The 144,179-nt window shown below is 39.4% G+C and overlaps 3 long non-coding RNA genes across 3 annotated transcripts; 2 read left to right on the forward strand and 1 right to left on the reverse strand.

Annotated features, from left to right (window-relative positions):
* Positions 1-578: 578 nt before the first annotated feature.
* On the reverse strand, positions 579-11,733 carry LOC117816287. The gene is made up of 3 exons (XR_004631919.1): positions 11,679-11,733; positions 3,373-3,476; positions 579-785 (listed from the first exon to the last, which is right to left on the reverse strand). It is a non-coding gene; the product is annotated as an uncharacterized LOC117816287 (long non-coding RNA).
* Positions 11,734-11,738: 5 nt separating this feature from the next.
* On the forward strand, positions 11,739-56,507 carry LOC117816288. The gene is made up of 2 exons (XR_004631920.1): positions 11,739-11,803; positions 56,127-56,507. It is a non-coding gene; the product is annotated as an uncharacterized LOC117816288 (long non-coding RNA).
* A 62,291-nt stretch (positions 56,508-118,798) lies between these two features.
* On the forward strand, positions 118,799-119,489 carry LOC117816549. Its single transcript, XR_004631976.1, has 2 exons — positions 118,799-119,278; positions 119,384-119,489. It is a non-coding gene; the product is annotated as an uncharacterized LOC117816549 (long non-coding RNA).
* The last annotated feature ends 24,690 nt before the right edge of the window (positions 119,490-144,179 follow it).

The following is a 144,179-nucleotide window of genomic DNA, read 5'->3' on the forward strand; positions in this document are numbered from 1 at the left end:
AAAGCTGCTGTTGGTAGGAATGGTGTCAAAAACTGTACTTTTTTTCTGCTGTGTTTGAAAAAAAGGTCATAATACCCATCAGTACTCATCAGTAAGTGAAGCAATTTGAGACTGTCGTGAATTCTCGTTTTCCAATGCCTTTGTATCATTAATGTTATTATACCCCTTGCTCCTGTTATGACGGACCAATCATAGCTAATCTCCAATCCTCCATCCTGATTGTTTGAGTGGCGGCCCAACTATTTCGCCCTGATTAGCTGGGAAGCCACTATTTCCTCATAGAACCACACAACGATCTTTTGTGGACGGGATTACGGGAGCAGAGAGGGGAGGGGTAGTGTTGACATTCGAAATCCCTCTCCGAACTGATGTTTATATCACGACTACCAACAGCAGCTTTAAGTTATGCAATCTAAAATGTTACAATCTATTACTCTTTAATTATTCCTCAGGGATGGTATAAGGAATATTAGATAAAGCCAGAGTGACCTAAAAATAGATCCAAACAGATAGCTGTAGTGGGTTTTATCAGCATGAAAAAAAAGAAGAAGTGACAATTTTTTAATTAGTGAGGTATTACACATCAGGAAAGGTGTTTGAGGATTATTTGTTTTAATTTAATTACTTGCTGACACTGTGTGGGAAGATGTATAACAGCTTGTGCTTGCCATGTTGGACTGCTGAGTTTGGCACCAAGTGGGGAACAGTGGGAGCATCACAAGCATCTGAGGAGAGCACGGAAATCATGCTGGGGGGAATTAGCAGAAGGGTTTTCATCACGGTGACTGAAAGACATAATAAGTTAGAGTCTGTTGGGTTAAAAAAGAAAAGATTGTGAGTGGTTTTGGCAGACACAAGACGGATACAGCAGCCTGGACAAGTCATTCTTGAAGTAGGTCACAAAAGCCTCCGGAGATAGAGGAACAAGTAAAGTGTGACGAGGGGGACATATTGCAACATAAATGTTTTCTTATGTTTCAAAGCACAGGGCTGGATTTGAGGAATTTTGATTTGACCAAAGAGGTCAAAAGATGAGTTTAAATTGATATTTTCTCTCTGCTTCCTGGAACTTTATGTACCTCGATTGAAAGCTTTCAGGAGAACTCCCAACAGTTTGGGAAAATACTTTTCTTTTTTGCTGACAAATCCTCACTCTCTTGAAAAGATCAATATCAGTTTCTTCTCTGAGAACCCATTCAGCGCTGAGATGGAACCAGGATGTGCTTTTCCTCGCTAGCTGTTCTATTTGAGCAACATGTCACAGAGGAAGGATAGTATTGTTCATCACAGAGTAAGCAAACTTGGCAACCTGCTGTGAAAACAAGAGCTGAGTATCTCTGCACATTGGATATTTTTCTGAGGAGTTTTGAAGTGAAAGTTCCACAAACTGTGAGAGCGTAAAGTTTGTTTTAATGTGAAATTGTAAAAACATGGCCAACCCATATTTTAATTGTAAATGTAGGCTCTCATAATAAAAGCATATCACTGAAAGTGTTGTTGGTGCTTTCTAACCAATCAATCAATCAATCAATCAATCAATCAATCAATCAATCAATCAATCAATCAATCAATCAATCAGTAAGTTGTGACTGGACTTGTACCTATATACTGCTTTTAGTCTCTTTAACATCTCAAGGCACTTTTACACTACTTTCACCTTCACACCACAATCACTGTGGTGTGAAGGTGAAAGATACTAAACTAGGACACCATCAGTAATTACTAGAGACACTAGTCAGAGAAATAGACTGGCTGTGACCTGCATCCACGAGGCTGATTGAATAAAATGAACAAATATTCTCTGCAGACGGCCTCGTCAGTGTGGCTGCTGTCTAGCATTGTCAGGACAGTTCTGCATTTTGCTATACATTTTATTTATTGTCTTTTCTAAATTGTAATGTTTTTTCCCTTAATCAGAGCATATGTAAAATATTTACTGGCTATAATTATGTTATGATGTATACTGTAAATATCAGTCATGCTCTTAAATCCCAATACTTAGTTTCTATTTCATGTATAAATCCATCAAAAACATGTTGCTGGCTAAGACAAACATGTATATTAGATTGTAAAGTACATGGAATCATTTATGTCATCATCAAAAAGTTTTGTTTTTTTTAACAAATGAAAAAAAAACAACAACATGATATCAGCATTATTTATCGGCCATCTGCTGACCTGCTCTGTAATTATCGTCCTTGGCTGTTGAAAAACTGATATCGATATTTATGTATTTATTTTAATTTTCTTTCATATGTGTGCATATGCATATGCCTATGTGCATAATTATGAATTCGTATATATCGGTATGTGTATGGTATGATATGTTTTTCTCCTTAGACAAGTTGCTATGTTCACTGTTTTTTACTGTAAATAATCTGTCAAATTTAGTTTTTTTGTCTGAATTTGTTTGTCTGGTTTTTTGTTGTTGGTTTTTTTTGTTGTTTGTTTGTTCTGCTCTGTCTTTTGTTTTATTTTATTTTACTTTTTATTTCTATTTTATTGTATTGTCATTATTTGTGTGTCTTTATTTGAATGTTTGTAAAAACAAATAAATTACAAATCATAAAAAAAGAAAAGAAAAACTGATATTGGTTAACCAGCAGTATTGACTCATCCCATTCATGTGCATTCTGGCTGGGCCAACGAGACCAATTTGAGTTTCAACATCTTTTTCAACCATTTTATTTTGTTGATGCTTTCCTCATCAAAAGAGAGTCTTCCTTGATTTGATTATGTGTTTTCTTTAAGTGGGCGGTTGGACTTAATTTTGGTGCATCAGGAGGTACAACCCAGAAAAAAGATTTAACCTATGAGATCAATATGTAACTAATATGAACTTGCTTCAACTTGTAAGTCAGATCCAACAAAACTTTGTTGTTGACTAGAGGGACATGCACACACAGCCACTTGAAACTTTTTAGGTCATCTTGCTGCACTCATGAGTGCAGACCAGGGTACCTCCACCCTGTGTTAGCTCAGGGAACGACCTGGAGCAGATCCCTGAGCTGCACCTCCATTGTTTAAAAACCGATCATTCTTTGAACTGCACTGATGTCATTTCCCTCAGGAGAGACGATTTCAGCGTGAAAACACTGAGAGGAGAAGTGGTTCCCACGCCTCGGCCTTTCAATCACTAATCCTTGTCAGACAGTTCAGGGTAGTGGGGGTGTGTGGTCTATCATACGAGAGAGAGTGTGTGTGTGTGTGTGTGTGTTTGTGTGTGCGTGTGTGTGTGCGTGTGCGTGTGTGTGTGTGTGTGTGTGTGTGTGCGTGTGTGCGCGCGCGTGTGTGTGTGTGTGTAGGAGGAGGATGGCCCATGGAATGCTAACCTAGATTATGTTTACTCAATCATTAGATGAGGGGGCTTACCCATTGATGGCTCTTCATCTAATTTAGCTGTACTTCATTTCAGGCTTCCACTGAGCTCTTTAGGGTATAGATTGATGGAAGTGAGCGCTTCCTGTAACGATTTCCTGGAGAAGCAAATGTCACAATGCTTTAAGAAAACATTTCAAGAAAGTTCAACTACAGCCTTTTGCAAAATTTGAAAGAGAGCCCTTTAAAAAAAAGGAAAGTCAGTATAATCACAGACAATGACGCAGATAGTTTAAACTAGAAACTTAGAATCAAGACATTTGCCGTTATCATTACTGATAAGTTGCTGTGGAAATTTTGTTGAATAAGAATATTTCTACACCATAAATTTTGGAATAACTTATAAAACATAAAAACTAAATATTTTGTATATCAACGTGCATCACAAGGTGTCATCATCAGCATGAAGAGAGACGAGTAACATGCAACAAGAGCCCTCATCTGAACTTGACCCTCTGACTTTGTGGTTATGTACACCCTTGTGACAGTTGTTCATCTTTTTTCGCTCAGAGGAAGGAAACAATTTTAAAAAGCTCTATCTTCATCCCTCTTTTCATCTTTTTTCTGATCTTTTCTGCCAGCTCCTCAAATTTTCCAACCCCAGTTGAAACCTTTATTGTAAACTATATCTTACATTTTTTTGAACAACAGGATTTCCAAAAAGGTTGGCATGCTAAGTAAAATTCCAGTAGAAACGGAACATATTCGTTTTTCTTGCTGGCTTTTCTAAAGTCTGTACTAGTTACCAACTGAAAACAATTACCACTGCCCAAAGGAAAATTTTACTGCCCAAGGCTTTCTCTTCTAAGTCTCTGGAGACAAAATTGAGATTCTCACTTGAAACTCATTCAAGTTTCAAATTGTTCTCTCTCGTTTCTCATTAGTTTCTCCTAAAATTCACTGGGAGAAATAGTTGAGACCATGACATGGGTCTTATTTGAGACTTAAGTGCTTTGACTGCTAGGCCACCAGCGCCCAAAAGAATCCACCCCTTTAATTGTAATAATCTGGCTAAATCTGGTCAGCTCTTTTGCAGCCCATATATTAAATAAAATGTCTGTCATACCTGGTATGAAATCTCAATATTTTGCAATTTCTCTCAAATACACTAAATCTTTGTAAAGTTGTTTTGTTCCAAACAGACTTGTAAAGGAATGACCATATTGTGAGGTCAAAGAAGAAATCATTTGACATCTAAATAGCTGATCTTGCAAGTGGTTCAAATGTTTTAATGAGAATTTTAGGTTTGTGGACAATTACATTGAAATCTTAATTTTGCAGGGCACCAATAAATGTTCATGAAAAGATGAGCTCAGGCTCTTTCTTTGCTCCATCTGAGCTCAACTTGAGACACAAAAACTGAGTCTGACAAAAACAAATGGATGAGATTAGATTGAGACAGTTGAGAGAGTCTTGTCCTACTTGAGGTTTCTGCCTGTTAAAGGAAGTTTGTCCTTGCAGCTGTAACTTGCTAAATGCTGCAAAGTGCTCTGCTCATGGTGGATTAAGATGAGAACAGACTGAGTCCTGTCTGTAAGAGGGGACTGGATCTCATCCTGTCTTGATGTTGGGTCTTTGTTAATGATATAATGTAGAGTACGGTCTAGACCTCCTCTGTTTGTTAAGCATCTCTAAATAACGTTTGTTGTAATTTGGCACTATGTAAATAAAGATGAATTGATTAATTAATATGTTGTCTGTTCTGTTTTCTTCGAGCATGTTGTATATTGAACAGGAAGGGTAAGACATACAGCGTTTTGATGCTTACACTACTTGAACGCAAAATGCAATGGAGGTTCTGTTGCAGTCATTGACACCCCGACACAAAAAGTGTTGTTGTTTTCCAAGTGTTCACAAAAACAGAACACTTGGAAAACAGCCACAGTGAACACACAGACAGCTGATACAGACCACACAGCAACAATGACAACGATGGTAGACTTCTTTTCTGAATGGTTTGATTTAAAACAAAAAACTTTCACCGCAACACTGAAATCTCCTTAGATCTGCAGAGGATTTTGGAAGTGTTTTTCTCTGTGTTTTTCCCCCTTCAATCTGCTGTGTGTGTTCCTTACAGTATGCTGGTTCTCATATTTTTTACAGGAAACAATATCCTGTTGTGATGAGCAGAGTTCAGGAAATGCTCCTGGATATGATATCCAAAAGGGAAATTAAATAAATAGAGAAAGGAAATGCAAATGACATGCTGATTAACCCGGGAGTAAGAGTAAAAATGTGACTTTAAAATGTCATTAAGACAAAAAATCTTTATGAAAAACTGCATGCATAAGCAAGAAGTGAACTGTGTCTCAATCAAAGACTCATTCCTGCCTTTCAAAATATACTGCAGACTGACCTTCATACTGTGTTTAAATATATAACATGTTTGAACAAACACACTAACACAATCAGGAAATGTTTTCTAAAGCTGACCAATGTCTCATTCCAGATTATAACAACTAAAAAAAGGAGTCATTCATTTTAAAAGCACGGCATCACTCATTCAATTTGTCCAGATACACTTACACAATTTTCACTATATTTTCAATGAGAGACTTTATTGTATGAATAAGGCTGATGACGCATCGGATCACTGATCAGTCAGGAAACTGCTTTAAAGTTCTGCACGCTATACATCCTTAAAGAATACAGGAAGAGAGAGAGAGAAGGAGGGAATAGAGGAATATGTTTAGATATTTTTAATGTTGTTGCTCTGAGTCAGTCTTAAATGCATGTATGCTCTGTGATCTATGGCCTAAACTTTCTATTGTCTATCTTATTAAGCTAGACCCACACTAAAAGATTTTATAAATCTTAACAGATCTTAGAAATGTGTAGTGCGTGGATTTTTATGATGTGGCATAACAATTACAAACACAGCACACCACACACTAACAGATTTCTATTCACCAACATCAAGAGTCCGGACACTAAAAACACTGTAGCTGTTGGATAGGAGGCTCAAAGACCGCCTCTTTACCTCACACTCGCTCAACAGCAGCAATATGGCTGCCGCCGCCGATTGGCCTCAAAACAGCTCTTCAGAACCAGATGGGTGATGTCACAGATACTACATCTATATTTTACACAGTTTATGAGTCAAACATGACTTTAGAACTAACTAACATGATGGACTACGAGAAGGCAGTTATGATGGTTGGCAAGCTAAACGTTTCTGTATGATTAGCTACCTTTTTTTTTTTTTTTTTAAGTTATAGTTTTTGGGCTTTTACACCATTATTCATAGAGGAGAGGACAGTTGATAGTGCAGGAAACCAGGAGAGAGTGGGGGGAGTGACATGCAGGAAAGGGACCACCAGCATAGAAATCTCACAAAATCTCCCGCAGTCAAACCAAGCGGCAACCTCCAGTCTAAAAATATAAGACCAATATGGAAGTGCTAAAAACTGCAGTTCATCGAGGATCCGCTTGAGGCTGGCTCCGGAAGTCCCGGAAACCATATAGGGGAGAACGAGGTTGGTTGTCACACTTTTTACTGTTCTGATGATTGCTCATCATCAAAACGTCTTTCAATAGTCATTCCGACATTAAATTGAAGCTAAAGGTGTTGGCTTAAAATGTGTATCCCTCTCATTTTCCAACTCATTGTAACAAAGAGGCAATTAATTATCAAAGACACTCTGACACATTGTGACAACCAACCCCATCACAGGGTTGGTTGTTACACACTATGGGGTTGGTTGTCACAATGGTATTTCAATGGGAAAAATCATTTAAAAAAGGCAAGAAGGCAGAACTAAATTAGAAAGTTTAATTGCACTGACAAGTGATAGGCCTACATAACTTAATGCAATTTAACATAAAATGAGAACTCAACTAGGCTACATGCAGTCACTGTCTGAGTTACGGTGATGGCAAATGTAGGGTCTGCGCACTCCAACTAATATCACCATGCATGATTTTGCCAACATAGGGGTTGGTTGTTACATATGACAGCCAACCCCAAAGAGAATGTGACGACCAACCCCAAATGGAATTTTTTGCTAGCATCAAGGCTAACAACCATCTAACAACTACTTAGCTAGCTAATAAAAACATAAACTATAGCTTTCCCCTCACACTTTGTAAGGGTAACACTTGTTTTGTTATAAACCCATCGTTTAAAAGCTTAGAAGAAAAATACTGAGGAGCTGAATATTTACAATTTGGCATGAAAAACACAAAAAGTCCTCTCACCTCAAGTTCAGCTGTCTTACTCCAGAGAAGACTATGTAGGTGAGCTCTGATCCTAATTCTGGAAATGTCCATACCCCAATTTGAGAGACAGTGCCCCCTGGTGGTGAGATATAACGAGTGTGCCAACCAACCCGTTTGACAACCAACCCCGTTCTCCCCTACGTGCCAATTCAAAAAAGCCGATCTTTACAGCAGAAATAAACATGTTTACAGCCTGGTACAAAAGACGAGTGTAGTCTGGCTCATTGAATTTTTTTCTAACACGACAATTTCGAAGATATTGAGATTACGAGTCTTCCAATGAGAGACAGAGCTGACTTGATTGACAGGCGGGAACACTGTAGCTGTTGGGTAGGAGGCTCAAAGACCGCCTCTTTACCTCACACTCGCTCAACAGCAGCAATATGGCTGCCGCCGCCGATTGGCCTCAAAACAGCTCTTCAGAAACAGATGGGTGATGTCACAGATACTACGTCTATATTTTACACAGTCTATGAGTCAAACATGACTTTACTAACATGATGGACTACGAGAAGGCAGTTATGATGGTTGGCAAGCTAAACGTTTCTGTATGATTAGCTACCTTTTTTTTTTTTTTTTTTAAGTTATAGTTTTTGGGCTTTTACACCATTATTCATAGAGGAGAGGACAGTTGATAGTGCAGGAAACCAGGAGAGAGTGGGGGGAGTGACATGCAGGAAAGGGACCACCTGCTACATGGGCACACATTTGAACCACCAGGCTAAATCTGCACCCTGCTTAGCTACCTTGTATGCATTTTGGTAGCTTTGACTGTCCAGGTACACTCCTTGTCTGTTCCATATTGGTATGTTCCATAGGTCATGGTTGTATAAACACTCACAATGCTGCCACAAATTAACACGTTGGTTCTCAATTTCTGACATTCAACTGACTTTATTCTTCACGTTAATTACAGTCATCATGGCTGCGTTTATTGTGCTTCCTTCTTTGGTCAGCTTGCTATAGTTTTGTTTCACATGTCAAGCCACAGAGTGTGTGTTATGCTTTCCTCTGGGTTCACCCCTCGCAACAAGATAAGATGTTTAAAATCTACAATTTCAACCCTGATGTTCTTCACAGCAGATCAGGGGACGTAAAATCACTCTTAACAAACCTCCTGCCACGAGAATATCTGTCGAGATAAACTTTAGAACCATTTAAAACTCTGGGCTTTGCTGACTTTTGTCAGAAGGGAGGAATCAGGCCCAAAATCTGCCCACTTTATTTGGCCCAAGTACGAATAAAGAAATTAATAAAATGCTATAAAATCAGCATTTCCTGGACTCTAAGAAGTTTTGGTTTGAGGTACTTTTGGATTGGGATTAAATAAATTCTGCTTCTTTTACTCAGTACTGGAAAAAAAAACTTCAACAAGATCAACAGTAAGAATATATTATGATTTAACATTACTTGATTGATGAGAGACAAGAATAAACAACCATAAAAGGACATTGGATGCCGACTTTAAAAAATAAAGAAAAAGAGGAAATCAAAGTACTTTTAGCCATCTGAGCTGGCTCTAAGAGTAGCTTGACACCCTCAAGAATTGAGTGATGTTAAATCACCACAGCTTCAAGTCTACTGTCCCGTATTAGTAAATGTACCAGGAATCACTTTAGCTGAGACAAGCTGGAAGCAAAGAACTGGAAACGTTATAATGAGTGCTCACAGGCCTGAAGATTTTTCTTTGAGTCATCTATTGATCCAGAGGTTCAGGAGCAACCGTAGTTGTAAGCAGTTTCAAGGGAAAGAGTGTATTTGTGTTTGTAAAGGCTTTTCAGAAAAACTGCATGGCTAACTGATTGAAAGAGAGGAGAAGAGAAGCTGAGGAGTGCAGAAAAAAAGATTTATTTAAAAAATACTGAGAAGACCAACCAATGGCAGAGTTACCAAGTAAATATTCCTGACCCCAGAGCGCGGCATATTTACACTTGATGGATGTTTTAAGAAAAATGAGTGAGAGTTTCTCTCAGCCCTGTGCTTAAAAGGCCACTGGAGGCTAATGAGGGTCAGTGATAAAACAAATGACAGGGGTCAGGAGGCAGTGTGCACACTGACACAGCTCGGGCAAGTTTCTGGGTCAGACAGCTGAGGAGGATTAATTCATAATGCGGTGTAACTGGATAACAGCACAGGCTTCTGGGTAAAGACGGAAAGCAGAGGAAAGGAGGCAGCGTGCTGAAAAGCTGCTGGCTTATGTGTCCTTGACCAAGAGTTAAAAATATGGTGTGTATGACTGAGATGACAGCTTGCTGATGCAGAAACAGGCAGGTAACCTCCAGGTAAACCTCATCTAGTGACTGTAAGCAAATCCTTCCATTGTCATTGTAAAGCGCACTAGACTTCCGCACATGCATTGTGTCCTTTTAATATTCTGCTTATGCCAAGGTTGAGCAGCTGAGGTCTCATTTTCATACAGTCACACCCCCGGCAATGTCAATCAAGCCCGTGTGAACAGGAGCAGTAGGGTGGAGAGTGGAAAGGGGGCACGGGACAAGACTGAGCCTTCCCATGCTTAATGGCCAGATTAATAATAAATCCCCTGTCTAATTATGAAATGGTCAAAACTAATGAGATTTCTGCCACCCGTTTTCTAATGAGCGTATTACCGATTCCACTCACTCTGTGTCTCTGCCACGTAAATGATAACATCTGCATATGTCACGCTCCTTCAAGCTTGCACAACACATGAATATGAAACTTTTTGTTTGGCACACTCTGTTCCTGCAGCTAACAGGTGTTCAGGGAGCAAACATAATGACTGTTCCTGTATTTGAGTGACTGCCCGTGTCTATTGTATTGTATTTGACTATCTGCAGCTCTGTCCCAATCCCAGGCCACTTATAAGTTCATGTTTGTCATAGATGAAGGTGTACAAAACTAGCTAGGAGTGAGACATAAATTACCTTACATTGTGAGTTTGCAACAAGAGGCTAAGAACGGAGCTCACCTGTGAGGTGAGATTGGTGTAGTGGCCACATAAGGTATTGCAACTTCCTTGTGTATCACTTGCTTAGTAAACATATCCACCCACAAATTATAACTGGAAAATTAGCAAATAATTTTACATCACAACAAACATGCCAAAATAATATGATCTAATTTATGATCTGAATAACAATCCAGTCACTCAAAAACATTTCTTTGTCTATAACCTTGCCTTACCCTGGCGCTGTCGTGTGGACGCCAAAAAACAAAAGATTTGTGAAATGCTGACTTACCTTCAACTGTCAATTCTTGTTTGTATGTATTGAACATGCACCAAGATGGCAGGCTTGTCTGGTTTTATCATTATACAGCAAGGTGAGGGCGCTGTTTACAATCAATGCTCTATCATATGGCTGAATGAGATTATTTCTTTAAACATAGTATCAACTTTTCTTTAATCAATCCTCTGCACAGGTACTCCTGGTGTCAGTGCATCCAAGCAAAGACTGACCAGAAAGCCCAAAGTGGCCCTATTTTAACCCCTGTAGCCCCTCTCACTGGGCGTCAATAAGTACAAAACTTTTAGAAAAAAACATTTTCTTAGTATTTAACTCAACTCAACTGTATTTACAAAGCACCTTTCATACATAGAAACATTTAGACCAAAGTGCTTCACAGAGTAACAGACAGTCACAAAATATCAATGGTAAAATTATAAAAGGCATGATTAAAAAAATAAATACTTAAAAAATAAAAGAAAACACAGTAAAATTAATAAAATAAGTAAGAGTGGAAAGAAAAGTTAAAAATAAGGTAGCGTTAACAAGAGCAGATGAACACAAGAAATAAATAAGATAAATAAATACATGTTAAAACAATGGTTTAGATAATAATGATTATATAATAATAATAATAATAATAATAATAATAATAATAATAATAATAATAATAATAGTGCAGTCCAGTGCTAAAATAAACTACTCCAAATTAAAAGCTAGATTAAAAAGGTTAGTCTTAAGTTTTAAAGCATTTTGAAATTCTATACCTTAATACCTTTTACAATGATATTTCAAAAAGGCTAGCTTGCATTTCATTACCACCCAAAACACACATCTGGAAGGAGATAAATGAAAAAAAAAAAAGATTTAATTTACCTAACCATGTGACCACCTTTGCCCACCGTACCAGCCAATTTACTAAGAGGAAAAGATGCGCTCCGTTTCCTCGTTTGGAAACAGGTGGAGCATGGCGGAGCGCGTATGCAACGCACCTACAGCAGGTAAGTTCACCTGGGGCTGTGTTAATGTTTCAGTTTAAATCAAAGCTCCAAAGTGGGCTCCCTTGATGGCGCTTTGAAACAGAGAGGGACAGAGGAATGCTGGCTGTGTTTGATGAGTGACTCGAGACTCTGATAGAGAGGGAAAAGTTTGGTGTGCGTGTGCGTGTGTGTGCGCGCGCGCGTGTGTGTGTGCGCGTGCAGTCAGTGACGGTGCCGCTCTGTCACAGTGCACAAACACTCAACCACATGTTTACATATATAATAGCATTAAAGACAGTTGTTAAAAAGAAGGGGATTTATGTGGATGCTATGAAATAAGTGCTGGGTGACCCTTTTAGGTCTGACTGCCTGTTTTGTTGTACTCTAAATATTGCCCTTTTTGGAATGTTTGTATGATTTAGTGAGTGAGCCGTTAGTCCTGCATGTGTTCAGTGTTTTGATAATGTGGGGGTTGGTGGTTTGAGGGTGGTTAGGGAGTTCTTGCCGAGTTCAGTTCAGCAATGGCTCTGGGGTTGGAGCTGTTTTCCAGCCTGGCTGCTCGGGTCTTTGCGGCCCTGTAGCACACTGGTGACTCATTTTGAGGACTTACATCTTCAAAGGGAACGAATGGGCTTAGAACTGCCTGACAGAGAGGATTAAGACGCCAGCAAGCATTGAGATGGACTACCGCATTGTCTGTATTGGGATTTGTCAAAAAATAAAAGAAATCAATAAAGAACTCACACTAGCTGTATCCCTTAAGTCAACAGTCCTGTGACCTATAGGTGGCAGCTTGACCCCCCTGAAACCAAAACAGGCAATATTTCTGAAGAGGGCTACCCGGTGGTTAAAAAAATCAAGCATGATGAAACTATAAAGGAAAAATGCCTGAAAGTCTGACCCTTTACAGGGAAGCAATTTTAACAGTGCTCCATCAAGCCGGATTTACTGAAAACTGGATCATTTTGAAAAATTTTGTTAGTGTTAATGAGTGTTCTTCCATCATTGTGGCTTGTAGGATCCCTGCTGCACTTACAATGGTGACTTATGACGCAGAACTATAACCTCCTCCTGTCCAAGCCATCTATCTATCTATGTAGCTCAATTTAATGTGTTGCTAAACCTCTGAAATGGGGAGACAGACCACCTAAAGAAAGTTCTGATGGGGGCTTTATTTGCTCACATCATTAATGTCACATTTTCTCACAGTATCATTCAGCGTACACGTTCAGAATTTCTTTACCTTAGTTCAAAAGATCCTATTATTGAAATTTGTCATAACAAAAGATGTCTCATCCCTTTTACTTTTCCCAACATCAATCAATCCATTAAAACGTTTTCATGTCACTCGTGTGGTAGAGAAGAGGTTAATTTGGAAAGCCCCCTCATTTCAATCCAGACACGCACTTTCCCTTTGATCAGCTGGTACTTATTGCCTTCCTTTATCAGATCCTTTATATAGATCTGGTAGGCCACGGTGTCTCTTGGTAGACTGCCAACCCATGAGGCTGAGTCTGTAGCAGCAGCAGCTGGAGTTCAGTTCTAACCTGAGTCCTGCATGTCTAACAACATAAGAAAACCTTTCTAAAACAATGCCAGGGTCATTGACAAGCCATCTCTGTCACTCTGTTCTGCAGTGTGGGTTTCATGTTGATGCCCCCTTAAAAGCCCAAAGAGGGTTTGTTTCACTCATGTCAAAAGGAAGGGGAGGACTTGAACATGTTTATTGATAGATACTCTTGTACAGTTTTGTTTTGAATAAGATTCTGATATTTTTTTCAGTTTTAAACAAAGGCTGGCATGTGTCTGCCTGTTCATGGACTGTCGAGTTCACGTCCTGGCAGGATGCCTTAAGAGGCCCCATGAATTGTATTTTGCTTTTAAAGATTTTGCAACAAATGCAAGCAAGAGCAAAGCAACATGTTTGATATGTAAAAAACATTGAGGGCAACTTCAAACTTTAACTGACATCTGTCCATGATGCACTCAGACAAGTATGTGTGATAGTGAAGTTACCTGCACTGTTGTGCTAGCTAGCAGTAATGTTAGCCACGGAAATGACTCAACCACCGGGTCCAAGCTGTTTGGCTAGTGGATGGTGGGTGATTGGGAGACATTAATTAATCAATCAATCTTTATTTGTATTGTGCCAAATCACAACAAACATTTTCTCAAGATGCTTTTACAAACATAGCAGGTCTAGACCCTACTCTACGTTATATTATTAACAAAGACCCAACATCAAGACAGGATAAGATCCAGTCCCCTCTTACAGACAGGACTCAGTCTTACCTCATCTTATTCCACCATGAGCATTGCACCTGGCAGTATTTAACAAGTAACAGTGGCAAGGAAAAACTTCCTTTTAACGGGCAGAAACCTCAAACAGAACCAGACTCATGTTAGACAGCCATCTGCTTTGACCGGCTCAGGGTTGGAAAGAGGAATAGAGGGGAATAAGTGAGAGCACACAATGAAGCACACAATGAACACAGGAAACATCACTGCTGATGTGTCCAATCATTTGCAGGGTGGATCTTTTTCATATGACAGGTGTGTGGGAAAAGAATCAGTCCATCGAAAATTGCATGAGAAGTTAGAGCCGCCCCAGTTGGACCACTCTGATCAATAAAGCAGGACAGGCCCCTTAGTGAGGCAGCAAAATCCCTGAATGACCCAAACTATGCAAGACTGTGTTTTATTGCTCATAAACCAGCCCTTCTTTGGTGAAAGTCTTCAATTCTTGTTGTGGATGTTTCATAGGTTCTTTTCAAGGAAGAGCCTTTAAACTATCAATCCTTCAATCAAAAGCCAGTTTATTGCACTTTCCAACAGTTTTTGTAATGATTCACTTGCATTTTGATAAATGTGGATTTAAACATTAGAATATAAATGGCAACATAACAATCTGACAAACGTCTCATCTGTTTGTTGCAAGTTGTCCATCTGTATCACTGATGATTGATGTCTCCTGTCTCCTGCACACAGAGTTTCCTCCACAGCCTCAACCTGGGCTTCACACTGAGAAATACCACTTGTAGTGATGAAGTGCCTGAGTGGTAACAGCAGAGCAGACGTGTGGGTGACATCATGTTTAGACAGCTGGAATTCAACCGGCGGCATTAGTGTGTAGACCCTAAAGCTCATATGTGGTAGATGAGAGGATGACTTCATATGTCATGGTATTCACATGGACAAAAGATACGAGTGATATAACCGCCACGTGTCACCACAGTATGACCCTTCACATGGGAGTGTGAGCAAGGTATTTGACTTACTGATTCTTGACAGCCATTCAGTATGTGTCCTTTACTAACCCCATTACGTAAACTATATGATCAATCTAGTCAGTCCAAAAGAATGTCCAGCTTGCTTCCAAATACCTTTTGCTGGAATTATGTCTTTGCTGATATTCTGCATTTTTGTGACATCTGGAAGACTTAGTACTTTCAAAACTATACAGCATCATATCTTGTGGAGGAGCAACAAGAAGAGTCGCAGACTTTAATACTCTCTTCCCCTGCAACTGATCCTGATGAAATCTGACACCATTTTCATGCTCCTGTGTGTAAAACAGCAAACTCTGTGTTGCATTAAACACCACAGGGGGCATCAGGGACACATTTTCACACCTGTCATTTGCATTTTACACCTAGGGGATGCTCTAATGTGCTTACCTGTTGGTAATTAAATCAAGCTGTGAGGAGCATTACATCTTTTGGCTGCTTTCATGATGAGATTTGATCTGCTGCGGAAAGTTATGAACCCCAGTGTTTACCTACTTATATATGTCTGCTGTAGATCTAACATCATTGTAAGAGTCAAATAGTTATTAAACAGAATTATCTTCAAGTTATTACATTTACTCAAATGCAAACAATGTAAAAATAAAAAATCAAAGCACAGATGATTTCTGATAAAATTGAATTAACTGACACAGGAGATGCAGCTCTAAAACATCAAGTAAAGCCACATCTGTCCATGAAATCTTATCATGCAGCAATAATGTCATTGTCTTTCTTTTCCCTTTTGTTTCCTATGTTCATGACACGTTCCAACACAACTACAAACTTTGAAACAGAATATAATCATTTATATCTCAGAGGTGTAGAAATCTGTTTAAAAAACTCATTAAAAATCACCATTACTGGGCATATCAGGTCGCTTTCTTCTGCATGGCAACACTTAATAGATGTACAACCAATGTTCTTTGGCAAAGGATTCAAATACATGTCATATCTCAGGTGTAATTGGCAACCATACCACAATTTTCCCAGGGGTCACAGTTTATTGAATTAAACTTTTCCTCCTGTCCCACCAATTTATACAACTGAAAATCCCATTATGCTCTGCCTGAATGATTTCCTGCTTCTCATAGAAAATGAATGTTGGGCAGCGTCTCCGCTTCGCTTGCTGCATCTGGCACGGCCTCACAGTGAGACAGTTGCAGATTAGTTCAAGCTGTGAAATTTGTAAGAAGTGAAAGTCGGGATAGTTTCTGGATAGTGAGATGTGGGAGGGAAAAAAGGAGGCACTGGTTTAAATAATTCAAATTTAGATGACTTGGCAAAACTTGTAAACACCTGTAATGAAAGAAAAAAGGCTGGCAGTGTTTATTACCTAACATATTATGTAACAGTAGGTGATAGGTGTGTGAGTATTTGTCTGTGACATTGACTGTATGTTATCATGGATGACACACCTCCACCTCCTCCCATCGTGAAACAAAAAAACTGATATAAATCAAGATACAACCGCACAATAGCACTGGTATTTTGCATTAGTGATGTTGAAGCCATGACATGCAGAAGCAACCTGGCTGGTGGAGCAGTGGTATTGACATCACGCCACCTCAGCTAACAAAACACACATTTAACTTCCTCCAAAATCTAACTACGCGTAGAATCGACGCAGACTTTAAGCCCTGTGATTGGTCCACTCGGCGGCATTGTGTTTCCCGTATTTACAGCACTTCCAGGATCCCTGCATTTATTTATAAAGCACCATTCATACACAGAGTTAAAAACTAAAACTAAAACAGTAGCAATCAACAAAAACATACAGCAAACACTTCAAACATTAAAATTGTATAAGCGGCCAGTTATGTTTGATCTGCCCTCTCTCTTTCTGTACTTTCTGACCTCAAGTATTTCGGTGAAGAATTGCTGCGCGACACGGACACATCGACGCACAAGTATGTGGGGCTCATATCGGCGTCAGCCCCTGCTGCTTAGGGGAGATGCAGAAGTATAAATCAGCCTTTATACTGCAGCCAGTCACCATGGAGAGTTCCACATGTTTTGACTTCACTTTTTATTAGCTGTCATGTCATCCATCATTTGTATACTGTCTTTGGTGTGTCACCAGAAACAGATTTCCACACTTGGATTGTGCAGCCATATAGGAAGTCCCCAGTCAGTGTACCATCATGGTCCTCTGTTGGTAAGATGGACAGCAGACGACAGCAGCCAGGTCAAGCAGTAGACATGTAGCAGATGTTTGTTCTAATGCTGCTGATGCTTTATGTCCGTTAATGCATAACATTGCAATTTATACATCAGTGCAATTTATACCAAACTGTAACTACATATATCTTCATACAGATCGATGATGTTTAATGCAGGTAAAGGTGAGTGCTGTAGTTATATGTGGGCAAGGACAGTATGCCAACATTGTGATTTAAGCAGATTATATGGAATAAGATGCCATGGCAGTGTAACTTATTTCAAGCCCATAATGGAATGCTTTACCTTTTATATACAGAGGCACATGAGGATGTGAATTATATACCGCAGCGGCACTAAAAAGAAGACCAACTGAGCAGGTCACGTTTGAGGTGTTGGCACTGCTGAACAGAACAGAACTCTCCTATCATGCAGCCACACAGAAGCAGATTTCCGAACAGCTGACAGTGTGGACCAAAGCTGTAAAATAATCCACCCTGTCTATGTATTGCAAGCGTGTGCGTGATTGGAAGAATATTGTGAAGTATGTTCATAAGCAGAGCAGTCAGCTGCAATCAGCTGTGTTATTATGTTATCATTCAATTTCTGAAATTACATTGTAGAGCTTATAATCAGAGTTCATATTCACAGCCTCATAATCTGTAATTGCAGTTTTCTACTTATCAAGAGACGATGGAGTTTGTTGAAACAGGGAAACATAATTATCCACACAGTAACCTCAACTATTATCAGAACAGGAGAAATCAAATGATAAAATATAGTGGTTATTAATGTCCCCATGTTTAGACACACAGATAATTACCTTGCTGTTAAATTGTCAGTGAAGTAAAAGTCTGCCTTTAACACAGGTGCACATCTTAAAAAAAATCACCTAATTGTCTTCAGATATGAAGACATGAGTCATGACTATTTATAAGACATCTACATTAACCTCTTTTCTACTTTGGTGCACAACATGAGAAAAAGATGAAAGCAAGAGTATACTCACAATCTCTACTGATGGAAAGCTACAGAGAGTTTTGAATCATGAGTCTGTAAAATTGAAATCAAACCAGTTACAAAGAGTGACCATGTGGATTAGTGCTGCCCACCAGTGTCTGACCAGCACTGATAAAAAAAACGTGTCGTGTTCTGAACTTACCAGCCCACTCACCAGACAGGGGGTTGCTCAGACTGGATTCTGTTCAATGACAACATGTTTGAATGTTTTTAGCCAGTGTTAATTTGTTACATTTCACAATATTAATAAATCAACCCCTTCCAACTATTATGTAATATGAGAATGGTTCAATTTTCAACTGAGCAGGTGCTTTCTTACCAAGAGTAAGACGAGACGCCTGATGCTATGTGTCAGGGATGGTGTATATTAATCAAGACCTCTCTGCTTTGCGTCAGGTCTGGTCTCACCCTGAAGGGATTCAGTTTGGTATCACCACTAGCTTACTATACATGACCCCACTTTATACTCAGCCACCAACCAATATACAAAAATGTGTCACTTAGAGGCGCTGGTGGCCTTGCGGTCTAAGCACCCACATACAGAGGCTACAGAGAGAGATACGAATTCCTGTAAATTCCACAGGGGGCGCCAAAATCAATCGTTCCTCACAGGAGCTTTAACACAGACTGTGTAACCAAAAAAAAAAACAATGGCAGTATGGTGCCAAAAAAACGTATTTATAAGGACAGAAAACATACGTGCAAAAGTATATCACACAAAGTCAGCAAGGCTTAACTGTCGGTATGATGCGACACAAACCCCATCCTCCGGCGTGGCAGCTGGACGTCCTGCTCATCCTTCCCCCACCTGGACCTCCATGCCCTCACTTTCCACCCCACTGCATAAAGACACTTCCTGCTCTGGCAGTGAATTTTTGGCACCGGACATAAATTTTGTGCTGCTGAATCATCCAACCCAAATATGTTTCCGACAGCACACTGTGGGCGAGATAACACAGAGCATATGGTCAGAATGGTTCAGGTCAAAATGGTCTCTGTGGTGTGTTGTAATCAATGGGAGTCATCAAAATGATAGTCATGTATTTGAGGATGTCATTGGGCAGAATCGTCGTAGTGATGAATGGTACAGTTCTGTTTCCATCAGACAAAAAGAAAGGAATGTTTGCCTTTCATAAAAAAGCTGAAGTAGCTTATAGTTACTGAACACATTTTGCAGATCTGATGTTATCTTTATTTATATATTCAAGAATTTAATGTACAGGGATAACCTGTCCTTGAAAGGAATTGCCCTGTCCTTTAAAAAAAAACAAATACATGCAATATGCAGAACATAAAATAGCACCAAAAATAGAAAATTAAAGGGACCCCATCATTCTAATGTAAGTATAAACACCCCAATCACATTTTTCATGAATAGATTAGTCACAATAATTACACTGTTGAATGCACACAACAGTTTGCAATAAACAAGACGGTATGCATGTATGCAGTGTTCCTGTATGTCCTTTACCTTGACACATGCCTTATTCCATTCTGCAGCTATAAGCTCTAATTTTTAAAATGTAAATGTGTGTATGTACACCTGTTCAGTTGAAAACCACCCCCTGATACTGCCAGTCACCTCCTCGATCTCCTTTAATTCAGTGCTCGTCAAGCTGCACTTGCTATGACATCTGTTCCCTGCCTCATTATTAGGAGTTAGGGGGATGTCAACTTATTACTCCTCAGCTTTTAGTGTTACATACATCAAAGATGGAATGAGGTGCCAGGGTTTTAATGTCCATGTGATCGATGAGTGTGACAAGTATGAAAAACGACACAGTTTTAACACCACAGTCGTCGATCGATAGCATGACTTGAAAGCATGGTATTAGGCATGAGCAGGGCCTGTGTGAATGCTTAATCCTAAAAAAAAGTGTTAGGTCATTTTGTTCCATAATGCCTGAATGATATGCTCCCAGGTTGTTTTTTAGAGGACTTGGCTCATGCCACATAACTTTTGCTGCTTCACAGAAACCACTACATGGTTGACATCTAGCCATGCACCTGCAAGACCTGTGCTGTTAAATCTTCCTCTCCGATTAAAATTGCTCCAAACCTCTGGGCAAAAGTCTGCAAAACATCTATCATATTAAAGGTGATGCCAGAGCTTCGAGAAAATATGGTGGCTGTTTATGATTTTAGCTGACTACTCTTGCTTGCACTCAAATTCCAGGATGTTTATAGCCTTTTTTTTTGCATCAGGTCAACTGTGTAATGTAAAAAGATATCTCCCAGTCCTTTCTTCAGGTAACCCTCCTTCTTGAACACCACAGTGAGGTTTCACATAGACACATTGGCACTTAAAAATGTCTGACAGGAAGGAAATATCAATAAAACAACTCTCAAGTAGAGCATATAGACACATCATGAGCCTTAGTTTACAAGCAGATTTGTAAGGCAATAGTTGCTGACTTGCTCTTCCACGAGAAAGCACATGAAAGAAACAATGAGCTTTTGCTTTAAGAACCCAGATGTTTTATATGCAGCCATATGAATGCATGAGAGTGCATTTTTGGCCCAAACTGAGTGTATACATGTGCAGCAAAGAGGCGGATTATGTTGCAGGAATGGTCTGCAAAGTTCCTTTGACCATTTTGATCCCCTTTTTTTTTTCCACTGTGAAAACTTGTTAGCTTTGGAACCGTTATAAATTCTGGCTGACCGCAGCCGCTGCTCTCTGTGAAGAAAGAAACATTCAACTTTTAAACCCTCAACCGTTTGAGCCTACGGGGCTAAAAGGATACATTTTAGGTAAAGTACTCCTTTATGCAACTGAATTTGGAGTCACTTGCAGAGATCTTCTGTATTTTCATACATCCTTTCAAAAGTGTCTCAACCTTGTCCGTGTATGTTATATGGGCCACATACAAAATGGAGAACTTCATTCCAGAGTCTGACTGGACTGCTTCAAAGAATCATGGCCCTATTTTTATCTCTAAGATGAAATATTGCACTGTGCACAACATAGCGCATGAATACAGTGAATTATTGAGCCACCTCAAAAGACCAGGATTATATCTATGATATGTGAAATTACAGTAACATGATTGCATGTGTAGCATATTTTTGGTGTCACAACTGATTACTTCAATATTCTATAATGAATTAATAAAACTGCAGTGCTCAGTATAGTCCTTAATTTTACTGGAATACCACCTTTGTTTTGTTCATTTATCCTCTCATAATTTCTCTGTGATTGTCACATATAAATTCGGTTGTTACCAGTGGTGGACAAAGTACACAGCTTCATTACTTAAGTCAAAGGTCAAATATTACTCAAATACAAGTGGGAGTTGCTCTGTCAGATTATTACTTGAGTTAAAGTACTGAAGTACTTGCTTTTAAAATTACTTAAGTATTCAAAGTACTTTTTACAAAATCTAAAAACTTTGTATTTTCACAAAGCACGAGTGCAATCAAGACTACGTAGGAGTACATTCTGTTACATTCTGTTTATTTAGAAACCATTAATTGAAATCTCTAAAACCTATACCATGTAATAAAACAGCAATAAGTTACTCCAAGCACAGACAACTTAGTTTGAAATGTTCATGTGGAATGAAACAAATGTTACATAGCTCGACACGCTTTGCTCCACATTCATGTCCATGGAGACACACTACGCAGGTATGGGTAAACCACTGAGACAAACAGAACAACACATACACATTTTACTGTCTTAAGGATCAGATTTCAGAAAAGAGAAGGAAATTCATGAGCTGACTTCAAAGCAAAAGTAGTGAGTAACTAGAGCATTGATAGAAATGTAGTGGAATAAAAAGTACAATAATTGTCTTCTGAATGTAGTGGAGTAAAAGTAATAAGTATCCCCATAAAAATAATACTCAAGTAAAGTACAGATACTCAAAAAATGTACCTAAGCACAGTACTCATGTAAATTTACTCTGTTACTGTCCACCACTGGTTGTTACAGCCCTTTGCTCTTCATTTGAAAGTTCTTGTTTAACTTTGTTATTGATTTAATAAACTTTTTCTAACACACACTGACTGTGTGACAAATACTGTCGGACTTCTGACTTGTTTCAAATGTATTCCATGCTATGAAAGTCATCAATCCCAACTACACTGCAAGACTGTAAACCTGAGAAATAATAAGCTAATGATGTTGTCATAGATGAACTGGCTTTGCCAAAATATGGCTGGAAAAAGTGTCTTGGTATATTCGTGCTGCTAGTTGCTAATGCTAGCTTCATAGCTCAGGTTTTGTCAAAGGGGCCTTTTCAGGTGAAATTGGTCTTGCAGCTGATGTAAATAATCACTTTTCTACAAAGCATACCAATGGGCAGACATAGGGAAAGTTTTCCTTTCTTTACATTTAGTCCGTTCGACCTGATTTCTGAGGTGGGGATTATAAATCAATTTGCATACCTTGTAGGTTGCTGTCTGCTCCCCGAGAGCTAAGTAATGCTAACGTAAGCCCCCTGCATTAACGGCACACTTGTGAAGGTGAAAGGTCAAGCTCCGAGTCTCCTGACATTGAAGACGCTGATGCTTCATGCTTTATGGGCAAGAATTTGAAGAAAAAGGTGCTACATGTAGCCAGAACCACACATATTAACAGCCACCTTGGCCTGTTTCTTGGAGAGCTTCTCCAATGTGGCACATTTAGTAAAAATGCACATCTTCTTTTCAGTTGTTGGTGTCAGTAATTAGCGGTAAAGCGGTCTCCAACACTGCAAAACAGAGATTGTGAGCATGTGTACATCCTTTCCGATGATAACTGGGAGAGTGGAAATGAAGCTTGAGCTTTATGTGCCTAGTTTGACAATGATTGATATTTATAAAACACAACAGCTTGGGCACACACGCCCTGATAATTTGGAAGAAAAGAGAGACTTTGCACAAGTCGTTGTCTGCACAGTCTGCAGAGTTTTGGAAGTGAATTCAACTTTTTTACATCAGGTGCCAGCTGTTTTTGGTAGTCAGTGCCGAGGTTCACAGATTGTAATGCTTTAAATTAGTTCTGCAAATTAATGTTGGAAAATGAAATGTTTTTATATTATCTCGACATTTTATCTTGTTAATAACACAATTAATTTTGTTTTTGATACCTCCCCCCACCCCGGATATTTAACTGCAGTTGAGGTCTTCATTTCTGACTGCGCTAATTACATGTAATGAAATTAAGACTGATAATGCTTCTCTTACATGGAAATCAATGCTAGCTCAGAAATTATACTTATGTAAGTACTCTGTTTTTGACTTTTTTATAATGTTTATGTATTTTTTACTTTAAATCAGCTTTAAGTCATTCAGGCAGAAATTAGTCAGCTGTTAGCTTGCAGAGCTGTATTCTAGTGGCTAGCAGTGTGACTAAGCATTTTCTGTTTTGTTATTGTCATCTATATTTTTTGCCTTATTGTCTGTTAATTTTGATGTCATTATGCAAATTGTGCTTTTATTTGCAGTGTTACATTTATTTGTACATGAAAAAAAGTTACACAATACGTTTCCTGGAGAAGTTACAACTTGAATATACCTTAACCTTAAATATATACAGTGTACACCATGTCAATGAGTTTAAATTGTACAACTTTTTTTAAATATTGCATATTAGCTCTTTACATCAGCTTTCTTTGTAGTTTATTTCGGGAACCTAGCATTTCCTATACCATGTTCTACATATGGTAACCCTCATACTCCACACATCATGTACATCAGTTTCCTCCATACATGGTCCAAAACATGGATGCAGTCTTTGACACTGGTTTCTGGAGAGGGGTTTTAAAGCCCATGGATGGCGGTCGCCATATTGAAAGTGCTGACCCAATCTAACTTTGGCAAAGAGGGGGAACTGAGGCCTTCTGGTAAACCACTAAGATAAGATAAGATAAGATAAGATAAGATACTCCTTTAATCGTCCCACAATGGGGAAATTCATGGAGTTACAGCAGCAAACAAGAAGGTGTACAGTACAAAAATGTATATATATTAAAAAAATGTCCATCAAAGACGACAGCTTGGCCATAATTCTCCTGTCAGCCACCACCTCCACAGGGTCCAGGACTCCAGGACTGAGCTGGCCTTCTTCACCAGTTAATTCAGTCTTGCTCTCCTGTATCCTGTCTGCCCACAGCAGGTGAAATCCTTCCAATGTGGTGTTCGTGTCCGGTGTTAGCTCTGTTAGCATGATGCTACTCTGCCAGTATTCCCTCTGGAGCTGGGTTAGCTCGTCCACCTTATCGTAGATGGATCTTACAGTCCCCATAACGATGGGTGGAAGGACAGGTCAATGTCGTCTTTTTTAGCTTGCACCTCAATACCAGCACGCCATCCTTGCCTCCTTCTCCTCAGCTCGCAGGGAACATCGGGCCTAGCATCGTTTAGCATCGACATGATATGGGCTGCTAACAGCTGATCTCGTATGTAAACAATGCATCCATGGTTACACAGGATCTCCGGACACACACATGAACAAAAATAGTAAAAACACCACTGCAAACGTAGCCAGTTTGGTGTCTATGGCCAACAAATGAGTCATTAAAAGTCATGACAGGTGCTTCCACCTGTCAACCACCTCAGCTGTATTCTAAATCTGTGTCATTTTAATCTTTTAAAATGTATCACTCATCTGAAATCAGTGCCATGGAAAATGGAAAAATAGGCTGTTTCAGTAGAATGCTTAACTTGCACCCACAGCATTTAGACATTGCAAATACCATTTCATAATATTTAATCTCTGCTGGTACCTTAAAAAGGATCTCTATTTTTTTTTACTCTGCTTGGTAACCAGAAAAAAACATCTTCAGGGGGCCTTTAACAAATATGTTATAAAATAATTCACCACTATACAGTGTGTATAGATGAAGAAATAAGCTACATAAATCAAAACTGCTTCTTGAACGAGGCTGTTGGGATGTTTATTTCTGCTGTAAAGTTTGGCATTTAACCGCGGCACCTGATGGGGATTCCTTAGCTTTTCCAGCCAGCACTAAGTGGCCACTTAAGCAACTGCATTTTTTTCCACTTGTGCATTGGCTTCATTTTTTAACACCTGAGGTTGCTGCTCAGTTTTTGTCCCAGGGGAATCTTTCCCTGGCTCTCTTCCTCACCTCTTAGGACAAGGTTTTCCTCAAAATCTATGTCCTCTGTTCTACTTTTCAACAATGTTCTTACGCATGTATAGCCATGTATGCAGTTTCAGATGAACCAATAACTAATTTTAGCAGTCAATTGGAAAAACGTGATGGTGTGGTATTTACAAGTGTCCTTGACAGCATGAGAAACTACAGCTACATTTCTCTTTGATCTGTCGAGATAAAAGCTGTTCAAAGACCTCTGAGTCCCGCACACCAGGGCACAAAATGAAAGCCAAGTTTCTATCTGTTCTGTGTTTCACTCTGGCCCATTGTATGCACATGCATGCCCACGTACACGTACACGCACACACTCACACTCACACAGACACTCCAACACAAGGGCATCCTGTCAGAAGTAGATCCATACCAAGTCTCGTGCCAGAGCCCTGGAGCAGTGAGATATCTTGTGCCTAGAATTCGTTTGAATACATTAGCCAGTTTATTTGGCACAAGTGGCTCAGAAACACAGCTCGGAAACGAGTGCAAATTATTTATTTATGTGATAAATTGTGCTGCTTTACGTTCAGCAGAATATAAACAGAAAAATTGAACTGACATCCAGAGAGTGTCTAGTTGGACATTTACCTCATTTTATATAGGAGATATGACAAATTGAAGCAAATGCAAAAGAAAGATTGTGACACCTTTGAAACCTGTAAATGCCACTGACACCGATGTCCTTTAGCACCCTTGATAAAAGAAATAAAGGGTGCATAACAGCCAATGTCAGCAGGTCCAAGCATGGCAATGCACACGTGACAACTATTGACATGCTTACCATACAGTTTAGTGGCCCGGCAGCTCGCCCTTGCAGAGACCATCATGCTTTTAAAATACAGATAGCATGCTCTTGTTTGCAGTCCCTCTAAAGTGTCATTGGTTTGCTGACTCATGACATCCCTGACATTGGGAAGGATAAGTGGTCGTTACAACTGTCACAAAGTGAAGTGAACCAGAGGGGACAGGGAGAGAAAAGAGGCTGAAGCACATATAAAAGACACAGACAGACAAACATACACACACACACACACACACACACACACATGCACACACACACACACACACTAACATACATATACACACATATACACACATACATATACACACACATATACACACACATATACACACGAACACACAACACACTGCTGACGGGGAGGGAAAGGATGAGTTAACGAATGCAATAAGACCATGCAGGGTTCCCACGCGTCCTGGAAAACCTTGAAAACAGTTTACCAGTTTTCCAGTACTGGAAAACACCTGGAAAATGGGAGAAAAAGTAAAATGTCCTGGAAAATCACATATAGTCCTGGAAAATTATTCCAACATGGCTGCGTTTGACCTGACCCTATTAACAAAACACATCCCCATTCATTGAAAGTTGAGTGCCCGCTGTGCTGGAAAAGACAGCGACACTGCGCAACTTTTTTCACATCTTTTCTCCTTCACTTCATAATCATGCATTCACAGAAAACGGGGGTATATTGTTTATGTTTTATGGTACACTTGGCTCAATTACCGTACTCTAGCTCAGTTGTTCTCAAAGTGGGGTCCTGGGACCCCTGGGGGTCTGCAAACCATAGCGTGGGGGTCCATGAAATAATTTGAATACATTTCTAATAAATTATAAAATTGTGCTGTGTCATTACAAAACAGCATATACACCGTTGTTATGATACTATTTGGTGGCTCGAAGGGAAATGTGAGTCTTGCTACTGTTAATTTTCTGAAAGCGTTTGAGATCAATTACTTGAAAAGTATAAATGCTGTCATGTTGAGTCCACAAGGAATGAAATGACCCTCTGTTTTAAAGTATACAAGTGGTATTTACTTGATTCAAATTGAAGTGTTATCTGTTTATCACTATGGTACAGGTCTGAAGGATTTACATTGATACGTTTTACAATACAAATAGTTCCAAGGGCATCTAAGAGTGCAAATGGTAGTAAGCATGTGCTTTAGTGATGGGAAGTTGGGCTCTTTTCAGAGAGCCGGCTCTTTCGACTCTCAAACGGCTCTTGATGTAGGATCTTTTGTAGCCGTATATTCTACCTTGATTTTGCAAAAAATAATAGTTTGTGTTGAAAACCCTTTTACATACGGTGTTTTTATGAGAAGCCTTATAATGCCCAATTGTGTGCATTTCTTCTGTTACAAAATCATTCTCACCCTGATCCTAGGGTTATGATTAGGGTTAGGGTTGTGATTAGGGTTAGACTTGTAATTAGGGTTAGGGTTAGGGTTGGGGTTAGGGTTATGATTAGGGTAGGGGTTGGGGTTAGGGTTAGGGTTGGGTTTAGGGATAGGGTTGTGATTAGGGTTAGGGTTGTGATTAGGGTTGGGGTTAGGGTTATGACTAGGGTTAGGGTTGGGTTTAGGGTTAGGGTTGTGATTAGGGTTAGGGTTGTGATTAGGGTTAGGGTTATGATTAGGGTTGGGGTTAGGGTTGTGATTAGGGTTAGGGTTGTGCTTAGGGTTAGGGTTTTGGTTAGGGTTGTGTTTAGGGTTAGGGTTGTGATTAGGGTTAGGGTTTTGGTTAGGGTTGTGTTTAGGGTTAGGGTTGTGATTAGGGTTAGGGTTGTGGTTAGAGTTGTGATTAGGGTTAGGGTTGTGGTTAGGGTTGTGATTAGGGTTAGGGTTATGATTAGGGTTAGGGTTGTGATTAGGGTTAGGGTTATGATTAGGGTTAGGGTTATGATTAGGGCTAGGGTTATGATTAGGGTTGTGATTAGGGTTAGGGTTGTGATTAGGGTTAGGGTTGTGATTAGGGTTAGGGTTGTGATTAGGGTTAGGGTTGTGTTTAGGATTAGGGTTGTGATTAGGGTTAGGGTTGTGATTAGGGTTAGGGTTGTGTTTAGGGTTAGGATTAGGGTTAGGATTGTGATTAGGGTTAGGGTTGTGTTTAGGTTTGTGTTTAGGGTTAGGGTTGTGATTAGGGTTACAGTTAGGGTTGTGATTAGGGTTAGGGTTGTAATTAGGGTTAGGGTTGTGTTCAGGGTTAGGGTTGTGATTAGGGTTAGGGTTATGATTAGGGTTATGATTAGGGATAGGATTAGGGTTAGGATTGTGATTAGGGTTAGGGTTATGATTAGGGTTAGGGTTGTGATTAGGGTTAGGATTGTGATTAGGATTAGGGTTAGGGTTATGATTAGGGTTAGGGTCAGGGTTGTGATTAGGGTTACAGTTAGGGTTGTAATTAGGGTTAGGGTTGTGATAAGGGTTAGGGTTGTGTTCGGAGTTAGGGTTGTGATTAGGGTTAGGGTTGTGATTAGGGTTACGATTAGGGTTATGGTTATGATTAGGGTTAGGATTAGGGTTAGAGTTAGGGTTATGATTAGGGTTAGGGTTATGATTAGGGTTATGATTAGGGTTAGGGTTAGGATTAGGGTTAGGGTTAGAGTTAGGGTTAGGATTGTTATTAGGGTTAGGGTTATGATTAGGGTTATGATTAGGATTAGGGTTAGGGTTAGGATTAGGGTTAGGGTTAGGATTAGGGTTTAGATCCAGAACTTAATTTAAGCATACAGAACCAGAACCAAACTCATGCAAACAGAACCAGAATCAAACTCAACCAGAATCAAACTCAACCAGAACCAAACCAGAACCAATCCAGAACCAGAACCGAACCAGAACCCTACCAGAACCCTACCAGAACCGAACCAGGACCGAACCAGAACCGAACCGGAACCGAACCAGAACCATACCAGAACCGAACCAGAACCATACCAGAACCGAACCAGAACCGTACCAGAACTGAACCAGAACCGAACCGGAACCGAACCATACCAGAACCGAATCAGAACCGAACCAGAACCGAACCAGAACCGAACCAGATGTGGACCAGAATCAAACCAGAACAGAACCGAACCAGAACCGAACCAGAACAGAACCAGAACCGAACCAGAACCGAACCAGAACCGAACCAGAACCAAACTCAAGCAAACAGAACCAGAACCAACTCAGGTAAACCGAACCAGAACCAAACTCAAGCAAACATAACCAGAACCAAACTCGAGCAAACAGAACCAGAACCAGAACCAGAACCAAACTCAAGCAAAAAGAACCAGAACCAAACTCAAGCAAACATTATTAATGTCCTCAGGTTGGCATTGAGTAAAATCAGTTGCCTCAGCTTGGATGGGCTGATCCGATTTCTCCTCTCAGTGAATATTTGCCCGGTCTTTAAGAAGACTCTTTCTGAAGGAACAGATGAAGCCAGGATACACAGCCTCCCCTCCCCTCCATCACCTGTATCCTATATCCTCACATATGATTGGCCGCATGGCCGCCATGTTGACCAATCAAAACAAAGTTCTGCTGCGAGCAGAGCTGGGGCTGAGCACTGTGAGAGCTAAGCAGCGAAAGGAAAAAGCTGGCAGCCGGCTCTCTCTTGATGCGAGCCAGCTCTTCTGATTCTGATCCTCTGATCATTATTATTATTTAATTATTTCAGGAAGGCAGCTTCCTGATTCCTTTGGAGGTTCTTTTGTTTTTTTCTTAGCTCATTTTATATTTTTTGAGAAAAGAGAAAGCTGAGATGTTGCCCATCATTGTTACTTGGTTGCACTAATAAAGTGAAGTGCTGTACATCTGTGGTTGCATTATTCTATTATCAATTTGCCATCATTTTAAGCATGTAAGAGATAATTTCATTGATAGCCATAGACTACACGTCTTTCAATGTAGACTTCCACTGAGAGGACCATATTAGACTATTTAGGAACTAAATTAGGAACTAAATTTAGACGGTCATACCAGCTTGATCATCAATGAATATGTCATGGAAATGTCCTGGAAAATGATCTCTGGAAAAGAGTGGGAACCCTGTCATGAGTTGTTCTTGGCTTCCGATGGTATGACATGTCAGAGACTTCAGCAATCATTAAACCTTATCTCATCAGACAAAGAAAAAGCCAGTTGAACTGTTTTGCCTCACGGTATAGCCAAAATCATGGCTTATATGCCCTAAAGTTTATTTTGGATCAAGATAATCTGACTTAGGATGTCACCTCTTTTGCTGTCTAGAATACCAAAATACATCTTACTGTCATCATAGAGTTTTTGTACAAAAGGCGAGGACCCAAATGCAGACATTTAGAGAGAATGTACTGGAGAATAAGGAAAAAATAAAAGGCTTACTTTGATTAGATTAAATATCCAAAGAAGTCAGTGTCCTGTGGAAGTCGTTAAAAACAGGTAGAGCACAAGGAGGAGGGATGCAGAACTTTTGCTGTTGAAAAATGAAGCTAATGCAGATTACCTAAAAATAGCAGTTCATCAAGTGTCCACTCAAGGCTGGCTCCAAAAGCAAAGGAATCCCTATGAGAGCCCATATTCAGCTATCTGTCATTGGGTCCTATCTTCCCCCTTTTACACCATTACCAAAAACACATTAGTTTGACCCACCCTTGAATGTACTAACATTTCAGTGTTACCAAATCTCAAATTTAGGCTACTGTGGGCATAACAGACTGAACGGAAAGCAACAAGTCACTTTGATGTTTTTATTTATAGAGAAAGAAAGCAGCTCAACAGACCCATAACAAGGTTCTTTAGACCTCTTGTTAGTCTGACAATACATCCATGTATACAGTAAATACTCCAGGATCCAAATGTGTTGTTGTTTGACCAGTTGAAGGGGAAAAACATGTTGAAACAGATTTGATTGTGTATCTGTTGTAAACAAGGCTAAATTGGAGGCAGTATTGTGGACAGCTGTGGTCTTACTTGCCATTATAATACATTACAGCATGGCTGTTTTCGAAATGGCCTGCTTCATACTACCTACTAATGTAGTAGGCAGTAGATACTGCCTACTATATACTGCGTTTGAATTTAGTATGTAGTCTGGGTGTTCTGTTCAATCTGTGTTGCAGTACGCTGGGCCAGATGTCACTGAATTTCCAGTTTCGGAAAGCGGAAGTAAACAACGGCGTAGCTGATATCGAAACTGCTTCTTTAGCATCACTTATGATTTAAAAAGTTAGGAAATGGTTTATATGGAATTTAATAATTTCGGCAGCACCTAAAAACTGAGTTCCCCCCGTCCAAATAGAAGAAAATAGAAAAAGCGGAATGAGCGCCGTGCATTATGGGAAACAGTACGCGAGGCAGACTGGTCTGATGTATACTGAGAAATTTTCCCTAATCAGTAGTCATGCGGGGGGTTTTGGCATACTGCAGATTTTGCTCTTGTTCACATACTGCTTACTACATACTGAATTTTGGCCAAATCAGTAGGTACTGCTAGTATAGTAGGCGGTTTCGAAAACAGCCCATGTCTTTCCTCTGAAAGTTTGGCCATTTTATAAAGTATTCTTCTTTGTTGTGTTTTGCTGGTCTTCTGTTAACTGTCAGATGCACTGCTCCACTCTGCCCTCACCATTTCTGGGAGCACTGCAACTTTTGGTCCATATCCATAAGCTCCCAGAAAATTAGTACAGTCAGAAGGCTCTGCATGTATTCATAAATGAGTGTTATCTAGTGTGTGCAGTGCAAGTTCTTCTTCCACACCCTTCTGTGAGTCCCCCTCCAAAACGTACACAGTTTAGAGGTCTTGTCTCACTTGGCTGCCTCAAAAGTTTTCCCCCACCGAATGCCACCGCACACAGGCCGCACACAAGTTCCCATTCTAACCTAATTAATGAACCTGTCTATTGCACATCAAAGGACAAAGCCTGCGGGAGTTAAGAAATGGGGATCATGTTCTTATTTTAAATATTGACTTCTGTCATTCATGTGGATTCAAAGCGCTGCTGAATGATCTGAGAGTGTGGCATCGTGACTTTCTGCTGTTACGAGTGTCAGCAGAAGTTTCTCCTGTTTGATGAGCAGAGTTTGAAAGAGAGGAGAGGAAACTTTTTTTTGCAACTAGGTTAATGATTTGCATGTGCTGTTTGGACTGTTCTTCGCAGCAACCTCCCTGAAAACCTGGCTATCAGACATATGTGCAGTGGTAGATGTCTTTAAAATAAGGAAACCATATGTCGTGACAAAGGATCAGTTGTTTCAGTTTCTTTTTTTGCTCTCTCTGTCTCTCCTTTTTTGTCCTTTGTGTTTTTATACTAACTACTCACATTAGCATTTCCATGAGACATTTTGATGTTATTTTTCCTATCACATCTCTCTCTGTGCAGCATGTATCTGACTGCTAATACTAAGGCCAGTGGACTGCGCTGTGTAGGTGTGAGCCTTCCTTTGTCACACACAGAGATAATTGGCAACCGTCAGTGTAAACATCCAACCCATCAGTGTGTGCGTTTATGTGTGTATTTACAGCTACATGCTAATGTCTATACATTACGTGAGCAGCATTTTATGAAGTCTGTTGTTCTTGCCCCGAGTGGGATTAATAAAGTTGTTTGTTTTTGGATTGTTTATTTGGTTTTTGAGGAGGATTAAAAGTTTATCGTGGAACAGGTGCACAGCCTTATACAGTTTTAGTGAGCATCATAGGTAGTTTTGTATCCACCTTAACAGCTGAGGAAGAGCTCTTTTTTTTCGAAGGGAGGCTTATGAAAAATCTATACACATGCTTTTGTGATGTGCTCATTAAAGCTATGCCTATTCTCCAATCCCAACAATATCAGCCTTTGTTTGTTTAATAAATCTATTTAATGAATCAGCCGTGCTCTCTCAGTCTCCGGGAAAGTTAACTTTAAACTCTGCAAACCTGCATTTTGATGAGTTGGGTGTAATTATTTAGCCGAGGCAATCAGCACCAATCTGCTCCCAAAAGGCAGAGACCCAGGATGTCACCACTCTCTATTATTTCAGCCACAATGGAGTTTGAGTTTTGGCAGCTGGTAGTACCGGGCGCTGTGCTCAGACATGGCACAGCAAGTAAAACCTTCATCAGCGGCTGAAGGCTGGTGGCTGTTGGTCATGTGTTTGGCCTTAGTTCTGTTTGAACATAAACTCAGAAGTGTTTGTGAGCCTGAGGCTGTTGTTTGAAACCGATGGGAGGAAAAAAATAAAATTCATAGATAAGAAAACTTGTAATGGATACGTTGCACTTAGTTCAAATCAGATGGTTATCCCTCACTATGATCCCATGCTTTACCCTGCTTCTTTTTTCTCTTGGGGACCATTTTAGCTCACTTGTGGAGGTGCAGTTTTTAACACTACTGCAATGGCTTCTTATTTTAAAATTGAAGGTTGCCACTTGGATCAAACAGTGTATTGGCCACTACATGAGTCAATATATGTTTCCTCACCAACAGAAAAAAATAAGTTTTGTATAAGACAATGTAAAGTAAGTGTTGTGTACCTGTTACACTTCATGTATTATAAATAAGAATGACACGGGAGACCAGAGAGAGTTATACTCGAACGTGTATTGCCTTTTGGTGCCATCATAACATTGCACTCAGTGACGCATCATGTAAACACACAGGATAGCGTGACTGTATCCCAGGAGGGACAAACTTAAGATGTCAATACACAAGGCTGGCCAACTTTTAGACAATTTCAGGCCAGATGACCCCCCCAATGGTCGTGGTGAGATGACCTGATTCGGAACTGGTCGTAACAGATTATTTATCGAAATAATCCTTAAAGTGTGTGGTGTCAACACAACTATTTTACTGCTCTCAACCGAGTCGCAGCTTCCCCCACTTGGAATCATAAATACCATGTTTGATATTTATGATTCCAGGTCATACTAACCCAGACGGACTACCTGCATAAACCATCAAGAGGCGCGTCACCAACTGGATGTGTTGCACTTTTACCACTCGCAAACAGTGAACGTAAACATGGTTGTGCCCCGAGCCAAGTGGAATATTGAAAATAGAGACTAGCTGTTGGAATTATTCACCCATATTCTTTTCCAATATTTTTGTTTGTGGCCGCAAAATAGAATTCACACCAGGACAGCCAGCTCACAACGTTGATCATCCTTCATGTCTCATTATCTCCTGAAGTCACGTTTGATCACGTAAGTTTCTGTAAGATCTCATGCGTTACTGCAACCGTTAAGTGTGCGATCTAGTGGTCTTTTGGAGCCATCTCTTGTGTGTTCAGTGGTTGAAACTGTCCTTATGTGTGTGGTTTCCCATGATTTTAAAATGGTTAAGAGCTTTATGTCATGTAGTGTGTAGCCAGAAGCGAGGCCTGTTGCCTTCTAGTTGAAAAAAACTACCTCTAACATGTTTAGTAAATGTATTCCTTAAGTTTAAAACAAGTGATCTGTCAGTAATGGTAGTGCAGAGGGGGGTGGCAGTAGGACCCAAGCACAGATGGCTTCATGCAGATTGCAATTTATTATTATGATTGTTATACCTTAAAGGGAGATAGTGAAGGTATTCTGGCAGGCAAACCACACATGCTAAACAGACAGGAGGCAGACAAGCAGGTCCAGGAATCCGGAAGACAAACACAGAAAGGAAAGCACAATCTGAGGAAGCAGCAAAGCATGGTAACAAGGATAAACTGGCAACTATACAAAGGCAATGTGGCGGTATGTTTGAGTGAGGCTGATGAGTGCACTGGAAACAGTTGAGCAGGGCTGATTAAAACAGGGAACAGGTGTGTAGATTGGGAGCATCTGGTTGGGGGGTTGGAGAATGGACCTTGGGAAGTAGAAATATGACTGGTGAGAAGGAACAGGAAGACAGACTCTGATGCTGTTGTCTTTACAAATAAATGCAACCTTGGTTCCTGGTATCATTTAGATCGAGGTATCCAGGAGTTCTTCAAATGCTTGGAGTATTTATTTTTGTTTGATCACATCCAACATAATCCAAATGTGCCATTTTCAGTGGGCAGTGTTGGCGATGCCCCATCACAGTGTAACATGTTCGATTCTGCCTTTGCCATCTCACAGAAGGCTTTCAATCGAGGAAAATCAGTTGCAGCAAAAGCAGACTCTAAGCAGATGCAAATGACCTCTCAATAATGTTTGATGTTGGTTCCAGTCCAGAGATTTACCACAGACCATCTGCAGCTGCTTCGGATTGACTCCACGACAGCTCCAGCCAATAGCAAACACAAATGTCTGACCGGCCTGTGGGAACACGGCCAAACTGGGATTGTAAGAACCATCAGTGTCTAATCCTCCAGCCCAAAATCACACTCTGTTGGCAACTTGGTCAATCTGTGTGTGTGTGTATGTAGCAACTTTCCAAACCACATGAATGAAAGCGAATGGATCAAATGTGTTCTTGGTGCATGAGAGGGAGACATAGAGTCAAAATTAAAATGACTGGCATATGCGACACATCCATTTAGTAAAAAAGTCATCCATGTTGGCTTACCTATGCCAGTTGGAAGTCACTAAATGAAGGTGGCGTGTATATTTGTCAAAACCATGTCAGACACTGTAGTTTTCTTTGGACCCCTTCTCAATCTGATCGGTGATGAGATGGTGTAGCTGCATCTCAGCATTCACCCCACTGGCTGTGGAGTTGGTGTCCACAAAACATATATAATTGGAAGTCATTTTGGGGCAAGCCTGGTCTGATTAGCAGAGACGGCATACTTCCTACTTTGGATGGAGCAGCTTGTTTAACTAGAAATCTGGCAGATTTCATTAGTCCTAAAAACTGACAACCCAGAGTTGAGACCAGGAAGCAGAGCTGCAGTCCTACACGCTCCTCTGCACTTCCTTTAGAGCAGTTTCCCAGCCACTATCATACAGAGACTGTCTGAGCCCCGACCCAGACCCTTTATTTTATACAGACCAAATATAAAAAGAGGAATCATGGCAACGTGATAAGAAATAAACTACTAATACAGCTCAACCAAATAATACTAGAATTAAACAAAGTCGATCCCTATCCTCTAAAGCTGTATTAATAAAACAACCAATATCAGATTCGCACATTGATTTTCTTTCTTTTGTGGCAGAATAAAACCCCTGTAACTTGGATGCTTACACACTGGAACACACCATGTCTCAAGACTTACAAGTCATCCAACAGATGGACTAAAGGGAAAGATGAAAAATGGTAAATCACTCCTCTGAAATGGCCCTTTTCTATAAACTAAGCCCTTCACAAATGGTCTCGCTTTCATGCTTTCTCTCATTCTCTTTCCCAAGTTGTCAAACACTGATGCTTTGTCACAGCCCTCTGTGTCCTCTACAGAGACAAAAGGTAGCCCCCACAGTGTCTCTATTAGATTCACTGGGCTTTCAACTAAATCCAGTGTAAACCCATGTGCAGCAGTATTGGAAACTCAGAGCTATGGCTCTTAGTGACGCAGCACAAGACCGCTAAGCCTGCTTCGGGTGATGGAGAGGCCAAACAGCATAGGACTTTCCCTGTGAGCTCTTGATAGAGTTTGTGTGCAATTACAAGACAATGTTGGGTAGTTTTTTTAACCAGCCCAATGAGGCTTCCCCCCCTTATCTAAGTAAGTTTATTGTCTCACCTTTTACACCTTTTCACAATAACAATTTGTTACAAAAAGATACCTTGGGTCTGCACGAAAGACCAAGCGGTAACCTCCGGTCTAAAAATATGAGTCAAATGCGGAAGTGCAAAAAGCCGCAGTTCATCAAGAATCCGCTTGAGACTGGCTCCGGAAGTACCGGAAACTACATACACATGAATGGGAAAAAGCGGATCTTTACAGCAGAAATAAAACATGCTTACAGCCAGGTACACAAGACAAGTGTAGTCTGGATAGCTAATTTCTGGATGTGCTCTCACTGTGAGGGGAGTGAATTTTTTTCTAATGCGACAATTTCAAAGATATTAAGATTACGAGTCTTCCAATGAAAGGCACAGCTAACTACAGGAACACTGTAGCTGTTGGCTAGGAGGACTCAAACTCCGCCTCTTTACGTCACACTGGCTCCACAGCAGCAATATGGCTGCCGCCGCCGATTGCCCTCAAAACAGCTCTTCAGAAACAGATGGGTGACGTCATGGATACTACGTCCATATTTTATACAGTCTATGGAAAAGACCCAAGTTTGCTCTGAGTGGTAGTTGCAGGATTGATTGGCCCAGACTTTCTCCTATTACAATGCAAAAACTAAATACTAAGCAAGGGTTTTTTCTTATTTCTAGTAAATATCCCATTAAGCTCAATACAAACCACATTCACCTGACCAGTCTAGATGAAAGTCTTATTTTAAGATTTTACAAGCAAAACATTAACACATGAATTGTATGTTATGAGTAAAAAAGATCTGCCATTGGGGAAAGAAAAATGTACTTGATAAGTTTCTTTAAATAAGAATAACGTCTTAGTTCAAGAATCTTGACAAGTACATTTTGCTTACCCCATTTTTACATTTGTATCTGATAAGGATAATCTAGTCACATATTTAATCATTCAGGTCCCTTGGTATATTTCCAATTTACTGCCACTCAGTTACATTGTATTGCATGCATATTGCAGCACTTCTGTATTTTGAGTCTTTTTCCAAGGGCACTTTGTCTTACAAAATTTGTGACTATGTTCTCCTAATTTTGTTGTGTTTAATAACATTGTAGAGTCCTGAAATCTCTCAGGCATTACGTCTTCATTACCCTCAGACTTCCTGTTTGTCTCTTAAACTTGGCAGTGCTGAGTAAGTTTATTAAGCATTATATGTAATGATTGCTCACTACCTGATTGTTTAATTAGCATTTTCTGACTTCATGTTGCATCTTGGTAATTAGTGTTTTGCTTAATTTTTATTATCATGTTAATTAAAGACATTACACTATTTCCTCTGAGGAGTGCTACTCTGCAATTATATAACAGTTCTGTGCTCTGCATATAAAGACGATCATCACTGATACATTTATTTCCCAGACATGCGAGCTTGAGCACCACATAATTGCACTCAAAGATGTTTCCTCAATTGGTTTTGGATTCATTCAATCCATTTGTCTAATTGGGCACCCCCATAAAGGCTGATGAGCAGAAGATGGGTGTATCTTCATAGAAGCTGCTCTCTGACAATCAGTGACACCAGAATAGATTAATCTGATCTGAAGTTTCCTCAGATCAAAATGAAATAACTTGATTTAATCTCAGCATGTGTGCTGTACCCACAGCTTGTTTCCCTGTAATGTAATTTGACATATTTGGTAGACATCAGTACTGCCTGATTGTTTCACAGTTCATCACGTCTGTTGTGATGGTACTGTTTAATTCAGCAGGTGAAAATTGCATGAGATGCGTGGATCATGAATATTCTCAAACCGTTTTTTTTCATGCTCCTGCACGCAGCATCCTCATGCCCGTCACATCTTTATCTACTTCTCTGACGACAGATATGTATGGGTGGCATGCATTCCACTTTCCTGCAGCTGCACTGTACTTAGCCAAGAGAAAATTGACTTCTCCTTTCATTAATTCTTCAATTAAACTGCAATAACTTAACAGTATATCAGTTGCACACACAGAAGCAGCTTTCATTCAAGTCAGACTGACTTTTAATTAAAAAATCTGCAACTATTACCTGATAGGGCAAGATGATAGTGTGTGTGTAAGTGCATATAAACCTGTGGTAGAGATACTGATTCTGGGGTGTATGTGTGCGTAAGTCGGTATCTAGTTATTTCCTCCTTGCCATTACAATTATGGCTGCCTGATGGGAAAAAAATATTTAATAATATGCACAAGTAACCTTATACAGACTCCATTTATGGCCTTTTTAAAAAAACAATACATACAGCCCTACAGGGATGAGGCTGAGGAAGACATAGATTTGGTTTTAGAAAATGTAATCTGTACCTGCGGATTGAGTAACATTTTTTTTCTTCCTTTCTCTTCACAAAAAGAGAAAAGAAGAGTAACAAACTCAGTTACTGTGCCCAAAGTATTTTTGAAACTATGCAACATTTTGCATAGTTCAGCCTCTGCTAAAATCAAAATCTTTTTAGTATTATTTAATTACACTTAATGAGATACAGTATTGATAACAGATAACAACTCTTATTTCAAGATATGTTTAGCTAATAGTCATGGCTTCATTGATTGTAATGGTTGAACATGGATTCACCCAAATATATCTTGGTATATGTCTTGTTATAATAGTTTAAGAAACTTGGAAAAAATATTGCTTGGCACATTTGCAGCTATTTTAGGGTCCAATCAACAAGTAGTGCAAAGGCCCACATCCCAAATAAATACACAGCTTTTAACATGCCTGAAAACTCAAGGGGCACACTTAAATTAACTTCTTATAGGAAATACGCAATTTTTATAAATTCTGAAGGTTGTTTGTTTTTTCTGAGATTTTCCACGGTTCATACTTATATTAACTCCTCCTCAGGGGTAAACCTGATCCAAATCAAATTTGGTGTACAGCTAGAAGAACCCTTGATAATGCAAAGTTATCAGAACCTTTTATGGAAGTCAAAGGGCCTAGCTGTGGCTATCCTTCAAAATTGCATGATTTGCCATGAAATAGGTGTGGTTTTAAACTTTACTAGACATGCTCCAATCTCACCCACCTTCACGTGTATGGGACCCTGGTTTAAAAAAAAAAAATCATACAGCAATATTTTTAGACAACTGTAGCAACCCTAGTGGCAACAGAAATATCTGCATCAAATATGCTCAGATGATCTTTGAGAATGGGGTTTCTACTTTGACCTAGTGGTTAAATTGCTCCCCATATTCAGAGGCTACAGTCACAATTGTGGCGGTTACTGGTTCAACTCTTAGATACAACCCTTTGCTACATGTCAGCCTCCACTCTCTCTACTCCCCACATTTCCTGTTTCTCTTCAGCTGTCCAATCAATGTAAGAAAAAAATAACTTAAAATAAAGAAAACCCTTGGGACCTTAGTCTTGTTCTGTAGTAAAATGTTCTTAGGCTATATCGGAGCCATATTCATTACTATCAATTAAGGCCTTATTTTTGGCTAGAAATATTTTCAAATAAGGTTTATATATGGACTTGTAAGGTCAAGGTGTCCTATATTAAGTATTATGAGATATTTTGAAGACTAGAAATTAGACAAATATTCTCTGTAGGATTGAGGATTTTTGCAGTGTATTTTGGGAAAGTATATCAGTTCCCAGAATAAAATCATCCTGTTCCTCCTGAACTTTGGCCCTTGAACAAATTTCATCCAAACCCAAAAAACAACCTAACAGGAAGCATCAACAAAGACTAGCAGCCGTATTTATCAAAATCCCAAGCTATGAATAATGTTCTAAATTCTGCTTGGGTCAGTCAGCCGCATGGCCATGTTGTTTTGCTGACACAGGTCCTCATTAGAACCAGTCTCTGATTAAAAACAAGCCCATCTCGTCATCCTCCTTTCTCCCCTCCTCCCTCTCCCATCTTCTCTTCCTTCACTCTGTCCTTCCCGTGCTGTTGGTTCAACATCAAAGGGACCAATTTGCATAGAGTGAGAAGGGAGCCAACCTTGTTTAGCTAGTCAGTGTTCTGCTGGTGCTTAATGGCTGCTGACAGATGAAAGGAAAACTGTTCCACTAGCCCATACCCCATAAGTACAGCCTCTTCTTCTCCAACTGGCATCATAAGAGATAATTCACTCAGTAAAAGTGAACATCCTCACAACTATCTGCAAGTATGCACATAATAATTAGGGGGTTGAATGGGAACACGAACACAAACACTTCAGTTACAGTTTGTGACCTTTCCATGAGCTCCTCGCTGTATAATTTACCGCTCTCATTAGCTTACCTTCCCTATTATGTGCAATTTACCACTCAGATTAAAGCCTGATGACCAAATAAAGATTGTTATAATAAGTGATTCTTGGCTTACATTATTAAAAGTGGACCACAGTGTCACATTCATAAAAGTGACTTGGGTTCATTTTGGATGTGTGCATGTGTCAATGTCTACATGCCTCAGCATGTATTCAAGCATGTGTTTACAAGGTTGCCTGTATACTTGCTATGCATCACTGCTTTATATCACCTGTAATGAGATTACGGGTGCTACTTTTCATGGTCGTGCAAAGAATGGCAGGAAGAGCGTTGTACAAGTTGCTATTTTACTGACCTTGATATGCACTTTCTCAATTCTGATATAGTTTTATCATTGGCGAAGTGCATACATGGGACCAAAATTGGGGAAGGTCGAGACAAAAAGAAAACAGCGTTTAATTCAAGGAGTGAGCATGAGTTTAAAACAACCCTATATGTTTGTTTACATTGGTATCTACCAAATGCATGCCACAACCTGTGTTATAACCAGTGTTGGATCATAAGGCTGAATTTTAAGTAATATGGTGAGAGGTGATAGGATTTTTATATACAAATCAGTAATCACCCAGAAGATTGTCTCATGCTATTTTTACACTCTTTTTGGAAATCTTGGACAGTGTCCTCTGCTCTGAATAGGATAGGGACCAACTGGCTTGTTCTCAACACAGAAGTTCAGGAGTGAATGAAACAAACCGGCCTTTAGGTCAATATTTGTATTACCCTCAATTTTCGTCACTGAAATTATTAGTGCATGACCTTTTGGTACAAGAAAGTCTGTGTCGACTGTTGCTGATTTTTGCAAATGCCCTCCTTTTAGTCGCTGTGCTCTATGCAAACTTTTTTGAAAATAGTTAAACTTTTGGAACACCACCGTGTTTGTCAATGTTACTTTTTGACCTCTGACAAATCAGAATCGAGAAGGGGCGGGACTTCCAAAATCAACTTAGTCAACAACAGTGGCAAAGGTCCATACTGCTGGAGCCAGATTTAACATTTGTCTTTAGATAGATGTTTTGTTTGAACAATATTTTTGAGGGAAATATTATGTTTAGCCTTATGGAGTATATTTGTTAACTAGTTGCTTACCCAGGGTTGACAATTAAATGTTTTGAGTTAACCTGCGCTGCGTGTGTGTGACGGGTGTGTGCTCCTCCTCGAGCCTGCAACAGTCAGCGCGCTGATAGGCATTCTTTGAAGCAGTGGTTCTCAAAGTGGGGTCCTGGGACCCCTGGGGGTCCGCCAACCATAGTGTGGGGGTCCGTGAAATAATTAGAATACATTTCTAATAAATTATAAAATTGTACTGTGTCATTAAAAACAGCATATATGCCATTGTTAGGATACCATTTAGTGGTTCGAAGGGATATCTGTGTCTTGCTACTGTTAATTTTCTGAAAGCTTTTAAGATCAATTACTTGAAAGTATAAATGCTGTAATGTTGAGTCCACAAGGAATGAAATGACCCTCTGTTTTAAAGTATAAAAGTGGTATTTACTTGATTCAAATTGAAGTGTTATCTGTTTATCACTATGGAACATGTCTGAAGTATTTACATTGATAAGTTTTACAATACAAATAGTTCCAAGGGCATCTAAGAGTGCAAATGGTAGAAAGCATGTGCTTAATATATGTTCTAATTATGAGGGGGTCCTTCGAAAATGTTCTCACCTGTAACGGGTCCCTGGCCCCAAAGAGTTTGAGAACCCCTGCTTTAATGGTGCTGTGATTTGCTCTGTTCGGGGGGTTAGATGGCGGAGAGGAGCAATTTTCCAACCACAATTTATGTTATTAAGTTTAAGCTTGTTTTTTTGCTGTTTGTAAACCATAAAAGTGAACCGGAGTATGTCAGCATTAAATTATTTCAGTTACTGCAGCCGACTACTCTGTGCGTGCTTTGTGGAAGATGTGTGGCCAAAGGACAAAACTTTCGATTAGCCTCATCACATCGGAGGAGATAACTAGATTATTTTTTTAAGGTTCAATTTCCATGGCTAGAGCTGTTGCTAAGGGTATGACACAGTTTCTATCAATTGTTTTTACATTTCCTTTGTAAAATGTCACTGAATGAAAGCAAACATGAAGCATACAGAGCATTTTAAGACAGACTTGACTGTCACTGCTATCAATATTGCAATTTCATTTAGTAATAGCACTTGTAACAGTTCCTTATAAAATCAACAACACCAGTAATCATACAGATTCCTAGTTATTATATATATTATCATCATCATCACTAGCATTAATATGCTGTGGGATGACTTCAGTAACCTAGCAACAGTAAGTGTAGATGAGAAGCACTCTGAATTTGAGGTTGAGGGTGCTGTCAGCTTTGAAAATAGTGTTAGTAGCACAACCCCACAAAGTCTTGAACAGCTTTTTATAGGTAGAATATTTGTATTGTTAGCTACAGCATCAATGAGGTTATTTGTTTGCAAAAATGCTCTCTAAAGTTTTTGATAAACTTTGGTCCTGCCAAAAGCTTCCTGCATGAACAAATGCATGTTACAAAAACAACTCCTGGAGAAGTGGTTGGAAAAAAAGTCTTTCTTATCCAAATCTGTTGGGTTATATTTGAAAGGTATGAATACACAGGAGGTCACACATTTAGACACTATCTCTGCTCTTCCTGCACATGGAGTTTTTTCTCAGAACAGTGAGTATTGCCGTCAAGACCTGCATGGTCATGAAGGACATTCTCTAATCAACTACATGTCTGACCTATGAAAGCCTGTAACTATACATAAAAGCACTATAAGTGAAAGTGTCTCAGTTTATCTATATTGGCCTGAGCCATGTACCTACAACCTTGATTTAGAAGCTCCCTGCAATGGAAAGAACAGGTTGAGCAGCCTCACTTGCTCTTAGTGTGTCTTCATCCCTGCAGGTTGTGACTGTACCAAACCACTTTACTGTCCTCTCCGTGTGACCTCCATCAATATCCATCTCACCTTATTAGCAAGCTCGTAATCACCGCAGGGGACAGGGGCTCACGTTTTCACTGAATCATATCACCTCTCAGTGCTGATGTCAGGGCACACTGACCACTGCAGAAAGGGTGAAGAGTAGTTTTACACACGACACACATGATTCAGTATTTTAAAGGCACAACTGTGTCGTTATTGGGCTCAGACAGTTAACTGGAATTGTATCAGTTCTGTCCTGGGAGATTACTGGCAGTGTTATCCTTGACCCCATGCAGGACTCCTCAGGGGAACCGCCCTTTAATAGTCAAGAAAGGTTGAGGTGAAACAGTGATGGAATTGGTGTTAAAGGTTTGTGTGTGCATGTGTGTGAACCTCAAACAGATGACCTCCCCTAGAGCATTTTTTAGGGTCGACCTCCATTCAGCTGGGACTGATTTTCATCCCATAAATCCTGATTTGATCGACACGTAATATAATCACAGAAAAGAGAAAAGCTCTGAATGTCAAATGCTGGTAAGAATACCCCTTCTCTTTATCCAGGATGAAAAACCAGTATTAATTTCTCTATCCTGTACCTACCTTTATATTTTGATGCTCAACTTAGCCAAACATACCAACAAGTCATGGCAGGGTGTCATCAATATGCTTGATGTTGGAGTAAAAGTGAAACCTTCTAGTATGGTTCTGGTTTTGTTCCTCAATAGAGCTAAAGATATAATAATGAGTGAGAGGAGTGGTGCAGAGAGCTGGTTAACAATATAATTTTAGTAGCATTCAATTAATCAATCTGTATTCGTATGACACAAATTTCACAACAAATATTTTTTAAGATCCCTCCTCAAAAAGAGTAGGTGTAGACCATACCCTTTATTTGTTTTTGTCAGCATATGTTGCTATTTAGCTTACTAACTTAAGTATTGGCACCATTACTCCTTCACCAAGGGCATATAACATATTCATTTGTAAAGGGTTGGGGAAGTTTACATTGAGAAAAAGAACCCACTCCTGACTAGCACATCTACTTAGCTTAGCAAAAGAGCCTGTTTAAACAGTCAAAGCTCAGTGTTTCAAACAAACTCATTAAGCCAACACCAGTTTATTTAGCTAGCAAGCCGCAGTTAAATACTGCCTGCAGGTTACAAGCATATACCGTAAAAAAAATGTATGTCATCTTGCTCGTCTCGAAGTCGCCACAATGGCCGCAAAAAAAAAAATCGACATATAAATACATATACAGACATACATGTAAAAAAATAAACGCATTGGTTTAAAAATTATTCCTGCACTTGAATTTACATTGCAAACACTAGCATATCTGCTATTTAGCTTAAAACCCACAGAGGTAAAACTATTACAACTTACCAGTGACATTTGACAATGTAAAATGCTCTACAGTTGCAGGTTATGTTAAAACTCATGCATGTCTAGCAAATCCAATAGGCTTCAGAAATTATGGAACATCAGTGATTTAAACCAACTCATCAAGCTAACATTGGTTTAGTTTGCTAGCTAGCTTGCTCGGTACAGTTGATGATATCTGCTACTGATAAGAATAATCATAGCTGAACTGTAATTGTCGCTGACAGGAAATAAGAGTCTACTTTTTTCTGTATTTATCTTAAAACAACTAGGCTACCCTTTATATAAGATGTTACAAAGAATTTCAAATAGTAGATCTGTGATCTCTGTGAACTTCACACTGCTGTGTGTGAACAGCTTGACATTTCTTGTCTATCTTGGTGGAATCAGCGTCTCTCATACGGGTAAACCCAATCTCATAGTAATTACAGTTTTCATTGGACCAGAGGTGCTGCTCTTCATCTATACTCTGCAGGTGGTCTGTAACAGCAGAGTCTCAAGGGGGGGCTGATTTCCAGCTGCACCTGGGACTCATGGTGAATAATGTGCAGACTTCAGCAAGACATTACGCTAATGATATTCTGCCCTTTAGTGATGTGCCGACCTTTGATATTTGGGGTACTATATTGAAGCCATCACTCACTGCTATTGCATATATGGTAATGTTTTTATAAAACAATTACCTGTCACTGTTTGTCAAGTTGAAGGGTCAGACACTAATTGGATCTTACCAATTAATGCCTTTTTACACAAGCCAAGATATTAAAATCATCCCAGCACTGATAAAAGGCTACTTATAAAACAAAAAGATAAAGAAGACCAGTCAGGCATCTAATTTCAACCACATGACACCAAACTCAGACTCTTGGAGAAGACTGGTGTATTCAAGTGAACTGTTGTTGTAACGCCAAACAAATGGGTCTTTCTCAGAATTCCCTTTTAATCCCTTCTGATAAATGAAGTGTGAACTGAATCACTTTGATTTCAGTTTGCTCTGTTGATTTCACTTTTCTTTGTTTGCAACTCTTAGTTGTCTTCAATTTTTCAGCCCCATGACTATGAGATGTATTGTCTTAATGATTTTCCCTCCTTCATGTTTCATTTTAAGACATCAGGCGAAACTTGATATGACATTAAATAAGTCTGAGCTTGTAATTTTTTGACAACCACTGTACTGTAGAGAGCTAGATGCACATTTCAAACCCAGGAGCTATACTGATAGTAAATGTATTTTATACAGACTATGAGATTAACCTATGTTTGTGTTACTTTAAAATGCAGAAGTAAGTTGGTGCTTTGTTGGGTTTTACAACATAGGCATCACATACTATCAACGACGCAACACTAGCACACCTAAGGGTTGTGTCTCAGAAGCCTGGTTTTACTAATGGGCAATTCTTCAGGTCCTAAAAAAGAGTAATTTAGTGATTTTGATCACACCCATGTACAGCTTGGATGTCACGTTGTCATGAAATATATCCCAAAAGAGATTGGTGCCAGGTAATCATCTTAATTACAGCAGATAAAATCTAAAACAGATTACCACTGTAATTATTACTGATCATGTCGTAGATCTCCTGCTAATGTTTGACAGAGCAGACAAATGTTCATCTGAGGGCTATAGCTTATTGTCTTGGCATTGCAGGAGTAAATTAAATATCAAGCTGTTATGGTCTAACTGGGGATTTTTAAGCACCTGAACTGCAGGGAAATTAAATAAAAATGTAATTGAAGAGTGAAGTGGACAGTTAAGCAGATTTAATGTTCTGGAGACGTGCACCACGTCAGTATGACATGTCATCCCTCAGGTGAATTTTGGATCATGAGGTTTAATTATCAATGAGTATAAAAGATCATGATCACATTTTTACATGTGTGCCAGGGCGATAAGTATGGAGCAGGATACCCTAGCAAAATGTTGCCACAAAAAGTTCACTGAGTAATATTGCCTAATTAATTGTACACTAACAAACACTTCTTGGAATACTGTTTTTGGTTGTGTTTTTTTTCACTTCGAATAAAATATTGCATTGAAAGTGCTGGCAAGGTCTAAATTAAGTGACCTTTGTCAGTTGACCCTCAGCATCATGGTCACAATTGTCAGAGGACCTTGTGGACCTTTGTCATTGTGTTCTGTTGATAGACCTTTAGAGATAGATAGATAGACCTTTTTGTCATTACAGTGCACAAGTACAGTAAAATAAATTGGATAACTGAAAAGTGGAGATGGAAGCTGCTGTGTTTGTGTGTGCCGCCATCTTGCCCCTGATTTTTTAACCATTGCCATAACAGCAATTCCAATCATGGGAAGTGGTTAGAGCTTAGTAAGGTTTCGGCAGGTGAACTATGTGGATGAAGAAAACATACTTAAGACATTGTGTTACGTTTACATGTGGTGGGAAAAGCCCTGTGATTGAATGTTGACCTTTGCAGTGCCTCTTGCCCAGTTCTGGGTAGTACATGTTCCAGTTCCCAGTACTACTCTGCAGATAACTGATACGGATGATGAATGGATTGATCCAAGGATGGATAGATGGTAGAGGCACCACCAGGGATTTTGGGCACCATGAAAAACATCAAACATTGGGCCCCACCAATATTTTACGACCTCTGTCAGTCATGGGCTTTTCTCTCTCAGATGGATGGATGGATTGATGGATGGATGGAGGGTGGAACCTATTTTTCAAGAAATGGTTACAACCTGTAACCCCAAGTAAAACCCAGAATCCCAGTTTTAAAATGTTTGTGCTAAGGTTGGCCAAATTGAACAAGGTGGATTGGTGACCTTTAAAATTGCTGGTAGAGGAGTTATTTTCTTTTGTCTAAATTAACCTATTCCCCCCAATTTACAGCCGTTCTTCCCAACAAATAACATATTCAAAAGCAAGACGGCCATTAATGGCATTTCAAACACTTTTTAGGTTGAGTATTTACTAAGTTTGAGAGATACTTTTAAAAGCAAACTCAAGACCTACTTTTTTAGTCTCGCTTTTTTATTCTGATAATAGTTTTAATTCACCATACTTTATTTATTTATTTATTTATTTATTTATTTATTTATTTATTATCAAGTTCAAATTTTAGTCACTTTTTAGGATGGGAGGTCTTTTTAGTTTTTAAATATTTTCAATGTATTCTATTTTAATTTTTTTTATACACAGCACTACACTCTCATTGCATGAAAAGCGCTTTACAAATAAAGTAAATGATTGAGGATTGATTGATACTGACTCGATTTAGATGATTGACAAGCCTTAACAGGAACATTCTATTTCTGGCCCTAAAAAGCCACTTAAAAAAAAACCTTTGAGTAAAAGCCAGCACTTCAACTTCAATAATGGTGTAATTTTCAATCTTTTGTGCTGGATTTGACCCATTTCTTTACTGGTTTTCACCCTAACGATAAAAACAGCATCTAATTGCTAATCTGCTTGGCCTTCAGATGCTCACAGACAACCGCTCCACAAAATGGTTTCAACACTGCTTCATGCTGCTCACAATTGGAGCTCTGAAAGGCGTCTCACAGGGGATAAACTAGACAAGCATTGGATCTCTCCCAAGATGGAGAAGCAGTTAAATCTAATGTGGGAAACAATGGCAATACATTAGCAGTGCCTATCTAAGTCATGCATTCAAACATTTCATCCCTTTATATCAGAGGAGGCGAAGTGTAACTACTTGGTAGCCAAAAAAAACATTGTGATATTTTCACTCTTTTTTAAGGTACTTTTCATAAAAAATAAAAGCAGCCAATCCATCTCAATCTTGAGAAGCAGCCAATTTACTTTTACAGTTTGAAAAGTTGAAAAGCGTGGTGATTTGACATATGAAATAAAATGTGTTATCAGGATTTAAAGCTCCAGTGAAAAACTTTCAGCTTGTGTCCATTTTGGTGCCCCTTGTGGACAATGGCTGATCTTGCCCTGTACAGGTGTTAATAAAGTATTTATTTAAAGTATTTTTTTTTTTGACAAAAATAATGAACACAAGAGGAAATGTAACTAACATAAGCAGCCAGTTTTATGACTTAGAACCAAATTACTTGGTGTTAAAATAGATAATGTACTGTCCTGGTCCGACCAGATCGATTATATTGTCTCCAAGGTGGGAAAAGGAATAGCTATTTCAAGAAAATGTTCTGGATTTGTTCCACCTTCTGTCATGAAAGATCTTGTTAGGTCACTTGTTCTGTCACACATTAAGTACTGTCCGCTTATCTGGTCAAGTGCTGCTGAAAAACATCCAAAAATAACTTCAAGTTGTACAAAATAGAGCTGCCAGATTGGCTCTTAACTGTTCTTTTCGTATTAATGTGCTTGAGATGCATAAAAGATTATATTGGCTAATTATGGAGGCTAAATGAAAATCACGTTTCCTGTCATTTATGCAAACTGTTATATGGAACAACACACCACAGTTCTTTTGTAATATACTCAAATATTCTGGTTTTAATCATAGGTATACAATGCGTCATGTGAGCACTGATTATCTGCTAACACTAAGTCCTAGAACTAACTGTATGATGAAGTCTGTTCTTTTTAGAGGTTCCTCTGCCTGGAATCAACTCCCCACCAACATGAGATCAAAAACAGATTTTCTTTTAAAAAGTCACTTAAACAAATTCTGATAAATTCCTCATAGACATTATTATGCAATCACTGTTTTGAAAGTCTTTGTTTTATTAATTTTTGGTGCCATGTGTTTGTGACAATTTTGTTTTTGTTTCCATTGTTTTGTAGTTTAATGCTACTTATCGTTTATTTGCCCAGATACTTCGTTTATTTTTCATTTTCATTCTGGATTTTTATAATTGGCTGCTATTGCATCTTTGTTTTATGGAAAATGTGTGATTTTAAATAATTGTTTTTCTTGTTTTTTGTTGTTGTGTGGACCCCAGGAAGACTAGCAACCACAATGTCGAAGCTAATGGGGATCCTAATAAATAAAGAAATAAAGAAATCTGAGTAACAAACAGCAGTGACAAAAATGGAATACATGAGATCTTTGATGCCTCATCATATTATTAAAGCTCCTGTGAGGAACTCCCTGTTTGTTTCGATTGTGGTGCCCCCAATGGATAAAGCATTGATATTGATATTGATATTGTCCTTTAAATGTCCAGCTAGACGATATATAAAAGGCTGCTTCTTCAGCATGATGTGAATTGTCTTGTGTGACACCAACCCCTCATAGTGGTTGATAGCACTGCAAGCTATTACTATGAAGCACTAATCCTTGTCTCTGATGGTCTGGTATACGTTTGTAGGTCATGATGAGACATCAATATTAAACTCAGTCTATTTCATAACCTGCTAAACACCCATCAGAGGAGCTTTAAAAAACTGTATAGGGGGGAGGCGCTGGTGGCCTAGTGGTCTAAGCGCCCCACATACAGAGGCTACAGTCCTCGTCGCAGGGGTCGGCGGCTCGATTCCCGGCCGGTCAACCATCTCCTGCATGTCTTCCCCTCTCTCTGCTCCCCACACTTCCTGTCTCTCTTCAGCTGTCCTACAAAATAGAGGGAAAAATACCAAAAAATATATAACTTTAAAAACTGTATTGGGTCATTAAATTATTTCACATGATGTCAGATTTTGGTCTATGTGAAACTTCTGTTCTTGAGTCCTCCTTTCTGCTCTAAAGGCGCATCACGTTTTTTATTTAAATGTAAAGATGGGTGTAGTTTCACAGCGGTTGACCGATCAATGGTGTGATTCCAAGAATATTAGTCCAGCAGACAGATAAGCTCAACCTGGTGGGGTTTAAAGGAATATTAAAGAAAACACAGGCGGGGGGCTTCAGTAATCCCACGATAGCTTGATGATTCCATTATCACTCACGCGCGGCATATTTATTCTTAAGCCTACGTTTACCTCCATCTGAGAATATCTGGGTTATGGTTTGTATCTGCATGCGCACGTCAATAGGATCAAGCTAGTGCAACAGAAGCATAATCTGTTCCTTTCACATACAAGCTTTTGTCTGTTTGTTTCTTTTCTCTTTCATGAGACAGGGTCTGTTGGATGAGTATAGTGGTTGGTATTTGCTTATTTAAAAGAAATCATAACTGGTGACAGGTATTGGTTATAATTATAGTCCTGCAAATGTTCAATTTTATTTATTTTACTTTATTACTTGTAGCAATGCTCAAACTGGAACACTCCTCTAAAGCAGCAGTCTGCACAGCATGCAGCTTTCACACAGGCCTGTTTTAATGAGCCGTAAATGTCTGTTTGATGGGCTTATGTTTTTACTAGCTGATTATTTCCAAACAAAAAAGCTTTACAATAAGAGGAATTAGAATAAGACTGATACAAAACCACTTTCATAGGACCAATGAATGCAGTCATATTTAATAGTGTTGAAAGTACACACCTTGCATTGTCTGTTTATTTTTGTTAGCACTGTTTTATTTTACTCTTTGAATGTGCCATCTGGGATGAGTGCCTTTGAACCACAGATAAAACTACATGCTGACAAAGGATCTAATCTGACAGCTTTTTAAGAGAAAAAAAACTCTAGCACAAGCTGGAAGGTTTTGCTTCACTGTCAGTCTCACTCAACAGTTCTGCTTTGTTGGTTTTCAGAACAGCAGACCTGAACAATTCTACCAGGAGAAGTCAGCGAAACAGTGCTTTGCAGCCTGTCGTATGAAGACTTATTTGACAGCTTTGGAATGTTTTTTATTTTACTAGTTAGAGTCCATTGTTAAATTAAAAGCAACTTTTTTCTAGGTTTGGGCTTTTATGGATTTATTAAGAGGAAATGAGAGTGGATAGAGCAGGAAACTGGGGAGAGAGAGTGGAGTAAGATCAAGCTGCATCCTCAAAACTCAAGAAATGACGTAAATGCGTAAGTGCAAAAAACTGCAGTTCCTCAAGTGTCCACTTGGGGCCGGCTGCAGTAGCACTGAAGGCCACTTGCACATCCTTTCAAAAAAACCATCTTCACAGCAAAAATAAAGATGTTTACAGCCTGGTTCAAAAAAACAATTCTGGTCTCATTTCTCTAACGGCACACACTGTACAGAGGTGAATTTTTCTATTTCTTCTTATATTTGAATATATTCAAGTTACGAGTTTTGCCTAGTTAAGGACATGGCTGACTTGACTGACAGGCAGGCACACTCTAGCTGCAAAGAGGCTCAAGGTCCACCTCAACCCTGCCTCTTTGCCTCATTATTGGTCAACTGAAAGTTAGGTTGAGTTAGAATTTCCAATATGGCGACCGCCGGCAATAGGCTTCAAAACATTGCTTCAGAAAGAAACGAGTGATTTCACAGAGACTAAATCAATGTGTTATACAGCTGAGTCAGTTTAAATAGACACAGCCTTCATACAACTTTATCTCAATTTTTTGGCCTATAGACCTAACGCACACATTCCTAGTTCTGGACATGTTGAATCCTCCTGTTATGTTGTGGGTTAGATAAACCCATTTTAAAGGTGAAAAATCTAAAAAAAAAAAATGTTAGAAGTATTTTTTCGCTATGAAACTTCTTCTGCTTTGCTTAATTAGTGTAAACAACATCTTAAATACAAATGGTTCCTTTCACACATTTGCAACCCCCCCTGCATGTTTATATTACATAGATACTGTTCATTGGTCAATTTGACCCTGCAGTCAAAGTGGAGGCTAAAAGGGGTCAGAAATGTCAAATACTAAATGTTTCTTTGCAACTGTGTGACATACTTCCCCCCAATCACTTTCAAATGTACATTAAAACAAATTTAACAGGAATTTTCATAAAAAATTAGTGAGTTATCCTCATTGAACCATGATCTGTGAGAATTAAAGAACACCAATGCACTAAATATTGACTTAAATGTTTAGTAATGGAGTTAATAATGAGATTTAAAACATGTTTATTGAGATTTTGGGGGATTCTGACACTTTTTTTAATCATTAAATATGCCCCGGGTCAATTTGACCCAGGAACATTATAGCTGTCAACATTTTCGCTCACTGTGAATTTTGTCTTCAGAAATTGTAGAATAATGATGTTTTTTCAGGGTGCTTTGGGTTGTCTTGTTTACATGAGTTTAAAACATAGTTATCATCATTTTAAATTAATGATGATAATGATAATCATTTTAAGAATGAATTAAAAACCTCTGTCTAAAATGTTTTAAACATTACCTTGACATTACTAATAGTGCCTTTTTGATAAAACTCAAGCTTCAAAAAGTATTTGTCCACTTCCATGATATGACTTCACACGTACTTCAAATCTATTTGTGTAATCTTTTCATATTTTTGAGGGCCATTGCTTTTCATTCTTTTCATTTATGTAAACTTTTAATACTTCACTCGATTAAGCAGACACGCTACACCTAACAAGTAGGGCCCATAAAGCACAAAAACTCATTTGTTATCCAATACAAGGGGATTGAATCGTCCATCTTAGAATCACTAGTGTCCTCTGCGGTATATACCTACTTCATCTCATTGTCTGACACTAATGAGTTGGAGAAGAAAATGGAACAGTGAATAATAGATTGTGTCGTGCAACAAAAAAGGTCACAACCCAAGGTTGTTATTGTTACTTTTAACAGAGAGCGGATTAACCCAGTGCTAGGGTGGCTTTCACTGAATCGCATGCTAATGAGCACATTAACAGGCTGGATGTAAGGCCTTATGGGTGTCACCTGCTGGGTAAAAAGAGGACACCTGAGTTGTGATGCTGCACCAGTCTAACAGGAGGGGAAAACTGGCAAAAAATATTTTGAATTATGACGATGATGAAAATTGAGGACAAAAAAAGTTTAATTTAATGGATGAGTCATTAGAGACATTGTTACCATAGCAACAGTTGTTAAAGCATGTGTAAGGAACAAACTATTCCGGTCAGGCAGCCCTCAAATCATAAGTTTGAAACCCGACCCTGCTCAACTGTGGTTGTTTTAGCGTGCAATAACAGCTATTTGACTGTGTAGCATTAGCTTATCAGGTGGGTATATAAAATTGTTAGCATTCAGTAAATATACATGTGAATAACAGGAAGTGAGACCTTTCTTTAACCCTCCTGTTGTGTTGTGGGTCAAATAGACCCTTTTAAAGTGTATTTTAGGCAATATATGCCTTCCAAACCAGCTTAAATGCAGCTTAAAAATCTGGGCTGCACATGACAAAAGAGGTGTGGTGTAAATTTATGAACATCACTTCATAAATAAATATATTCAAAATTTAAAATAAAATAAACATGTCATGTAAACTATTGTATTTATATTGAGGGCTTTCCAATGTACATTAAAAAAAGTTTTTACATGAATTTTAATGAAAAACGAATGAGTTATCCTCATTGAACCATGATCTGTGAGAGTTAAAGAACACCATATGGACCAAATCTTCATTTAAATGGTTAGTAATGGAGTTAAAAATTTGATTTAAAAAAAATGTGTATTGGGATTTTTTGGGGTTCTGACACTTTGGGATAATTGAATATGTCCCGGGTCAACTTACTGCTGTTCCAGAGAAACTAACATAACAGGAAGGCTAAAAGACAACATAAAAGAGTAACTTTTTGTGATTTACTACTGGGGTAAAAAATCTTACTTTGAAGCTCCAGACAAGGAAGTTGTGAGTAAGGCCAGTTTTTGTGCCTCATGAGCAAAGCAGTATTATCTTATACTAATCTTGTCATTCACAAAGGTAGTGTTTTTTTATTTTATTTTTTTTTTACAAAAATCTCATCCTGCTAGTAAAAGTGTGCTGCCAAAACATCGTCTTTTATAATACCCTGATTATTCAAAGACAGCACTGAAAATATTTTCTCTTTTCTGTACTGTAAACAGTAAAAGACTTGTCTAACATCCACCAATGCACATTTAACATATAATTACCTTGAACATATATTTTCAAGGTAATTATATGTTAAATGTGCATTGGTGGATGTTACCTTGAACATATATATATATATATATATATATATATATATATATATGTTCAAGGTAATTATATGTTAAATGTGCATTGGTGGATGTTAGACAAGGCTTTTACGGTTTACAGTACAGAAAAGAGAAAATATTTTCAGTGCTACTATATTTCACAGAGAGCGAAATAAAAGCCATTAAGAATTGCATAATCCCTGATCAATTATTTATGAACCTGGTTACATGGCTGAGTCTTCTAGCATAAGACCAAGTCAACTGTTCACAGTGGGATTGGTTGGAAAGTAGTGTCTCCAAATATTTGTTAATCTGCTTACTGAATTGTTGTTGCTTCTAAGAGGAAGACACAGGCTTCTACAACAAATAAAACAAATGTAAGTTTAACCTATTTAACATATATTTTGTTTAAATGGATTTAAATTGTAATTTCAAACCTCAAAGTTTCTCTTCAGGAATCAAGGGTTCATAAGTTGTTTTCCTGAGCTAACTTCAAACATATGGCCGACCCAAGCTTGCGAAAACCGACCTCAGAGAGTTTCTGCCACGAAAGACGACCTTGATATGTGAAGACTTGGTAAAACTGTTCTCAGTCTGTGTTCATTGATCTTTAAAGTTCTTGCAGAGCGCTGTCTCTTTTTCCACTCCATGCCCCTATTTGTGAAAGATGTAATGCACTTGCTAGTCTCCTGCTCCCTTAATCCCTTAACATGCTTCAGGCTTGCAGAGCCAGAGAGCACTTGTGCAGAAAATGTTGTACAGTACACTTGCTAATGACAGAAAAGTATACCCGAGCGTACCCAAGATGCTCCTGTGGCACTGTGTGGGAACAAGGTACAGCACCTCAGCACACTCTGCGTCCACCACAGAGACTCCATGTTTCACTCTAACTTGTTTAGATTTTAGGAACATTAGGAGGTGTTGCGTAAGAAGTTCAGTTGAGTCCTAATTTTCCACTTCATTCCACCCTCAGGATGTCTAAATTCAGCTCTACAACAAAATGCAAGCTATCAACACTTTGAACAAGTCTTCTTCCACAAAGATGATGCTATGTGACAAGCACACCACAACAAAGAAGAGTGTGCTGACCTGAAATGACTGCTGGAACGTTCTCTGTTGCATAAACTGAAGGACTTGTGTATGCTCAGCATGAAAAGTCTATTAATAGAAGAGACAAACCCGAGGAGTTGAGCCTCCAAAAATAGCAGTTTCTTCATCTTTCTTTAATATACTTATGCAAAACTTCCAGAAATAGAAACTATTCAAATATTTATCAATTTTGAACGCATCTCTGGAATTGGTGAGAACACAGAAATATGCCTTGTAACAAAATAAAAATATTTCTATTTTCTTATGCTTTATTCTGTTTGGCTGCATTTTTTTTTTTTTAGAAATGTGTTTTTTTCTTCTACATTTGGATGGCTATTAAAATGCTTGTTCTGCATTGATGCAACATTAACATTTGTTATCAGGGCTGTCAAACTATTAACATTTAACTGTGATTAATCACCAAATATAAATAATAAATTGCGATTAATCACTTTTTTAATTTCATTCTTACAATTTCATTATTTTGCATTTCAAAACAGTTTTTAAGACCAAATTAACATGTAAAGTAATGCTTGCTAGTGTCTTGATTTTAATTTATTATTCAAATAAATGCTGCACTGCTACTACAGTGTGATCCAATACCATGTCTTAGAGGTAGGAGACAGCATACTGTAGGTTTTCTGCATAGTGTTGTCCCTCTGTATTTCAAACCAATCAGTGTCAATATAGTGTGCAGTAATTCCAAGATAAGTTTGATTACTCACTGACGTCCACTGATCCCTGGTCACAGTGACAGCATTTGCACTTTTCAGGAGTTCCAGTTTGGTTTCCTTCTCTGTTTCATAAAACTTAGAAACAGTTTCATAAAACTTTCATACACGTTTACTGAAGTTCCACAGGTGCACACTTGAGACCTGCCTCAAATGCTGAATAATTCCCATTGGACTCGATGTTAACATGCCAATTTTAACTGCAGAAACTCATTTTGATTATATTAGGTCTTAGATTTATGAACAATTGGGCATAATCGGGGGTGTAGCTGATTTGACTTAAAGGTGGGTGCATTGTATCCGTTTGCCAGAAGGCTAAAAGCCTGCCTCAGCTCCGCCTCTTGGCCAGTTTCCGGGCTAACTGAAAGTTTGTTGGAATCAGAATTAACCTCAGACCTCATGATGCCTTTTTTAAAAACCATTGAATGGCACCCCTGAGACTACGACCATCATTACAACCCACAGTCTGATGAATGTATGAACTGTGTAGCCTCGGATGCTCACGTTTTCCAAGAAAAATTACCCTCAAGGGACAATAAAGTTTATCCTTATCCTTTTTAATTCAGCCTGTATAATTTAATCAATTTCACTTTCAGTAATTATCTTATTGTAAGAAGTAGAAGGACGAAGCAGAAGAGAAACTATCATAGTAATTAGAGCTACTTTAAATTTGAAAATTACATGTAGACTGTTACTATTATTAACACAGCAGAAATAACAGTCCTAATAGAGTGACTACTCCATGAATTGATGGGTTGTGTAAGACAACCAGTCATCCAAAGTGGCCTTTAGTGGGGCAGCTTCTATCAGAGAAGCTCCATGTCATAGGAGAGATGAACTTAGTGACCAGCCGGGTGCACAGTTCAGAATATTTGTCCATGTAAAACACATAAACTCCCATTTTGTGCCCATGCCATCCCATCCTTCACAACACCTAATTTCTCCTCAAGGGCATCAGCTTTGCAGTGACACAGACTTTCCATTAGCTCTGAGCTAACACTGTTGTCAGGTTACTGCACTGCTACTCTGCTACTACTACAAAACATGTCCCAACACACTTACAGAGTACTGACTTGTTATTCTTCTACACTTTATATAGGCTGCTAAAGGTGCTGATACAAAGAAGATGCGGCATAGGGAATATGAAGAAGAGCTATATGGAAGCTTGACATGAAGTTTGAGATTCGAGATATGTACTCTGGTTATTTTTTATAGCTAACACTCATGTCTTTCCTGTTTCTGTGGTTATTTATTTTGTCACATCAGCTGTTTAGCATTTGTAACTTCATCTTAGGCCTACCACCAATTATTTGTAGCTGATAATAACCACAGAAAGCTGTGCCTAGAGTTACCAGATGTGCTGACCAGTTGGATTCGTCCCCTCTTGTCCCTGACTGTGTTTGACTATATTTTTAATTGGCTCAGTAATACAACCTTCTGGCCACACATGTGGAGCTGTAGGTACCACAGGGAAAATGATTAGTTGGAGCGGCATACTTAAGGGTATTGCTTTAGGGGACTGGAGGTGTACTAGTGCAAACAAACTGCAGTGAATTGACAGTTTACAGTGGCTGCTGCATCTGTTGCCATTCCTGTAGTCACATTTCTGTCAGACTGGTGGTAAAGGAACAATCAACTCTAACATACTACAGCATGTGCTTATACAATGTATGTCTTATTTCAGATCGTTTGCATTGTTAAAGCTTTTATTGTGAGCAAGCTTGGCTGTTCCAAGTAGGTCTCAGTTTAACAGTTGATAAGCTGGAATATCTCAATGCTTACTTGCTTGTGCAACAAGTGTTGAGAAGACTTGTTGCTTAAGTTGAAATTTTCGATCTAGTCAGTAAGAGGGGGAAGCCTAGTGATGTTTCAGGATCAAAAGCTGCGGCTCTGAGAGACAATGCTTTATAGTGAATCAGAAGAGCCGGCTCGCATCGAGAGAGCCGGCTCCCAGTTTTTAGAGCTGGTGGCAGGCCAAGGCCTCAGTCTTTCCACGTCTGGTGAAGGTGATGGAGGGGAGGCTGTGTATCGTGGCTACGTCTGTTCCTTCCGAGAGAGTGTTCTCGAAGACAGGGTAAATACTCACTGAGAGGAGAAATCGGATCAGCCCATCCAAGCTGAGGCATCTGACTTTTCTCAATGCCAACCTGCACTGAGGACATTAATACTGTTTGCTTGAGTTTGGTTCTGGTTCTGTTTGCTTGAGTTTGATTCTGGTTCTGTTTACTTGAGTTTGGTTCTGGTTCTATTTGCTTGAGTTTGGTTCTGGTCCTGTTTGTTTGAGTTTGGTTCTGGTTCTGTTCTGTGGATATGTTTGCAGTTTTTTGTTAATTTGTACAATAAAAAAGTTTGATTAAAATACTAAACAAAAGTAAGAATGGTTTTGTAACAGAATAAATGCACAAAATTGGGCAATTATGAGGCTTCTCATAAAAACAGTACGTAAAAGGGTTTTCAACAGACAAACCATTAGTTTTTGCAAAGTTAAGGTAAAATATACGGCTACAAAAGATCCTAAATTAAGAGCCGTTTGGAAGTCAAAAGAGCCGGCTCTTCTTTGGGAGCAGAGTCAAAAGAGCCGGCTCTTTTTTAGGAGCCGAGTCAAAAGAGCCGGCTCTCTGAAAAGAGACGAACTTTCTATCACTAGAAGCTTGGATGTCATTACAGGGGGATTGTATTCCACCTGCTTTTGCTCTCTATACTGACTGCCCTGCATACAAGCCTGCTAATACATGATTACTGACGCCAATAGAGATCAGACTACAAGTGTGATCCATGCAGAAACAAGGAAATGCTGAAAATCCTGACCCTTGAGTACAGATTCTACGTTTCTATGAAAAATCTATAAACAGAGATAAGTTCATGGCAGATGTACGTTCACCAATAAGTCTTGTTCCACTTGAGGTTTCTGCCTGTTAGAAGCAGAGTGCTTACTTGTGTTAGATTAATGTTGGGTGTCTCTAAACAACATAATAAAGAGTCTGGTCTAGACCACTACTACAAAGCAGGATTTATGGTTATCAAGGTAACTCTCTGGTTTTTAATACTTTGAAGGTGCACTACCTCTTACAGCGGTAGATTCCCATGGGAACTGATATTGGGCACTGAACCTGCTCTCATCCCTGTTTGGGATAACAAATCAACATGTAAAAAACCTGCCAACTGACCAATCAGTCCTCTCTCAGACAAAGAGCGGAGGAGGGAAAGAGACCAGCACTTTTTGTATCCTCTATGATTTTATATAATAATGAAATATTTTCATTGTACTCCATTGATGTCATCCAATCACAGAGACTGATGAAAGCACCAAAGCTTTTTACTCGTTGAATTTATGAGATATAAAACTAAGCACACCTACTGCTTTATCGCTTTCATATTAATTTTTTACCACACCAATCCTTTTGAGGGTCTGCAGCTGAAATATCACATCTCATATTGAGTGATATGCCACGGGAGTAACTCTGTCAAACAAAAGAATTCAGTAGAGTAAAGATGAGTTGTTACAGTCAGATCTATGGGGATGAAAGTGATACTACAAACCTAGTTTGTGAGGGTTTACCGCAGCCTAATGACCACTAAGTACGCCGGGTATGTTGACTTTGCTTTGTAGTACAGGCCTCTAAAATGTTTGTGAAGTGCCCTGAGATAACTTTATGGTTTGGAATTATATAAAATACATTTGATTAATTGAGGAGAAAAACAAAACTCAAACCATTTTGGTTCAGTTAAAGGGGACCATCGCGGGACAGCTCTGTTACCAAGCAGGACTCTACAGGTCAGCATAGATTACCCCTGCCATGAGGCTACAGTATGAAGACATGTTAACCTGGCTCAGTTTGGCCAGGATAAAAAAACAGTACAGTACTGTCGTTGTGGTTATTCTTTTATACTTGCATTCAAATAGAGTCCTCAAGAGGTCATTTGAACTTTGAGCAACAAACCCCAACACGAGGTCATCTTTCTTTTTTTAGATCAGACACTCAGTCAATATGGGCATCCCCGTCTTCCATTTACAGTTCTCCGACCTGGGAACTGTAATGTGTATCCATCTGTAGGACATGCAGAGTGGTGTACTTCCCCACATGTAGGATATATATTTTGAGAGTAATCAGTTGAGTGCACCTCTCTCCGTATTGCAAATGCATTTAATGGATCACACAAATACCAAGAAGAAAGGATAAGTTTGGGTGAGATGGCATTTTACTGGTTTGCTGGATTTATAAAGGTTCATGCAATTTAAGAGGGTCAGTTTTGCAGGGAAAAATCAGCGGGTCTGAAAAGCAGCTGTAAATTTGCATAGATATATTAAAGGATGGTTAGGGCTGGAAAGGGAAAAATGTAATTAACCTACCCAATAGAAATCAACATGGCAGCAGAATAAGCATGAGCACATCACGAAAAAAAAGTACGCAGGAGAGAAAATAAATTAGTTCAAATTTAAAATAAAAGCTTCTTAGGAAGCAGATGAAAGCAGTAATAATGACTCAAGACAAAAAGTGACTGTTTAATGCCACCAAACAAAGAGCGAAAAAGGAGCTGTGCCTCCTGGTAATTAAATCTGAGTTTGACTTTTACTGAGCTGTTAATAATGCACTATAACCACTGCAATCATGCTGCTTGGGAATTTTTTTTATGAGCAATCGTTTTATGTCTTACAATTTCTTATTAAATCAGTTATATATTTGTTTAATGACTCCAAGTGCATTACTTGAACAAACCTTTTTACACCTACAGACGTAGGTACAGTAGGTGCGCAATAAGCCGCAGCCTTAAATTAGATCCTAATTGCAGGAGAGCAAATAAAGAGCTCTTATATGTGCTGCATTAAAGGTTCTGTAAGTATGTTCTCAGTTATTTTAAGAAGACATTGTCAAGTTCTGTGGAGTCTGAACTGCAGCTGTATGAGTCGTCGGTATCCTCTGCTTCAGAAAGGTCCTGAAATATTGCTGTTAACAAGTCCCACTAGTAACAGCAGTGTCTCTTGGTTTGTGGGCATGGGATCACAGTCGACATTCTTGCACTAACAGGTAACTTGGGATCAGTCATGTCCAGTTAGCACTGAAGTTTCTCCCCTCTTTCCTTTGATTCGTTGAGTGTCCTTGATCTTTAAACTCAAGTTCATATAGGTGTCCTCTTGTGTCCACAGTAAATCTCTCTTTTTTGTTTATTGTATTTTTCTTTCTTTCGAAGCCCACAGACATGAACAGCTGATCAGTGCGCTGCTGGCAGAGGAACACGAATGTGTCCTGTCCATGAAAGTAAAGCATTAACACATTTCTAAATAGAGTGTACACTTACATTTACTTTAAAATTTAGAACAAAATGTTTTTGCCTACAATTAGATGTTTAAAATTTTCCCAATGGCATTGTAGAGTTGACCCTGTCAGCAGTAGTTTATAGCATACCTTCCGTTCCAGTTATGTGGCTGGTTTCCCCAAAAAATGGGCCAAGCTGACCATGATCCACTGTGATGCTGGCTGTTAGGATGCTGGTGGTTCCTCTCCTCTTAACAGCTGAGGATGAGGTATCCATGATTTCCAAAAAGAGTGTGACATTTTTAATTTTTCAGATCACGGGACTGTGATGCTGGCTGTTAGGACAGTTTTTTGCTTGCCTCAGCCCATCTTAAAGGGATATTGCAGGTTTTTTTTAAGTGGGGTCGTATGACTTACAGTACACTATTGCTCCTGCTAGCCACAATGCGTGCCAGTGAGCTCTTCCCCTTTAATTAGAAAATTCCCAGAGGACCGGCCTATTTCGCGTAATTTCGAAAAAGTTAAGAAAATATGGTCCAGGCACTCATCATGGTTCAAATTCATGAACCAGTAGAAAAAATTGGAGCTATTCAGTTTGCCTTCAGAAACCCCCTTTTTTTTTGGCACTATTTTCGGATGCACCTCGCAGACCGGTGTACTTACGCTGCATAAGCACAGATACACGCCAATCAGCATTCACTTGAAAGGGATTTTTGGTCCATGTGGTGATTTCCACTACAGAGTAATATCTGTTTTTAATGCAGTGCCTCCTGAGGAAGATCACAGCCAACCAGTATTAGTACTCGGTCCCTTTTATACAGAGATTTCCCCAGATTATTTAACCTTTTAGTGACATGATGAACTGTTGATGATGAAATCTCAATTTTTTTTGCAATTTTACGTTGAAGAACATTATTCTGAAACTGCTGAACTATTTGCTCACCCAGTCTCTCACACAGAGTGGTGGACCTCATCCCATCTTTCCTTCTGAGAGACTCTCTGGAATGCCCTTTGTATACCCAGTCAATTACTTACCTGTTGAAAACTGACCTTATCAGTTTGGTGTTGTTCCTCAAGGTGTTTTATGTAGCATGTTATACATTTCCTATGTTTTCGATTTGTATTTCAGTACTTTCGTTTAGGCACCTATATGGGCAGCCCAGGGTCCTTAAGGTTCACGTTGTTTGTGCTCAGGCACTTCCACGGGCAGCTAGGGCTCCTGATTGTTGTATGAAGCATGAAGCGGTACCCTCCGCGAACATTCAGCGCGCCGATGCGCGGTTAAGTTACATAAGTGATGCGTTCATGAGAAAATTAGTTAAGCTCACTATGAACATGTTTATATGGTTGTTTATTCGTTATAAACGTTGCGTGTAGCGCGTACTTTGTTTATGTGATAGCAGTGTCACATTTTGATTGACGTGTATTGCTAACACTAATGCTAACTCCTCCAAGACATGATATGTTATGCCTGGTCAGTCTGGTCATTAATATTTCATTCTGTTTGTTATTGTTTACAGAATACCATCACATCATATCACACCCCCCTTTATCATCATCATCCTTCATGTGAGCAATACTGATGAGCCGTTCGCCGTTGCTGTTGTGCTGTTGCATATGAGGTACATTAAAAGAACTGTGAACTGTGTATCTGCGTTTGCTCTCTGACCGGAGCACCTGGGTGGATGAGGTGTCCCAGCAGCCATCATAAATACACACTTCTATGCACAGGAGAAGCATAATCTCCAATATAGCATGAACCAACCTTTTCAGTTTATTATTGTCCCTGTCCAAACTTAAACTTAAACTTTTTGAGCACTTTGAAAAATAAAATTAATCTACTAGATCTTCAAATCCGCAGACGTGGGGAGTAAAAAGAACGTCCTTTGTGTTCACTTAGGCAGCCAACAACTAGCATGCTTCCCTCCTAAGCTCCTTGTTAGAATGAATAATGGCCGATGGAGGCAGAGCTTGAGGGCTGAACAAGCTTCGAGCTGGGAGAGACCTGGAGGCAGAGCTTAGCCCCGTGTGACGTCACATGGGGACGAAACTTAAAATGACTCATTTCAGCACACATTTACAGAAAGGTGTAGGAAGCAAAACAGGGGCAGAATGGATTTTTTTTCATTTTGGGGGGGTTTGTAGTCATGCCAGGGACACATATTTCTGTTAGAGAACCATTAAAAAGTCAATTTTGAATGAAATGTTACCTTTAAAATGAGCATAGTTTTTTCATAAAACAATAAGAATTGTAATTGCAACATTTGATATGTTGTTTTGTACTATTTTCAATTAGGTTTAATTGATTTGCACTTGAATCTGCTTAATCAACATCTTCCTCAGCATCCAAACCCTTTTGAAATTGGGGTTGTACATTGGTATCACTGTAGGAAAGGATTTACTTCACATTTCTCAACCAAATCACTTTTGTTAACTCAATATAACACAACGGAACTCAGGATTTGAACCCCTGACTCCAGTTTAAGAGTTTACAGTATGACCATCATCCAACAAGATGACATCCCCCTGACTTCAATACATCAGACCAGTTAGATGAATCAAAATAGTCCTGTGACCGAAAACAAACCTGGCATTAAATTTCCACCTGAGGTAGAACAAATTGGTATTATACAGACAGAATTTCTAGGAGGCACGGTACATTTTCCCTAAAAACTACAGTCCTCTGCTTATCCCTCTCACAAAAGAACAAACCTCTTATACAGCTTGTGTTTTAAGCCACAGTGTTCCCTGATGTGTTGTTGTGCAACTGGAACACAAATAGCTCTTAACAAACGGCAAATTGAATCGATTTTATTTTATATATGTGCCTGTGTGTGTGTGTTGTGTGTGTGTGTGTGTGTGTGTGTGTGTGTGTGTGTGTGTGTGTGTGTGTGTGTGTGTGTGTGTGTGTGTGTGTGTATTTAGATAAGGAACACAATTCCCTGCCAATGCAGCAGAATAAATTAAGTAGCCAATTTAAATGACTGTGTGGTGTGCATGTGTATCCGGCTGACGGAGGACTGCAGGAGGATGGAGGCTGCATGTGAGCAGGAGAGACGGGGGTGGGTGGGTGGGAGGGAGGGAGGGAGGGTTAGAGACTGAGGGAATAATTCTGGAACGTGCACGGGAAACACCTCTATTTTTAGCACATCTCCTCAGAGAGCAGAGGAGAAGCATGAGCTGAATGATTCTGGCTGGGGAGGGTGGGAGTTATCGGGGGCGGGTGGGGGAGAGGTTGAAAAAATAGATAAATAAAGCTGGTTTTATTTTTGGCTGCGCTGCATTCATACATTTATGAATCTATATATGAATTGCGCTCTTTCTTGCCTACAGCAAATCCCATCCTTGCTTTTGTTGCCGCTTGGCTTATTTGCAAAACGGCACACAAAACGTCTCGGTGTGGTAAAACCCTATCGGTTGTGGCAGGTTAAAGACACACATGTGAGGCGAAGAAGTTAAGCATGTGTGTGTTGTTGATGCATGCATCGTGTCTGTGTGCCCACGTCTGTGAGAGTGACAGAGTCTGTGTGTTGCTCCGCTGTGAAATATCCTGAAATGGCTCGCCTTCAGGGGTTTGTGAAAGTATGAAGCAAAACGTGACTGTGTAGTCGGAGCTTCACGACTGAATGGAGCGGAGGGGTAGAGGGAGAGATAGAGCCAGATAGAGAATTTGAATGAGAGGACAGCTAAAGGAAGGATGGGGGAGAGAAAATGAGTTAGACATGAGGGAGGGAGAGGAGAAAAACAAACTTCAATGAGACAGTGGAGGAGAGAAAAAAAGACAGATGTATGCGAGGAAGTGAAGGCAGTGAGCTGCAGAGGCTAAGTCTGTCACGTGTAGCGCTTTTCAATGTGTCAATTTCTGTGGCACCATTGGTGGCTAAAAATAGAGTGCATATAAATAGACACTGGACGGATTTTGTACTGTCTGAAGGACAAAGTGGCCACTGTATTTATATCCTGTCTATTTCAGTTTTCTAATATAATCTACGCTAATCAACTTATCCAAAACAACTTGTTAGATCGTGAGATTTCTGCCTTTCATACTGTACTTTCAGACTCCGGCTCTAAATCATCACTGTCAGCAGGTATGTGAGGATGTAACCTAAGGTGGGGTGTTGCTGTGTTGACAGGGGCAGGTTTAAATTGCTTTTTCCCTTTGACTTTCACTGCTTCAGGTGTGATTGTTTGCAGGAATGGCTGCATGATAAAGGCACCACATTTTGATAGAAAGCTGTAGAATAACACAAACATATTAATGCTAAAATACTAAACTTAAATCTGCTAAACTGAGGCAAAAATGTTTTTGTGCATCCTTTGGAGTCTCACCACCCTCATACCCAGCAGGTGAATTATTATTATTTTTTTTGTGAAACTTAACCGTAGTTTGTCTTTCAGAACACAATCTCCACGTTGTTCAGGATAATCCAAGGTCTTCACTGTTTTTCACTTTGCATTCAGAGTACATTCTAACAAAGACACAGTCATAATGAATGGTTCAACGGTTTCCAAACATCCAATTCAGACTCCTCTTGCAGCATTACCCATCTGCCTGTCCATTGGTGTCTCCCATATGTTGCAGACAAACATTCCCAACAAAGGAAAGGTTGTCATAGCCAGCTGAAATGACCCATTTGAATGTTTAGTGATCCTGGGCTTGCTGATGGCAGAAGGACATTGTATGTCAGTGCTTTCCAAACCAGATTCTTCTGATCTGCCACCACCCATCTGCTATTTGGCCTGGTTTACAGAAACCAAATGTTAACTGTAAAGAGGACACAGGATCTTTGACCACAGGCTCGGAAACATTGTGTGACCCTGTTTGGGAGGGAAACAATTGTTGGTTTTGAGGGGCTCTTTTTTTAGTTTGTTCAAGTAGTGTTACAAAACTGTGTTAAATACTTGATTCAGATTGGTCAATTCTCCATGGCCACAGTCTGTTATTTCTCGAAATCAAACCACTGCTATGAAAAATACACTGTTGCTTTAAGTACCGCACTAATCACAGAATCAGGCAAACTAACTGTAAGCTTATTACTAAATGAGGTTTGGTTAATTTAGCTACAGCTTGTGTATTGTTTGCAGTCACAATTTCTGCTCAACTCTTCTGCTTGTAACTTTGTGGTATGTTCTTACAGGACAGGTATAAGCACTTGTGCTCTTGACACAAGTCAACAAGTTGGTCCTCCATTTCTGAGGACCATTTAAAGTTGCTTTTCCACCAAGTGGTCTGGTTCTGTTTGGTGAGGCACAGTTTTATGGGGTGCCGTTTGTAAAGTTGTGCACACTGAAAATAACAGCAACAATTCTCCACATTTAGCTCTATAACGTCATAACAATGTAGAGTGATTTTTTAATAGTCACTTTTTTTTTATCACATTTAGAGGAATATTTGTGATCTTCTGCACATTTAATTTTGTTGTGAAAAATATGTTAAGTTAAAACTTTGATAAATCCAAATGCTACATCTAAATGTTCAACGATAAATCTAAATGTTCAACGATAAATCTAAATGTTCAACGATAAATATAAATGATAAATATAAATGATAAATATAAATGATAAATATAAATGATAAATATAAATATGAATGTTTAATATAAATGTTAAACGTTAAATATAAATATTAAATGTTGCTCTGGGATCCTAAATGTTTAGCTGATATGCAAATTCACACTGCTGCATATCAGCTAAATATTTAGGATCGCGGAGCAACATTTAACATTTAGATTTATATTTAACATTTATATTTAACATTTATATTTAGATTTAACATTTAGATTTAGATTTAGAATTTTGGAGTTAACAATGATTTTAACTTAATATATTTTTTCACAAGAAAGTTAAATGTGAAGAAGATCACAAATATTCCTCTAAATGTATTAAAAAAAGTGACTTTTCAAAGTTCACTCTACATTTTTATGATTTTTTGGAGCTAAATGTGGAGAAATGTTGCTGTTATTTTCAGTGTGCACAACTTTATAAACTGCGCCCCATACAGTTTGCAATTATTGCTGTTTCCACTGTTAAAAGTTTAAGGAACGGTATACCAAAATAATCGGTCCATACTGTCCTACTTTTTTGGAACCTGCTGTTGGGGTACCAAGCATACCTATCGGACCTTGTCTTCATATCAAGGACTGCCTTTGGTTGTTATAAAGGTGTTGGGGGTTGGTTTTATCAGGCAACACTCTTGTTTAAAAATAGGTACTCAGTTTACATGCAGGCATCAGCTGAGCAGTGGGAGCAGCACAGAGATAGATGCAGAGGAGAGGGTGATCGCACAAGAAGAAATATTTCCTATAAACAGATGTAATTTATTAATTAACGTAGCTTACCTGCATCCAACGTGATTATTGACTGCTGTCCAATGAAAGTTTACTGTAGGCTTGTGGAAAGAGCTTTGCAAGTAACTTCTTTTACCAGATAACTGTCCTTAACACAACACAGCATTGTGTGAAAACAAGGAGAGTCTCTCCAAAAAAAAAACTAATGATGCTTTTCATTTGAGAAGCATTCAATGGAAGTACTAACATACAATGTTTTTCATGCTAGTGACATAAACGTAGCTGATACAAAGTAAATACAGCCCTCAGTTTATAATTTTTCTGTCTATTTTGGCAGAGATTAGCACTCAGCTTGCAGAAAGAAATCAGCACGCCTACTACTCTTTATTTTTGATGAGAATAGAAAACATTCTTAATTTTGCAAAGGGAGCTGGTGTCGTCACTTTCCATTTTTTCAGAAAACCAAGCAAAACACTAGACAAGATGTGCAGTGTTGCCTTGGTAACCACAAAATAAAGCATAAGTGTAAAAATAAGAACATTGTAAAATGCACATATTATATTTATGTACATTAGCTGAAGTTGTAAAGCTACATATATGTAACAGAAAAAGATGTTCATAGTGTGGTTAACATGGAGAATCTGTGTGTAGAGGGTGTTATGTTATTATTAGGCAATACATCTCAAGTGTAATAGGTTGTAAATGCTAGTTGGCTGGTCTGAGTCCCACTCTGGCTCTAACACAGTGTCCTGATGAACTCTTGTGTTCAGAATTAAATGTGACAACCTTTTCATTCTACAAGAGCTGTTTGGTTTTTAAAAACCTCCTTTGTCTAAGGATGTTGGGGAAACAGAAGGTTCAAAACATTTTTTCCTAACCTTCAAAAATAGGGTCTTTAATGAATCAACTACAAATAATTTGACTTTTAAAAAATGACCAGTCTCAAGAGAGTAGAGTGTCTAATAAAGCAGCAAGATAGCAAGTTCCTACACTTGTAGGACCATATACAAAGCAGTAGTATAAATTAATGCTGACTATTCCCTGATCTTTAGGCATTAACTTGAGCAATAATAAGTATGTAAGTCGATTCTGTGTCTCCTGATTAGGTGACCTTCAGTGACTCAGATGTAGATACACTGCAAAAAGAAACAAATGTTCCAAGGACTGAAGCTTAAGGACCACCTACATGTATTGTTGGGAGACAAACCAAGCCACAAACCTCCATCAAGAGGTGGGACAGACATACACACCCCCTACCTCACTCTGACAATAAGAATGTCATGGTCGACCGTATCAAAGCTTTACAAAGTCAAGAACATGACTACACAGTCCTTGCTGGCATCAGCATTTAACATGATGGTAAATAAAACATGTTATTCAAAAGCATCATGAAGTGTAAAGAGACCGCCCTTCAAAACTTGAACGAGCTGGATGTTAACATGTCAAAGGAGCAAAGACATGGTGACTAAAATTCATAGAGTGAATTCACTTATCTTTGGGGAAGCAAACAAATGAATTAAAGACAGGATTCCAAATGTGATTATTTTTTGTTTGGTGTTTATCATCACATGGAAGGCAAGCCAGGTGATGCAAGCCCGGTTTGTGTGTGTATAAGTCCAGTAAAGTACAATAGCCCCAGAGGTTTAAATAAGTAGACTGGGCAATGTTTGTATTGTCTATCCTCTCTCAAATCCAGGCAAATGGTCATGATTTAAGATTTTGGGTTAGCACAAGGGGTGGCCAATTAGTCCTCCAGGGTCCTGGGCCTGGGCCACTCCCTGGACATGCCCCTGTCAAAGCTTAATGCAGCAGATGCTTTTATTTCTCTGTTTTTTTGGAGTTCAGACTCAGTTTTAAAAAGGAAGCTGCTATGAATGGTTGCAAAATGTAGATCATCAAAACAATTACAAAAATTAAACCGAGGCATAGAAGTGTTGAGTAAGCAAATAAAGCTGTGAATGGACTTTTTTTTTTTTTAATTAATAATCATGTAATTACTTCTGCCTGACAGTGTTTTGTCTTTTTTGTCCCTTCTATTTTCCATTTTCATGCCTAATTGGATTTTCTCTGACGGAGGCATTTTTTTAAATGTGCTTTGATACTAGTTTAATTAAAACATGAAAGTTGATCATGAATTAAACTCTATTTCACCTTTTTCCTTGATCAGCTGTATTGTTAAAACATAAAACACAATCTCCATGCTGCTGTCTTAAAAAACATGTAAAGGTTTGCACACACTGCATTTGATAGTAGAGTTTTATCTGAATGTTATGAACATGTTTCAATGCAGATCTTACATGTGGGAAAAGGTCAGTTAAAATGTCCTGCTCTGTGCTCTGCCCGCTGTGGTTTAATCTTTGTGGGATCCAGCAGCCTTGTGAACATTTTTATGTGAGGCCACCACAGGACCACCTTTTCATGTCACTGCATCCACTACCTTCCCCACACGATAAGGGCGGGTCAGTTGTTCTACTCCTGTGTGTTGTCCCCCATGGACTTGTCACGAGACCTGTTCCATCTGAAACGGCCCTATGGTTTAAGATTGTGTTTATGTGTGTGTGTGTGTGTGTATGTTTGTGAGTGTTCCTGGTTTTACACTGACACACACACACACACACACACACACATGCAATTTCCATCGTGTGAAAGGATGCAGTGAGGTGTTGCTGGCTCAATTCCCTCATTTACTGCAGTCAGTATCAGCTGTGAATGTGGCTGTTAGTGACACACAAGGCACAAGTCATCCTGGAAATACTGTGAGTGTCATGGCAGGCAGCGCATGTATTGGCTCTGTGGAATCCATTAAATGGCACAGCCAGTGTGAAATAGCGAGGTTACACATTATAACCATGCTCTACGTGCACAGGAGAACAGGCAGACCCAACCTTATGTTGTTGCTCCATAGTTGCAGCTGCAGATAGATGCAGCTTTAGTATTTGACAGCTAAACATAAGCTATTTCATCATATGGATCAGTGTCCCATCAGGCCCAGACAGGTCTGTGAGATGCGTTTTCATCTACTGGATATACTCTCTTGGTGCAAGGAGGTGTGGCACCTTGGTAGAGCTTGTGCAGGTGGCTTCTATATAATGATAATCATTCTTTTGCTTGAACATAATGTGTCTATGGGCATATCTGTGGTGTGAACAAGAGTGTGAAGCAACAAGCAGGAAAGAGTGTGAAGATGCATTACACAAGGCAATGTCTATGACCTCATCACTTTTCCATTTGCTCATGTTGAAGGCTCCAGGAAATCAGCTGCTCCTTTTACACATGGGCTAAATCTGATGTTACCTGAACTTCATAGAAAGAGGCTGTCAGGAAAAAGTCAGCTTTAAGTCCAATTCAACTTATTGGGACATTTGGATTCTCTTCTGCAGCTTCCCAAAGTAGAGTCCAGACAAGTTCATGATAAGCGCAGTGCAGAAGCAGAAGAAGAAGCAATAGAGTCATTCTCTGTAACTGAAGTATGGTCAAATGTCACATGACAATCAGGACACATTAATCAAAATCCTTTGTCACTGGACTGATGCCACTTTCTCCAGACAAAATCTGGAGTTTTTAATTGGTTGCAGAGATTTGGAGGATCCTTCATCCGACTTTACTTCAAGTGGAAGGTTTGAAGCCTCTTGTGCCAGCTTGGTCTTGATGATCAATATTTGCTATCAGCTAGGCAACAAGTAAATCAAGGCCTGACCACCAGTATCAACAAGAAATGTTACTGTCTTGGTATTTGGGCAGATATGACCTTCCTCTTGTGTTAACCTACTCCCTCCTGTCTGACACACGTAAACAATGGATGGAATCAAAATTCTCATTCTCATTTGTTTTGTTGAAAAGAGATTCTACAGGAAAAACATATTGAAAGGTTGAGGTCCAATGCAAGTGTTATTTGACCTTGACTTTGGAACACCCCTCTCTCAACTGGTAACACTACCCCTTTTGTCCACTTGGTGACAGCATAAAAATAATACCAAAAAACTGTCACATATAGTTTTACACATAGTCACAATTCTGCTCCATTTGTGATTTTAGTGGGCATGATCTCAAGGCGCAGCCAGGAGGAGGAAGAAGTCCACTTGGAGGTCCTCAGAATTTCATCTCTGCTTTTTTGCAGATGGTCTGATTCTGTAGATGCCATCAAGCTACGACCTCCAGCAGGCACTGGGGCAGTTTGCAGCCAAGTGTGAAAGACTTGTAATGAGGGTCACCACCTCCGAAGATGAGGCTATGGCTCTCTGCCTGAAAACCCTCCAGGTAGGGGCTGAGTCTCTGTCTCATGTGATGGAGTTCAAGTATCTCATGGTCTTGTTCTCAAGTCGGTGTAAAATGGATTGTTAGATTGACTGACTGGTTGGTGCCGCATCATCAGTAACTGACCCTCATGACAAAAAGGTAGCTGGGCCTCAAGGCAAGGCTTCTGATTTACCAGTAATCGTTTCAACCTTCAGCTATGGTCAGGAGCTCTGGGTAATGACCTGAAGAATGATATGATGGTTAAAAATGGCTGAAATTAGTTGGCTGGGTTCATCCTTAGAGATTGAGCAAGGAGCTTGGACATCTAAAGGGAGATCAGAGTAGAGCCACTACTCTTCAAATCCAAAGGTGCCAGTTGTCGGATTCGGGCATGTGATCAGGATGTCTCTCATTGGAGGTTTTCCAATCTGGGAGGAGGCGCTGTTGTATACCCAAAGCTTGCTTGAGAGGTATACACTACATCCAGGCTCAGAAAAAGTTGCCAAACAGATGAATGAATGGATTGTTGGAAGGTGATGGATGGATGGATGGATGGATGGATTGATGAATGATAACTTTTTAAGATGATTTGGCAAATGCATTGGAAAAATATTAATGTTTCTTATGTTAATCAAAGCAGACAGGAGCTGAAGTGTTCTCAGCAGGTAGTCTACCATGGATTTACCCGGTTCAATGGGTGGATAAAAACAGGTAAGGTTTGGAATTTACAGGGAATTGAAGAAGATTCTGACATGATTTTAAGTTGTATGATGCATCATAAAGTCGACCGAATTTTAGCCTGATCGCACGTTTTTGCTGCGTAGTGAACGGGGGCCTCTAGGACCAAATGGCTCTATCAGCTGCTCCTGACCTGTCGGATACATTTCTGGCATGTTAGAAAGTTTGGTTGCGTAACTGAAAACCCTCACACAGTGAAAGCAGAACTATGAGCCGATTCTTTAACACTGCATTGTCAGGTTGCTTTTAGACAGGATCTACAAGCAACATGGCGTTAGTGTGTGGTAGACAACTGAAATGCAGCTATACATCAAGCTGCCATAACATTATGACTACCTGTGCAATGCAATGCCATCCAATGCAAGAGCTCTAACATATATTCTACCCTGCAATGTTTCTACATTTTCATGTCTTATTCTCCCATATGTGGGTTTTCAATGAAAACTGTCAGTGTTCCAGTTTGATTTAACACTTACTGTGTGAGTATCTATGAGCTTTGGGTTTACACAGGAAAAAAATCACAGGCACAGTGTGAGTTACCATTCCCCCATAACATTACCATATCACAGTGTTTACCCATAGACTGTATGAAATATGGACATAGTATCTGTGATGTCACCCATCTGTTCCTGAGCGCTGTTTGGAAGCCAATCGACGGCGGCAGCCATATTGGAAATGCGGAACTCAACCAGGCATAGTGTGACGTAAAGGGGCGGAGTTTGAGCCTCCTAGCTAACAGCTATGTGTTCCCGACCGGGAGTCCAGTCAGTCATGCCCTTATTTGGGAGAAAACTTGTGATCTTAATATCTTCTGAACTGTCGCGTTAGAAAAAAATTCACCCCCGTACAATGTGTGCTGATAGAAAGATTAGCAACGAAGAGCAAAGCCGTTTTTTGAACCAAGCTGTAAACATGTTTATGAATGCTGCAAAGATCATCTTTCTCCCATTCATGTCTATGTGGTTTCTGGTGTTTCTGCAGCCAGCCTCAAGCGGATTCTTGATGTATTGCAGTTTATAACACTTCCGCATGGGCTTCATAGTTTGAGACCGGAGGTTGCCGCTTGATGTTTAGCAGGCTTAAGGCTAAATCAAAAGAATAAGCTGAAATGCAACAAAAAGCTCTGTTAGACTGGCCAGACAAGCAACACTTTGCACATTTTGTCAAATAGGCATCTTTCGTTTCATCTTTTTGTTCTCAATTTACAATTGAAAAAAACATGTTCAGTAACAAAGGTTTGTCTACTTTCCTACACTTCTTTGGCGACGTGTTTCTGTGATTACCCCCTGAGGCTTAGAATGATTCTGCAGAATAACACTGACACGCTGACAAAAAAAAAATGACCGTATAGCTTGCTTTTCCCACTTAAATTAGCTTTATGGAGGTAAGAACCATCATCCTTCCACAAAGTCCTCTGACCATTAGCTTTTATGACCCTGACCTTAGATGAGTTTGCTTAAACTGCTTCAGGAGGAACAGGTTTGCAGGACTTAGGAGAAATATGGGTCAAAGAAAAGAGCAGAGTCACATCCTAATGAAAAGAAATAGAGGAAACGAGACATACGCCCCGAGGAGGACAAGAAAAAGGAGAGAGGTGGCAAAAGTTAGGTATCCAAATCATAAAGGAAAGAGGCATAGACACCGAGTGTAAAGGGTCAGTTATGTAATGCTGAGGACAGACTTCACAATATTTTGCTGATGATCACTGTGTCACATTAGACAATCACAGATCCATACATTTGTGACGTGACATGACTGACAGGCATGACTACATGCTGATACCCAGCCAATCATCACGAACGACGTGATAACATTGAATGGAAGAGGGTCTGGGCTAAATGGCACCCGGAAATGCTAACTGCATTACGACACCTTATGTTTTCTGGATCTGGCTATAATCACGCTTGTAGTAGTCATGTGCTATGACCTTGGTATAAGGAATAATATACATCAAGTGTTTGGTTATGTGGATATCAATCCTGACAGGGTGAGCAAGACCCTGACGCAAAGCAGATGGAAACTAACAATTTTTGCCACATTGTCAACAGGCAGAGGTGAAGTGTAGGGCGGCTGTGGCTCAGTGGGTAGAATCGGTTGTCAAACAGGAAGTTGGCTGTTCTATCCCAGCTTAGACCAGCTTGGGCAAGACACTGAACCCCATTTCTTGCTGTTGTTCAGCGGTGTGTGTAAATGTGTATGAATGAGATTAGGTAACACTGGTGGTCCCTTACAACATAGCAGTCTCTGCCACCAGTTTTTGAATGTTGTGTGAATGGGTGACAGTGACGAGTAGTATAAAAGCGCTTTGATTGATCAGAAAGAAGAGAAAAGTGCTATACAGGTACAGCTCCATTTACCATTTACCATTTACCAAGTGTGCTGGACTCTATTCTGTGGCTTGATTTCACATGAGGTGTGTGACTGGGTCGTCCCTGGCATCACTTTGGCTGTTGAAAATCAAGCACTAGTTTATGGAGCAATCAGAATCAATTATTTAACACAGCCAGGTTACAAAAATCAGACCAACTTGAGCTGTTTATTTATATAAATACAATAGATAATGCATTGGCAGCTTTGGTTTTCATATATACTCTAAGGTGCTGAGTGGTCTTGGCCTGTAAAACCAGTACAACACAATATAAAAGCATTCAAATAACACCTTCTCTTTGATGATGAATACTTAAATATTGGTAGAAATGAAGGAAGGTTTAAAATAGATTAAAACACAACCCCATTGAGTCCTTATTAAAGAGACTAAAATACAATCATGGCAAACTGTACGCCTGCTGTTATTATTTTTTGCATTTTCCCATCTGAAGAGCCGCTCATCTCAAGAGAGTCGGCATTAGCCAGTGGATTAGAGTATTAAGCGACCATCATCGACCTTCTCGGAAGCAGCTGGTGGAGAAACATTCATCTTGTCTGGAAAAGGGAAAGGGGGAGAGTCCGATGAAGAAAGATAACCAACCGTCTATACTCACTATCTGAGTCATTTGCAAACATCTCACACAGTTTCATGCTGAAGACAGTACGCTTTAAGGGCATAATATAGTACCCATTCTTTCCGAGGCAGCTTTCACTGTAAGATGTGGAAAGCAGATGGAGGAGAGGGGTTTGAAATGATAGTTAATTAAATCACATATTATGATTTATGAAGCGTCACTCCGTGGTCACAGATGAGTGAGTCCTGGAGGTTTCAAAGTGGAGTCCCAGAGAGAGGGGGAGGTAAAAGACAGTTTTAATTATGTGACCAATGATGCTCTTTGGTTTTTAATTTTTCATGTGCACTTCCATAATGCATGTTGTACTTTGACCTCTGCAGAGTACTTTTTGTTTAGGGGAGGAGTACATGAATGTGAATGAATGTTTCAGACCCGCAGGGCACAAATGCAGACAATGTTTCAGAAGAGAAGGGCTACAGAGAAGTGGGAATCATTTATTTTATAAAGTTATTTCATAAAGTAATTTTTTACATAAACTTTTACAAGGAATATAACCATATACATAATAGCTTTTACAATCAAGAGCAAGACAGCAGCTTATAAAGTTTCAAATAAAGAACAACAACAGACAAGCAGGATTTATAACAGTGTAATAATGAATTATCTGAATTCTGTAATAAGATATTCACATCTATTGTCCAAATCTGTGGTTCAACTGGTATGCTGAGACCCAAAAGTTGGTCACAGATTTATCTTCACTGGGACATATCGATGTCCAACTGAAAAAATAAAATAATATGGATACTTCCGCTGTTAAAATGGGTGCTTGAATAGGACTTCCTGGGATTTTGGAGCTTGAATTGGACACTCAAAAAAACTGCAGTTTATTGCCCTCAAGACTGTCTTCATTTTTCAACACAGGTTGTTGTTGCTTTATTTTCCACAACTCTGGAGCTCCTAAAACAACTAGCTTAGATTTATTCCCCGTTTCCTTCACATAAGAACCCTCAGACGTATCTATTTGCAGCAACACCAGTGAGTAGTCTTCTGTATGTATCTTAGATATCTTTAGATCTTTCACCATCCATCAGTTTTGCATTGAAGCTGGTAGTCTCTGTGGGCACAACCCAGGCCTTTAGTTTTGGGCAGTCTGCCATCTAAACCTCATCAGATTAAACCTCCAGTTGAACTGTGAAATCGAGTCACTAATAGTTTTCCAATGACAGGATGTGTTAGTTCAATAAAAGACTTCTGCTGCGGATGCTCTTGTGTATCCTCTCTGTGAGAAACTCTGCTAGTACTCCTCTCTTTTACTCAGCAGCCATATTCTTTGAGATGGTGATACTTGTTTGTACTGATTTAAATGGAGAAGTAAGAAGGCAAGGGAGAGTAATCAGAGAACATGATACTGGCTCCATCATTGAGCTGATTGCAGAAGTGTAGTTACATTGATCAAAAACCTGTATGGGCAACTGCAGGCAGTTTTCAGGTCAGCCAGGACTAATCTGCATGGCTATGAATACAGCATGAGATCTGTTTTGTGCTGAAAAATACATAAAATAGTTATACACAAGCACCTGCCAATGCATAGCTGCCAAGCTTTAAAGGACTGGAGAGGGACTGTGGGAAGGAAACCCCTGTGGGACATGTAACTGAATCAATTTGGTAAACAAATGAATGGCTGTATGTGTCCTAACTCATTTAATGCCTTTATTTGTCCCCAATGTGAGTCAGCTCAGACAATCAACATGAGCAGATGCAGGCTCTGCAGGAAACCCCTCTGATATAAGGAGCTCAGGCAGCTGTGCAGCTGCAGGTACCTCCCCTAATGGCATGTACCCAAACCATGCATTCGGCAGAATTGACAAGACAACAAAAGACATCAGCACTGGATATTGTCACCACTTTGTCCTTAATATCATGTGATATTTTGTACATGCACGCCATGTTCTGCCTTATTTCTATGAGTAAAAGAAAAGAACTTTGGGTTCTTGAAGGTCGAGAGGTGGATCCAAGGACAGGGAAGAATGTGTTTTTGTCCCGGGTCTAAGAACATCAGCTGTCCTTGTATTATTGAAGGGCTCATCTGAGACAATTGTCTGCAGGAGTACTTGTATTTCTTCCACTCTCTGGTTACAAACTGCTTTAGAAGTTGCAATAAAAAGTGGTGGATATTTGGAGGGACAGAACAACTTTAGAGCGTTGATCTCATTAAAGAATATTTGGAGACAGAATCTGTCTTAGGGGACAATGAGTTCTCTAGACATTGAAAGTTAAAGTGTGTCTGTGTTTTAAGGAGAAGTCACACTGGATTAAAAAACAAGGGGGTGTTTTAAAGGCCGGTAGCTTATGATAACTGCTTTGGTTCAAATGTCAAGTCAGGAGACTGGGCTCAATATTTTTGATTTTTTCACATGTACTGACCTTTTTTCCAGTTTCCTGCTGGACGAGAGCCATCAATACAGACAGAAGTTTTGAAACCTGACTGGAAAGCTACACTGGCTCATGAAGCAGATGACATCATTCCATCAACCTGCAGTCTTGAGGTAAGGCCACAAGCGAACTGACAGCAGTTTGAGGCAATTAATGAAGCATCGCATTAGTTCATGTAGAACATGGAAGTCAGACACTACAAAAACTCAAGTCTTACTGAGTGTATTTGTCTCATAACTAGTCAAAATATCTCATTACACTTAATAGAAGCCACATTGACCTGCTGAGTTGGAGCTGACAAATGTTGAGCAGAAAACAGGTGACAGCAGTGTTACCTGCAATTTCCATCACCAAGTCGACCAATCACAGGGCTTGCCTTCTGTGTTGTTTCAATGTGTTATATATTTTTGAGGATGTGCATGTCAGGCTATATGTGTAGGCTTCTTAAAAATGGTATGCTGTTGTAGTAGTCTTAGTTGAAGCTCAGCTTTCAAGGACTCTGATGTCCTAAGGGATGGAGCTAGTCCAGTATTATCGGGACATCAGAGATATCTAAACTGTCAGCCTAAGGAGACAGAGATTTTGAAAGGTACTCGCTGTGACCTTGTGTTCTTGGGTTTGCATTTGACCAGAACTAATCAGTACTACCAAGTATTACCCTACATGCTTACTCTAACAGAAAAGTCTTGTTTTTATCACCTTGTTCTTTGGCCAAAAATCTCCTGTGTACCCTACTTCAAAAGGCCCCCCACCTTTTGATATAAAACACTGATGTCATCTGCATAAAGAGCTCTCACCAACAGCAAACATTGGTTAAAAAAAATGAAGCCCAATAAGGCAGAACCCAAATATTGCATTTTGATTGTTTTTAATCTAATGTTGGCTGCCTTTGATTTAATCATCTGGAGCTTAATTGTGATGAGATTGTTGTTTTCGTGCACACATTATAGCCGCAAAAAACAAGTGGAAAATATTACTCAGACTACAAATGAAAAGTCTGCTACAATGTCTGCTCTCAAGCACTGGCTCTCTATATACAAATAATCCAGGCCCAGGAATCAACAGATTATATGGTGTGCTCACTCCAGAGCTTTTGGGGTAATAGAAGTATTGAAACCTGGCCTTGAACACACTTTTTTCAATGTCAACCTCAGGACTCTGTAAAACTTTCCAGGAATTAGACTCCCCAGTCTGAAATCCCTCTCAATAGGAACCTATCCCAGTGTAATTTTGACTTCATTTTCAAGTGCCTTCACCTCTCTCTGAATTGCAACTTTCTTATTAAGTAGAAGGCGCTTCACACTAATGTCTGAAAATTGGGCAGATTGAATTTTTTAAGGTCACTGCTACCCACTCACTCTCAGTTCTGTTCAATGACGCACTCAGGCTCCAGCACCAGCTTGTAGCCATTGGGCATCAGCAAGCACTTTTATCCATCTGAGGGGTACTTGGGGGCACTTAACGATTACTTTATCTACTATAGGGGCATGAAGGTGCCATTGCTGTTCGGTGTATGCGCAGTTTTCAATTGCCCCTAGCAAGACATTGTTAGTAGGGCTGAAACAGTTTTCAATTTTCACCTCATGATTATCAGGGCCCAACAAATTCACAAAAAAAAAGTATCAGTCAAAATAGGGGAAGACATGACAGGGGTGGAGCATCACGATATTTCATAAACGCAATTGAGGCGCCTTTTTGGGGGGTTTGGGGTAGAATACATTGATCAGACATCCTCTCTAACATGATTTGCGCTGCAGTAGAATCCACACACTCTTACAAAAGCTAGCTAGCTAGCTGGTTACTCTTTTCTTTTCAACCAACGCGAACTGGGTTGTATTTCCGAGCTGGTGCTTGCACTGGTTGGAAGCTGGATGAACTCACAAACCCGCGCAGCACCCATTTGTTTTTCCGCCTGCTCGAGCCCGTGGAAGAGGCACGTCATGACGTCAGATTTACGTGACCGCTTTTCCCAGCAGCGCTAGTGCAAACTTTCCCTCACAACAACAACGATGGCGGACAATGGCAGCTTGTCTCCTCGGCCAACCACTGCTTTGCCTTGGAATCCATTCGTCTCTTTTATTTTTTGGCTGCAGGACAATGGCGGAAACACGTTTGGTTTGTGTTTTTGATCACAGAAACCCTGCCACCTTGCCCCTCACTCCTGACGTAAGCAGTTTGCAGTTCGCGGTTCTAGACCAGGAAAGAGTTGAAGCCACTCTGGAACCAGTTTTCCCGGCCGGTAGCTGGTTCACTCACAGTCGAAACATGAAAAAAACGATTCTCAATTGAGCGCCGGCCCTGAAACTGCCTCTGTCAAAAAGGGGTATGAGTCTTCTTCTGCTGCTTCTTCCTTATTATCCCTCCCTTATTACAGCAAGTGGCAACCAACATAGAGGACCACGACACCCCCCTACTATGAACCAATTAATAACAGTATACTGTATGCTTATTTCTTGCAAAATGACGATGTATCTTTTTCTGTTTTTAAAGACGCTTATCGTCAGTATCGGTATTATGAGAATTTCTGTCAGAAAGTTATTTTTTTAAGTAGCATATAATTCAAAATACCTTTTGTACATCTCAAGATCTGCAATCATTTAAAATCAATCATTCTTTTCTTATTAACTCAGCATCACACCCCGTCTTTATGGCTGCTGTCTTTTCTGAGTAGTCATATTGTAAACCACGTTATCTATTTTATATGAAAAATCTATAAGCCACCACTTCTAGAAACAACACAGAGTACAGGAACTTGCATTAGACCATGATTGCTAAAACATGTATGTGTGCTTTTAAATATGTCATTGAATTATTCATTGTTTGCAGTCATGGTGCTATTTTTAAAAAGTATGCCAGAGTTAAGTCGCATGGAGCTCCATAGCTTGAAATATTTACTGTTTATGCTAAGTATATGTCATCTTCCTTTCACAGACAGACATTGTCTCTGAGAAGGTAAGATGTCACATAAATGATACAAGGATCTTCTTTGTCCCTTTGGGTCATGTATAGGCTTGCATTTGATCATCCTTTGGCCTTTCTCTCCTCCCTGTGGTAAACAGTTGAAGAGACATGCAGTGCAGTCATCCTGCCGTCATGCATATTTTACCCAGTTTACGTTGTTTGCAAGAGATTTGATCACTTATAGGAAATAAACTTCCTGTTAATTCAGATTCAGTTTTTAATAAGCTGGCACAGAAGAGTACATTTAGTTTAAAGCCTCATGACATCTTAGTTGTCTTAGGCATTGCTATGGACACTGTCCCTCATGTGATCTCCCATGTCCTCCTGATGGACAGCTCTGAAACATCACAGTGACAATCAAAAAGAAGAAGAAGTGACAGGAACATCCACTTGCATGCACGACTAAGATTGAACAACTCTGTCTCTGCATGTCTATCTTTGTCTTTCTCACACACACAAACACAGATCTTTCAACCTGAACTCTTGGGTTGTGTTCATGGCAACCACAACACAGAGACAGGCAACTGTAAATAGAGCAACTAAAACAGTGACAGGAGTGTAATTTAATTCAGGCAATAATTCACGGGCCAGAGAGAGGTGGTGTCTGCAGCTCTGCTCAGAGCAATGTCAAGATCACTAAAAGGAAGAATGGAAATGAACACTACGTTCATGACTGCATGGACTGAATATGTCAGCGCTAATTAACTTTACACAGCACAAAAGGACTGTTATGAGTGTTGGTGTTGTGGGCAATCAGGTAAGACTAAAGTAGTGTGGACGCACGTGGCTCTTACTCTGAACAGTTCTGAGCATGGAACAGAAATCCCAACACTGAGGTCCATGGGTTGTTAAAGAATCATGCACATCTGACCACATGTTCAGAAATCTTTTCAGACATACATGTTCTAACAGCAGGAACACGTGTGACTATAACAATAGCTGGATTCCACTTGTCCCATTTCCAGGGCCTTGTTTTTGTTGAGCATGTTGGATGCCTTGCAAGGCTTAATGGGACAATTTAAACAACAATATAACACGGTTGTATCCTTAAAATAGCAGATGTAAGCTCTTTTGATGGTGCACTGGCTCGTGATAGAGAGAATTGTGCCCCTTTCATTTGCATTCCCTGTGCGCCTGTTGTTGCTCAAGGAATCTGGAGTTAAGTGGTATGATCTGTCGCTGGAAGTGCACAATGCTTTATGGAGCAGCTTTCTGGCAAAAAGCCCTGAAGGAAAAACTTCATTTCCAGAGAAGTTTCACAGACGCAGGTGTGGCAGGGATTGATGAATGAAGCTCATAAGAGGGAAAGAAGGAGTGAACAAGAAAGAGGACTGGCAAAAGTCAATCTCTAAATTGATTTTAGGTGGTGGGCAAAGAATGAATTGCAATTTGCCATGGTAGTTGATCCAAGTCACACACAACTTCTACAGTTGTGTAATGTTACTCTAAATGAAGAAGAGTGTTAATGTAAACATTTCCAACCTCTGTTTCCCTCTCAGTGACAACTCAGACAAAGCCAATATCCAATCATAGTTTTGGATTTTGTTAAAATGTTAACATCATGTAAATTTATGGAGTGTGAATGTAATCACTGCCTTGGTGGTCCGTTTAATCTGGTGTAGAGATAACCATCACAGAGTACAGTTCTTCACAGGGAACAAACAGTCAGTCACTGCTATTAATTTTACAACACTTGTAAGGGTTAAAAACCACAGAATGCAATCATATGGTTCTTCATGGAAGAGATAATGTATAGTTAGCAGGTGGTTATGGGAAATAGAATCTCGACAGGGTGAGACAAGAGTCTCAGGGTCTTGTCCATCCTTAAGAGGTTCTATTTCCCATTACAACCTACTAACCATACATTGTCACGCTTATTGCTACTAACTTAAAATACAAACACGTTGGCAAAAAAACTCGATTAAAGATGATTTTATTGATTTAAATTGATTTATGTGTACCGTTTTAAAAAAATCATCCCATTGAAAAATAAATTAGGCAAATGTCACAACTTTTAGACCTGCTGCCAACATCACCACCGCTCATGGGTAAAGTTTCTTTGTAGCGACCATTACTTAAAGTTGCACTTACTGGTGCCGCTGTTGTTACTAATGTTGCTTGACAGAATCCAATATGAAAATGTCCATAGCCTGCTGTTTTAGCATGGTAAACGAAACTTGCGTTTTTAGTCACATTGTTTTGATGGGAATGAAAACTAACGGTTTAACCTTAATGAGCAGAAGCAAAATATGCATAAACTCTTTTCCACGGATTGATCTGACATGACGTGTGATCAGTTTGCCTTTGGTGTTGCTCATGTTAATGAAAGTTAACAACCATTGTCAAGGGGAACCAATAAGAATCAAGTATCCTACACCAGTGGTTCTCAAAGTGGGGTCCTAGGACCCCTCGGGGTCCGCAAACCATAGTGTGGGGGTCCATGAAATAATTATAAAAAAATTCTAATAAATTATAAAATTGTGCTGTGTCATTAAAAACAGCATATATACAGATGAGGACCATTTTGCCAATGAAACCAGCATATTGTGCCCATTACTCCCACCCTAGTCGGCTTTGGGTCAATAGAAACTGGTATGACTGTGACACTCACATCAATCTGTCACATATCACTCATACTCCTTCAAACATCACTCACAACTGTTCCTGCTACTACTTAGCTTTGTTTACTACCTTGTGAGCATGGAGCCATTTCTAAATCAGTTCACTTCGTCAAGTGATGCTAAGCCCAAGCTAGCTAAATTAAGAAGCAAATGAAGCCAGCCAAGCTCAAGCGACATCTGATCACCCGGAATATAAGGACAAAACGAAATACTTTTTCCAGTGAAAGAGCAAGGGATACATTCGCAAGAAAACACAGATGGTGAAGTGTTTTCTGTCAATCACTATGGAACAGGTCTGAAGTATTAAGATTGATACGTTTTACAATACAAATAGTTCCAAGGGCATCTGAGAGTGCCCTAAGCATGTACTTCATCTATGTTACAATTATGAGGGGTCCTTGGAAAATGTTCTCATCTGTAAGGGGTCCCTGGCCCCAAAAAGTTTGAGAACCCCTGTCCTACACAACTGGAAGATCAGTAAGAAAGCCAGGTAATAATTAATCTTAAACAACTAAGATGTGTGTTTGTGGGTAAATTTGGCTCCAAAGAAAACTCTTGTTTTTAAGGTTTTATTGCTGATTTTCTTTCTTCAGTCTTTCTATCCGTTGACATATTTGTTTGAAGAAGTTGAGGAGGTCTGATTTAAAACTTATGAAACAATGTTTAAAGGGACACAAACACACAGACACACACACACACACACACACACACACACACACACACACACACACACACACACACATTAACCACACTTCCCCCCACTGTGTTCTATGATAAATCAATTTAGTTTAAATGTCACAAAGGCAAAAAGTATCCTTCAAAGGTATCTTATTGACACACACATCCAGTCCTCACTTCTACATCCAATGAGAGGACAACACAAAGCTGTTAATACACAAAAACTCATGAAGAGAGAGAGAGAGGTTTACACGGAGAGAGATCTCAGCATGTTAAGTGCAGGGAATTAGTGTATTACTCAAATTAAATTATGAACTTCTTCCATGAATTACAGAGTATAACTTTGCATGAATACTGCACAGATGGTAGATACTTCAGACTGGTTTTGTTGAGGTATTTTGGTTGTAGAAAATCCAAGTTTACTTTGAGTTGTGGTCATTTTAAAACTGTGTGGAGCGTTTCACCGGCCCGTTTTTGTCAAGTCCTGTAGAGGTGAGTTGTGTATCTACTAAATCCTTGTAAGCAGCTGACAGTTACTCTCATGGGATTATGAGCTAGTTCTTTTTTTTTTAAACTCATCTTCAATCACACTGAGCTCTTTGCTGTTCTAATTATTTGGAAGGCAATAGGTGAACTGAGATCAGTTTGTGAGACCATCCGTCTCATTCACTGAAACAAGTGATCTGTGTTTGTTTACCACGACTGACATTTTAGGATTAAAAGGTGGTGTCCCGATGACCTAGAGGTTAAGTTGCCAGCCATAAAAAACCCACCATGTCCCCTGTTTCACCCCAGATCAGGATTTGATGAATGTTATTTCCTGTGTCTCGTCACTTCATCCTGTCATCTCTTTTCTGTAAATCTGGTTATAAAGGCATAAAATGATTAAAAGTATGACAGCCATAGCCTGCATTTTAGAAATTGTGACTCATGAGTGCACCTCCAGCACAAAATCTTGAGGATGTTACAACAGATTGGTGTGCATAAGGTTCATTTCATAAGTATTGCATGCGTATATATTAAAACATTTTAAAATGAGCTATAGGATATGATGTGCTGTTGGAATAAATCAATGCGAATGTTTTCTCCTGGGTTAACATCCCATTTGGCTCTTACGTCAAAGCAATGCCATAGCTGCTCAGGCTCTCGCTGCCTTACAGGAAGTATATTCAAATGTAAAAGTTGGACATATTTGCTATCATTTGATGTGACTTAACTGTTTGAAACTGAAGATACTGAATTGCAAATGCACTTCAACAGACTGAGTGAACCACTAAGAGTGCCTGAATCAGTACATTAACACACAGGACCAGTTCCAAGAGCTGAGCAGACTCAGAGATACAACTCCAATGGGAAAAAACTACAGCACTTAAAAACCCTCTGGTTCCTCAAAAGCATTGGACAAACACTTCCCAGCTGTGAGAATGTGCTCAGAATTCCTCTCAGCCTGCCGCTGACTGCAGCATTGATTGAGTGCAGCTTTTTAAAGTTGAAAGAACTTGACTTTTTGTGTACATCACTGTGTCAGGACGGCCTGGGTGGACTGACTGTTCTGTCCATTGAAAAGGTTGATGCACCACAATGAATTACATATCTCACCACTGAGTTTGCTGCCAAGGATGCAGGAGAGGTGACTTTCTCCTAATTTATTCCTTTTAGTCCATGGTGATTTGCTGTCATTGATTTGAGTTTCACGAGACTACACGGTTCCTGATAGCTGTCATACTGAATGTGGCTGTAAGAAAACTTTTGGGAGTTACTTTTGCTTCAGTAAAGGGAAGCTAAATGTCTCAGCTTAACTGTGTAGTTTAAGTTGTGCATTGTGCTGATGGCACTGTGCTGAAGCATGATTCTGTTTTTATATGTTTGCAAACTGCAGAGCCACACAATTCTTACCTTGTATGGCACAGGATAAAGATCATAAATCCTGCACACCTGCTCTCTTGCATTTCATTTTATAGTGTTTACTGTTAAACTGTGTTGCACAAATGAACTTGGAACTATAATGGCCATGTGTGTTGAACAGTAAGAAGCGTTTCAAGGGCATGAGTCTCTTCGGAAATCATGTAAGCCACCTAAGGTGCCACGACATCGAAGAAGATTGGCTATCGGTCAATTTAAATCATCCGTCTGTGTTGCACATTTTGTGGGATTTCAATGTTACACTTTTTTGGGGGTCATACTGCCGTTATCTGATAGGACAGCTGAAGAGGAGACTGTTCAGCTAAACTTAGGAAGACTGCATTTGGACAGTCTGCATTTTCAGTCAGAGCAGCAGGAAAATGGAACTCATTCCCGACTCACAGAAGAGTCTGTACAAGCCTCAGTGTTTTTAAAAGTACACTGAAATTATGTCTCAAGGAAAAACAATCATGTGATCTGAATGCATCAAACTAGAGACAATGAAATGTAATTTTAAATGTGTTGTTATTAGTGATGGACAGTGTTGAGTAGCCTATGTATTGTTTTAAATGCTAGTATGTTTTTTAACATTTGTATTGTACATTTGTTTACATCTTCCTGCCCAGGGACCACAGATGAAAATTAGCTTATAGCTAACTGGCTTTTTTTTGTTTTGCATGGCCCCTGTCAAATAAACTAATAAATAAAGAGTGACAGGACATGATTGGAGGAAGTTTGAGTGGGAGATGGCATGCAGTACAAGTCCAAACTTGGAGTTAAGCACATTGCCACTATGAGGAGGACGACAGTTTCTTTATGTGTGCACACTTTAACCCCTGAACTAAACTGGTGCCTCATTGCACATTTTCGTTGGTACCTTAGATAGATCTTCATTTCAGTCTCTAAAGAACCAAACACCAAGCTTTGAGGAACTTTCAGTTTGTGACATTTGTGGCGCCCCCTGTGGACGTTTCTAATAAAGACAAGTTACTCTAACTCTAATGTAAAGGTTGTGCGCTGAATGAAAAAGCACTTGTCTTTACCCAATATTTATGTTGTACCGATAAGATACATAAGCATATGGCCCCTAATGTGCCCCGACATCCAAACATAATTAGTTATGCCCATGCCACGCCCTGTCCATTCTAACACTCAGCTCCCACCATACCCACACTCGAAACAGGACAATAAAAACACAGAGTACAGTACTTAGACAGTTCCCAGACTGTAGCAGATGTTGATTGTGCAACAAAACCTAGCTTTTCATCCTTGCTGTTCAGCCTCTGCTGCTAACTCTTCACCTCTGAGGCTTCATTTATTTAAATCTAATTCCATTTCAGGATGGAGTTGTACAGCCATAGAAAAATGAGACTGTCCTGTACTCTTGGATACTATAGCAGCCAGAACTTCTGAGCAAACCCAACACACACATCTCCCATGGTAGAGAAACCTGCTTTCGCCGAGTTTTGGCCCAAGCATTTTAATATTGCTTAACTTTCCTGCTCAGCCACCTGTCTGGGCTCTGTTCCCCCGAGAATAATGTGTTTCACCTGCCTCACAGTGTCAGCTCTGTATTTAAACTTTGCCCTGCAAAGACATTGGATCTAACCTTTACCCCTCACTTTGCAAGTGATAAACCCACAAGACTCAATTTCCAGCTGTTTAGCATTTTAACATTTCTTTTTTCAATGTGACATCTCACACTTTGCTTTCAAACGTGCACCTTAAACAATACTGAAATATTCTGGGGCATGGACATGTCACATAAGGATATGGACGCTACATTGATCTAAATGAGGTCTCTATAGAAGAGGATGTTTCCTGAAAATATAAATGTTGGTGACAATACATACTTTCAACCTGTTATTCATTGACTAGTTGAGTTTAAGGCCAAAAAACTTAAACTTTACAATGCAAGTTTGGATACTATATAAAGTTTGTTCGTTTATTTGTTCTTGTTATGTGGTATTAAAAATGCCTGGATACATGCAGCGATTATGCAAATGTGTGGGCTTTTTTATGAATCTGACAAATGAGGGGTGCATCAGATTACTGCAGTCTTCAAGGTGGCAGATTGTTCCGTTTTAAAGCTCTTTTTTACTGAGACCATTGCGCTGCCTTGATCCTGCAGCTTGTGTCACCCTCTGTCTCTCCTCTGGATTCATTCATTGAGCAAAACTAATACACTTGGCTCACATATATATCATGGTTAGCATTCAGGTTAAGTTAATACAGGTGTCAGGCACATTATTCACAATGTACATTGCAGAGGTGCAAAGATAGAGGAAAAGAAAATAAGGGAATAAATAGAATAAAAAAATAATTATAATAATAAAAAAGTTTTGTCTATAGCACAAAGCCTCTTGTAAGAATTGTAGAAACATTTAGCCCAATATATACCAGGAAGGGTTCCCATGTTGTACGGAAAACATCGTCTCTGGAATTTAGTTCACAAGTTAAGTAGTGACCCTATCTGTAATCCGATTTAAAAGAATACACTTTCTGGCACAGAAAATTACCATCTTATAAAGTTTCCTCTTATATTTGTCAGTAACAGTAGCATTAGGTATACCAAGAAGTAATGCCAATGGTCCACCTTTGGTATCAATATGTAGGATCTTGTTCATTTTTTGTTCTATGATCTGCCAGAACTGCTGGATTTTTCTACATGACCATAGGCAGTGTGTGAGACTACCGGTTTCTGTCTTACACTTTTGACATTGTGGGGATGAATTTGGGCTAAATTTATGGCGATGGGAAGGAGATATGAGCTCTGTGCAATATCATTAATTGAACTGCCTTCACTCTATTATATACACTCAATGTTTTTGCATTCTTCCAAGCATCCTTCCAGTTATCATCTGTGATATTAACATTGAGTTCTCTTTCCCATATGCTTTTTAAATATGACGTACTTGTAGTGTCATTTTCTTTAAGTATAGTATAAAAGGGAGAGCTGTCACTTTAACAGGATGTGTTAATTTACTCCATTTTAAATAGCCCAAGTCGAAAGTTGTTCCATTTAGTTCCCATTATTGAAGTTATTCCCTAGATATTGTGGACCTGGTCTCTCTCCACGCAGGCACTAGACTCATGCATCGTCATATGCAAGTACAACTCTTACTGTTGGTTTCTTGTCCCCAACCAGTTGCTGAAGTATCCCGGCTGCCAACAACAAATGATGCCATAGCATCCTTCATGACACAAATAGCAACTCTCTATTCACTGCTTCTTAACTGACATTAGACAGCATTATGGCCAAGTGAAATTGAATGGAAGAACAGGAAAAGCTAGGGCAGGGAGGAAGAGAATCAGAAAGAGGAAGACCCTTGCGGCAGACACAGGGAATTGCAAAATCCAAGGTAGGCTACACATACCCTACATGGCTAGCAAAGTTGTCATGCTAATAACTATGTGACAAAACAGTTGGTTGGCTACACAGTGAGCATGTATAGAATTCAATCAAATCAATAATGAGTGCAACAGAGAAATCACATAACATTGAAGGCAGTGTGTTGAAATAGTCCAAAATAGCAAAAGCTAATGAAAGTGCATACATACTGTAGTAATTGTTAGCAACTGTTTCAAATTAATTTGAAATGTGAAAGACCTAGGGACACAGTTGGCCTACAGAATTGTTGTACAAAGTTGTTCATGTGGACAGGGTTGCCTGGGATGGAGTCAAACTACACGCCTGTTTATCATCCCAGTCCGCCCCTGGTTGAACCATTGTGTTGCCGTCCTTCTGTGTCAAGGTTTCATGCTTGGTTGTTGTCCGTATTCACCACAACCGTCCATACAGGATTTTGTGTTCCCCCCGTCTCTTAGCTTTGTTCCTGACTGAAAGGAGTAAAGACAATAATAAAAGGTCCTTGTCACCTGAATGTACACATAGGTTGTAATAGGCAGAAAACAAATTATGTAATTCTTCTCCACAGAATACATAAGCAGTAGCTTCATTTACACTGATTATCATGCTAGCTGAAGTGGACTGCCTTATGGACTAGTCTGTTTTTGTTCCCATCATAATGCATGTTTTTCTTTAATTCTCCTCCTTTATTCAGTGTACCATGAACACGTCAAAGATGCATCCAGAATGAAGACATTTGGTTTATTGATAAGATTATCTAATCCTTTAAGTTGATGTCAAACAGTGCGAGCAGTTGGGATTGATTGACATTTCTTCTGTTTTCATTACAACAAAAGACCGAAGGGGAGTTTCTTATTTATGACATGAAGTGTTTATTTCCTACTGAGCACACTATGAGACTGATAATAGGTGACATACTGAATGGCATCCGTACAAGTAGGCAAAAGCACATCAACAATGTTACTGAGTGAAAGGCTGTCTACTTAACACGGCACAAAAAGAGCTGAAGGCTATTCAATGAAAATAGTTATTCAGGTTCATTCTGAACCAAAAGACTAAATAAGGCACAAAAGAGAACATGAAAATTAACTTCAAGTAGAAATTTAAAAGTAGGAGTTGTTAAATAGCTTGTCAAACAAAATGACACATACACAGTACAAAAAACCCACATCCCAGTGTTTGTATTTTCCTTTCTGTGTCTTTGCTGTTTGGGATAATGAATGAGGGTCTGAGCTCGGATCTAAGTCCTTAATACATCTTTATCTCTTTCTCTCCCACTCTTCTTTTCATCACCAAAACACAAACACTGAGATACTTCAACAATCAGCCCTCTGAATGAGCTCCTGCTGCCCACGTTTATCCCATCCAGAATATAAATACTCAGAATTGTGCACACTGTTGAAAAACATGTCTTGGCAATTAAAAGTTTATATGTCAGGACTGTGAAGCGGATTAAGGAACTTTTTAGAAGTACGAGACTCTTTGTAATAAAGAAGCTGTTTAATGTTGTGTTAGAATTTCTTGAAATTATTCACTGTTATTGGATAACTGGATGGCACATTCTTATTAGCTGTTTGTTGCCAGAGCTATTTAGTGCTGTACTGTCAATTCACCATATCTACATGGCAGCCATTTTTCTATGATATAACATTCAGGGCATCCCACAGCAAAGTCAAATTTAGGATGACATCTTAACTGTCCCTCATCTATGTTCAGCTGAAAGAAAAACAAGACCAATGCAAGCTCTAAAATTTGTATCATATGATAGGTAAGCCTCACAGGGTGCTTAACATTATATAAAATGCATAGTCTAAAGCAGGATGCACAAAGTGAATAAGGGTGTGCCCTGAGTTAATTTCTTCAATGAAATTATGATGTTCATCAACGACTAATTTTTTCATGACGAAAACGAGACTATGACGAGCTAAAGTGCATCACTGATATTAAAAGCTCTGACGAACATATGTTTTGATTTCGTTGACGAGATGATGACGAGACGAAAACATTAGTGGCGGACCGTCGGACATTAAGAATCCATGTTTCCCCACTGTGCGTCTAATCTTTAAAGATAAAAGTGATGCATTCCTGTGACAGTCCTCTGTCGCTGCGAGATGCATTCAAGGACCGTTGTAAATGTGCAATACAGCCTTTTCATGGCACTTTCCTGTGAATCAAGATAATCAAAATACAGTCATAGTGGTCACATCAAGAATGTTTTCTTTTAACATTTTAGCAGGGACAGACTAAATTATTTAACTTAAGATATTACACAAGCAAAAGTGTTAACGGAGTGAAATGTTGACGATTTTAACACTTGGTATAACCCTGATACCAATATCTGATTAACTACATGAATTATTTAAGGAGTGAAGATGTTTCGGCAAAAATCAAAGACTAAAATGTTTTGAGTTTCCGTCGACTAAAACTAGACTAAGACTAAAAAGGACTGAAAAGACTAAAATGTGACTAAAACTAACAGGCATTTTCGTTTAAAGACTAAGACTTAATCTAAAATAGCCACCAAAATGAACACTGCCATGTCCAACTTAATTTAGCTGATCGAGCAATGCACAGTCTTGGCACTAAGTAAGCGGTAGAGTCCAAATCAGCTGGATTAAGTCCCTTGTTATTCAAAGGTGTGTTTCGTCAGCAGAAATGCCAACAAAATGACGAATATAGTTCCCTGTCAGTGAGGGTATTCTGTTTCTTTCTGTCTATACAATTGTAAAATAAGTGTTTTGAGTTTTGGACAGTTAATTGTAACAATCACTTAGTTAGGTTTCCTTTAGCTCTGCAGGAGATTGACCATAAAGAAAACATTTTGCATCTCTTTATTGCAGACACTTAACTTAAGGTCAGCTTTGTAGCCTGTAGCTTTGTGGTTAACACAAATCAGAAGAGTTGGGATATTTTTGTATTCAACTTGTTTTGCCATGGCATGAAGACATGCAGCTTGCAACAGTGCACAGGTTTGGACCATAGACTGTATGAAAGATGATTGTTGTATCCATGACGTCACCTATCTGTTTCTGAAGTGCTGTTTGGAAGCCATCGTCGGCGGGTGCCATATTGGAAATGCTGAACTCAACCTTACTTCATCCGAGCTAGTGTGAGGTTAAAAGGCGGGCCTTTAGCCTTTTCGCCAACAGCTACAGGGTGCCCGCCTGTCAATTAAGTCAGCCATTCCCTTATTTAGGCAGAACTTGTCAGTTTAACATCTTCAAAAATAATTAGTTATAGAAAAATTACCCCATACAGTGTGTGCAGAGAGAGAAGTTAGCTGAATAGACTTAAACTGTTTTTTGAACCCGGCTGTAAACATGTTTATTTCTGCTGCAAAGATCATCTTTTTTGAAAGGGGCAATATGTGGTTTCTGATATTTCTGAAGTTTTTAGCACTTCCACATGGGCTTCATATTTTAAGATTAGAGGTTGCCGCTTGGTTGGGACTAGAGGGTGACAAGGGAGTGGATTTTCACTCCGATCCCACTACCAAAGAAAAAAATCTTGTCCCGTCCCAATCCCGGGCCAGAATCAAAAAATAAACTGTTACGTCCCACTACCGGCAAAATGACTCCCACTCCCATCCCGCTCCCATTCAGAATGACTCACGCTCAACTTGTGATTTTTGTCAGCTCTTCACTTTCACTTCACATCAGAATACCCGTTCATTTTTGCATTATTTGTGGACGCAACACAGACGTGCTCCTCCGCCTGCAGCGCACTGATCAGCTGTTCAGGTCTGCAGCATCAAAGTCATGAAAATACAACTAAACTTAATAATGAGGGTTTCTGACCAGGCCAATGTCATGCCGTTTACTGCAGACATACATGGACAGTATGAGCCGGAGTGCACCGGAAGAAAAAAAGGAGAAACTTTAGAGCTAAACTGGAGAGCAGGAGAGATCCCCACATTACCTGATGTTGTAGGTGCGTAAACTGTGATCTAATGTTTACAGTTTACATACAATAAACCGAGAAAACTTCTTGCTGTTAATAGCAAATCCGACTCCTATCCCACGTGAATCCGGTGACCCGTGGGTCACAAATGTCAGCCTCTATTTGGGACTCAATAAAACTCTTCAAATAGAAGGGCCATAGCTGGCTGAAGGAAATATGGCATGGTTAAGTGTACTCAAAATCTTGCATTAGTAGGGCTGTAACCTTGTTTACTTTTAGTTTTAAAAGTAACTGCTTTGAAATAACCAGGAAGTATAGTTTTCTGAATCTATTCAGGCATGTTAAGGTTAAGAATAAGTAATTGCACCCATTACAATAAACATGGCATTATCATTACCAGGCAACTATAAGGGACATAGTTATGCTTTGACAGTAGAGAATACATTACCTCAGAAATAATTACATGTGAAGATTAACTGAATGTCATTGTGTGTAAATTAGTGTTAAAACAAATGGTACCAAAAAGGAGTAATGGCAGTAAGCCCCTTTTTCACCTCTAAATGATTGCTCTATTTCTTTATATGACATATATATTATGTTGCATAATTTTATATGTTAATAGATGTGGATACTAAGAAAGATAGTAAACATGCATTCAAACGTACAAAGAAGCAGATATGCCTCAATGCAGCTTTTACAAAACAACTATCATTTCAAAATACATGAAATATCTGATCTCATTACAGCTGAAAATTCTTAACATATACTTAAGTTTCTATCACAAAGGGAACTAAAGGACAAGCACATTTTGTTCAGGCTTCAAGGAATTGAAAAAAAAGAAGACTGAATCGTTTTTGAGTAACAGCAGAGCATTATAAGATGTTTATTTGTAATTTACTTCTCCCTTTACCCAAATACTTCAGCTGTTGGTGTTGATTATGATCATCATCCATTAGCTGTTTCTTAATGTTGTAAATACAGTACATAATGTACCTTATGTACTGCTCTTTTTTTTTCAAAACCTATGAGACGTAATTATCTTTGCAAACCAACAGCATAAGCCGCAACTGGTGATTTGTAACAACAACTAATATTCTCACACTTTGGAAGAACCTTTGCTTCACACATTATCACCAGAGTTAGAGTCGTGTCTTCTTACTGATGTTATATTAGCTCTGGGAAACTTTGTGGACATGCTGCACTTTCACAGTTGTTAAGACCAGAGTGTTAAAAGTGGTTGTTTCAGAGCTTTTCCAGTAATGATGATCTACGTCCAAGTAGCAAAAACTCAGGAGATTTAATTTATGAGTCTTTTTTTGTCAGGAGCAAAGGGGATTTACAGGCAATGCCATTATAGACTGCTTAAAACATGGACGTAAACTCGGTGACTTCACCTATTGGTTGCTGCAGAGGGGATATAAAGCCCAAAGATAGTGGCCGCCATATTGGGATTATGCAAATGTGCGCGTAAATCTTCATCCAACAAAATGGATACATTCATTCCTAATAGAATCCTAGAATACTATACCTTTCCACTGAGCGGCAACCCAGTGTGACACCTTCATAGAGGACAGAGAGGGTTACAAACACACGTTGAGTGTGGCACTGTAGGGATGATAGCTATCAGTATTTCTTCGACCTCCAGCAAGGAGGGTTTAGATGATGGACGGACACATGACATGCCTGAAAATGATGCTTTCCCACTCTCATTAGTATGAATCATGCTATACTCACAGGGATGGTCACCATTAGTTCAAATGCGAGGCTAACTGACTGTTTCCATCATGTCCACAACCCCCAGCCCCCAGTGTCATCTGTAGCACCAGTACCACTAGGAAGTAAAGGGGAGGCAAACAAGTGAACCATGAAAGGTTAAGCCAGTGAACCATGAAATATTGACCTGTTTTTATGTATGATTTTACCGTTATACCATGAAATCATGAACCTAAGTATCATAAAAGGAAAGGATTCAATTTAGATTTATCAAGTGTACCTGTGCTTTAGATTTAAAGTTAAACATCCCCCCCTCCAAGCAGATACATCCACCCATATGTGCTCAGCATGTCCTCTATCTCTGTCATATGTGCACATGCATCTCTGCTGCTCTTTGTCAATGTCACATCCAGGACCCTTAGCCATACTGTATAGGCCACAATATGCTGCAGAGAATGTACCAACTCAATGACACCTATAGTGCACAGTTCCACCTGACCGCTTCTGAACATCTGCCAAGCAGTCTAAATGTCCTTTCTTTGGTGGGGCCAGGCCTTGAAAACACGTAAAGGTCCAAAATTTCACCCGCAGATGCCAATACCTTCAATGTCCTGTAGATTCCACAAACAGCCAGATGGAGACACTGGTAAAATAAGGTTGTCATCCCTCATCTGCCTGTTTTGTTTGTTGGATTATACAGCCAAGACGGTGCCAAGTTGGTCATAAAGGTGGTGCTACTTCCCTCTTACTGCACAAACCCCAACAACGGGGTTGTGATTAGGGTTAGGGTTGTGATTAGGGTTAGGGTTGAAATTAGGGTTAGGGTTAAAATTAGGGTTAGGGTTAGGTTTAGGGTTATGATTAGGGGTTAGGGTTGTGATTAGGGTTAGGGTTAAAATTAGGGTTAGGGTTAGGTTTAGGGTTATGATTAGGGGTTAGGGTTATGATTAGGGGTTAGGGTTATGATTAGGGTTGTGATTAGGGTTAGGGTTGTGATTAGGGTTAGGGTTAAAATTAGGGTTATGATTAGGGGTTAGGGTTATGATTAGGGTTAGGGTTGTGATTAGGGTTAGGGTTGTGATTAGGGTTAAAATTAGGGTTAGGGTTAAAATTAGGGTTAGGTTTAGGGTTATGATTAGGGGTTAGGGTTATGATTAGGGTTAGGGTTGTGATTAGGGTTAGGGTTGTGATTAGGGTTAGGGTTAAAATTAGGGTTATGATTAGGGGTTAGGGTTATGATTAGGGTTAGGGTTGTGATTAGGGTTAGGGTTGTGATTAGGGTTAGGGTTAAAATTAGGGTTAGGGTTAACATTAGGGTTAGGGTTAGGTTTAGGGTTATGATTAGGGGTTAGGGTTATGATTAGGGTTAGGGTTGTGATTAGGGTTAGGGTTGTGATTAGGGTTAGGGTTTGGATTAGGGTTAGGGTTGTGGTTAGGGTTTGGATTAGAGGTTAGGGTTTGGATTAGGGGTAGGATTAGGGTTAGGATGGTCATAAAGGTGGTGCTACTTCCCTCTTACTGCACAAACCCCAACAACGGGGTTGTGATTAGGGTTAGGGTTGTGATTAGGGTTAGGGTTGAAATTAGGGTTAGGGTTAGGGTTAGGGTTAGGGTTAGGTTTAGGGTTATGATTAGGGGTTAGGGTTGTGATTAGGGTTAGGGTTAAAATTAGGGTTAGGTTTAGGGTTATGATTAGGGGTTAGGGTTATGATTAGGGGTTAGGGTTATGATTAGGGTTAGGTTTGTGATTAGGGTTAGGGTTGTGATTAGGGTTGTGATTAGGGTTAGGGTTGTGATTAGGGTTAGGGTTAAAATTAGGGTTATGATTAGGGGTTAGGGTTATGATTAGGGTTAGGGTTGTGATTAGGGTTAGGGTTGTGATTAGGGTTAAAATTAGGGTTAGGGTTAAAATTAGGGTTAGGGTTAGGGGTTAGGGTTGTGATTAGGGTTAGGGTTGTGATTAGGGTTAAAATTAGGGTTAGGGTTAAAATTAGGGTTAGGGTTAGGTTTAGGGTTATGATTAGGGGTTAGGGTTATGATTAGGGTTAGGGTTGTGATTAGGGTTAGGGTTGTGATTAGGGTTAGGGTTAAAATTAGGGTTATGATTAGGGGTTAGGGTTATGATTAGGGTTAGGGTTGTGATTAGGGTTAGGGTTGTGATTAGGGTTAGGGTTAAAATTAGGGTTAGGGTTAAAATTAGGGTTAGGGTTAGGTTTAGGGTTATGATTAGGGGTTAGGGTTATGATTAGGGTTAGGGTTGTGATTAGGGTTAGGGTTGTGATTAGGGTTAGGGTTTGGATTAGGGTTAGGGTTGTGGTTAGGGTTTGGATTAGAGGTTAGGGTTTGGATTAGGGGTAGGATTAGGGTTAGGGTTAGGGTTGTGATTAGGGTCAGGGTTAAAATTAGGGTTAGGGTTAAAATTAGGGTTAGGGTTAGGTTTAGGGTTATGATTAGGGGTTAGGGTTATGATTAGGGGTTAGGGTTATGATTAGGGTTAGGTTTGTGATTAGGGTTAGGGTTGTGATTAGGGTTGTGATTAGGGTTAGGGTTGTGATTAGGGTTAGGGTTAAAATTAGGGTTATGATTAGGGGTTAGGGTTATGATTAGGGTTAGGGTTGTGATTAGGGTTAGGGTTGTGATTAGGGTTAAAATTAGGGTTAGGGTTAAAATTAGGGTTAGGGTTAGGGGTTAGGGTTGTGATTAGGGTTAGGGTTGTGATTAGGGTTAAAATTAGGGTTAGGGTTAAAATTAGGGTTAGGGTTAGGTTTAGGGTTATGATTAGGGGTTAGGGTTATGATTAGGGTTAGGGTTGTGATTAGGGTTAGGGTTGTGATTAGGGTTAGGGTTAAAATTAGGGTTATGATTAGGGGTTAGGGTTATGATTAGGGTTAGGGTTGTGATTAGGGTTAGGGTTGTGATTAGGGTTAGGGTTAAAATTAGGGTTAGGGTTAAAATTAGGGTTAGGGTTAGGTTTAGGGTTATGATTAGGGGTTAAGGTTATGATTAGGGTTAGGGTTGTGATTGGGGTTAGGGTTGTGATTAGGGTTAGGGTTTGGATTAGGGTTAGGGTTGTGGTTAGGGTTTGGATTAGAGGTTAGGGTTTGGATTAGGGGTAGGATTAGGGTTAGGGTTAGGGTTGTGATTAGGGTCAGGGTTAAAATTAGGGTTAGGGTTAAAATTAGGGTTAGGGTTAGGTTTAGGGTTATGATTAGGGGTTAGGGTTATGATTAGGGTTAGGGTTCTGATTAGGGTTAGGGTTGTGATTAGGGTTAGGGTTTGGATTAGGGTTAGGGTTGTGGTTAGGGTTTGGATTAGAGGTTAGGGTTTGGATTAGGGGTTAGGGTTTGGATTAGGGGTAGGATTAGGGTTAGGATTAGGGTTAGGGTTATGATTAGGGTTAGGGTTATGATTAGGGTTAGGGTTGTGATGAGGGTTAGGGTTATGATTAGGGTTAAGGTTTTGATTAAGGTTAGGGTTATGATTAAGGTTAGGATTAGGATTATGGTTAGGGTTATGATTAAGGTTAGGGTTAGGGTTAGAACAAGAACCAAACTCATGCAAACAGAACCAGGAGTAAATTTAAGAAAACAAACCGGAACCAAACACAAGCATACAGAACCAAAACCGAACCAGAACCGACCTCAAGCAAACAGAACCAGAACCAAACTCAAGCAAACAGATCCAGAACTAAACTCAAGCAAACAGAACCAGAACCGAACCGAACCAGAACCGAACCAGAACCAGACCGAATCAGAACCGGACCGAACCAGGACCGACCTCAAGCAAACAGAACCAGAACCAAACTCAAGCAAACAGAACCAGAACTAAACGCAAGTAAACAGAACCAGAACCGAACCAGAACCAAACCAGAACCGAACCAGAACCAGACCGAAACAGAACCGGACCGAATTAGAACCGAACCAGGACCGAACCAGAACCGGACCGAACCAGAACCGGACCGAACCAGAACCGAACCAGGACCGAAACAGAACCGAACCAGAACCAAACTCAAGCAAACAGAACTAGAACTTATCTCAAGCAAACAGAACCAGGACCGAACCAGAACCAAACCAGAACCGAACCAGAACCAGACCGAAACAGAACCGGACCGAAACAGAACCGGACCGAACCAGAACCGGACCGAACCAGAACCGGACCGAACCGGAACCGAGCTCAAGCAAACAGAACCAGAACCAAGTCATGCAAACAGAACAAGAACCAAACTGGTGTAAATGTCACAGGACCCTGGTTGATCTGCTTTTTATTTAAATATGTATACAATTATTTTAATTAAATATTCACTGAAATTTGGATCAATAAAAATATGTTAATAATAACTACAAAAGCATTTGGAATACTATATTGTCTGGTTGTAGATTATGTTGAAAACATGTAGTTTGGGTTTTTAAATCTCTTTATGGTCTTGGTCCTTCTTATTTATCAGATTTGCTTCATATATCATATGAGCCAGTGAAACCCCTCAGGTCTTCGAGTAGTGGACTTTTAATTGTACCAAAAGTAAGAACAGAGAGCCACAGTGAGGCAGCTTTTTATCATTACGGCCCACGCCTGTGGAACACCTTACCTGAAGATCTGAGGGTTGCACAGAGCATCAACATTTTTAGAAGCATACTCAAGACCTACCTTTTTAGTCTCACCTTTAACTGAGTTTTATTCTTAGAACAGTTTTATTTATTTATTTATCATCTAGTTAAAATTTTAGTCACTTTGTATTCTATTTTATTATTATTTTTAAGTAAAGCCTCTTATTTTCCTTTTATGGTTTAATATTTTAGTGTTTTATTAACTTAGTAATTTAGTTATTGATTTATTCATTTTAAGTGTAGCATCTTATTTTCTTTTAATGGTTTAATATTTTAGTGTTTTATTATCTTAGAAATTTATTTTATTTTGGTGATTTTAATTTCTTGTGTTGAGTTTTAACATCTTATTTTACCTCCAGTGTTTCCTCATTAAGATATCATGAGAGCGTTTCCTCAGTTGTTGCATATATTGTGTTCTTCACCTTAGGATTGTGGGTGGGTTTTGGGGTCGGGGCTGGGTTGGGTTGGGATTAGGATGGGGGGGTCTTTTTACTTTTATTTGTATTTTTTTTTGTACAGCACTTTGTGTTACAATATCATTGTATGAAAAGCGCTTTATAAATAAAGTCTGATTGATTGATTTTGGCGCGTGAAGCGAATTTAACTGTTTACATAGCCTAGCTTCTTCTTCTGTAGGAAGTCTGGTCAGCTGTTTTTAAACAGGGACCATGCTGACTCTTGCCTACCATGCATATTTCACGTACTATTGATAAATCCCTCAAAGGACTTCACTGCAAAAAACCCCGAACAAACCCTTTCGCATGCAGGTATTGGGAACCAAGTTCATTAGAATAGAATAGAATGAATAGAATAGAATGTACTTTATTCATCCCCCAAGGGGGAAATTCAGGTGTCTGGCAGATAAAATTATAAAGATCACATAAAACAATTAGTTCAGGTGTCTGTCAGCTCATCTCCCATTGGCTAGAGAGTTATGAAGCCTAATGGCTGCAGGGATGAATTATTTTCTGTATCTCTCAGTCCTGCAGCGCAGACAGGTAGCTATACTCACATTTTCAACAATCCAGCTGAGTTCTCTGGTCTTTTCACTGGTGGCTGTACATCCACTGCTCTAAGGACACCTTTAAATATATGTGGGAAAGCTCTGTCCAGTGTCATAGTGGCTGTGTGTGAACACTTCCTCAGCTGAATTGTTTCCGTGGAAGGTTTCTGCCTAATTAGAAGTTTGACCTGCCCGTCTATCTGACCTATAGCAGTCAGAAGCAGGGGAGGGAGAAATCACACAGGGTTTTCAGCTCAAAGCTGCTCGGTGGGGAAGTAGAAAAGGCAAGCTGCTGGCAGAGGCAAAATGACCCAACTTAAAAGTCTGAATTGAGACAGGCGGCCTGATAGAGGTCATGACTGGAGTTGTCTAAATGTTGCATTGCGTTTTTGGCTGCTGAATGTAAGTGAATGCCAAGTGCCAAGGTGCCCTCATATTGGGTCATCCACCGTGGGGGAAAAAAAGTCAGGCTTGCTCTGATTGGTCAGGTAAATAAATGTAAATGTTCAGTGCTCTAGTGTCCAAAGGTGAGCAGTCAAGCAGAGAGGGTCTGTTTATATGGTGTAGCCAGCGTGAAATTGGACGAAAATGTGAGATCAAGACGGAGAAATCTGTACCCACTCTTTGTGTCAGAAGTCCTTATGATCCTTGAGATGCTGTATTGTCATGTGGATTAAATCAGTATAGACAGCAAAGAATCACCACGTGTTTCATTATTCCACATTTGATAGCTTTTTACTTCTATTAAGCTATTTTTTTATTATTATTTCTTTTACAGTTGTTTTTCTGTTTTACAAATCACTGTAGCTGTTTAATAAACTCAAAAATACTTGCAACCCACCCACAAATAATCAGAGTCTTAACTGACCAAACATGTCCTGTTTGGTGGCTCAGGTTCACGTTAGTTAGCAGCTTGCAAAGTAACATTATCAACACTCTGAGTAATTTCAGCATCTCACTTCCTTTTCTGGGTGCATCCTGAACAGATGTCTGTTATAAGTTTGAGGTTCTCTCTATCTTCTCTTTGATGGTTCTCTTATAGATCTAACATGCTCCTAACTGCTCTTGCTTGCCAAAAAAAATTACAATAAAGATATTATATTTGTGGAAGCCACTATCTGTAAAATGAAGGAACGGTGGAGGGTGGAGCAACACATTACTTCATAAACTTTACTGATGAATGTAAATGACTTATTTATACGTCATCATCCATTTCTAATGATGTTCAAAGTTCTGTTTTATTTACATCACCAAAATCGTGACAGGAACGTCTAACCAGATGAAAATTCACCGTATTCTTCTGCAGGTATCTCTGGGTTACACATTGTCCAAAAATACCATGGCTTTTTTTTTTACAAATTCCAAATGTCAGGGTTCTCACGCACACTAAGCCCTGGCAGCACATCACCCCCACTCTCATTCACCTCCACTAACTCCCTGTTAAGTACCGGATCTCCTATAAACTCCTCCTCCTCACCTACATACTCCATCCCGGTCCAACCTACAGTCTTCGGACCTGGGACTCCTCTCCATCCCCCGGACTAAGCTGCAGACTTTTGGAGACAGAGCCTTCAGTGTGGTAGCCCCTACTCTGTGGAACTCTCTCCCTCCCAACATCCACAGCGCCCCAACCCTGGACAGTTTTAAAAAAGCAGTCAAAACACACCCTTTCCTGGGGCGCTGGTGGCCTAGTGGTCTAAGCGCCCCACATACAGAGGCTACAGGCTTCGTTGCAGGAATCGCCGGTTCTATTTCCGACCGTCAACCATTTCCTGCATGTCTTCCCCCACTCTCTACTCCCCATATTTCCTGTCTCTTTTCAGCTGTCCTATGGAATAAAGGCAAAAAGCCCCAAAAATATAACTTAAAAAAACAAAGAAAAACGCACCTTTTCCTCAAGGCCTTTCCCCATTAGATAGTGTTATCCCCACCTACCCCCCAGACCCCTACCTAACCCTGTGAAGCGACCTTGGGTTTCTTGAAAGGCGCTATATAAATACCAGTTATTATTATTATTATTACTATTATTATTATTATTATTATTATTATTATTATTATTATTATTACTATTATTATTATTATTATTACTACTGCTGCTGCTGCTGCTGCTTCTTTATGGAGGGTGGCAACTAGCATTAAGAGCCACCTATTAACCACCAGTGAAGAACCAATTAGTGACACAGTATTACCACATTCTTATTTTAACACAGTGTATATTTAGATACATGAAAATTCAATCACATTTTATTATCAGTTAAAGAAGTTTGAATGAAAACTTTCGAAGTTTTGAGGACAAGATCTTTCAATTTTCTTTACTTTTCGTACACAAACAAACACTTTAAATAGAGGACACTGAAGTATATAAATGTACAGAAGCCGCTCTCTTTGCAAACATTACTCTCAATACTCTCCACCAGTTAGGCATGTACAGTAGGGTCTCATTGTGTCAGCCCACTTGAGACCTATGTCACCTTGCACCCAGAACATGGAGCTGATGCTGAGTTAGGTGTTTGTCTCCCACTGGGGCTGCCCGTGTAGGAAACAGCATGCATCCTGGGAAGCACACACCACTCAGGGGGGTAAAACATGTACACTGTACATGTGTTCCATACAAAAGCACCTCTTTTGTTTCATTGCATGCCCTTCAAATTATCCTCTGACAGATACATTGTGTTTCCAGCTGAGAAATGGGCTTAACTGGACGTCAGCGATCAGTGCTAAAGATTTCAGCAGGCAGTGTTGGTCTTTAGTGGCCTACATTAGCGAGCGAGCAGCAGAATAAAGATGCTGGGATTTAGGCTTCTATTTGGGATCAGATTAGGAGCTAAAACCCAGTTTGACTGACAGTATAATAAGCCCCAACGATTTTAAATATTCTAATCACTCTTATCTTTTCATTTTCTGCTAGTGTTAACACATTTTCTTCTCTTTTCTTTAACACTCTCTTCTTTGAGGCCCATATATAATAAATATTTCTTTAGTTTCTACTTTTATTCACACATTTCTATTTTCCGTTTCCCACTCATAAATGCCTCCTCCTCCTAAGCCTCCTATTTCCCCCCTCCATCTCCTTCTCCTCTGTCAGTCTTATCACTGTGCCCTTGGCTTTCATTTCTCCGGGGCTTTGATGGGTGCTCTGATGGCAAAGATGATTGACAGGCTGAGCTGATTTCCACACACTAATCATGACATCACCGCTCAGTCGATTTCATTTCGCATCACATCGCATCACATCAGAGCGGGCTGATTGGAAGGTGAAAAAGACCAAAAGACATTTCCCCGCATATATTATTGAGAAATAATGTACATTGTCAGTTTCATTAAAGCACTTGTGATTAAATGTTTAAGAGGTTGTTGAACATTCAGACCAGACACATAAACCTTTAATCAGTCACATTTCTGTTAGTATTTCTCCTCACTTCTTTTAGCCCTCTTTGAATTCACCCCATCATCTTTATAAGTGGGCTTAAATACATTTAAAAGTTATTTATATCATCACAACAGTTATTTCCAGTCCTTTTATGGGCGTTGAATTAGACTAATTTCTCTGTTCCTGCCTGAGAGTAACGTCTTTTGTGTGATGGAAGTGGAGTCAACTGGTCTTCATTGCTCTCCAGTTGGGTCATCCAGTGTAGCCCTGGCCACTCTTTTGCACCACAACTGTATACAGTTTGACTGATGTCGTCTTTACCCTAGAACACCATCGCCGGGTGATTTTCCCCTAAGCAAACACATTTACATGATTTTCATTATGTTGCGTTTGTCTGAGTGTCATGGGTCACTGGGTAGCTTCAGCATTGTCTTTTTTTTATTTTTTATTTTTTTAAATACTTTATTTTCAGTTTTTTGTTACATAACAAGACAAGAAAACAGACAGAGAAACCATAATAAAAAGGAAGGAAAGTAATATGCACACACATAATTGGAATGGAAAGCTATCAAAAGACAAAAAAAACCCCCAAAAGAACAAGCAGACAGAACAAAGAAAATATACATACATATATGCCCATACTGCCATTTAACAATAAGGTCAGATATTAAATCAGTGTCAGACCAAAATGAAGAAAGTAAATAATGGATAACATTCCGATGTCTAAAAGTCCAAGGGTAAAGTAAAGATCCAGGTGCAGAGTCTGTTCAGTCCAAGGCGTAACAACCCACTATCAGTGCAGTCCAACCAATGCCTAGATTAATCAGGTTTCAGCATCGTCTTTGAAGGCGTGGGTGTTTCCCTACTCCAAAACCTGCTTTTTCCTACAGGCACGTGTTCGGGTGGTTTTCACCCTTTTTTGTTTCTCTCTCCTGCAGCTGTTTGTTTGTCAAGGAGACTGTGCCTTCACCAGGGAAGTCTCAAATGTCCCAGGAATGGGTGGACCGAACACCAAGTTTCCGGTTTCATCATTTTTTGTTTTCAAAATTTTTGGTCCCGAATTCCAAAATTTCAGTAATTGTGGAGCATTTTTATAGGGTCCCCCCATGATACATTTTTTTAGACATGGCACAGTTTAAAATAAAAGAACGCCACTCTAATTTTTCATGTTTTGTCATATTTTGATATATTCTGATGACAAGTACTTTTTATTTGATATATTAAATCGACTAAAAAACACCTGGCGTTAGTGATGGTGTTTCTAATTTTAGCGATAGAGTTCTAGGGTTAAATAATTTAAATAATATATTTTACTATTTCCGCTTAAAGCACTGGCCTTAAGACTTTTGAATGTGATCCTTTTTTTACCAATAACTGCTGCTGTACAAGTTATTACATGATCTGTAATGCATTACCGACATATGTCTGTCAGAAACTTTGTTAACTGCCTGTCTCGGCCAGGACAGTCTCCTCCTTTTTGTTTTTTAGAAAATTCTGTTTATTCATTTCTCTTTATTCTTATTCGGACAAACAGTTTAGAAAACACCATAGAGTACAAAAACAAAACAAAAACAAAAACAAAGAACAAAACCATGCCATGACAAGGAGAGTTGCACCCACAATCTTCAATGTAAAATACACGTACATATGGTGGCTGACATTTGAATACAGATGAAGTACGAGTATCAATAAGGTAAATATTGTATTGACCGGACTCTAGATAGGCCATCCAGGGGTCCCAGGTCTTGTGAAACGCCAGGACAGTCTTGTGAGAGACATATTTATATGACTGAGATTTTCTTTAGGTTAAAATAAGGTTTATTCAAAGCTTTATGTCTTTATTCAGAGGATAAAGAAGTGGAAAGAGTATGAAACTGAGAGAGTGGGGACTTACAAATGGGCTGCATGCATGTTGAAATCAAATGATTTTCATCAGGTGTTTATTCAGTCTTCGTTGTTGAGTAAACTTGGACACAAGAACAGAGTTCAAATTAGGTCTTGCTAAAAACTCAATTTTCAAGTGACCTCAATGTGAGTTTGACAGCAAATGAAGGCTGTAAAAAGTACGCTGAGATGGATTGCCTATGTCAAGGAAGTTTCAAGTCTCTTGAACTTGATTTGCACAGAGCAATTTAACGGCTTGCTGTTACAGCACCCTTAAGGCATGCCGTGTAGAAAACTGAGTATTTCTAATTTGTACTTTATTAGATTAAAAACGCAAATAAAGGCAGTAGTATGAGATCCATTTAAAAGGTAAGAAGTCTGTAGGCAATCTAATGAAAGAAATAAACCCAAGATTAATCATTCTGATAATGTTTGATCATTATTTTGTAACCACCCCCACTCCACCATATTAATTTCAAACATCACTGAATTTATACAAATTTCACAAACATCCTTGTATTTTTGATTTCATTCCTCACATTATTACTCTGATGGTCCTCACTGGGAAAGCAAAAAACTTCTCAAATCTGCAGGAAACCGAGTCAGATGGAGGCGTTATTCCGAGAGCCCCAGCCCCAGATGCACAGTTATTATTACCAAGATTAGGAGAAACCTCCATGGACCCTTCAAATTTCTGGCTAATTGTTTTGGCTAACAAACAATGTTCTGTTTTGCTGGCGCCTGAGCTTTCACTGCATTTGACTGCTCTCTGCATACAACAAACAACTAGGATTGTTAAATTTGCAGCAGTGAAGATGCAAGGCTTAAGATAAAAAAAAGCAGTCAAATGGAAAGACAAAGAACAAAGAAAAAGTTTTGAGCAGGAGATCTTAATCTAATGACACAACAGCGATAGCAGCAGTTGGTTTTGAACTGAAGTGATTTTAGAGAATGACCTGGCACCAGATTAAATTCATCACTGACTGCAAACAGAAGTTCTGTGATGTGATGCATGCAGCATGTGTTACAGAAACATAGTAATGGCTTTGCCTTGTGTCTTTATTATCGTAAAGTTATGTTTCTAAATGTTTCCATGTTCTAATCATTTTTAGCTGAGGATCCAAACTGCAAACAGAGAATATCTTCAAGTCACAATAACCGAAAGATCACACTTCTCAGCCTCTTTAAATGCTACTTAGGTTTAGCTTTACTAGGAAAGCTTTGGTACCTAAGCAGCATGGTGATCCAGCCAGTTTAAAAGAGAGTCAGCTTGGTGAAAGTGAAAACAGCGACCTTAAAACAGACCCCATTTGTTTTCCTTAAGCTACTACTCAGTGCCCTCAGTGCAACATGCTACGTGCTTTCTGCCACACAGTGGATGTGACCACAGTGACTCCGCCTATGGTGACGTCATGTGTATACTAGGGATGCAACAATATCAAAATCCCACGGTACGATATCGTCACTGTATTAAGGCCATGCTACGGTATTATTGCAGTATTGTGAAGAAAATAAGATGACTTTGAAAAAATGTCATAGTGTGGAAAATTAAGTGCCAGGAATGATAAACACACTTACTGTAATTGAACACAGACATAATGCTCAAATGTTCTAATCACATGTATTACTACCAACAGGTATTTTCAAGTGCAAAGAACAGTGCAGGTACATCCAGTGTTTCAAGTAACAAGCAAATAAAAAAAATCTATAAGTTGAGTGTCTTTAAATTGACTGGAATTTTGTACCTTGGCTCAAGCGCGTTCACCAACCTTTTAAATCCCTCATAGTCCACTACTGAAAACGGCTTCAGGGTAATGATTCATCAAGTACTTTCTCATATTACTTGTATTCCCAGACTCGTACTCGATCGCGGTTGGCAGTGTCTGCAAACATGTCCATCATGTTTTCTCCTCCATCGTTTTTATTTACTGCAAAACCAAAATGCTTCCATACTTCTGATTTAAACTTCGCAGGAGGTTCCACTAGTTTAAGTTTTCCGCTCTGCTCCCCCTCTGTGCTTTCTGCCATCTCTTCCTGCACTGCGCAGAGGATCATGGGAGATGATGTTTGCTTCTCAGACCGGCCCACTCAATAGCGCCAGAAAAAAACTACACTAGCGGGAGAACTCGGAGTCCCTGTTTGATAACGTCATATGCAATGCATGAGAATTTTGAAACCGAGATACTGCAATATTTACAATACCGTTACATCCCTAGTGTATACCCTCTATGCAGTGCTTCTATCTAAAGGCTCTTCCTTGCTTCGTTCCATCTGAAAGGAGAGGAGCTCCTTTTTTTAAATCAAAATTCTTCACCGCGCCTTTTGGATCAGGTTTCACCACATTGCGATAACAACCGGAAATCAATTAATTCACAAGCTCAACCTTCATTTTGAACAAAAAGGTGCATCTGATTTCAGGATATTAACGATGGCAGAGTACTGTCACTGACTATTTACGTCCCCAGAGAGCCATGACAAAACTTCAATTTCACCACAGTGTCTGTGTTTTGGATTACATTCTTCCCATTATTACTTTGGTGGTCCTCACTGGGACCACGGGAAGGCTCTAATGTTTTAAAAACCAATAGTCAGATAGAGATGAAATTTCAAGAGCCCCAGCTCCTGATGCAGAGTGGTAATTGCGAGGACTGAGGACATCTCAACGGGCCTGTAAAATATCAGGACGATTAAGTTGAGCTAACGGACAATATTCCATATTGCTGGAGTGTGAGCTGATTTATGATACATGTTTGATATGATACACGTTCTGCACATACCACATATGACACAGCTGGTTAAGCATAGCAGTGTTTTGCATAATGGGCAAAAGATGGAGTAAAATGAAAAGAAAAAGGTGGCGGTAAAAGAAGGCAGAGCTGAGCATAATCTAACTTTTGATGATTCCTTTTTTTAAGTTGTGCAGTGTAAGTGCAAAATGCTTTATAATGAAACAAAGCTTGGCTGCCAAGGGATGCATGTAAGGGATTCTGTCTAGGTGCATCTAAAGAAATGTAAAAATTGTGGATAAAGTTCAATATTTTCTATCAGTTATTTAAAAAAGTGAAAATGTGATATATTCTTGACTCATTACAGGTCACCTAAAATGTTTTCAATATTAATTCTGATAATCATGGCCTACAGCTAAAAAAAACATCTCAAAAACGTAAATATTACATTTTGAGTTGTAGTAAATCACCATTTCAAAGGAATAACCAGCATGCATCTCTTACTCTAGGTCAGAACATACAGCCACAATCATATGGAAGACTGCTAAGTTGTCCAGAAGACGATCATTGACACCCTCCACAAGGAGGGTAAGCCACTGAAGGTCATTGCTGAGACGGCTGGCTGTTCACAGAGTGCTGTATCGAAGCATATTATTGCAAAGTGAACTAGATGGGGAAAGTGTGGGAGGAGAAGGTGCACATGCAACAAGGATCACCACAGACTTGAGAGGATTGTCAGGAGAAGTCAATTCAAGTACTTTGGGCTTCTCAAAGAGTGGACAGAGTCTGGCGTCAGTGCATCAAACGCAACCACACAGAGACGTGGCACAGGAAAAGGGGTTTCAACTGTTGCATTCTTTAGATCAAGCCACTCCTGAACTAGAAACAATGTGAGTTTTTTTTAGATGCACCTGATGGAGCTGTTTCTGGCCAAAATATGCAGTTTCTTTAAGCTCAACTTTGGCCTCCACCAGCCCCTATGTAACAATAATAATAATAATTTATTTTGGGCGCCTTTCAAGTCACCTAAGGTCACCTTACAGATAATAAAAACAGTCATCATTAAAACATCATAAAGACAAACAAACAAATGGAAAGAGTCATAAAAAAAAAACCTAAAAACTAAAATCTAGGTAAGTGCAGAGAGTCCAGTTAGAGGGAGTAAGCCAGTTTGAAAAGGTGAGTTTTGAGTTGGGATTTGAATGATGTTGTGGAGTCCGACTGTCTTATGTGTGGGGGGAGGGAGTTCCAGAGTCTGGGTGCTGAGCAGCTGAAGGCTCGGGCACCTATGATACTGAGGCGTGATGGTGGGATGGTTAATAGTCCAGCAGAGGTTGAGCAGAGGGAGCGGGAGGGATTGTATTCATGAAGGAAGTTGCGGAGGTAAGTGGGGGCCAGGTTGTGGAGAGCTTTGTAGGTGAGGAGAATGTTTTTGTAATGGATGCATTGTTGGACAGGGAGCCAGTGAAGTTGGATGAGAACAGGAGTGATGTGGTCAGATGATTTGGTGCAGGTGATGATCCGGGCGGCTGAGTTCTGAATGAGTTGCAGTCTGTTGATGAGTTTGGTAGGGAGTCTGGTGAGGAGGGCGTTGCAATAATCAATACGGGAAGTGACGAATGAGTGAACCGGGATTTCGGTGCTGGATTGTGACAGTGATGGGCAGAGTCTGGAGATGTTGCGGAGGTGGAAGAATGCAGTCTGGGTGATGTTTTGAATGTGAGGTGTGAATGAGAGGGTGCTGTCCAGAATGACACCAAGGCTCTTGACTTGGGGGGAGAAGGGTACAGGGAATCCGTCGATGATGATGGGTGGGGCTGGGATGTGTTGAGATTTGGTGAGGATGGATTTGGAGCCGATGAGCAGGGCCTTTTTACACTCTGTAGCTTTATCATAGCTTTTTTTTTTTTTCGTTTTTACTATGAAACATATAAATGCTCCTAAAAAGATTCAGGGTGTGTTAAGCCAAACTATAAAGGTAGTTTGCTGGAAGCCATAACAATGCATTTAAAGGTGCTAAAATGCTCACGAGACCTGCGGACCTAGGTGATATTTTTCGACAAGTTTGACACTGTGAATAACGGCAGGAAAATACAGGTAATTCCATCTAAAAGTAGACTTTGAGGTATCTTGCAAAGGGCCAAAGGGAAGAACCACTTCAGCCACTGTTATGATCTCATTTTATTTGCAGACTCTCTTCTCGTATCTTGGGGGAAAATGATACAATTTTAAGACTTTAGATGGATTTTTAATAGTAAGACTGCAGTATTTCACTCCAAGGCTGAGAGTGAGTGTCACTCGTTCATATAAAAGTGGATTGTTGGCTATAAAGTGAGAAAGAGACATATGGAGACTAGTAATTGACCCTCATATTCCTTCAAAAGTTTTATATCTGGCTAATGCACTAAGGCGCCCATATCCTCCATCACTAACTTTCTTTCCTGTCTCTCTCTGTCTCACTTTTTCATCTCCCTCCCTCCTTCTCTCCCTCCCTCCACACATGACTTTACAATACTAAAATTAGCCACACCCTAAAATCATCTTCTCAGTGGGGGAAGAAAGGAGCATTAAAACTAAATAACAATGCTTTCGCCTGACAGGCAAAAGGCCAATGTTTCACCTCTAAGCCTGACGCTAATCATGGTGACAATATTTAGAAAAAAACACACACACAAAGATACTCACAGCAGCTCTGTCATCTCTGACATTTCCCATTTTCCATCTTGTTATCTGCAGCCTTCTGTTGACATTCCCAAAGCCTCACGTGCAGAGCCAGAAACAGTCGAAGGAGGATCTAAAAATAGCAGCGGCACGCAGCTCAGTGTGCCCAATATGAGTGAGCACGTTTTTAATATCTCCTCATTGAATATGCATGAGATTAAGTACTCCAGACTCCACTGTTTGTTGAGTGACGAGCATTGTTTTTAAATTCATCAACTCCCTGCACCCGGCTCGGTGTTGTTTTTACAGTTCAAAGTAGATGAATAATGATTGACACGTGACAACTGTTCCAAAACAGATATGATAGAAAGCATACTGTAAACTGTAGTAATTGCTAGGCTGTACAATACTCAGCATCCTCACTGTAATTTTCCTCTGGCTTTCAAATAAAAAGCGGCACATACCGTCTAATTTTTCTCTCTGTGTTTTGGATGTTTCTCCCCCTAATTAGTACATCTCTGAAGACTAGAATTACACAATTAGATCATTTAATTGATAGGATTGTTCTAGTGCATTACATGCTCTCTGAGAAAAGGAGAAAAAAAAAGCACAACTTCTTCTCTACAGATGTCAGACTTGCACCGTTGAATCTTTTAATCATGTTTTGAGTGACTGAACGTCAAAGGTTACCTACAGGGCAAATACACCCACATTTTCTCAGCGCAAATCTGTCTCATAAAAAAATCTTTGAATCTCTACTTTACGGGGGGAAATATTACTCGGTAGCTTTTTCTCATTAAAGTGAGCTCATACACCTCTAATGATCTATGCAGGTGCCACTAATTCAAATGTGGGTCATCACTCATGACCCCACAGACTGGGCGGCATATGCCACAGTAAGATTTTGTCAGCTCTGGCCAAACTTCATACGTGTGTTTTTTTTTTTTTATGGAGACCAACTGCCAGCAGCAGTGGCAGCAGACTTTTTCCATCCAGTTTCGTCTTGTAATGATTTATCAGGAACATGCCATATCTGTGGGTAAAATAGGTGCAAATGTTACCAGGCAGCTAAAATCCCTTTGCTGAATTGGCTCCAGTGACAGCCTCCATAATCCGAAGGGACAGGTGTTGCCATGACAACAGCTTGCCCTGAGCTGAGCTGGCAAAGCTTGCAAACAAATGATTACATGAGTGAGAAAGAAAAAAAAAAAACCTATGTCTGTGCCAAATATGTTCGTAAAGATCACACAAGCCATCTTGACTTTTCTTCTTCTGCTGCTGCTGCTGCTGTGGAAGAGCAGAAAGAAAAAAAAACCCAGTCCTTACTCAGACATGAAAACAGGCGCCGGAGGCACAAGGTGGATGGGACACAGCGGCCATGAAATGACCTTGAATCCATCAGGAGATAACCTGGTACAGTAGCTGTGGAATGAGAGTGGAGATTTGGTGTAATGGCTCTGTTGGCTACAGAGAGATTCATTAAAGAAATGCCGGTTCTTACAAGATAACACAAGAGAACACACACCAAAGGCAGATGACTCTCAAAAATACGTGCTCTGAGTTCAGAGGTGGGAGATACGAACACCAATGACCCTGTCACACATGAACTCTTGACATTTCTAGATGAGCTGAGGACTTTCAGGCCCTGATATTTGCTGCAGCTTTCCGTTCACACATGCACCTCACACAACGAGAGATTCTTCTGTCAGATATGCTCTGCACAACGCGATACATTCTTTTTGATTTAAGTGTGTGTATGTGAAGAGGGGGGGGGGGGCAGGGTAGAGCATGCAGGAGCAGGTCTTCCATACTGATGAGAGTTTCTGTGTTTACATCACAATGCAGAAACAACAGTGGAAAACAGACAACTGAGTGAGAAGTCAAAAGCATTAAAGAACAATGACATTTTCACTGTGTATTACCCATCATCCCACACACAATGACTTCTTGCAGAAATGTACAGGGAGGTTGAAAGAAGAGTATCTGCATAAGATAAGAGTGAAAGAGTCAGCTGTTTGTCTTCACGCATGCAGCCCACTTTGATAAAGTCAGGAAATGTCATGAGTTTTGTGCACGTGTGAAAGGGGCTCTTTTGAGGAACTTCCACTCAGTTTTGATTTTGGCGTCACCTGTGGATGTTCAGTACATGTTATAGCTCTTTGCAGATTTTTTTCCTGTGGATGCCAAGGGAGCATTTTCTAACAAAAAAAAAATCTCTTTTATCCCTCCTGTTATGTTGCGGATCAAATTGACCCTTATCAAAGTTCAAAAATCCCCCCCAAAAAATGTAATAGTATTTTTTCGGTATGAAACGACTTCTGCTTGGCTTAATAGGTGAAATAAACATAGAAAATGAAAATGGTTGATTTCACATATTTACAACCCCCCCTGCATGTGTATAGATATACTGTTTGTGGGTCGATATGACCCGGCAGTCAAAGTGGAGGCTAAAAGGGATCAGAAGTGTCAAATACTAGTTGTTTCTTTGCAACTGTGACATATTTCACCTCACTCATACACACACGCACACAAACACACCCTTTTAACATGAATTTTCATTAAAAACAAGTGAGTTATTCTCATTAAACCATGATCTGTTAGAATTAAAGAACACAATGTGCACTAAATATTGACTAAGTGGTTAGTAATGGAGTTAGTAATGAGATCAAAAAAATGTTTATTGGGATTTTTTTGGGTTCTGACACTTTTGGATAATTAAATAGGCCCCGTGTTAAATTGACCCAGGAACATTATTGCTGTTCCTGAGAAACGAACATAACAGGAGGGTTAAAAGTCACTGATATTACTCATTGTGAATATTTGCTTTTGAAAATGTATAAAAAAAGTCTGTTTCTCCAGAGTGCTGTCAATCATCTGGTCTGACATCTACCCACAGCAGCTACAAGCATTTAAATTACATTGTTCAAATGTTCACTTGTTGCTGATAGCCCTGTTTGCTTTTGAAGGTCATAAAGAAGCATTACTATATATTTCAGTCTACTTCACAAGTAGTTTAAAAATGCCTCCAAATGGCTTCTAATGGCTATTTCCACTCTTTATACTCCAACTCCATACACTTTAAAACAGACGTGCACTTTCTGCTCTTCAATCTCCACTGCAACTTTATTTTCTCTGAAGGAAATTTGTTTTGTAGCCAGGTGAAACAATACAACATGTGCAAAACACAGGTAAAAAGGATGAAAATACACCAATGCAAGAATATATTAAGTTACAACCAACCACTGAGCTAAACCAGGGCCGGTTATAACTTAATGTATTCTTGCAAGCACAACCAGGTTTGTCTAGAGGCTGCTAACCATGTTGCTCTGGTTGTAGGATTGATTCTAAGTCACACATGTCCAGTCTCTCTCAAGCTGTCCTATGAATAATTGACATGCACTGCATTTCTTTGCACTTTTAATAAAGGTAAAAAGACCCAAAAATTAATAATAAAAAAAAAAAGTTATAACTGAACACCAGGAGTATTTAAAACGGTCATAACAGCCATCTTTAGTTACCAGAAGTGGGCAGAGAAATGCTTCATCTCTTAGGTCATCTTTGGAATTTAGTTTAATGGCTTGAGTGATAAAAGAATATTTGTCCATTTAGACTGTTAATCCAAGGTTAGAATCTCAATTCCCCATAAAGAGGATGTCAAGTACACTGTAGGATGTTTTTATTCTCAAACATTGCTCTTCTTGCATTTTCAAAACATTCTTGTTACTTTGGTTTCAATTTAAAGCACCTGTAAGGATTTTTTGGTCGGTTGTAGACTGAAAGACTTTCCGTATTCTGATCGTGATCACAGGCATTCACTCTTCAAAGTATTCACCAACCAGGCTTTGCCATGACCTCTATCCACCAATCACCTTACCCAATCGTTTTTAAGTATGTTGGGTGGCTGTGGTTGTACAGTGGGTCATTTTTTGATTAAAAGGTTGGTGGTTTGATCCCGCTGCCTAAAGTCAAACAGTCCTTGGGGATAATAAGAAACATTCAATTTGCCCCTGAAAGAGTAACCATCGGTGTGTGAATGTGAGGAACTTTGCAGAGGCTGCTATCCCCTGCCATCAGTGTTCAAATTGTGTGCGTGTGTGTATGTGTGTGTGTGAGAGGGGAAGAGAAAGCGTGAAAGTGACACACAGAGTACAAGCGCTTTACACAACTGCCTGTACCTCTTTGAGTAAAGAATGAGTGTACTTCTGCCACTTCTGTTAAAGCTCAGTGAGTCCAGGTGGTCAGAGCAAAGCTGATGACACATTCTTTTCTTATGACACACACTTTTATTTAGATTCCCTTCACTTATTTACTCGGCAGTGTCTGAATAATTGACAGGACAGTCGTGGGGTTCACAGTTGCTTTGGTTCAAGTTGTGCGTTAAGGTCACAGACTTTTATCCACATGAGTTAGTTTATCCCTCTGCGGGATACAGAATGTGCTGCTTTAACAGATCAGGCCTAATTAGAAGTCTCATATCATTTTTCATAATCCCTTCGTGATTATTTGCACTTTGGTTCTTATCAACATCTACTTTTTATGCTAATCTTTAAAGAGGATGAGAACAATAGCTATGGGCTTGCACTTTTGAAGATAGATATGTCAGTTTATCTCTTAAAGTATGATGCAGTCATCAGCAACAGCTCGGCCGTTTGCTTGATAAGTGGAGGATGAGAATTCTGATGCCGCTTTTGAAGATGAGCATTAAAGATATATACGTAAGGATTCATTCAACATAATGGCTGGAAAGCAGGAAAAACAAACTTGGCTCTAAACAAAGATAGAGACAGCTAAGTCCACCTCAAAGCACCACCAAGTTCACTTTATAAACACATCTTATCTTGTTAGTATGAAGAGTAGACTGGTTAGCCTCTTACACACTACAATTCTGTAACAGCCCTTGAACAGATTTCCACTATTATTATGTCTTTGTACTTAGACATTCCACATACATTTATCTCATTACAGCATTTCAGAAGCACAGGAGGCGCGGCTTGTTAACACACAGCAGGAGCACCACATACACACACACTCAGACATGCACATAAACTGCAAAAACTCAAAATCTTACCAAGTGAAATTGTCTCATTTTGGTAAAAATGTCATATCCCACTTGATTTAAAATACATTTACTTAACACGTAACATATGAGCGAGTAGCGAGGGACTTGTTTTAAGACAATGCATCTTAAATATATTGTAATGTCAAACAATCTTGAATTTATCTTGTTTTGAGTTGTAATTTAGAAGAAACAAGGTTTATTTTACATTTCATACATTTTTCAAGCTGAGATCTTATTTGTAGAAGATGGATAATCTTGATTTAAGACAAACCCTTTACTTGATTTAAGTAAATGCATTTTATTGGAGAATCTATCAGAAAACAGCTCCATTGATATAAGAAAGAAAGAAAAGTTGTTTTTTAACGGTGGGTTACAGTTTTCAGGCACTGTTTCTTCTAAATCAGATCAAAATATACATCCTCAAACTACATGCACACAATGAAACACCTACTTTAGAGCATAGCTGGCTTATCCTAAAAAGCCACATGACTGAATATTAGTATATCCAGCTTACTATGAGAAGACATTATATCTCAAAATGCTCAAATTAAACTTTGTAATCTTATTTCAAGTACAAGATGGTCTTAAACCTAGAGAAGTGTTGCTGTAATACAACTCATATTAAGGTGAATATATCTCAAATGAAGAAGTATGACATTTATTATTGCAGAAATCTTTTTTTGAGTGAAAAAATAATAACTGTTAGCATTCCTGGCTTATTCTGAGACAATAAGCTTTAAAATACTGGTGAAATATTGCTTAAAATAAGTTTTCCCTGCTAATTTTAAGATCACACTTTTCGAAATATTACATCTTATTTTAAGAAATCTTACCAAGCAAATTTGCACTTGTTCTATTGGCAGATTTTTTTGTTTATCTCAACACTACACATTGAACCTTACCTTCTTCACCTCTGTTACTACCCCTGAGGGAGGATCAGAGGCAGAACAACTTTTCCCCCAACATTATGCCTTTGTGTGTAACACTTAGCAGACGAGGCGTAACAGGGGCTTAAATATCCTGTCTTTAAATGGAAGAATAAGCACCCACTCAGTCATGTGTTATCAGGGGGTCATGCTTGACTATTCTTTGACAAAGGGCAGCAACTTCCTGGATTCCTGTTGTCACCATGATGTTGCAATGAAACCTGCAGAGACTTCCGGAAGTTATGTGGCTTGTGAGTTTTATGATTGAACTGCACATGTTAGAGCATTTTATCACAATGACGCTGAATGGCATAATTTTATTTCCACAGTTATATTTCCTGATTTCATGTTGGGTCCACAGAACATACCTCTGGAGGAGTGCAATGCTTGGAGAAAAATAGGGCAAGGAGGATTTGTCATCGAGCATATTTGGCTGTAAATCATTCAGGACTCTATTATTTTAAACCTTTTGTAGGTTTTATTACACAAATGTCTTCCTTTATATTCCATTTTACCTGACTCTGTTTTGACCCTTTACAGATACCGTATGTGAGAAAGACCTACTGAGCGGTCACAACCATACAAGGGGGCAGAGGCAGGGGGTTGCAAAAACCCACTCGGTGGGCATTTATTTTCAGTGCACAATTCACACCAACAATAAACCACCAGGTACACAGCCACATGGAAAGGACAGAACAACCCCCAAGGGACAAAGAACCCACTTAAATATCCTCCCCAATTGGGTTCTATCAAGTAGAGGGGTGCTACACATACAAATGCTCTAAAAATCAGCCTAAAGACCAAAACACGTGTTAAGATTATTTATCCCCCAGTTTTATTTATGCCCTCATTCCCTTACAGTACATTTACCCAATCTAAACAATCTAAAAAGGACATAAAAGAAACTAACCCTCGGGCACTAACCACCCCCTATACCTATCTCCTGGTGGAACCCTCCCCACACAATAAAGAGGCTGTTGTTTCCCAGGGGACTCTTTTGCGCGTGCATACAGTGAGTGGAGACAGAGCGGTACAGGTAAGTTTCGAGCCAAACATTCATTTTTATCAATTACACAGCTAGATACTTCTAACACTGCAACTGTTCAGGATTCTGTTACTGTTAACTGTTTATTCCCCACAGGTGGTATGGCCAATTAACGCTCCCGGCAACCAGACACACACCGACTACCTGCGGGGGACAACACACACATGATTACTGGCAGAATACAATAAAGAACTTGGCACAACTTCTCTGCCTTATCATTTTATAAATCATGTTACCCCAGCTCGTTCATAAAGTAACGGAGTCTGACAAGACCTCCGTTACACCGTACAAAACTACCGTCCTAATTGTTCGTTGATACTCAGCTGGCTTGTGAAATGACTGAAACCTCTGCGGCATTTACTTCTGGCATTTTTGACCAATAAATTCACATAGCAGTTAAGGCAACATGTGGATTCATACTGGGTGATACTTACTGTATATGCTATGAACAACATAAATGACGCAAAGACTGATTGCCAATTTGAGTCATTTGCACACATATGTCCATGTGTTTTTACTTCTGACAGAAATTCACTTCACCTTTTGCAGTAAAAGCCAATCAGAATTTAGATTTCCAGACTTCCAGGGATGCATCAGAAATGATCAATCTGACAAACAAGCATTTTTAAAGTTGTTTTCCTTTTGAAAGACCTGACATAAAAGGATGTAATTCTACTTTACAAATCTGCCAGAGTACACCCTTTGTATGGCCGTTTACAGTGAAACTGAGACTCACTAGAACAGAAGAACGGGTTCTTCAGCTTTACGTTTTCTTTATAGGAAATCTCTTCCAGGGGATGTACTAAGTTAAGAAATGTCTTCTTCTTTGGTCTGAACACATCTTCATACAACCACTAACAGTATGTCATATGAGTGTCAGGCGACATAATGAAACCTTTTCTCATGGCTAAGGCTTCAAGGCAAATTAACACAATGCTCGCCATGTTAAACAAACCGGGTTCAGTTTGGTTAAGGTGTCAAAACTACCTGGTTACATTTAGGAAAATAATTTAATTGTTCAAAAATCATACGTCATATTACTTGCATAAGCAAAGTAAAGTGGTAACTTTAAAAGAAGTCAGCGTTGACGCTGTATTTCTCCAGGTCTCCAGTCTTTGGTCCCCTGGGTGAAAAGTCCTGTGTTTGTGTGACCCACCCAGAATCTCCAACTGACGCCCCAAATGGATTTCTTTATTCTTTTGCTATGTTTCCTGGCTTCCACTTTATTATCCCGTCATAATGACAACAGCCACTACAAGTTGCTTGCTCATCATAATAATGAATATGCATCATGATTAGTAGTTGCAGAGAGGTTTTATTCTTGGTTTGGACCACTTTATTATTCTACAATAGAAAATTGTTATACTCTGTGATAATTACTAGGTGTTATGACCGGCTGCAATTTACCTTTAAAGACATGCTGGGAACACTCACATGATACATATCAATTAGAGGAAGCAGCTGATCTATAATTGAGAGTTGATCAACAGTCTGTAAGGCCTGGCTCTTCTCAGTTTCTGAGTTCTATGAATCCCTCGACTGACAGACTCTAATTTTAGCATATAAAAGTCTGCTTTGTACGGATTTATTGTAGAACTTGTTTATTCAACTTCCCATTACAGACTGCACATGCATTAAAAATGTACAGAGTCAATGCCTTGTGAAACTATTTTTAGGAGACACAACCGACAGAAGCTACCTTTCCCTGGGTAGCACGGGCTGCCAGGGTAATTTAGGTTTCTAAAACCAGCTCTCACGTTTGTGCTTGTGAAAGAAGAGCATTAAAGCACGAAGGCATTAAAAGTCCTTCTCTGTGGACTCTGGCTTATATTCTCACAGAGCTGTCTCATCCAGGAACACTTCAAATTAGCATCTCTGCCCACAAGGCAGTGCTAGGGAAACACTGGACTGTCTGTAACGTGGGAGCCAGGAGCTGGCTGACAAAGCCCAGAGGGCCAGAGTAGCCCGCACTGCCTTTGGTACGAGGTTTTTACCAAGCGAGTTGGAGAGAGAGAGGAAGAGTAGGTGGACAGTCTCATCAGTGTGAAGAAAGGGAGAGAGCAGTGAGCTCACCCAAACAGCTCTGGAGGGTGGCGGCGACAATTAACGAACAGTCGAGTTAAGTTGATTGTTTAATGTGACAAAAAAACACACCTAAGAACCCATCAGCCATTACAACACACACACATTCATTCCCAGGCTGGCTTGTGTGATCAAAATAGATCTGAGACCAGTTTAAGGCATGAGGCAAAAGCTAATCACATTTATTGAAAGTGCTAAAAGGTCCTTCATCTAGTCAGCTATAGCAAAGATACAAATGCATATAAATGGGATCAAGATTAATCTGGAAACAACAATCGATATACATGCTTCGGCTAGTGAAGTTAGAGTTTATTCAATCAGTAAGTTCTTTTTATAAAGTGCCAAGTTATTGAAAAAGTAATCTCATGACACTTAACACATAGAATGGATATAAACAATCCTCTTCATTATTTCATACAAAACTACCTTCAGTGAGTCCATCACGAGTGAGCACTTGGACGCAGTGACACCTTTTCTTTATCACGCAGAAAACCCCAAACAGAACCAGATGCATCAGTGAACTTCCATCTGCCACCACCTGATCATGAAAATTAGAATCATGATGAAGATATGAGCTTTTCATAGTGCAACACATGCAAACAAGGCATACTTGTACACTGCAGTGTAACCTTCAGTGACATTGGTATGCTTACATTCATGCTACACATGATGAAGCAGTTGTGTCCTCAGGGGGGCATCATGGGAAGGTCTCAAGTTCAGAACATTATAATTAGCATCTCAGAACAATTAGCCAATGGCGACCAATTAGCAGAGTAGTTGGTATATAGGGTACTTCTTTTTTTTTCTTCCTATACATGCAATACATAATCAAGTTATCATATAATCATCTGAGTTAATAAGTGCCCTTCAAACTCAACATGTCATTGCAGAAAATTCCCAAGATCGTTGCAGATTTCTTCCCACATTGTGCTTAAGATAAGCCCTTGTTAAGTCCTGGCACCACTGCGTTGACAGTTGTTAGAATTTGAACATGGGCCAGATATCCATCTGGACATGCAGAGTGATAAAGAGCCAATATGGTCAATTTTTTTAAGTTTGGGCTTTTAAAACAACTTTTTAAATATTATGTTGTCATGACAGAGACATAGGATGGACAAACAGGCTTTGATGGATAAATTAGGGTTATGGTTAAACTGATCATGGTATCACAGTCCTTTTTAGGCCAATATTACATCAGTTCAATAGCAAGTATTAGTCTACTTTTATATAAATCTCTAAGGTAATAAAGAACAAACAACGATGAGTCTTTGCTAGATTCAGCAGTAATTTAATATAAAATCCCTTGGTTCTTTCAGGTTCTGCATTACCTTTTTCGTCCAAGTTGCATTGTTGAAAACAGCTTTATAAATATGGGTGTTAGTTTCAATGAAGATGACTGCTGCACAAGTTCAGCTTGTCCGGTGCATGCAGTACTTTTGGCAGGTTTTTATGAAACTGTTAGTCTGCATTCTAGAAAATGTTCACAAAGAAATATTGTAAATTTGTTGTATTAGATGCACGTTTAATACCTTTTTTTGTCATCTAAAAAGTCAGCTTCATCCTATACACCACAGTATTTTACCTAGAATATGGTGTTCAAAGAGGCAAGCAGGTGCTACAGAGCAAGACACACCAGTCTTACAGCACCACTTTTGAACAGCTTTCCCTCATTAGTTCATCTTCTTTCTTTCTTTCTTTCTTTCTTTCTTTCTTTCTTTCTTTCTTTCTTTCTTTCTTTCTTTCTTTCTTTCTTTCTTTCTTTCTTTCTTTCTTTCTTTCTTTCTTTCTTTCTTTCTCTAACCAGTTGAAAGACTCATTGAGATTTAAAACCTCTTTTTCAAGATTGACCTGGCCAAGATGGCAGCACAAAACAGGTTACAACACACAACAAGCACACAAAACAACACAAATAAAATACGGTCACAGTTTCACATGGTTACATGATTACACAGTGCAATCACAAGATCCAATTGAGCTTGTTTCTCTGTCTTTTATGATTGACTTGAATTCCCCCAGAGTTACAAGATGTGTCAGTTTCAAGTCCTTCTGCACATCATTCCAAGTAAACCGGGCTGAAAACGTAAAAGCCTTTTTGCCCAGTTCAGTTCTGACTCTCTGGACCTGTAACTTTATGATGTCCTGAGAGTGCAGGCCATATCGGCTGAGGTTTTTACACATGTGTACACAAAAATATGTAGGAAGAAGTCCAAGAATAGATTTATAAATAAAAATACACACCACAAAACAGATTGCACATTACATTCCGGATTTTACTGTAATTGACTTATGATATATATTCATGTTGTTTAGCCTGCAGATTTAGCGTGCCAACTGAAACTAGCGTTTTAGCCACATTGTTTTGATGCAAACGGAAACTAACGGTTTTACCTCACTATGGTGTTACAAAAAGCAGAAGCAAAATATGCTAGAACTCTTTCCGTGGATTATTTTGACATGACGTGTGATCAGTTTGCCTCTGGTTTTGCTCATGTTAGTGAAAGTTAATAACCATTGTCAAGGAATTGTCAAAGGGTTTTGACCGATCAATCATCTTACACAGCTGGAAGATCAGTAAGAAAGTCGGGTAATAAAGAGTAATAATAAAGATTATACTATTGGATAAATGACAGTTGACAGATAATTCCTGTAGGGAAACAATTTAAATTTAACAAATGTAAAATCTTGTTATACTTTCACAATGCTTGGCTTATCTTCATTTTTTTTGTCTCACAATATTAGAAAACTGCTTGTGAAGTATCATGATAATATCAAATCATTAGGTCTTTAGCAATCCCTACTTTTTAGTGCACTAAATCCCCCAAAATGGCTATAAAAAGTAACCCATAACTAAATAAATCTAATCCACTAGTTGTCAAACATCTTTAAATCCCTTTGCTTTCTCTTGAACCAGAAGGTTCCACTTGCTTCTTCTCATTTCTATTTTAGGATCTGTTCTGTGCCGTCAAGCATAGCCTTTCCTTCCTGAGACTTGTTTCTTAGAGCTGGTGGGATCTGGGCACATGTGTCCCTATTTGTTTCCCATGTATTTGCAGAGAGGTTAATGTGTGCTGACATCACATTAATGTCCTCTCATCCCACAGAGAATATGCCAACCATGCAGCTACAAGCCAACTGCTCATATACCCACACTAACACTCCTTACATCACTCAGTCCTTCACCTTTCATCTGAGTTTATCTTTCTTCTTTCCTTAATTCCATCTCTTCAATCTCTCCATAACCAGGCTGTCCGGCTCCATTACTCTAACAGCTTCATGTGGTGAAACACACTTCATTGATTTGTCTGCTTTTAATTCAGAAACAGTTCTGCAGTTCTATCATTGAGCAGTGTTTGAGAAGTTTCCAGCAATTAAGAACGAGAGCTGTTCAGTGAACACTTTTTAAAGTAGCATTTTAATCAAGAGTTCACAGTTTTTACATATTCAAGTCTGTTAAAGGTTTTGGGGGAACACTGCTCCATAACTGAAGTACATTGTGGTGAGTTTTTTTGTCACTTCAGGGGCAGCTATGTGAGGAGGGAAAGAAATCTTTCCATTGAGGCTACCAGACCTCCTTACCCGCTTCTTCATCTCTGCTTGAGGCCAGCCTAGCAGCTACCATACATGTTGCTAGCATCTCTGAATGAATTATTGGCAGTCAAGTTGCATTGTGGGAAATGGATGTGCCATATTTTGACAAGGAACAGGAAGGCACAGAATATAAAAGATGTCATCTCTGGTTAGGTTGGCATACATTTAATTCTTTAAAAGCAGTTTGCAGTGAGTCTGATGTCACAGGAGTGTTATAAATCAGGGAAGCGCCTCTTCAAATAGAATTTCTGAGGCTCTATCTTTTACCTGAGTAAAGTTTTTCATTTATTTATTTTAAATGTATGAGACAGTTCTTCTGTTTAATATTTCAGTCACAGTGTAGGACTATTTTTGATGTCTTTCTGAAACAGCTGTGAAACCTCTGTGTTTAACAATCACTGCATTTTTAACAACTCGTGCTCCTGCAGATAATGAAGCAGTATTTAAACCTCCTGTTATGTTGCGGGTCAAATTGACCCTTTTTAAAATCTATTTTAGACAATATATGCCTTCCAAACCAGCTAAAGGCAGCATAAAAATATTGGCAGCATGTGACAGAAGAGGAGTCATGTTAATTTATTAACATCACTTCGTAAAGAAAAATTAAATCAAAATGTAAAATAAAATCAACAAAAATCTATGTCATGTAAAACTACTGTATTTAGATTTAAGGCTTTCCAATGTACATTAAAAAAAGTTTAACATGAATTATGAATGAGGAGTTATCCTCATTGAACCATGATCCGTGAGAAGTAAAGAACACCAAATCTTGATTTAAATGGTTCGTAATGGAGTTAAAAATGTGATTTAAAAAAAAAAATGTGGATTGGGATTTTTTGGGGGTTCTGACAATTTGGGGTAATTGAATATGCCCCGGGTCAAATTGACCCAAGAACATTATTGCTGTTCCAGAGAAACAAACATAACAGGAGGGTTCATCAATCAAGCGTATGAATGGAAACTGAGCAGGGACTGAAATGCTTGTGTGAAATCACTGTTTGATTGAGGATTAAGAAAAATATCAGAGTTGATTGACAGAGGTAATACACATTTGCACTGGTATCTTATGAGTAGCATGGGCTGTCTTTGAAATCTAATTGGCCACTTCAAGTGCAACCACAATATCCTCAAGTATAATTGGCTGATTCCCTTAACTGAGGCAGGACTTGCATTACAACTATTGCAACACGCTGCCAGTACCTTTCTTTGCATTCAATGTGGCACATTTCTTATGATTAGTACAATGTCATGAGTTGTGTGGTGGAAATCTGGAAATGAGAGACTCAAACAATAACGGTTTGTCTTTGTGAGCTTTATTCCGGCCTTCAGTGAGCTTTTCAAAGCGGTCAGCTGGCAGAGTGATGTAACAAGCGGGACAAGGTCTGCTCAACTGACCCAGAGTGAAGATACAACAGGTTACTTATTCTCTTCAGAGAATAAGGTTAACACATCATTAGACATCTTCAAAGAACTGTAAGACAAACAAGAGAGCTTTACGACCTCTTGCTTCCTGGTCACCTTACTGACTTCTCACCTTATGGTCTGCTCCTCAGCCATGGGAACAGATAACATTATGCAAATCACAGAAGTTCTCATGTCTGTTTTTTTTCCCATCATAGTTGCTTCTGTTCAGTTCGGAATATTCCTTGTTTTGTATTTTCTTCTTTATTTCCTGTTTAATTTTGTAGTTCTTACTTAGTGTTTCATGTCTTGTCTTACTCCCCTGTTTTTCTTAGTCATGAGCTATCCTTGCCTTAGTTTTACTAGTTTCATTCTGTTATCATTTCTTGTGTTATTGGTGCTTTCTTACTGTGTTGTCATTTGATACCCACGCCCTTAATGTTTCCTGTTTTATTTTGTAAGTACTTGCCCCAGTGTGTCAGGTTTAGTTTTACTTCCTGTCTTTGTGTGTTGTCCTTCCTCAGCCATTGTGTGGCCTGCCCTGGTGTGTTTCACCTGTGTCTTGTTTGACCCACCTGTGTTTGATTGTCCATGGCATCTATATGTTTCCTCCCTTCTGTATCAGTTCATTGTTTTCAATCAATACTTTGTGCTACACCTCCTGTGTTTTCTCCAGTGTTTTCTCCAGTGGCAGTTCTGCCCCCCCCCCCCACACACAAAACAAAATTATACAATAAAAAAAAGCTTTGGTATTTCACCAATGTTACAGGCGTAACACACGCATGTGGCACTTGGTTCCAGTCCCTTGGAGCGCTAAGGGACTCATGTTGAGTGTAAACAGCTAAACAGCTGCTGTCAGTCTGCATTTTGATATCGTACACAGTAGTATATATGTCTAGTATATAGGGATGCACTGATTTTTTTCCAGTTTGTTCTCAGCCGGTCCTCGCCCTTCTCAGTCTCTTTTTTCGGGGTTGAATGTGTCCCTCTGACAACACCCTTGGCCCCAGCCTGGCCCCCTCAGTAAAATTGGTCTAGAACCGCCACTGGTTTTCCTGTGCGCCTGTTTAGATTTCGAGTCAGACTTTTGTTGAAATTAAGTTATTCATTTTGTTGTTTGAATTTTTTGTTCATAAATCTAGCAGTTGTTAGTCTTCAGGTGAGCCCTCTTCTTTTGTTAAATCATAACTCCAGATATTAAATTGTGACCCTGGACAAATGTCCTCCTTTTGAGCCTGCCAAGAAGGAAGTTTGGAAGATTTAAAGGTTCTGCTGCGTACCTTTTTTAAGTTATACTCTGGAATAGAACATCTTTCAGATAATTAAGAACCCTGTGAAGAACTTTCTGTTTGTGTCATTTTTGGCACTCTGTGGACAAAATCATAACTCATGCTTTTCTGACCTTGTTTTGTACGTGTCTCAGCAGTTACAGGCATTGAAAACTAGAATTTAAAAATTGTCTGTCGTTTTGATGATTGTTTTGTTCGCTTTTGTGGCTCATAAAGAGTCACTGCTTTCATAACTGGTTAAGAACTTTACACAAGGGTTTAGGTGTCAGTTAATGAAGTAGATATAAAACATTGAGCATAGAAATGGTAAATAAATTTCTGTGTGTACACATATTTCAATGACAGCCCTTTATGAGTCAGTACTCCAGATAAGCCCCTGCAGTTGAAAAAGCCTCAGCCCCTGCTTATGGTGGGATTTAAAGGTATGATCTGATGAGTCAAACACTAATTGATGAGCAAACTAAAAAAAAAAAGATGCACGTTTCAAACGTCACAAGACATTAGAGGTGTCATAACTGCATCAATGTCTCTGATGTCTCTAAACACAAAAAGTTGTCTTTAGATTAAAAAGACACATACACAATATTCCAAATGTATCTAACCTACAAGCCACTAATAATCAATAGATCATGAAAATGTTGCATTCATTCTTTTTGATTTCTGTTCTGGTCAGAAATGTCAGGGGGATATTCATCTGAACATGATGTACAGCTGCAGGAAAGCTGCAAAGAGGCTGGGAAGAATAAGTCACACTCAGACTCCCCCCCTCCCCACAGAAAATGTATAGGAGCATTGTGGTGTTCTCTTTTCTACAGCGATGCATTGACAGTTTAAAGAATATCTGCGGCACAAATGGACCATCATACAAGGACAACATCACGGCACAAACAAGAACAGTCTGAGCTGTAATACAGGCCAGGATGTGTATTTTCTATACTGTCTGTCATGACATGTGAGGTCTTTTCAGTCGTTTGCCACATTATGTATAGCAACTGAGAGAACAAGAAGAAAAGCAGGACTCTGGAGACAGAAACTTGTGCAATAGATAATTTTATCTTTTAAAGAACAGGTTTAGTACACACGTTGGCATAAGACCTGCCCTATTTAGGTGCCTCAGCTGATATTAGGATTTGATGTGTGCCCCTTCAACTATTCCTGCTTTCCAAAATAATCAACATTTGGATTTCAACATTTTCAGATACAGTTCTTTCTGTGGAAAACCTGCTTTGCTCAACTCTCATCCACTGCAGCTGTGTTCTTCTTTGTTTTATGAGTGTGATCTATAAAACTACAGACTGAAATAATATTATACAAAAATAATTCCAACAGAAGTTAACCTTTTTTTTTCTTCTTTTTTAGAGCTCTAAAAGTTGACCATCTGGCTCTTAGACATTTAGGGGTCATTTTATCAAAAATGTCAAGCAGACTCCTGCAAACTGTCTACCTGTCAAAATTATATCATATAACCAAAACTTTTTAAAGATACATTTTGGGGCTTTTATGCCTTATTTGCACAGGATACAGTAGGGAATAGTGCAGAAAAAACGGATAGAGCATTCAGTGAAATGATGGAGGGTGTCTGCAGGCTGGTATGGAACTGCTGCCCGCTTGAGGACTGCAGCCTCTGCATGAAAATTACATTTTTGACATGATTTTGACGATTTGAAACAGTTAAAGTGTGCAGGAATTTGATTGTAAGTTTAAGTACTTTAAAGCTCCTGTAAGGAGTTTTCAGCTGGTCATCCATCAATCAATCCATCCATCCATCAATCCATCCACTATCTTGACCGCTTATACCCTTCGGGGTCACGGGGTGCTGGAGCCAATCCCAGCTGACTGCGGGTGGAATACAGGGTCCAGAGATTTTTTTTTTTTAGCAAGACACACTGTTTACATATGTACAGGACTGAATTAGCAAAGATTGCTTTGTCTGCAGGGGGCGTCAAAATCAACATAAACCAGAAGTTATTCAGAGGACCTTTAAATTATGACTTTAGAGAAACATCTTCTTCTTGTCGAGTCCTTGAAGACTTAAGCATAAAAGATCCAAGTCATACCATTAAGTGCAAGGACAGTCACTCTGGTGTAACCACACAAGGAAATGAAAGAGGTTTCTGAAACAATATAAAAGGGGAAGATCCAATACTATAACAGAAAGTGATTAAAAAGCTAAATTGACACTAAGATTGCAGAGTGACACATGACAGACAGCAATCCTGGTGTGTAGTGTGAAGAAAACAGTATTCATTGAATACAAAATGAGACATTAAGGCTTAATAGACTGGAGATCCTACTTTCCTGTGGGCGAAAAAAAACTTTCTCTATCTATTTGATAAACTTGCATGTGCATGACTGTTAGCATCCTCTTATTGTTAATTTATCTTCTCCCTGTGATAAAGCTAGCTATTTTTACACATCGCACCATTTCAGAGGAATCCCAACAAACATTAATTAGCTCACCCTCAGGCCAAATAATAAGCTATCATATGAAGTTAGCTTGCTTTTTGTCTCATAGCATTTACCTAAAATACTTGCATAAGCCCCTCGACCTCTTTTTTTGTAAATATAGAAGACTCCTTCAATTTCCTGACCAGCTCATTTGATTGAGAGCGTACTTGCTCCCTTGACATAAGTGGTAATCTTCTGCCATTAAATATGGAAAGGGACGTGATCATTTCATCACATCAGACCTTCCAGAGTTATTAAATCAAGAGTGCTGCTGCCACATGTTATGGCTGGAAAAGTGAACTCTGTCAGACAAGTTTTAAGCTTAATGTCTCTTTTAAGAGTTTGGTCACTTTCTCAAAACTTAGTTTCTCCTGTTAAAAAAGAAATATTCAGAGAATAATGAAAAAGTCCTGGATAAAATTATGCAAAATACCCTTTTTGTGTCATAAAACTGACTCTGGAGGCCAAAAAGAATCATCCATCAACACAGTCATAGACATAAACATATACAGGTTTGTGTACACATAACAGCAACAACACACTGACCTTTGGAGTGTCACCTTTCACAGTGGGGTACTATAGCCACCTGGTAAAAAAGAGGAGCTGTTCCATACCAAGCCAGAAGAAACATATGTCCTGTACAACACAGTTCATTAACCCCATATGTTATCCTCAGTGCTACACACCACATACAAGCAGTGTATGGTTCACACACATTAAAGTGATGTCAGTGCCAAAGATAACAAGCTGTTTCAATGTGACTTTTGTGCCTCTTGTTTTGGGAGGAAATAATATGTAAGCGCATGTGAGACAACTTTTAAGGTCAATGTTTCTGAGACCATTATCACAAAACAATATTAACGAAGGTGCCAGTGTCAATATCTTTCTCTTCATGTAAGGTATTGCACTCTGTTTTTGTGTTTTTCATAGCATCAATCAATCAATCAATCAATCCATCAATCCATCAATCCATCCATCCATCCATCCATCCGTCCATCCGTCCATCCGTCCATCCATACATCCATACATCCATACATCCATACATCCATCAATCTTTATTTTTATAGCACAGTATCAAAACAAACGTTATCTCGGGATGCTTTTACAAACAGAGCAGGACTAGACATACTCTATGTTCAATTATTAATAAAGACCCAACATTAAGACAGGGTAAGACTCAGTCTGATCTCATCTTAATCCATCATGAGCAGAGCACTTTGCAGCATTTAGCAAGTCACAGTTGCAAGGACAAACTTCCTTTAACAGGCAGAAACCTCCAGCTGAACCAGACGCATTTTAGTCAGCCACCAGCCTTGACTGAGTTGGGGTTGGGAAGTGGGATAGAGGAGATGAAATGAGAGAGAGAGATGATAGGGGTGAGACGGCTAGATAGTAATGCACATATTTTACACTCTGTCATGCATTGTACCTTGTTTATTTTTATTGCAAGGTGTTAATTTTTATGGACCCCTAAAGTGGCCGGGGGGATAATAAAGACCCGGTTTATGACACCATGCTCTTAAAAAACAATGTGTTTAGATTCGTTTTTTGTAGGTGATAATTGTTTACAGAAACCCAACACGATAACCAGGCTGTCTTCCTGAAGAGTCCTAAAGTCTTATTCACCTTCTGACAGTGTTGGTATGTTAAGCTAATTTTAAGTCATTCAAATGTAAATCATCATTAAAAAGAGTGATTGCATTAGCTAGTCTGTGATTCTTCCTCACAATAGTGTACCCAGATAAAGTGATACCTTTTATAGCACAGACAGTATTAGTTCATAAGGCACATTGATTTGGAAACTGAAGCAATGTGTTTTTTTAACTCAGCTCTTCCCACCCCTTTGGTTGACTGGGTGGATGAAGAGGAGCCCCCTTGGTGCCAGTGGTATGAACACCTCATAGAGTGACGGGGTGCTATGTCTTTGATATTTATCCTCCTTTATTCCATTCAGATGGAGGTTTACTGCTGGCGCTTGTTTTGGCTGGTTGAGTGTTTGGCAGATTTTGTGGGGTTGGAAAGTTTGATCTGCACTCTTTATGGGTCTGTTGTTATGGGTATTAAAAAACCTGAAGCATGCGTCAGGACTTTATTATTTGGCACAAGGTACAGTAAAATACAATATAATGTAGAACATAAATTGGGACATGGGGATAACTGTATCTTGTGTGTATTAACACAACACAAAATACAATAAAAGTCTAATCAATATGATCTGTATACATATATCTGCACATTCACTCTAATATGCGTGTTATGGAGGCCATTTGCCATGTTGTGGCGACACTTTTGGTGATACTTTAAAGGGATTTGCTACTTTGAGGGTGTAAATCAAACATTTACCAGCTTTCTCTTTGCAACAAAACTACATTGTGAGGAATGTGTACTCCAATATTAATTCCCAATCCCAATGGATCATGAGAATGACAGGTGGATTGGTGTAATGCAGGCATTGTACAGAACCGAGGGGCTGAGCTAGAAGCTCTCGATTTACCAGTAACTCTACGATCCAACCCTCACCTATGGGTTCTGGCCAAAAGAAACAGGTCATGCATGCAAGAGGCCAAAATGAGATTCCCTCGAAGTGAGGCTGGGCTCAACCATAGAGATAAGGTCAGGAGCTTGGACAAATGAAGGCAACTTGGAGTAGAGATGTTTCTCCTTTGCATGGAGAGGAGTCAGTTGAGGGGGTTCAGGAATTTGGTAGAGGTGTACCGGGTACAACCAACTGGGAGCAGGCTCTGGGGTAGACTCAAAGCTCCCTTGAGGGATTATATATCTCACCTGGCATGGGAACACTTCGGGATTCCCCCAGGGGGAAGCTGGGAAATGATGCTGGGAAGAGGGATGTCTGGGTCGATTTGGTTGGACTGCCGCCTCCCGGATCCAACCTTGGATGAGGGGAAGAAAATGGATAAATAGATGGATAGTTTGACTCATGTTCCATCTGCTGACATGAAGGAGGCAGGGTTTATTACCACTAGTCAATACGGCTAACTCCAAAAATTAAAGGCTGCAGTCTTACACTTTTGGCGTACATTTTAGTTTACAGTCTATGGTTGTGACTTATTAAAGATGCATCCAATTCCAATTTCCATTAGCCTTAAAGTGTGTCTGAAATGGCCTTACTATATTCTGTCTTGAATATTGTCAAACATCAGTCTGGACCTTGGAAAGCATTTTGTTCTCAGTCAGATTTGAGTCATTTTGTAGAACTCAACCTGGCTGTTGGTTCAGGTTTGGTTATTTCACCATGTGATAAATTGAAGGGTACCTTAACCCAGACTGAGCAGCTGTGTGTCACTGCCCACTGCAGCAGAATGTTTCATGTCCATTTCATATTGAATGTCATGCTGTACAAATATACTCTGGAGTAAACATCTACATCATTGCAGAGAGACAAAGTGTAGCCGGAGCAATGTTCCAGTCTGCTGAGCTACCAGTCAATAATGAATGAAGCATACAGTATCAAAGACAAGGGTGGGTTCAGGTCTCAGTTTGAGGCCAGAAGAATCAAACTCTGATGAGGTTGACACGCTCGCATACTCTGTTGTATGATATTCTGTGAAACATCTTTTTTTGCTTTTATAGGGTTGTTACATTTAAAGCTAGGGTTGGTAGTCCCGGAAAACTAGCATGAATTTGAATGTAGCATTTCCTCAATACTCCGTCTAAACCCTCCCCCTCCCCTCGCAGCCCCTCAGAGCTCCTCCCCCCGCTCACATGAACAAGCTCAGTTTATTCCCGACCATATGATGGTGACTGATTCAAAACCAGTCCTCAGCATATCGTTTGTGTTTTGCACTGCGTCAAATCATGTTTCACTTAGCGGTAAACAGCAGTGAAAGTTAAAAACACAAACAAACATGGCTATTGTTAGTACTCACAACTCTCAGCCAGCAGGAGAGAGGAGAGACAGGCAGGAGAAGTTCTTCATTCATTCAAACTTTGATTGTTGCTTTGTTGGTTGGCGTGATCACGGCCGACAGTGACCGGTTAGTAAAGCGCAACATGTTCATGAACCGGCTCGTCATCAATACATCATCTGGACAAATGCTACAACCCTTATACATTTCTGTAGGACTTAATAGATGTCATTCATTTTTTTGCTTGTCAGAGCCCCCATGGTGAGAGCTTTTTAGACTCTGATCCGGACTACAGTCCTGAGCAAAGCACCTCATCAGGTCAGAGGGGACAGGCCCGAGGTCGAGCGACAGGGGCAGTAAATAGAGGCGAGAAATGTATGTGCAGGAGGTGGGTTATAAATTGGATCCTAATGATGGTGATTGGTTTTTGTTTTCCCAGGTTTACTCCGGCTGTAGATAGAGGCTTTTTTCACTATTTTTTAAGAACACATTATGTATTGATTATCATCCGGACATAAAGATAATTTTAACCAATATAACAGAAAGTGTATCTAAATCTGAACCTGAAACTAAGCTTTAAATATAGTTTTGCATTTGGTCATAGTTTTTCTCAAACTTTAAGTGTCCCATTATTTGACCAATTTCATTGAAGAGTTTCATAAAGCAAAAAGTGAAGTAATTAATCATATTAAACCACAATATTTGCCTACCACTAAATCTCTTAATTCAAAGTCTTAAGCAAATTCACCAGCATGAGCTTTATGTTGGCAAGAGCTGCTTCCAGCTAAAAGTGACAAGAATCTAAGTCCCTATTATATCCAGGGATTCTGTTGCTGACTGTTTATTATGATGGGATTTGGGGCATTAACGTTCACCAGCTTTGGAGGACAGAGTTGTTAAGTACAAGACAAGTAAAGCCAGGTCAAATGTATGACAAACAGCAAAAAGATTAAAATACATTAGAGAGTGACGGATGTATGACGTGGTAGCAACAACTGACCCATTCACAGATGAGATCTTTGAGGCAAATCGTATCCTTAAAGGTAAGGTAAGACATTGATTGGGAGAGAGCGGATTCAGCGGTATAAGCTCTGGAGAGAAAGAAAATGTCAAAAAAGTCATTCTCTCCTTGAGCGTGAGAGATTATTGAGCAGCGGGAGCTGCAGCACCAACATGGTATTGAAGGTTTTTGAGAATGTCTCCTTACAAAAGAGTGTAACTCATCAGATGCAGCCAAGTTGAGACAAGGTGACTTTGGATTTGGCAGCCCCGTACGCTACTCTGCCCCCTTGAGAAATGCTCTTGTATTTCAGTGTGTGCAGCCTCTAAGCCTGGCAGGGGTACAGCGATTCTGTGTTTTTTCTAAACGTCTTTTTGAGCAGATGTGCGACCATTTGTCTTTAGCTACCTTGGCTGTGACAGTCAGCATCCTTAATTGTCCTGTAATTGAATATAGAGGATGTTCATTGGCCGTTTGGTCCCCAGGGTGACTGCCTGAAGGTTTCACAGCACTGACAGTACGTAGAACTGTTTTGGGGCGGTATGATTGAAATACTGGGGGCTCAGGTTTATCGTTTGCTCTCTTTAATGTATTGTTAAATTGTTTTTCACATCATTCTAAGTCTAGATTTTCAAATACTGAATTGTGAAATTAATATGACAATGTAGATGTGCAAATTATTTTCTAATAAAAAAACGGTCACATTTGAAAGATATCGGAATGCCACCTAATTAGCTTAATTTGCTAACTTTAGCAGTAAGTACGTGCCAGTGTGAGGCTGTTCAGTATGAATTCTTATTTCATAATAAAGCAATGTCATTGGCACTGTCTGAATACATTTTAGGTGAGATGGATGGATACAGGCATGGATGACATGAATACAAACAAGCTCTTTTGATCCACAGGGAAACTAGGAAGTAGTCAATCAGCTGCATCAAAGTCATGTCCTTAAATGTTGTCAGTCGTTGGAGTCATGATTTCAAATGAATATTCACATACTGTTTATATAGGTGTCTTCAGGGCTTGGTTGTAATCATACATGTGGAATTTGGGGCAGATTGAACAATGTATATGACAGGTGCTTCCTGATACATGATAAAACAATCAGATTTTCCGATTAGTCGCACCATTTAACAAAATGTCGATTTTGATTTTTCAATGATGAAGTAGTTTTTTCATACAACTACCAAGTTTTTCACGGTTTGGATGAATCACCCAAGAGGATAATGTTGAAATGTGACCCCTGTAAATTTAACACATGCACACACAAAACTAAAATCTTTGGGAATAACTCAAACATGGCTGACTTTCTGTTGGATGGAGGGAAAGGCCACAAGAAGCATTTTTTTGTTGGTCCAGACTAGGGGTGGGAATTGATTAGATTTTATCAATGTCAATGCCATTGTTGATTCTTCTTATGAATCAAATTCCTTATCATTTCTCCTAACGATTCCAGAATATTTTTTTGAGGGGAAAAAAAAATAGTTCGACACAGTCTTCTGCACCAAAAGGAAACATTTTATTTTTTCCAAAATTATGTCTGCACAAGACTGAACATGAACATATTCAACTTGAACCTACTGAACAATAGGTTGAACTCATTCAACAGCATGTGAGTCCAGATGTGGCACCTCGAGCCTGGATGAAAAGACTCTGAATTTGGAGAGGAAAAATGCTTTTCCTCCAGAGGTCATCGTGGAGGTATTTTACCTGCTCTCGGTGCCTCATTTTCTGCCACGTGAGTCCGGACGTGACCCTGGAGCCTGGGGGAAAGCATCCCGACTCCAAAAGGGGAGAGGTAGGCGGGTGTTCACCTCCCCGACGCGAACATGTTCACATGGAACCCTTCTCCACTTCGGCCCAACACAAACCCCAAGCTTCAAGGCCGAACACTTCAGAGAGTTTGAGGTATTTACACCTAGGAATTCTGCAGAGTGTGTGACGCAATGCAACGTACCGCGACGTGACGTTGTGCTGGGAAAGCAGTCCGATCCGGTTTTCGATTCCCACCCCTAGTCCAGACGTCATGCACATAAGATATGTGGATGGCCTTGATCTGACACCTGGTACTGCCCCTTGAGATATTTTAATTTATTTACTCCCCTGCTTCTGTATATTTATTTATTAATTTTTTATATATTTTTTTTATTTAAAAGAAAATGTATATGTATTTTATTTTTTTGTATATGTGTATGTATATGTATGGGTGTATATATATGTCTTTGTAACTTATTTTCCTGTCTTTGTGTTATTGTGACCAAATGTGAGGTAGGGGATGGGAGGAGGGAGGGTGGGGGTGGGATAATGTTATAGGCACTTTATTACCATCTGAAGATGTACATGCCATACTGCCTCTTTTTTTCTTACCTGTATTGCACACTGATTACCTCATACAGAGATATGTATATGCGCATATTTTGTTTTTATATGTACTGTCTGCCAAAGAAAATCAATACATTTCAAATAGATTTTGAAAAAAAATGACAGTCTTTGTAATGTCTTAGTTCCTCAACAACTACTTACGGTAATATTTCAAACTAATTCACATTAACGCTCAGTGTCTCCCACTCTCCCTTTAAATGAACTGTTGGATTGCAGCCTATAGGACAACATAATGACTGACAATGAAGACATAATGACCTTAAGTGTCTAACTTAATTAGAGTCAGCGGCTGTATTTAACAGATTGTAATTCCAAATCAGTACGCAAGCTTCTGCTCGCTGATCATTTCCCATGACAGCTTTAAACGTTGGTAAACCAAGGTGAAGGAAAGACCACACATCTGTTCCTCTGCGCCTTAGGTATCTGATTTTTATGCACAGCTGAAAGAGGCACGGAAAGTCTGGGTGTTGGGATATGTACAGTATTAATGTGTGTGTGGATGACTACTGCAAAGAGAAAATAAAGAGAGACATGCTATGTATTATCCTCCAGCTAGCCCAGTTAACACTATTAATGGCTTCCCAGCATGACCAAAAGCTGTTTTGCTCCCTCATTAGGAAAAAGTGTCACTGCCTGGACCTTTGCTAAAAGGGAACCCTGCTGTGAACTGTAACAGAGAGAAGTCCACTGTCTCCTACAGGGGCTGGCCTTGAGCATCTCCCTTTCTCCCTCTCTCGACTTCCTTTCTTTCTTCATCTTTAAACCCATCCATCACAGCATTGCCTGATATATCCAAGACCCGAGGAGGACTTCATAATTAGTGTGGTCATTAAAAGTAAAAAATCTCACAAAGACGCTGTGGAGGCATGCTTTAATTCCACATTCAGACGCTATCATCCCTCTGTCGAAGGGATAGATTGGATGGTCTGAATATGCCACTTTATAATGAAAAGGGCTAAAAATAACCATCCAGTCATTTTTTTTTTGACACAGCCATTTATTCATTCAAATAACCATCAACAGCTCCTTCATTCCCTGAGCTGTTGATGCTCTGGTATGGTATCTGTCTACTTCATGTGTGGTCTGCACATGACACGCAGGGAGAGGTGTCAGAGTAAATAATTTACGCACACATGCACAGCCTTTAGTTTTGTTTAAATATAATACAGAAACTTCAAAAATTCAAAGTTATAGTTATATTATTTTTTTATGACTTTCAATTTTTATTTTACAAAAACAAAACAGTGGTAATATATGAAACACCTCTGTTTGTTACAAATAATCCCAACGCTGACCCCATATAGTTATATTCTAATACTTATTTTAATTTGTATTATAGTGCTGCAGTTCCAGAGACTCAGTCTACTTCAGTACAGCCAGAGACATCCACAGGTAGGACCTAAAGCCTGTCACCAGAACATTATTACAACAACTCTGTCATTGAAGTCAATTAAAAAAATTAGAGCCTTAAGCTGGCCATGTACTGGATGACCTTTAGAGCTTAACAGGACACTCCTGACTGTTTTTTTAACATTACAATCACTAGACATAATACTGCTTCTGGAACCAGCCTCAAGTTACTTGAGGAACTTCATAATTCAAGACCAGGGGCTGCGGCTTGTTAGACACTTTATCCTCTTTGAAAAATACCCAATAGGATTTGAGAGTGAATACGACTTAACTGGAAAGAACTTCTACAGTGTTTAAAATTGCTCCATGTGAAAGGACTTTTTAGCACCCTATAATGACATCATGTTAAGCAAAACTTGTTGATTCTCCTGGGTTGATTATAATGGATACACGGCAGACTTTTCTCTGTACATTGAAAAGTCTCCTTGTGCCTCTGGAAAGTCACCAACTATTGATGCAACCATGCCTCTAGTAAACAACAACTAAGACTCCCTGGGCTCTGGTTATCATATGTATTGTTAGTACTGCTAAAAAAAAAATAAAAATTTAAGATTTTGGCTTTGGAGGAATACCACCTACCGTGATGGTGACTGGGCTCACCAGTGACAAAAGAAAAGCTGCTGTAGGAGGTCCCAGGGAGGCTCTGTACACTGGATCAGAGACAGCCAGGCTCTTTTCATGAAATGGATGTGCACCACAGGGAAGGTCTGATACTAAGACCACATACACTTGAGAAAGTGTTCGAAGAGGAGGGAGATGGAGGATATAAAGGAGTCTCCATTCCCAGGGTTAATGCTATATTAAAACACAACCAGTATAATGATTACTGCAATATGATTTAATGTATTAATGTCTTTTCTTGAACAATGACTAGTTAAGTCCATCCATTTCCTCAGCATGTACATGGTTGGTGTAGACCTATCTGATCAGCTGCTGGAATATTACACCGTCAATCATTACGCCATGAGCTGGCACAAGACCCTCTTTTATTTTACCTTCTTGACACTGCTGACATGAAGAGTTATGTATATCCTGACTAATGAACTGTGTGCTGCAGAGAGAAGGCTCACCTCACACCGGGCATTGCAAGAGCAGCTTAGAGCCACTTGCAGCCTTGTGCCTACTATGTTGTCACTAACTGCAATGGACGCTGGGAGCAGCATCAAACTACTATGAAATTCGGTCTACAAATAAGTTTGAGGTGAATTTGGGAGCCATAGAAGTTACAAAAAATTGAATAATAGAATTTGCCTCCTGTACACAAATGTCAGTGACTCTGTGAAAATGAGTTTTCACTTTGGGGGCGCCCACACAAAGAGGTATGTTGGACAATTTGCGTAGGCCAGTGTCATGACCAAGAGGCAACCTCCGGTCTCAAACGATGAAGCCCATGTGAAAGTGTTATAAACTGCAATTCATCGAGAATCCGCTTGAAGGTGGCTGCAAAAACACCGGAAACCACATAGACATGAATGGGAAAAAGACGATCTTTGCAGCATTAATAAACATGTTAAAAGCCTGGTTAAAAAAAAACGTCTTGGCTCTATGTAGCTAATCTCTCTATCGGCACACACTGTACAGGGGATGAATTTTTTTCTAACGTGACGGTTCAGAAGATATTAAGATTACAAGTTTTGCCCAAATAAGGACATGACTGACTGGACTCCCGGTTGGGAACACATAGCTGTTGGCTAGGAGGCTCAAACTCCGCCCCTTCACGTCACATTCTGCCTGGTTGAATTCCCCATTCCAATATGGCTGCCGCCGTCGATGGGCTTCCAAACAGCACTCAGGAACAGATGGGTGACGTCATGGGTACTAAGTCCATATTTCATACAGTCTATGGTCATGACCCTACTGGTTCCCATACTAACTTATTTACGTAATCTGTAATTCTGTCATGTTGTCACCTGCTTCAGTCACAAGATTCTTCACACACGCTGGTGAGATAAAACAAACTCCACTCACGTCTGCAACAGCTTTATTTTAGCTCATTAAATTTTCTCCACCAGAGACTGTGCACTGCTCATTTGTGCAATCATTTGCTGACGACTCCAAGGCAAGACCTGAAAATTACTATCTATGAATTTGTGATGAATATTGTGATTGAAGCAGATGGCATATCATGCCATTAGGTAAACACAACAATCGCTGGATTACAGAAACAAGTTGGCGTAGAAACCAGTAGGGTGTACGACTGTAATTATTCTGTTGTATAGCTGTGATCTATCTTCTTTTAGCGTTAGATAGAGGGCCTATATGTATATATATCAGCTTTCCCTAACAGTACACCTCAATGCAGAACAGGAAATAGTCATGGGTGAATATGTAGATTACAGTGTACTGCGTGTAACTTGTGGACAAGAGTATTTTTTGGGCACCAGCATCCAGTAACTAACATGGCCAATTGCTGTCCAGGCAGGGGCAAGCAGATTCTGTGACATCAGATGCAAAATGTATGCTACTGAACTTTTTCAGTCTTTGACAGGGCAGCATACTAATGGCTTAATACATCTTTAATTACATCACTGAGCAGAGAAGGTTTTGTTTGTTTTTGTAGAACACTTGATTATATCATTAAAAATTCAGTTCAAAAGTGGAAAAACAAACAACCTCATATGAGAACTGTGTCTATAGAAAGCTCATAAAGGGTTAATATGATAACTAGACAGGATCGCAGAAGGCTTCTTTCCATCTATAAAACCCACCATAATAATTAAAGATGTATGAAGTATAATAGCATTTTTCCCTGGTTGCACAAATAACTGTGATGAATTTACTGAAGAATGTGATCAACAATGTTTGATTTATTTATTTTCAGACAAATAGTTCAATGCCTTTAACAACACTTATTATTTTTTTTATTTTCAGGGTAAGATTAGAAGATGAATATCCCCCTCTGAGCTAGTTACCTGGCAACCTCTCTGTGAAGAAAAGACTCCATGAAAAGAAACAAGCCAAACCATCACACAAATAATAGAGCATAACCTCTGGCCCTTTTAATACTGTATGTTCGTTATGTGAGATATAGTCCCATGGAGATTTAAGTGGATGGTAGACAGAAGTATTCTTGAGAGGTTACTTTTTGATTTATGGTGATCATGGTTAGTTCGGCCCCTTCATCGGAAAACAATCCAGAGAACTGGCACGGGACCTATCAACTGCTACAGATAGGGTCAACGGCATCATGTAAATTAATTTTCAGAAACTATGATCACAACATTAATCTTGTAAGTGTATGCTCTATTCCAAGCATTTCCAAAGTACGGCCCGGGGGCCAATCGCGGCCCAAGGTCCATTTATTTATGGCCCCAAGCTTCCATCTTAAAACGTGTTATTCATAGCAAAGAAATTAATCACATTCTGAATCATCAGCACTGGGAATTTTGCAAGACGGCAACAAAGAAGAAACACAAGAACTCTTAAAGCTGAATGTTTTTATCATGATCTGGAAATGTTCTTGATGAACATTAAAAGTTCAGAAGACACAAAAGAGGAAACAAGACAAAATCAAAACTATGAAATTGTGCAGAAAAGGCAAAATTTGGTGCTTAAAAATAGTTCAGAAAGCAGGACAAGAATTATTTAGTTCTTAAGATGTTGTCTGCTGGTCAGAAAAGTCTTAAAAACAACATGTAAAAGAAGTGTGATGAAATCCAGATCGCGATCCTGCCATAGAAAAATAATGAGACAATATTTTTCCCACATTGCCCGACCTGAATGAAAATCATTTTCCTCCAGAAGAAGATAAAGTTTGCCAATGTTTATGTGGCTTGTGGAGAACTGAAGACTACCTAGTTGCTGATTTATTGAGCTTTTTTTATTATTAAATAGAGTTCATATATAACTTTTATGATTACTAAGTCTCAGTAGGAGCCTCTGGCCCTGAGGTATTCTGACAACATCAAATGTGGCACCTCTTTGAAAAAGGTTTGGACATCCCTGCTCTATTCAGACATTTTTCAGACCCTGAAGTCAAGCTGTCATGCACTTGATTGCCCTGAGCTGATCAGTGACCTGCAAAGGAACACGCTATGTGTCCCGTCCGTGAAAAGTGCAAAAACAAAGTGGTTTTCTAACAGCTGAAAATGTTCTACATAGAGCGTTCACTTACACAGAAACAAGCGTTAGGGTTGGTGTTTCTTGGGTGCTGTTAGTCCTCCTGGTTTCTGAACAAAGGCAGCTGAGCTGACCAGCATCCTCTGTGACTAGTACACATACTATGGAGAAGTACCTCATACAACCACACTTAAAGAAACAAACTATCCCTTCAATGAATTACTCCAGTACCTGAAAATGTTTTATTATAGCCTTAGATAGCATCAAAAGACACTTAGGAGTCCACTGTTCATTTGACAGGTACGTTCATTTTGTTGAGAGTTTTACACTTGCTTCAGTTAGCATCTGAATCAATGGTCTGATTGCTGTGACCCATGAAAGCAGCTTGCTAACCAAGCTAGAACTAGCATTAAGATAAGATAAGATAAGATAAGATAAGATAAGATAAGATAAGATAAGATATTACTTTATTGATCCCCCAGGGGGGAAATTCAGTTGTTACAGCAACCCAGACATAAGTACAATCAAGAAGAAGTTTCAATAAGTAAAACAAAATAAAATAAGTACAAATAAAAATAGATAAATGAAGATAGAATTCAATTTAGATATATACAATTTTACAAATGGAATATAGATTCAATAGCAGTTATTACATGCTGTATTAAAAATGATTTAGTAGTGACAGATTAGCTAGTAAATACAGTCAATTGTGACTCAATAAAAGAAACAAAAAGTTGAAAATGACTTTGGGATTCAAAATAGTAGTCCACAATGCACCATATCCACTCTAGTTTTCAGAAAGTCAGAGGCTGAGCTGTGCCACACAGGCATACTTCCACACACTTCTGGCATGCATGTTTCAAGCTATCTTACAGCTCACTGCTTGAGTAGTCTTACTGTTTGAGGCGAAAAAAGATTAACTATACCAACAATCTAATGGTCAAATATGCCTAACTCAAAGAAAAAATGTGCTCACCAATAAGTATTTAATTTAAATACACATTAAAAATGCCTTCTAATGTTTCTTTTTAGTTTTACGCGTGTGCTTACTTGCCTCTAAACAGATTAACTCTGGCTGAATTACCCCTCTGTGATCTCAAAGCAGTGATTATCTTTGTTTTTGCACTTGGCTTTACTGTTAGCCTATATTGGCATTGTCTCTATGTCCTTTCAACACAATGAAAGCCTCTCTTAACACAGCTTCCAAACCAAACTGCAATATTTGAATTACTAAACGGGCACAAATAGAAGCAGTGAAATTGTTTGATACCACAAAGAACACTCATGACGTTATCAGATTGAGACAAAACACATTATCTCCTAGCCTTGCTCACACAAAAATGGCTGCTGTTTTAATAGTATTCTGC

The sequence above is a fragment of the Notolabrus celidotus genome, chromosome 7 (assembly GCF_009762535.1).
Source record: "Notolabrus celidotus isolate fNotCel1 chromosome 7, fNotCel1.pri, whole genome shotgun sequence".
In the NCBI taxonomy this organism is placed as follows: domain Eukaryota; kingdom Metazoa; phylum Chordata; class Actinopteri; order Labriformes; family Labridae; genus Notolabrus; species Notolabrus celidotus.